The following is a 144,179-nucleotide window of genomic DNA, read 5'->3' on the forward strand; positions in this document are numbered from 1 at the left end:
AACACTAGTAACTAAAACCTGTAAGGAACTAGATACTGAAGTCAGCGTGACTAAGGGGAAGAGTAGGCAGGGAGCAGATGATGAACGCAAAGGGTCTGGTGGTCTGAGGTGCATTTGTTTTAATGCAAGAAGTGTAGAAGGTAAGGCAGATGAACGTAGGGCTTGGATAAGTACCTGGGAGTATGATGTTATTGCTATTACTGAGACTTGGTTGAAGGAAGGGCACGATTGCCAACTAAATATCCCAGGATATCGATGCTTCAGGCGGGATAGAGAGGGAGGTAAAAGGGGTGGAGGAGTTGCATTACTGGTCAAAGAGGATATCACAGCTGTGCTGAAGGAGGGCACTATGGAGGACTCGAGCAGTGAGGCAATATGGGCAGAACTCAGAAATAGGAAAGGTGCGGTAACAATGTTGGGCTGTACTACAGGCCTCCCAACAGCGAGCGTGAGATAGAGGTACAAATATGTAAACAGATTATGGAAAGATGTAGGAGCAACAGGGTGGTGGTGATAGGAGATTTTAATTTTCCCAACATTGACTGGGATTCACTTAGTGTTAGAGATCGAGATGGAGCAGAATTTGTAAAGAGCATCCAGGAGGGTTTTCCAGAGCAGTATGTAAATAGTCCAATTCGGGAAGGGGCCATACTGGACCTGGTGTTGGGGAATGAGCTCGGCCAGGTGGTTGAAGTTTCAGTAGGGGACTACTTTGGGAACAGTGATCACAATTCCGTAAGTTTTAGAATACTCATGGACAAAGACGAGAGTGGTCCGAAAGGAAGAGTGCTAAATTGGGGGAAGGCCAACTATACCAAAATTCGGCAGGAGCTGGGGAATGTAGATTGGGAGCAGCTGTTTGAAGATAAATCCACATTTGATATGTGGGAGGCTTTTAAAGAGAGGTTGATTAGCGTGCAGGAGAGACATGTTTCTGTGAAAATGAGGGATAGAAATGGCAAGATTAGGGAACCATGGATGACAGGTGAAATTGTGAGACTAGCAAAGAGGAAAAAGGAAGCATACATAAGGTCTAGGCGGCTGAAGAAAGACGAAGCTTTGGAAGAATATCGGGAATGTAGGACCAATCTGAAACGAGGAATTAAGAGGGCTAAAAGGGGTCATGAAATATCTTTAGCAAACAGGGTTAAGGAAAATCCCAAAGCTTTTTTATTCATATATAAGGAGCAGGAGGGTAACAAGAGAAAGGATTGGCCCACTCAAGGACAAAGGAGGAAAGTTATGCGTGGAGTCAGAGAAAATGGGTGAGATTTTAAACGAGTACTTTGCATCGGTATTCACTGAGGAGAGGGACATGACGGATGTTGAGGTTAGGGATAGATGTTTGATTACTCTAGGTCAAGACGGCATAAGGAGGGAGGAAGTGTTGGGTATTCTAAAAGGCATTAAGGTGGACAAGTCCCCAGGTCCAGATGGGATCTATCCCAGGTTACCGAGGGAAGTGAGAGACGAAATAGCTGGGGCCTTAACAGATATCTTTGCAGCATCCTTAAACACAGGTGAGGTCCCAGAGGACTGGAGAATTGCTAATGTTGTCCCCTTGTTAAAGAAGGGTAGCAGGGAAAATCCTGGTAATTATAGACCGGTGAGCCTGACGTCAGTGGTAGGGAAGCTGCTGGAGAAGATACTGAGGGATAGGATCTATTCCCATTTGGAAGAAAACGAGCTTATCAGTGATAGGCAACATGGTTTTGTGCAGGGAAGGTCATGTCTTACCAACTTAATAGAATTCTTTGAGGAAGTGACAAAGTTGATTGATGAGGGAAGGGCTGTAGATGTCATATACATGGACTTCAGTAAGCCATTTGATAAGGTTCCCCCTGGTAGGCTGATGGAGAAAGTGAAGTCGCATGGGGTCCAGGGTGTACTAGCTAGAGGGATAAAGAACTGGCTGGGCAACAGGAGACAGAGAGTAGTCGAGGAAGGGAGTTTCTCAAAATGGAGACGTGTGACCAGTGGTGTTCCACAGAGATCCATGCTGGGACCACTGTTGTTTGTGATATATATAAATGATTTGGAGGAAAGTATAGGTGGTCTGATTAGCAAGTTTGCAGACGACACTAAGATTGGTGGAGTAGCAGATAGTGAAGGGGACTGTCAGAGAATACAGCAGAATATAGATAGATTGGAGAGTTGGGCAGAGAAATGGCGGATGGAGTTCAATCAGGACAAATGCGAGGTGATGCATTTTGGAAGATCCAATTCAAGAGTGAACTATAGAGTAAATGGAAAAGTCCTGGGGAAAATTGATGTCCAGGGAGATTTGGGTTCAGGTCCATTGTTCCCTGAAAGTGGCAACGCAGGTCAATAGAGTGGTCAAGAAGGCATACGGCATGCTTTCCTTTATCGGACGGGGTATTGAGTACAAGGGTTGGCAGGTCATGTTACAGTTGTATAAGACTTTGGTTTGGCCACATTTGGAATACTGCGTGCAGTTCTGGTCGCCACATTACCAAAAGGATGAAGATGCTTTGGAGAGGGTGCAGAGGAGGTTCACCAGGATGTTGCCTGGTATGGAGGGCGCTAGCTATGGAGAGAGGTTGAGTAGATTAGGATTATTTTCATTAGAAAGACGGAGGTTGAAGGGGGACCTGATTGAGGTGTACAAAATCATGAGAGGTATAGACAGGGTGGCTAGCAAGAAGCTTTTTCCCAGAGTGGGGGATTCAATTACGAGGGGTCACGAGTTCAAAGTGAGAGGGGAAAAGTTTAGGGGGGATATGCGTGGAAAGTTCTTTCCGCAGAGGGTGGTGGGTGCCTGGGATGCGTTGCCAACGGAGGTGGTAGACGCGGGCACGATAGCGTCTTTTAAGATGTACCTAGACAGATACATGAATGGGCAGGAAGCAAAGAGATACAGACCCTTAGAAAATAGGCGACATGTTTAGCTAGAGGATCTGGATCGGCACAAGCTTGGAGGGCCGAAGGGCCCGTTCCTGTTCTGTAATTTTCTTTGTTCTTTGTTCTGAGTGTCTTTTGGATCAAATAAACGAATGACAGGTTTTCTCATAGGTTAAAAAGTTAACTATTTTTATACAATTCCCGAAATGGCCTCAAACTCAACCACACACATTCACTCACACACACATACACAAGAATAGATAGACAGAGAGAAGAGGGTAGGATAGTTTAAAGTTCAAAATGAGGTCAGTGTTCATGGTTCGCAGTAAACCTGTTGAATCTTCTTAGGTGGAAAGTTTTTTGAAAGGTGCAGCCCAGTGGTGTTTGAACTTGTTGAGGTGTTGTAAAGTTCTGGTGGTTATAACTCAGCACAAAGCTGGAGGTGTGGATGTTGTTACCTCCACAAACAAAGAATCTTAAAGACATTTTGTGATGTCTCTGCTGTAGTGGTTGTTCAGTTATTGTCCAGCAGGGTTCTTCTTGCTTGACTGGATCTTTTGCACAACCTCTGGCTGAACTGCTTTCTGGAGGTGTTGGTTTGATTTCCCCTATCTCTCCAGAGGACTACCTTTTTAAGTTAAAAATCCATCACATTAGAGTTTCTGTGAGGAGACATGTGGCTCTCTCCCCTTGCGTGACCAGACAATAGGCCAGGATATGATAACCATGGCTATTAATTGATGTCTGAATGGGGACCATTCTGATTACACGTTGCTACTTCACACCTATTCATCTTGGTTTGGGCTGTGACCTTTCATCAGAACTGATGAATACTGTGTGCCTGTTGTGGTGGGAGTGAATGCCCTCTGAAATGGCCTAGTGAGCCACTCAGTTGTAGGTGGTTCACCACTACCTGCTCAAGGGCAATTAGGGATAGACAATAAATGGTGGCCTTGCCATCGATGCTCACATCCCAAGAATGAATTAAAAAGTTACTGGATTTGTAATCCAGAGATCGTGAGTTCAAATCCTACCAAAGCCTCTGGGGAATTGAAGTTCAGTGAATTAAACAAATCTGGAATAAAAAGCTAGTATCAGTGTTGGTGACCATGAAACTACTAGATTGCTATTCAGTTGTATCAAACTGCTACAGATAGCACTGTGGTTGTACCTACACTACATGGACTGCAGGGGGTTCAAAACAAATCTGAAGAAAAGATTGGGTGAAGCCATTGCCAAAAGATCAGCTTTTGAAAAAAGATAGGCCTTCTAAACTGCAAAGTGGCCTTGAGACAACAATTAAAATTTATTTTTGTGGTTATATATATTTTTATTCATGAAGATGGCTTGGCGAGTTGCTGCAGTGCATCTTGTGGCAGTAGTTGTGGAGGAATTGGTTGAGGTGGTGGATGGTGTGACAATCAAGCTGCTTTGTCCTGGATGGTATCAAGCTTCTTGTTGCTGGAGCTGCACTCATCCAGGCAATTGGACAGTTTTCCATCACACTAAGTCCAAGCATTCATGGTGTGAATTAAAATAACATGCAACTTACAAAAGTTGAGCCGATCACAGAGAGTTAACCAATTTACTTAAGTTTCTTAATGTAATCATCCTTACTACTGGAAATAAAGGATTTTACAAAAAGCATGGGACAATATAGGAAGAGAAAACCAAGGCAACAGTGGGCTTGAACCACAGCATTAAATCCCAATGGCAATCACACAGCTTACAAATCCCCAGTGATTGTTTTACGTAGATTGCATGGCATGGAAACAGGCCATTCGGTCTAACTGGTCTATGCTGGTGTTTATGCTCCATAGGAGCCACCTCCCTGCATACACTATCTATCTCAATGCATGTCTTTAAAGGATTTTTAGAATACTTTGAGAGATTTTGGGAAACACGTGAACTTCAACCACACAAATTAAACAACCATACCAAAAATTGAAGAGAAACAACTGTCATTTAACTGGGCACCTTAACAAAGCTTTCAATGGACAGTAACATTCATTCTTGTCTAATTCACTTGGTGGCATAGTGGATTACACTGGCCTTTCACTTCTGTGGCTGGGCTGGGGAGGTGAAGAGTGCAGGAGGGAGGGAGAAATTTGTCTCTATCTCCTGGTTGTAAACATTCTATATAAATTGGACTTGAAACAGTTTGAACTAAGTTCCTAATAGGCTGCCAGACCTGCTGAGTGATTCCAGCATTTCTTGTTTTTATTTCAGATTTCCAGCATCTGCAGTATTTTGCTTTTATCCTAATCAGCCTGGATGTGCAATGCAAAACTCTGCCTATCTTAGCACTAAATTGACAAGGTCACTGAGACAGGTCACAGGATGACTGATGTGGGAAATGGAAAAATGTCAGTTCATTTCACAGCATTGATGAGCAGAAATCTATAATCCTAAATTATGATAGAAGGAGTGTTTGTGAATCTTAGGAAACATATTTATTTAAAGTATTTAGATCATAATGTGGGTAAATATGGTTTTACAACAAAAGTTTTTACCATATTGACTATCAATTCTAAATCAATTACATATGATATAAATTTTCATTAACATCCCATTTTGTGTACATCTAAGAAAATTGTACATTTTGGGAATATAAATTATTTTTAACTCAAGTTTCAATCCTGTCATTAAATTAATGGCGTTCATGTAAATGCTCTCCATTTTGTAATCCTTTGTGTTTTTACAAGAACCTTTAACAGCAGAAGACCATACAACATGTCTGGACATTAATACCATTTGATCCCTGAACTCTGGATTGTGAGGGAGCTTTATACATTGATAGTTAACCCTCAGGTAGCCTCAATATAAAGAGGATGGAACATTTCAGTGGAGCGGGACAATACTTTTTATTAGAAGTGCTAATCCATTGCCTGCTGAATAAAATACATCATTATATAAATATTAGTGGTTACTCAGAGACCAAAGTTTAAAAATGTAAATTAATTGAGGAGATAAATAATGACCCAGATTGGTCTGAAAATGTAGCTCCCACTGGCATCAATGCAGCTGCTCTGTCAGTGGCTTAGCAGCAAGGAGATCCAACACGATTCGGCTCTCATTTGGGCAAGACATTTTGAGGGTAATTTTTACCTTCATTTCCACAGCACATCAAAAATGTGAGAGCCCAGCTGTGCCCCTGGTGAAAAAAAAACAAGAAATGCTGGAACCACTCAGCAGGTTTGGAAAGAGAAGCAGAGTTAACGTTTCGGGTCAGTGACCCTTCTTCGGAACTACCCCGGTGAGTTGGATGATATGCTGTTTTGCAGTGTAAGGATATTACGCTGTTGATATTACCAGTGGATCTTTCATGCTGGTACTCACAGCAAGTCAGCAGATGTGCTGTTTTTTCAGGGCAAAAGTATGTATGTACAGTGAATTGTTCCTCCGCTAAAGTGTAGTTGTATGTTTCTTTCAGGCTACAAGGCACTGTTCTCAGCGTCAACTTCCGGTTACACTAACTTGAAATTAATATGTGCTAATTAGCTGTGTGATATTTGCCAATAATTAGGTGTGACAAATAAGTGTGATGTGCACAAAGTGCATATGCATGTGTTGTTTTTATTGTGTTAAACTGCATACGCTATTTTTTCAAAAAGATGGCTGAGAAATCTGAGAGAATTCCTCCTAACTTTCCACTCCCTCACCCCAGCATTTAATGATTACATCCAATAATCATGTTAATTCAGCTCCTGCACAATGCTCAGTTACTCTGAGAAACTAATACTTTCAACGGTGTCCTCAGCAGTCATTATAAACATTTCAAACAAATGCAAATGGCTCAAAAAAACCCCAATCTTAATCATAATTCGTTAGAGCAGCTGATTCTTGAAGGGGTCCTTTGTGAACACAGCAAAAAACTGAAAATATCAAAAATAATGTTGAACTTCACACACCGGTGGTATCCAAGACACTCAATGTTAAATTGTTAAATACAGCACCTATTGTGGTTATGAGCGGGACCAGAGCACACAATCGTCTAAAGGTTGTGAGTGCTTTGCAATTTTAATGGAACTGTTAATTGGAAGTTGGAGATAAAGGAAGCAGAGTGTGTTCTGCTGATCACCCACTTATTTATGCAAGAAAAAAAGGCAACTTCTAATTATTCACTATGATTACACTCGTTGCTAATAGGAGTTAAAGGATGCACAGGAGTGCCCGAGTCTTTTGTTGTTGCAGATTGCATATGGTTTCATGGAGTCTCAGGAGTCACATGTAGGGATGCATTTTCAGGCCTCCCACCCAGTGGAAGCATTGTGGAAATGGTGCACTGTGACCTATTGCCATGTTGCTTGAGGCAATGTACCCTGAGGCCTACTGCCAGGTAGTCCAAAGAGGCCCCCTGAATCAGACAGTTTAAGATGTTAATCAGGGTCCAACGATGTACCATGATTGCCGCTTTTGGATGGAACAGCACAGATGGAGAGGCCCTGGGAAGATTGGGCTTCACATATCGTTATGGGGCCGGTGGAGCAACAGTGCTCCTTCAGGGACACACATAAACACAACGGGCTGCTTGTGTCCTGAGCTCACTCCCCTCGGCCTTGCCTCCCAATGTCTCAAGGAGCTTCGCATATCATAAATGACTTTGGGGTGTAGTGGCTTGAGGCAAATATGGTAGCCATTTTGTATAAATCAAGATCTGACAAACAACAACAAGATGAATAACTAATTTATTTCGAGGTTGAGGGAGGAATATTAGTCTGGGAGAAGTAGGAGGTGAGCAACTGCCAACCTCAGTGGCAGCCTCACAGCTCCAGCGACCCGGGTTCAATTCTGGGTACTGTCTGTGTGGAGTTTGCAAGTTCTCCCTGTGTCTGCGTGGGTTTCCTCCCACAAGCCAAAAGACTTGCAGGTTGGTAGGTAAATTGGCCATTATAAATTGCCCCTAGTATAGGTAGGTGGTAGGGAAATACAGGGACAGGTGGGGATGTGGTAAGAATATGGGATTAGTGTAGGATTAGTATAAATGGGTGGTTGATGGTCGGCACAGACTCGTTGGGCCGAAGGACCTGTTTCAGTGCTGTATCTCTAAATATAAACTAAACTAAACATAATAGTGTAGAAGTATGAAGCCGCTTCAAACTAATGGTGACAATAGGAGAAGTGGCACAGACTTATATTAGCTAAAAACAAATTGAGGAAAGATGCAGGAAGTTCTTTCTTCACACAGTGTGATCAACTCTTAGAATGCTCTTCCAGATAAGGCACTGGAGGCAAAATCCATGGAGTCATTTTAGACACAGTCAGAGAATATGATGGTGAAATTGTGGGTCTTTTTGGAGCAATCATTTAAGGTGAAGAAACAAGGCCTTCCTCATCCGTGTCTATCTTGCGATCTGACTAACTATTGCTACAATAATAGCTAAACTGAGAGCTAAAATCTCAATACAATCAGTAGGTTCCATTACTGCATTGTGGAATGAAAAGGAAAGGAGTGAGGCCATTCAGCTCATCATTCTAAATGTGCAGAGTAAATGAGTTTAGCTATGCTGCTGCAAGGTTTCTATAAACAGTCTCAGTGCACTGGATTATGTAGTAGAAAATGCTTGTCACAATCTAGTAACACAAACCACAAGGAGCATGCATGTGGATGTCAGGTGAGAATAGGTTTAGGTTTGGTTGTGATGCCCCAACTGCCATAGATGCTGCCTTTGAGGCCAGGTTCATAATTGCCATTGAGTATATACCATATTTTCACAGGTTGGCAAATATTGGAGATTTTTGATTTCATTATCTTTTTCAACACTGATCTGTAAAAGCTCTTGCACAGTTGTCGTGGCAGAAATGAGAGGAAGGAGCTAAGGCACTTTTATCTTTGTTCAGCTTGCTGCACGCGTCGTGTGAGGTCATCAATTCGGACATTTTTCAGGTACAGAAGATGCTCAAGTCGGCGAATTTTCACCTGCAGTATCTGAAACACAATTTCAAACATCACCCCAGATCTCAGGATCTCAGTTATAACATTATAACAATGACTACTCTTCACAAAACTATTTCATTGGCTGCATTCGCTGAATCGCCCACTATCAACATCCTGGGGATTACCACTAACCAGAAACTGAACTGGAGTAATCATACAAAGACCATGGCGACAAGCGCAGGTCAGACACTAGGAATCCTGCGGAGAGTAACTCACCTCCTGACTCCCCAATGCCTGTCCAGCATCTACAAGGCACAAGTCAGGAGTGTGATGGAATACCCTCCACTTGCCTGGATGGGTGCAGCTCCAGCAACACTCAAGAAGCTTGACACCATCCAGGACAAAGCAGCCCACTTGATTGGCACTCCATCCATAAACATTCACTCCCTCCACCAACGATACACAGTGGCAGCAGTGTGTACTATCTACAAGATGCACTGCATCAACACACCAAGGCTCCTTAGACAGCACCTTCCAAACCTGCGACCTCTACCAACTAGAAGGACAAGAGCAGCAGATGCATGGGAACACCACCGCCTACAAGTTCCCCTCCAAGTCACACACCATCCTGACTTGGAACTATATCGCCGTTCCTTCGCTGTCGCTGAGACAAAATCCTAGAACTCCCTTCCTAACAGCACTGTGGGTGTACCAACCCCACATGGACTGCAGTGGTTCACGAAGGCAGCTCACCACCACCTTCTCAAGGGCAATTAGGGATGGACAATAAATGCTGGCCTAGCCAGCGATGCCCACATCCCAAGAACGAATAAAAAAAAACAGTTTGGGATGTCCTGAAGTAATGAAAGGCGCCATGTAAATGCAAGTCTTCCTTTCTTTCCAAGTGAAGGGGAAAGACTCAGGTGCCTAAACTTACTTCCAGTGGACAAGACAGAGGAGGAGATGTGATACAGAACAATAAAAGTCATAAAAAAGTTTGGGCGGCACAGTGACGCAGTGGTTAGCACTGCAGCCTCACAGTTCCAGGGACCCGGGTTCAATTCTGGGTACCGCCTGTGCGGAGTTTGCAAGTTCTCTCTGTGACCGCGTGAGTTTTCGCCGGGTGCTCTGGTTTCCTCCCACCGCCAAAGACTTGCAGGTAATGGGTAAATTGGCCATTGTAAAATTGCCCCTAGTGCAGGTAGGTGGTAGGGAATATGGAATTACTGTAGGGTTAGTATCAATGGGTGGTTCTTGGTCAGCACATACTCGGTGGGCCGAAGGGCCTGTTTCAGTGCTGTATCTCTAAATAAAATAAAATAAATAAGGGTCAGCTATCTGGTTGGCTTCTAATAAAGAACAGCAAATGAAAGACTTGCATTTATAGAGCACATTTCACGATCTCAGGATGTCCCAAAGGCACTTTTCAGCCAACCGAGTACTTTGTTGAAGTGTAGTCACAGTTGTAGAATAGGAAATGCTCTCTGAGGTGGCCATGCAAGCAGTGTATATAATCACTACAATGTTCATCAATAAATAGGAGTAAAGCAGTTCAAGAAGGCAGACCACACCACTTCCTCAGAATCGGGTAATGCTATCTGCCTTGGCAGTGTCATCCACATCCCCTGAAGAATTAATAATGAAACAAAATGAGTTGCATAGCTTAAATCTATTCTAAGCTGGGTAAGTGAGTTTCAACTTATATAAACTTACCTTTTTGTTTCGGCAGTTTCTTTTTGCAGCGGCGACAGGGAGAGCGAGGTGGCAGCTGGGTAAGTGAGTTTCAACTTATAGAAACTTACCTTTTTGTTTCGGCGGTTTCTTTTTGCAGTGGCGACAGGGAGAGCGAGGTGGCAGCTGGGTAAGTAAGTCCTATATATTTGGGCAGCGGCTGAACCCGAGACACTACACCTGTAGTGTCTCCCACCCGCCCTCCTCCTCTAACCAAAAAAAAAAGGACTCGGTGGTGTGTAGATAAGGTCAGGCTTTTTCTATTTCTCTTTTTTTTTCGTGTGATTGGTAAAAACTTTTCGTTCCTTTTTCATTTATCTATGTTAAGACTAAGTTAAGCTTAAGATTAAAAATGGCAGGAGATCTCAGACCCGTGTTATGCTCCTCTTGCTCAGTGTGGGAGCTCAGGGACACGGCTGATGTCCCTGACTCCTTCACGTGCTGGAGGTTTTTCCAGCTGCAGCTCTTGTTAGACGGCATGACGGCTCTGGAGCTGCGGGTGGACTCACTTTGGAGCATCCGCGATGCTGAGGAGGTTGTGGATAGCACGTTTAGCGAATTGGTCACACCGCAGATTAGGATTGCTGAGGGAGAAAGGAAATGGGTGACCAAAAGGCAGAGAAAGAGCAGGAAGGCAGCGCAGGTGTCCCCTGCGGTCATCTCCCTCCAAAACAGGTATACCGTTTTGGATACTGTTGGGGGAGATGGCTCACCGGAGGAAGGCAGCAGTAGCCAGGTTCATGGCACCGTGGCTGGCTCTGCTGTTCAGAAAGGCGGGAAAAAGAGTGGAAGGGCTATAGTCATAGGGGATTCGATTGTAAGGGGAGTAGATAGGCGGTTCTGTGGTCGAAAACGATTCTCCCGAATGGTATGTTGCCTCCCAGGTGCACGGGTCAGGGATGTCTCAGATCGGCTGCAGAACATTCTGAAGGGGGAGGGTGAACAGCCAGTTGTCGTTGTGCACATAGGCCCCAATGATATAGGTAAAAAACGGGATAAGGTCCTACAAGCAGGATTTAGGGAGTTAGGAGCCAAGTTAAAAAGTAGGACCTCAGAGGTAGTAATCTCAGGATTGCTACCAGTGCCATGTGCTAGTCAGAGTAGAAATGAAAAAATAGTCAGGATGAATGCGTGGCTTGAGAGATGGTGCAGGAGGGAGGGGTTCAGATTTTTGGGACATTGGGACCGGTTCTGGGGGAGGTGGGACTATTACAAATTGGACGGTCAACACCTGGGCCGGACTGGAACCAATGTCCTTGGGGGTGCTTTTGCTAACGCTGTTGGGGAGGGTTTAAACTAATGTGGCAGGGGGATGGGAACCAAATGAGGAGGTCAGTGGACAGTAAGGAGGTAGTAACTAAAGCCTAAAATAAAAGCAAAATACTGCGGATGCTGGAAATCTGAAACAAAAACAAGAAATGCTGGAATCACTCAGCAGGTCTGGCAGCATCTGTGGAAAGAGAAGCAGAGTTAACGTTTCGGGTCAGTGACCCTTCTTCGGAACTGACAAATATTAGAAAAGTCACAGATTATAAGCAAGTGAGGTGGGGGTGGGGCAAGAGATAACAAAGGAGAAGGTGCAGATTGGACCAGGCCACATAGCTGACCAAAAGGTAAACGGAGCAAAGGCAAACAATATGTTAATGGTGTGTTGAAAGACAAAGCATTAGTACAGATTAGGTGTGAATACACTGAATATTGAACAGCAGCAAGTGCAAACCTGAAAAAAACCCTGAAAAAAACACTAGTAACTAAAGCCTGAAAGGAACTAGATAATGAAGTCAGCGTGACTAAGGGGAAGAGTAGGCAGGGAGCAGATGATGAATGCAAAGGACTGGTGGTCTGAGGTGCATTTGTTTTAATGCAAGAAGTGTAGAAGGTAAGGCAGATGAACGTAGGGCTTGGATAAGTACCTGGGAGTATGATGTTATTGCTATTACTGAGACTTGGTTGAAGGAAGGGCACGATTGCCAACTAAATATCCCAGGATATCGATGCTTCAGGCGGGATAGAGAGGGAGGTAAAAGGGGGTGGAGGAGTTACATTACTGGTCAAAGAGGATATCACAGCTGTGCTGAAGGAGGGCACTATGGAGGACTCGAGCAGTGAGGCAATATGGGCAGAACTCAGAAATAGGAAAGGTGCGGTAACAATGTTGGGCTGTACTACAGGCCTCCCAACAGCGAGCGTGAGATAGAGGTACAAATATGTAAACAGATTATGGAAAGATGTAGGAGCAACAGGGTGGTGGTGATAGGAGATTTTAATTTTCCCAACATTGACTGGGATTCACTTAGTGTTAGAGGTCTAGATGGAGCAGAATTTGTAAGGAGCATCCAGGAGGGTTTTCTAGAGCAGTATGTAAATAGTCCAATTCGGGAAGGGGCCATACTGGACCTGGTGTTGGGGAATGAGCCGGGCCAGGTGGTTGAAGTTTCAGTAGGGGACTACTTTGGGAATAGTGATCACAATTCCGTAAGCTTTAAAATACTCATGGACAAAGACGAGAGTGGTCCTAAAGGAAGAGTGCTAAATTGGGGGAAGGCCAACTATACCAAAATTCGGCAGGAGCTGGGGAATGTAGATTGGGAGCAGCTGTTTGAAGATAAATCCACATTTGATATGTGGGAGGCTTTTAAAGAGAGGTTGATCAGCGTGCAGGAGAGACATGTTCCTGTGAAAATGAGGGATAGAAATGGCAAGATTAGGGAACCATGGATGACAGGTGAAATTGTGAGACTAGCAAAGAGGAAAAAGGAAGCATACATAAGGTCTAGGCGGCTGAAGAAAGACGAAGCTTTGGAAGAATATCGGGATTGTAGGCGCAATCTGAAACGAGGAATTAAGAGGGCTAAAAGGGGTCATGAAATATCTTTAGCAAACAGGGTTAAGGAAAATCCCAAAGCTTTTTTATTCATATATAAGGAGCAGGAGGGTAACTAGAGAAAGGATTGGCCCACTCAAGGACCAAGGAGGAAAATTATGCGTGGAGTCAGAGAAAATGGGTGAGATTCTAAACGAGTACTTTGCATCGGTATTCACCGAGGAGAGGGACATGACGGATGTTGAGGTTAGGGATAGATGTTTGATTACTCTAGGTCAAGTCGGCATAAGGAAGGAGGAAATATGGGTATTCTAAAAGGCATTAAGGTGGACAAGTCGCCAGGTCCGGATGGGATCTATCCCAGGTTACTGAGGGAAGCGAGAGAGGAAATAGCTGGGGCCTTAACAGATCTTTGCAGCATCCTTAAACACGGGTGAGGTCCCGGAGGACTGGAGAATTGCTAATGTTGTCCCCTTGTTTAAGAAGGGTAGCAGGGATAATCCAGGTAATTATAGACCGGTGAGCCTGACGTCAGTGGTAGGGAAGCTGCTGGAGACGATACTGAGGGATCGGATCTATTCCCATTTGGAAGAAAATGGGCTTATCAGTGATAGGCAACATGGTTTTGTGCAGGGAAGGTCATGTCTTACCAACTTAATAGAATTCTTTGAGGAAGTGACAAAGTTGATTGATGAGGGAAGGGCTGTAGATGTCATATACATGGACTTCAGTAAGGCGTTTGATAAGGTTCCCCATGGTAGGTTGATGGAGAAAGTGAAGTCGCATGGGGTCCAGGGTGTACTAGCTAGATGGATAAAGAACTGGCTGGGCAACAGGAGACAGAGAGTAGCAGTGGAAGGGAGTTTCTCAAAATGGAGACGTGTGACCAGTGGTGTTCCACAGAGATCCGTGCTGGGACCACTGTTGTTTGTGATATACATAAATGATTTGGAGGAAAGTATAGGTGGTCTGATTAGCAAGTTTGCAGACGACACTAAGATTGGTGGAGTAGCAGATAGTGAAGGGGACTGTCAGAGAATACAGCAGAATATAGATAGATTGGAGAGTTGGGCAGAGAAATGGCAGATGGAGTTCAATCCGGGCAAATGCGAGGTGATGCATTTTGCAAGATCCAATTCAAGAGTGAACTATACAATAAATGGAAAAGTCCTGGGGAAAATTGATGTACAGAGAGATTTGGGTGTTCAGGTCCATTGTTCCCTGAAGGCGGCAACGCAGGTCAATAGAATGGTCAAGAAGGCATACGGCATGCTTTCCTTCATCGGACGGGGTATTGAGTACAAGGGTTGGCAGGTCATGTTACAGTTGTATAAGACTTTGGTTCGGCCACATTTGGAATACTGCGTGCAGTTCTGGTCGCCACATTATCAAAAGGATGTGGATGCTTTGGAGAGGGTGCAGAGGAGGTTCACCAGGATGTTGCCTGGTATGGAGGGCGCTAGCTATGAAGAGAGGTTGAGTCGATTAGGATTATTTTCATTAGAAAGACGGAGGTTGAGGGGGGGACCTGATTGAGGTGTACAAAATCATGAGAAGTATAGACAGGATGGATAGCAAGAAGCTTTTTCCCAGAGTGGGGGATTCAATTACTAGGGGTCACCGCGTTCTTCCCGCAGGTCCGCTCCTCTCTCGGAAGGAATGTTTGTGTTTTCTCATGCAGGCTGCTATGCGCAAGAGCCCACAGCCACAGGGGTACAGTTGCCCATCTCTGAAGGGGAGGAAACTCAGATGATGCACTGTTCCTTGACTCTCCTGCACCCTCCACTAGCGCAGATACTTTCACCCTGCTGGAATCCCCTTGGCAATAGAATCAGGGCCACAAGCTGGTGAGAGCAGCGCACAAGCATCTGAGCAGCTGGCTGAGGTTGAGACAGCTGAGGCCTCCGACTGTCAGAGGACTGTGGGTGGCCAGGCCCATGCTGAGCCCCAAGATGATGACAAGCCTCTGGTGTCAACAGCACAAGGTTGGAGTTGCAGAGAGAGGTGAAGCAACATGGGTGGCACAGTGGCGCAGTGGTTCGCACCGCAGCCTCACAGCTCCAGCGACCTGGGTTCAATTCTGGGTACTGTCTGTGCGGCGTTTTCAAGCTCCCCCTGTGTCTGCGTGGGCTTCTGCCGGGTGCTCCGGTTTCCTCCCACAGCTAAAAGACTTGCAGGTTGATAGGTAAATTGGCCATTGTAAATTGCCCCTTGTGTTGGTAGGTAGGTGGTAGGAGAATGGTGGGGATGTGGTACAGGATATGGGGTTAATGTAGGATTAGTATAAATGAGTGGTTGTTGGTCGGCACAGACTCGGTGGGCCGAAGCGCCTGTTTCAGTGCTGTATCTCTTAAAAAAAATAAAATAAAATAAAATATTTGGCGGATAATGGAGGAGTCCATCCATTCCATGTGTGCTGCCGTGTCTCAGGCCTATGAGCGCATGGCTTCCTCATTGAGTGGTTGGCGACCCTCATGGCCACAGATGAGGGCAGACTTGTACACCTTGGCCATGAGCTCAACTCAGCAGTGGCAAGGCGAAGAAGGAACAGGAGCCCAGAGGCGGCTCCAGCTCCTGAATCTTCTCTGGTGAGCAGGGAGGCTCAAGCAAGCCTTCAATAGGAGGATGAGAGGCTGCCATCCATATCTGGGGGCTCCCCTCTGGGCACTCTGAGTGTGGACACAGGCTCCTCAGCCCCTCCACCAGTGAGCCCAGCTCCAGCAGTCACAATGCCTGAGGAGAGTCCTGCACCCCAAGGCAGCCAGGGCCTTCCAGGCCTCAAGCAGCAAGAGAACGCCCGCTAAAGTCATCACAGGCTAAGGGGCAGCCTGCTTCTATCCCAGCTGCTGTTGCAGGGATCACACCGCGTAGGAGCACCCACAAATATATTAAGTCCACCTAGCCACAATTTGGATTTCATATATGTTTTGTAGTTATTAAAAGATCCTTTTTTCAAATCATTACGCATCATTGCCCGAAAGCTATGTGCCATTATGCCTTAATTGTGAGCTGCTGACTTACCCTTCGGGCAATACCAATGTGACTACAGTCCTCATTAACATGTCAATGTGATGACAGCCCTCATTAACTTATGGTCTCCCATGATCACCAGCATGCATTACGGCCGCTCGCAAGACAGGCACCACAAAGGGAACAGAGGTGACAGAGGTCATGCATTAAGGCGAGCCTTTATTTGACTCTCTGTGAATGGACGACAGGATGGCTGAAACGAGTCAGTATGAGGTTGCCTCTTGTCTTCTTTGCACATTGCTCAACCTGTCTGGCCTCCTGCCTTGACAACTAAGGATCTGACAATTCTCCAGCAGAGTCGCTGATGGACCTCAGAGCCCAACCTTGCTGATGGCCCACCCTCTGTTCCAGTAGTGTGAGTGACCAGATTCATTACACAGTAATTTGTCAACCCTACACTGTTACCCACCCTCCAAACCCACACTTAAGCCCCTTGCAGAGTCCCGGGACCCTGGATCCCCTTGCTGAGCTCGTGGCACCCCAGACTCCCTTGCAGAGAAAGCGGCAAAGCAATCCCACAATCGCCTCCGAACCACACCCCCCTTCCCCTATGCAGCCAGGTTATCAACCTGTCGCAACAATGTGGCCTCTCACCTCGGTGCCGCCAGGTTTTAATGGTTGTGAATTTGAAAGCAAGTGAGTGCCACCTGTCGTTCACAGAATCACTCACCGATTATTAAATCGGATTTAATTATATTTAAATGCATGTAAATCAGTATTTCATAAATTTAAAATAGGTGCCTGTCGCGTTACTGTGGCAATGCCGCCATTGTGCTTTCCCAGTACTGTCAAAATCCGAAACCAATGTCACGATGCCGGATTTCTGGGAGGATGGTTGCAATGCAATTCTCCTCACACCACCAGGACTATCTGCATGCCAAACTGCATAAGCAGCATGCGATAGACAGAGCTAAGTGATCCCATAACCAACGGATCAGATCTAAGCTCTGCAGTCCTGCCACATCCAGCCGTGAATGGTGGTGGACAATTAAACAACTAACTGGAGGAGGTGGCTCCACAAATATCCCCATCCTCAATGATGGAGGAGCCCAGCACATCAGTGCGAAAGATAAGGCTGAAGCATTTGCAACAATCTTCAGCCAGAAGTGCCGAGTTGATGATTCATCACAGATGCCAGACTTCAGCCAATTCGATTCACTCCGCGTGATATCAAGAAACGACTGAAGACACTGGATACTGCAAAAGCTATGGGTCCTCACAATATTCCAGCAATAGAACTGAAGACCTGTGCTCCAGAACTTGCCGCGCCCCTAGACAAGCTGTTCCAGTACAGCTACAACACTGGCATCTACCCTGCAATGTGGAAAATTGCCCAGGTATGTCCTCTACACAAAAAGCAGGACAAGTCCAACCCAGCCAATTACCGCCCCATCAGCCTACTCTCAATCATCAGTAAAGTGATGGAAGGTGTCATCAACAGTGCCATCAAGCGGAACTTGCTTAGCAATAACCTGCTCAGTGACGCTCAGTTTGGGTTCCGCCAGGGCCACACAGCTCTTGACCTCATCACAGCCTTGGTTCAAACATGGACAAAAGAGCTGAACTCAGGAGGTGAGGTGAGAGTGACTGCCCTTGACATCAGGGCAGCATTTGACCGAGTATGGCATCAAGGAGCCCTCGCAAAACTGAGGTCAATGGGAATCGGGGGGAAAACCCTCCGCTGGCTGGAGTCATACCTAGCGCAAAGGAAGATGGTTGTGGTTGTTGGAGGTCAATCATCTGAGCTCCAGGACATCACTGCAGGAGTTCCTCAGGGTCGTGTCCTAGGCTCAACCATCTTCAGCTGCTTCATCAATGACCTTCCTTCAATCATAAGGTCAGAAGTGGGTATGTTCGCGGATGATTGCACAATGCTCAGCACCATTCGTGACTCCTCAGATACTGAAGCAGTCCGTGTAGAAATGCAGCAAGACCTGGACAGTATCCAGGCTTGGGCTGATAAGTGGCAAGTAACATTCGCGCGACACAAGTGCCAGGCAATGACTATCTCCAACAAGAGAGAATCTAACCATCTCCCCTTGACATTCAACGGCATTCCCATCGCTGAAACCCCCACTATCAACATCCTAGGGGCTACCATTGACCAGAAACTGAACTGGAGTAGCCATATAAATACCGTGGCTACAACAGCAGGTCAGAGGCTAGGAATCCTGAGGCGAGTAGCTCACCTCCTGACTCCACAAAGCCTGTCCACCATCTACAAGGCACAAGTCAGGAGTGTGATGGAATACTCTCCACTTGCCTGGATGGGTGCAGCTCCAACAACACTCAAGAAGCTCGACACCATTCAGGACAAAGCAGCCTGCTTGATTGGCACCTCATCTACTAACATTCACTCCCTCCACCACCGACGCACAGTGGCAGCAGTGTGTATCATCTACAAGATGCACTGCAGCAATGCACCCAGGCTCCTTGGACAGCACCTTCCAAACCCGCGACCTCTACCAACTAGAAGGACAAGAGCAGCAAATACATGGGAACACCACCACCTGCAAGTTCCCCTCCAAGTCACACACCATCCTGACTTGGAACTGTATCACCGTTCCTTCACTGTCGCTGGGCCAAAATCCTGGAACTCCCTTCCTAACACAACTGTGGGTATACCTACCCCAAATGGACTGCAGCGGTTCAAGAAGGCAGCTCACCACCACCTTCTCAAGGGCAATCAGGGATGGCCAATAAATGCTGGCCTGGCCAGCGACGCCCACATCCCATGATCGAAAAAAAAACCATACCCGCTGTCAACAGCAATGTTAAATTCAAACCAAAGTGTAATAGAGATCTTGAACTTTCTCCCTCAAAAAAGTTGTGAGACTGGGGATCAACTGAACATTTCAAAACTTGAGATTGAGAGATTTTTGTTAGGCAAGGGTATTAAGGATTGCGGAACCAATATAGATAGATGGAGTTAAGATACGGAACAGCCATGATCTAACTCAATGGCGGAACAAGCTCGAGGGGCTGAATGGCTTCCTGTGATCTTACCTGGATAGTTTCTTGAAAAGCCAGCAGTGCCTGTTCTTTCTCCTCCATCAAGATCCGTACCTCTGGGCTCAGCTGGCTTTTCTGTGCACATCCAGTTTGTGCCTTTATTGGACTGAAAATAAAGACAAAATCTGAAATAACAATCATGACTGGACCAAGAATCTGTGCAGCAAATTAAATGAGAAATTCGACTAACAGATCCATCTCTCTTGACCAACTTCTGGGTGGCACGGTGACTGAAGGGAATTTATTTGTTATCATGAGCAACTTTTGGTGATTAGGGCTTCAAGACCACTGTAACTGTGTTGCTATCACTGTAGCAAGATTCTTCTCAGCTCCTTGGAGATAACAGGGTTAATGGCTGCAGTAAAACACACAGAGAGCAATTTAAGGTTTATTAAGGAATTGCATTAAAGAAATACCAAAGTATACACCTATTAATCCCGACATTTAAAAATGTGATTGGAATCAATCAATTTTAACTAAAAGGATATTTCTTTAAATTTTGAATCCCTAAGTGTACAATCATTAAACTAATTTGGGAAAAACATACAGATTAAAATTGAAATACTGGAAAAGAGTACAAAATTATTGCAGAGACAAACTGACTGATTGAACTGCTGTATACTTTGTAGTTCTGTGGTTTTATTTTTAATATTGTTCAACTGAAATAAGAAGTAAAAGAATGTATTTACATGTGGGAATCACCTTTATATTAGTGTCCTGTACAAAATCAAAACATGGGTTTCCTGAATCGATTACAGCACTGCCAGTCTAAGTTATATGCAAGAACACAAAAAACAGCAGCAGAAGTAGACCATATGGCCCATCGAGCCTGCTCTACCATTCAATACGATCATGGCAGATCTTGGGCTTCAATTCCACTTTCCCGCCCACTCCCCATATCCCTTGATTCCCTGCAAAACCAAAGATCAATCTTTCCCAGCCTTAAATGTATTCAATGATGGAGCACCCACAACCCTGTGGGGTAGAGAATTCCAAAGATTCACAACCGTTTGAGTGTAGTAATTTCTTCTCATCTCAGTCCTGAATGATTGGTCCCTTATCCTGAGACTGTGTCCCCGTGTTCTAGATTCCTGACCAGTGGGAACAATCTCTCAGCTTCTACCCTATCAAGCCCTTTCAGAATCTTGTATGTCTCAATTAGATCGCCTTTCATTCTTCTAAACTCCAGAGAGTATAGGCCTAATTTACGCATCCTCTCATCATAGGACAACCTCCTCATCCCAGGAACGAATTTAGTAAATCTTCGCTGCACTGCCTCCAGTGCAAGTATGTTTTTTCTGAAATGTGGAGACCAAAACTGCACACAGTATTCCAGGTGCAGTCTCACCAAAGCCCTGTAAAATTTTAGTCAGACTTCTTTATTCCTGTATACCAATCCCCTTGCAATAAAGGCCAACATGCCATTTGCTTTCCGAATAGCCTGCTGTCAAGACAGAAATTGAATGAACCAATATATTTTTAACCACTAAATCATAATAAAATGTTAACAAAATGTTTTTCTTTGCAATGCTAATGTCAGTCACTGAAATTTTTCATTAAGGACCAGAACTGCAACAGGTTTCTTGTTCAAACGCCTTCCTCAGGAATGCTGCAATCCGCCAGATCAAAACATGACAGACAGCAAATCCATGCCTGCGGTCTTTTCTCTTTGTTTATTTTATTTTGTTTGTTTAGTCTGTTTCTACTGTGCCTACCCACTGTTTTTTTTTAATGTTGTGCTTGGGACCATGGCTGTTCATTTTTCTGTCAATTAACACTCTTTCTGTACTAATGCTTTGTCTTTCACCGCACCATTAACATACCGTTTGCCTTTGCTCCATGACCTCCTGGTCAGTTATTCTCTGTGACTTTGTCCTATCAACACCTTCTATTTTGTTATCTCTTGCCCCACCCACACATTACTTGCTTAAAACCTTTTACATTTCTAATATTTGCCAGTTCCGATGAAGGATCACTGACCTGAAACGTTAACTCTGCTTACATAAGAACATAAGAAATAGGCGCAGGAGTAGGCCATTCACCCCCTCAAGCCTGCCCCGCCATTCAATAAGATCATGGCTGGTCTGTCCCAGTCCTCAACATCTCTTTCGGGCCTGCTCTGCCTAACCCACGACTCCCCGAGATTTCATAAATCTATCTACCTCCTCCTTAAATACATTTAGTGACCTCGCCTCCACAACTCTCTGAGGTAGAGAATTCCAGAGATTCACTACCCTCTGAGAAAAGAAATTCCTTCGCATCTCAGTTTTAAATGTGTGATCCCTTATTCTGTAACTACGTCCCCTATTTTGAGATTCCCCCACTAGCGGAACCATCCTCTCAACATCTACCCTGTCGAGCCCCCTTAAAATCTTATATGTTTCTATAACATCACCTCTCATTCTTCGAAACTCCAATGAATAAAGGCCTAACCTGTTTAGCCGATCTTGATAAGACAGCCCCTTCATCCCTGGAATCAGCCTAGTGAATCTTTTCTGAACTGCCTCCAATGCTAGTATATCCTTCCTTAAATATGGGGACCAAAACTGGACACAGTACTCCAGGTGTGTGGCCTCACCAACATCCTGTACAGTTGTAACAGGACTTCCCTATTTTTAAACTCTAACCTCCTAGCAATAAAGGCCAAAATTCCATTTGCCTTCCTAATTACTTGCTGCACCTGCATGCTAACCTTTTGTGTTTCATGCACAAGAACACCCAGATCCCTCTGTACTGCAGTATTTTGTAGACTTTCTCCATCTAAATAATAATCTGTCTTTTTATTCTTCCTATCAAAGTGGATGACTTTGTGCCATCCAAAAAACAATCCACCTAGTCTAATCCCACCTTCCAGAATTTGGTCCGTAGCCCTGCAGATTACAACACTAGAAGTGCATACCCAGACTCCTTTTGACTGAGTTGAGGTATGTTTGCCACTGCCTGTAGCTTCTAGAGGAAGGGTGCTCATAGGTTGGCACTGAGTACCTCGGGTGCAGCCTTAATGTGTGCCATCCCTCTGTGCTCTTCCTCCTCCCCGCCTCCCCCCCACTCCCCAGAAAGCAGAAAGTGGCACATCCAACAAAAAACCCATTGTGGCACTGCGGGGTAGGAATAGAAAAAGAGGCAGGGCTGCTGCAGCTGTTGCACAGCTTTTGCGGAAATTCCAGCGGCAGCAGGAAAATCGTAACATTAAATTCAACAATGGCCTGACAAAGTTGCAATCTCGTCACCAGTTCCTATAACCAGATTTCCTTATGGAACTCAGTACATAGCAACCCCGGCAGATAAATTGCGTCAAATAGAAAATCCTGCGAATTACACTGTGATAAACTCACTTACGTGCCCTTCTTAATTGACAGGAGAGCCCGCTCTCTGGCCACTAATTGGCCAATTCAGGAAAAATCGCTTCCAGGTGACTGTTCCCCACACAGTGTGGTCTTCTGACTGCCATTTAACCCTGATGTCAGGGTCCCACACTAAAAAGCTGGGTGATACCACAAAATTATGGCAAATACTGTTTGTTGCATAATCTCCATTTTGCCCACCACAGTCAAAGACATGGTACTTGTTTTTTTCCACTGTGAAAGGATTAAAGACTGAGAGAAATCTGTTGGAATTCAAACTCATTGAAGATCATTGAGTCAGATGTCTGAATATATCATAATAAACTAGCCAATCAGGCTCTGCATCAGGTGGTGGGGGAACCAACAAGCCGGAAAAACATACTTGACCTTGTCCTCACCAATCTGCCTGGCGCAGATGCATCTGTCCACGACAGGATTGGTCGGATGACCACCGCATAGTCCTTGTGGAAACAAAGTCCCATCTTCACCTTGAGGATACACTCCATCGTGTTGTGTGGCACTACCACCCTGTGGGATAGATGTCGAACAGATCTAGCAATGCAAAACTGGGCATCCATGAGGCGCTGTGGGCCATCAGCAGCAGCAGAATTGCACTCAATCACAATCTGCAATCTCATGGCCCGGCATGCCATTACCAAAAGGCCGGGAGACCAATCCTGGTTCAATGAAGAGTGCAGGAGGGCATGCCAGGAGCAGCACCAGGCATACCTCAAAATGAGGTGTCAACCTGGTGAAGCTACAACTCAGGAATACTTGTGTGCAAACTGCATAAGCAGCAGGCGATAGACAGAGCTAAGCGATCCCATAACCAACGGATCAGATCCAAGCTCTGTAGTCCTACCACATCCAGTCGTGAATGGTGGTGGACAAATAAACAACTAACTGGAGGAGGTGACTCCACAAATATCCCCATCCTCAATGATGGGGGATCCCAGCACATCAGTGAAAAAGTCAAGGCTGGAGCATTTGCAAAAATCTTCAGCCAGAAATGCCAAGTTGAAGATCCATCTCAGCCACCTCCTCAAGTTCCCATCATCACAGATGCCAGTCTTCAGCCAATTCAATTCACTCCGCGTGATATCAAGAAATGACTGAAGGCACTGGATACTGCAAAAGCTATGGGCCCTGACAACATAATGAAGACCTGTGCTCCAGAACTTGCTGCGCCCCGAGCCAAGCTGTTCCAGTTCGGCTACAACTCTGGCATCTACCCGGAAATGTGGAAAATTGCCCAGGTATGCCTGTACACAAAAAGCAGGACAAGTCCAACCCAGCCAATTACTGCCCCATCAGTCTACTCTCAATCAGTAAAGTGATGGAATGTGCCGTCGACAGTGCTATCAAGTGGCACTTGCTTAGCAATAAGCTGCTCACTGACGCTCAATTTGGGTTCCACCAGGGCCACTCAGCTCCTGACCTCATTACAGCCTTGGTTCAAACATGGACAAAAGAGTTGAACTCAAGAGGTGAGGTGAGAGTGACTGCCCTTGACATCAAGGCAGCATTTGACTGAGTATGGAGCCGGAGCAAAACTGGAGTCAATGGGAATCAGGGGGAAAACTCCCCGCTGGTTGGAGTTGTACCTAGCACAAAGGAAGATGGTTGTGGTTGTTGGAGGTCAATCATCTCAGCTCCAGGACATCACTGTAGGAGTTCCTCAGGGATGGTCCTTGTCCCAACCATCTTCAAGCTGCTTCAATCATAAGATCAGAAGTGGGGATGTTCGCTGATGATTGCACAACATTCAGCACTATTCGCAATTCCTCAGATACTGAAGCATTCCATGTAGAAATGTAGCAAGACCTGGATAATATCCCAGCTTGGGCTGATAAGTGGCAAGTAACATTCGCATCATACAAGTGCCAGGCAATGACTATCTCCAACAAGAGAGAATCTAACAATCTCCCCTTGACATTCAATGGCATTACCATCACTGAATCCCCTATTATCAACATCCTGGTGGTTAACATTGACCAGAAACTGAACTGGAGTAGCCATATCGATACTGTTGCTGCAAGAACAGGTCAGAGGCTAGGAATCCTGCGGCTAGTAACTCACCTCCTGACTCCCCAAAGCCTGTCCACCATCTACAAGGCACAAGTCAGAAGTGTGCTGGAATACTCTCCACTTGCCTGGATAGGTGCAGCTCCAACAACACTCAAGAAGCTCGACATCATCCAGGACAATGCAGCCCATTTGATTGGCACTCCATCCACAAACATTCACTCCCTCCACCACCGATGCACAGTGGCAGCAGTGTGTACTATCTACAAGATGCACTGCAGCAATACATCAAGGCTCCTTAGACAGCACCTTCCAAACCTGCGACCTCTACCACCTAGAAGGACAAGGGCAGCAGATGCATGGCAACACCACTACCTGCAAGTCCCCCTGCAAGCCACACACCATCCTGACTTGGAACTATATCACCGTCCCTTCACTGTCGCTGGGTCAAAATCCTGGAACTCCCTTCCTAACAGCACTGTTGGTGTACCTACCCCACATGGACTGCAGTGGTTCAAGAAGGCAGTTCACCACCACCTTTTCAAGGGCAATTAGGGATAGGCAATAAATGCTGGCCTGGCCAGCGATGCCCACATCCTATGAATGAATAAAAAAAACCTTTGTTTAGTAGCTCACTTGCCTAAAAAGGAGAGCACTAAGGGCCAGTCAAAAATCTGACTGCCTCCAAGCAAAAAAAATGACAAGTCGTTAATTTACATATTTCAGCAGCCGAGTCACAGTTCTGAATCAAGCTGCTTTCTTGGAAACAACAATGAATTTACCAAAATTGTTAATTGCATAAGAAACAATTATATTGCAGACAGGAACTCTTGTTTAAAACTGCTACACTGTGCGTACAGCATTTCTCACATTTGTTAGCAGACAAACAAATTAAAGATATAAAAAGCATCCACACAATAGTTTTCATGTTTTGTGATCAGAACATGACATTCAAGGCTATGCTGATGGATTATACCTTCTGAATCACAGGGAATGCAACCAAACAGCCCAACCCATTCCTGCACGTTGTTACGACCAGCTGAGAAAGAGCTCTACGGTTCCCTTTCAGTCTTCATCTGGTCTTACTGTAATAAGGTTTAATTTTAAACACATCGTGTTTTTAGTTCCCCCTTGGTGAATCCTTGTTCACCGCTTTCTAATTATAAGGCAAAGAAACCAGCACAAACACACAGGTTTTCTTAGGTTTAAAGAAGAAAGATGAAATGTTATGAAACTTAAACTTAAAACTCTAATTCGGTTAACGCCTACGGATACATGATATGCGCCACATTAGCATGCATATGGGATTTGCACATGCAAATAGAGACAGAAAAGAGCAGAAGAAAAATAAAATGGAAAGTTTTAAGGCAATATTTGAAGAATTGTTGTTATGGTTCTTCCAGCTCACTGTAGTCCTTGATTGTAGATACAGCTTGCTTTTCGTTGGGGCCCAGTATTCTCCTTAAACCTTGTTCACTGTCGGAGACTTTTCTCTCTTGGGGTTCATAGAGTCATAGAGTTATACAGCACAGAAACCGGCCCTTCAGCCTATCGAGTCCATGCCAGCCATCATGACTGCCTATTATAATCCCATTTTCCAGCACTTGGCCCGTAGCCTTGTATGCTATGGCGTTTCAAGTGCTCATCTAAATGTTGTGAGGGTTCCTGCCTCCACCACCCCTTCAGGCAGTGCATTCCAGATTCCAACCACCCTCTGGATGAAATTTGTTTTCCTCAAATCCCCTCTAAACCTCCTGCCCCTTACCTTAAATCTATGCCCCCTGGTTAGTGACACATCTGCTAAAGGAAAAAGTTTCTTCCTATTTACCCTATCTATGCCCCTCATAATTTTGTATACCTCAATCAGGTCCCCACTCAGCCTTCTCTGCCCTAAGGAAAATAACCCTAGCCTATCCAGTCTCTCTTCATAGCTGAAATGCTCCAGCCCAAGCAACGTCCTGATGAATCTCTTCTGCACTCTCTCCAGTGCAATCACACCCTTCCTATAATGTGGCATCCAGAACTGTACACAGTACTCCAGCTGTGGCCTAACTAGCATTTCATACACCTCCACCATAACCTCCCTGCTCTTATATTCTATGTCTCAGCTGATAAAGGCAAGTATTCCATATGCCTTCCTAACCACCTTATCTACCTGTGCTGCTGTCTTCAGTAATCTATGGACAAGTACACCAAGGTCCCTGACCCCCTGTACTTCCAATGGTCCTACCATCCACTGTATATTCCCTTGACTTGTTAGTCCTCCAAAAATCTATCACCTCACACTTCTCTGGATTAAATTCCATTTGCCACTGCTCTGCCCACCTTACCAGCCCATCTATATCATCCTGTAATCTAAGGCTTTCCTCCTCACTATCTACAACACCACCAATTTTCGTGTCATCTGCGAACTTACTGATCATACCTCCTATATTCTCTTCGAAATCATTAATGTACACTACAAACAGCAAGGGTCCCAGCACCGATCCCTGTGGTACACCACTGGTCATAGGCTTCCACTTGCAAAAACAATCCTTGACCATCACTCTCTGCCTCCTGCCACTAAGCCAATTTTGGATCCATTTTGCCAAATTGCCCTGGATCCCATGGGCTCTTACCTTCTTGACCAATATCCCATGTGGGACCTTATCAAAAGCCTTACTGAAGTCCATGTAGACTACAGCAACTGCTTTACTCTACACATCGAGACACCTCCTCGAAAAATTCAATCAAGTTAATTAGACATGATCACCACCTGACAAAGCGATGCTGACTATGCTTGAGTAATCCCTGCCTCTCCAAGTGGAGATTAATCCTATCCCTCCGGATTCTTCCAATAGTTTCCCTACCACTGATGTTAGACTCACTGGCCTGTAATTATTTGGTTTATCCCTACTACCCTTCTTGAATAATGGTACCACATTCACTGTCCTCCAGTCCTTTGGCACTTCTGTTGTGGCCAGAGAGGATTTGAAAATTTGTGTCAGAGTCCCTGCAATCTCCTCCCCTTGCCTCACATAGCAGCTTGGGATACATCTCATCTGGGCCTGGGGACTTATCCACTTTTAAGCCCGCTAAAACTGCTAATACTTCCTCCCTTTCAATGCTAATTTGTTCAAGTATATCACAATCCCCCTCCCTGATCTCTACACCTGCATCGTCCTTCTCCATAGTGAACACAGATGAAAAGTAATAATTTAAAACCTCACCTACGTCCTCCGGCTCCACATACAGATTTCACTTTGGTCCTTAATGGGCCCTACTCTTTCCCTGGTTATCCTCTTGCCCTTAATATACTTATAAAACGCCTTGGGATTTTCCTTTATCTTGCCAGCCAGTGTTTATTCATGCTGCTCTTCAATCTCCGTATTACATTTTTGAGTACCCCCCTGACACTTTCTATGCTCTTTTAGGGCCTCCGCTGTTTTCAGCCCTCTGAATCTGCCATCAGCCTCCTTTCTTTTTCCTTATCCAATCATCTATATCCCTTGACATCCAGGGTTCCCTGGATTTATTGGTCCTACCCTTCACCTCTACAGAAACATGTTGGCTCTGAACCCTCACTATTTCCTCTTTGAAACACTCCCACTGGTCCGATGTAGACTTTCCTACAAGTAGCTGCTCCCAGTCCACTTTGGCCAGATTCTGTTTTATCATATTGAAATCGGCCTTCCCCCAATTCAGTACCTTTATTTCCGGCCCGTCTTTGTCCTTTTCCATAACTACCTTAAATCTTAGAGTTGTAGTCACTATCCCCGAAATGCTCCCCCACTGACACTTCTACCACTTGTCCAGCTTCATTCCCTCGGATTAGGTCCAGTACCACCCCTTCTCCTATCGGACTTTCTACTTGCTGGCTCAAAAAGCTCTCCTGGCTGCGCTTTAAGAATTCGCCCCCTTTAAGCCTTTTGCAGTAAGACTATCCCAGTTAATCATGTGTCTTCAGTCGGTTTTTGGAGTTCTGTGAAAAAGAGATGGAAGCAGACAGGACAGGAGAGGACTTTTCAATCCAGGAGCCAAGAGCTTTCTGCAGGCTCGCCGTTCAAAACTCTACAATAGCCAGCCAGTCATGTGACTATATGGTCTGACCACATCTGTTTGTGGATTGAATTGGAGCAGGGAATAGCTCCTTTGTCTACAAGCACTGTCTGTTAATACGCAAACATTTCTTTCCTGCCAGGGACCTGGCAACCCCTTGTAAGAGGCTTTCTCTTCTTCCCAGCAACAATTTGAAAGTTAATGTCCATGTGGTGAAATGAATATGCCTCATTGTTGGCAGGTGGTGGCCTGCATGACACCTCCACACCCAGGGGAATGAAATGCGACTTGAGTAAAGGCGCATTTCATGAAAAGAGAGAAAATATATAAGATACAGGAAAAAAACATGCATTTCTCTTATTCATTCACAAGTCCTAAAACTTATTAAAATTGCCTGTCTTTTCTATTTGCCAGTGCTGCTTTAATTTCCCCCTTTTGGAATCCCAGTAACCATGTGGTTCTTTGGGGAAGTTTTTCTTCTGTTTGCCCATTGCCATGACTGCCTAGGGTCTTTGTTCCTTTTGAGGTCTTCCAAGGGGTGCAGGTGGGGGTGGGGGGGCGGTGAGTGGAGTTAGATTTAATTAGCCCTAAATTTGAGTTTTTTCCAAGAGAGACAGTCATGGGTGGGTCTATCTTGAACTTTCTTTCAGTGCCTTGCTGACTCATACAAAGGCTTTTGGCTTCAGGCGATGGGTGGTTCCCTTTTTCTCTGACTGTGAGGGAGGATTCTTTGTTAATTCCTTTGTGCTCTGGGACACTCCTGCCTGCAGGTACGTGTGCAAACTTTACTGCACTCCCCTGTGACACTTTGACTAGGTGAGACATCACCCTCACGCGTTCTCTGCCCCCTAGAGGTCTTCCTTTGTCTCTGCAGGTTCTTGTAAATGCTGTTAGCAACTCTGGTGGGGTGCTAGAGTCTGCATTTACATAGGAGGATGTGGGGTCTAACTTTTCACATTTTTCGGGGTTGGCTGACCAGAGAGTAGGTGTTTTCATCTGGGATTCCTCCTGGACTTCCTTTAACTTGCCCTCTTGGTCACTTTTTCCACTTCTCTTTCTAAACTTTTGCCAGTCTTGTGCCTGCCTGTCCATTTTTGTTCTTGGCGGGGGTCCCTTACAGTTCACCAGCCCTCTGCTGGAGGGTTCTAGCACCAGTGCAGGATTTAGGGGTGCAGATTTCACTGTAGGTTGGGATTTCCCTCAACCTGGCACATGTGGCAACTCCACATGTACTCCAGCACATCTTTGTGGAGTTTTGGCTAGTCAAACTGCTGTCTTATGCGGGCTTTGGTCTTTCGTAAAGCGGTATGTACAGCCACTGTAGTCTTGTGGGCCCTTCTGAATATTTCTCCCCAGGACCTCTGTGGCACCACTAACTGGTGAACTACTATCCACTCCTTGCTCTCAGGTCCGTGAGGAGAATTCCATTTCCTCATCAGTGCCTCATTCTTTAAATAGTCGCAATCAGGGACTCCCTCTGCTTCACTTCAGACTGGGCAGTCTGTGCTAACTCTTGTAATACTGGGTCGGCTCGCTGAGCCTCAGCTAGGGAAAATCAATTTAGTTCATTCCCTGGGCCTCCTACCTTTCCAAAGAAAGTCTCGGACAGGCAGACCTCACGGTCATCTGCCTGCAGTGCCCATTCAGTTTCCTCTGGGGGAGCTGGTTTGATCTTGGCCTGATCCACTACACATTCAGGGAAACTGCAGGGGTCAGTCTCCCTGCCACTGCCCTGTCTCTCTGACCTCCTGCGGTCTTTCTTTCACTACTGGGGGGGGTGGTGGGTGCTACCACCATCACCCCTGGCAGATCATTACCTAGGAGCAGGTCAAACTGGTCCACAGGCAAACTAGGGACAATCCCGATGGTCATTGGTCCCAAAACAAGGTCGCACTCCAAGTGTACAGGTACAGGCATACACTGCCCTCCAATACAATTCACCACCATTCTGGTGTTCACTGCACTCTCTGGGGGAAAGGTCAGGCCTTTTCCCAGTAAAAGGGATCTAGTGGCCCCTATGTCCCTGAGAATCACTAGGGGCTTGCTTGGCCCACTCAAGGGGTATGGGGTTACTTTTCCTTCAGACACAAAACCTGGATAACCCTCAGGAATCCTATTAAATTTTCCTGCACTTGCAGCCGTAACCTTCCTGGGTCTCACTCTTACTGCAGTAAAAGCCACAGTTTGTTCTGCTGTACTTTCCATCAAGATCCCTGCTTCACCGTACAGGTGTGCCCTGATCAACCCTACTGGTTTTCCCTTTAGTTTCCAGCAATCAGCTTTTAAATGCCCTGCTTTATTACAATGGAACCACACAGGTCTCCGGGTCTCACTCTTGCTCACAGTACCTTCCTTTTTGCTGGAGGAGGGCCCCCTGTGTCTCCTGCTTTCCTTTCTCTCCCAGGCCTGCCTGGGCGGATATCACCTTCCCACCCTTTGTCCTTTTTGGATTTGTGGGGGTGATTAGGAAAGGTTCTCTCCTGGGAAACCAACTTATAAATTAAAGCAAACTCATTAGCTAGAACGGACGCTTGCCAGGCTCTCTTAACCCACTGTTCCTTGACATGGGTCTTTATGGAGAGTGGGAGAGAGTTTTTAAATTCCTCTAACAGAACTACTTCCCTGAGATTCTCACAGCTGAGCTGTACTTTAAGTGCCCTCAGCCACTGGTCAAAAGCCAGCTGCTTACTTTTTTCAAACTCCAGATAAGTTTAATTAGCTTGCTTCTTGAGCGTTCTAAACTTTTGGCGATAGGCTTCGGGTACTAATTCATATGCCCCGAGGATAGCATTTTTGGTCAGTTCATAATTTGATGAACTCTCATCTGGCAACAGGGAATAAACCTCATGGGCCTTTCCAGTTAGCTTGCTTTGTAGTAAAAGAGACCAAGACTCAGCTGGCCATTTTAGTTGCCTTGCCACTTTCTCAAACGACACAAAAAATTCCTCCACATCTTCCTCATTGAATTTTGGAATTAGTTGAGCGAGTTTTAGCAATTTTGTACCCAGCCCTGAATTATGCTTTTCCATATTGGCCATGCTTTCACTGGGGTTACTCTGTCGCCCCCTAGTTAACTCAAGCTGCTTCAATTCTCTTTCTTTGTATTCTTTCTGGAATATTCTTTCTCTCTCTCTCTTTCCTGCCTTTCATTTTCTTCACATTCCTTCTGGAAGGCTCTTTCTTTCTCTTCACATTTCTTCTGGAAGCCTCTCTCTTTCTCCTTCTCCTGTCACTCTCTTTCTCTTTCCCTGTCTTCTAATTCAAGTTTCTTTTGTTCCAATTGTATCTTTGCTAGCAGTATCCTGTCTGGGTCTGCTTCTAACTGTGTTTCTACTTCTTTAGATTCAAGGGAAAAATGGTTGGCCATTAGCCTTAGGAGTTCAGACTTCTTAGCCTTGCCACGTACAGTGATCCCACATTGCTTAGCCATTCCATAGACAGTGCTTTTAACTTATCCCAAGTTATTGTACCCTGGCTTGGAGAGCTACTAGCTTCAGTTGCAGATATGTTTGCATTCAATCACATACGACCACAATAAAATCAGTATTAATCTTGCTCTTTTTAAATTGGGAACAATTTAGCTTCCCATTTCCAATTTCTGTCATTTGTCTGTGGGTCAATCCTGGATGAGCCCCCAAATTTCTGTTACGACCAGGTGAGAAAGAGGTCTAGGGTTCCCTTTCAGCCTTCATCTAGTCTTATTGTAACAAGGTTTAATTTTAAACACACCGTGTTTTTAGCTCCCCTTTGGTGAATCCTTGTTCACCACTTTCTAATTATAAGGCAAAGAAACCAGCACAAACACGCAGGTTTTCTTAGGTTTAAAGAAAAAAGGTGAAATTTTATCTTAAACTTAAAACTCTAATTCAGTTAACACAACGCGTCCCACACGCGCATGCATACGCGATACACACATGCAAATAGACAGAAAAGAGCAGAAGAAAAATAAGTGGAAAGGTTTGAGGCAATATCTGAAGAGTTGTTGTTACGGTTCTGCGAGCTCACTGTAGTCCTTGATTGTAGGTGGATCTTCCTTTTCATTGGGGTCCAGTATTCTTCTTAAACCTTGTTCAGTGTAGGAGACTTTTCTCTCTTGGGGTTCATGTGTCTTCAGTCGGTTTTTGGAGTTCCATGAGAAAGAGATTGGAACAGACAAGACAGGACAGGAAAGGACTTTTCAATCCAGGAGCAAAGAGCTTTCTGCAGGCTCTCAGTTCAAAGTTCTACAATAGCCAGACAGGCATGTGACTAACTGGTCTGACCACATCTGTTTGCAGATTGAATTGGAGCAGGGAATAGCTCCTTTGTCTACAAGCACTGTCTGTTAATATGCAAAAATGTCTTTCCAGCCATGGGCCTGGCAACCCCTGTAACAGGCCTTCTCTTCTTTCCAGCAACAATTTGAAATTTAATGTCCATGCGGTGAAATTAACATGCCTCATTCTTGGCAGGTGGGGGCCTGCATGACAACATGCACAGGCAGGCAATGAAGACAGCCACCCAATGTGTACTGCCAGGTTATAAGTGCAGACAGGCAACACACAGCCAAGCAACATTGGCAACATACATCCAGGCATTGCACACTGTCAGGCAACACGTAGCCAGGCAATGCACACAGTGAGGCAACACGCAGCGAGGCAACGCACACCGTCATGCAACAGGCAGCCAGGCAATGCACACTGTCATGCAACACGCAGCCAGGCAATGCACAATGTCAGGCAACACGCAGCCAAGCAATGCGCAATGCCAGGGAACATGCAGCCAGGCAGCGCACAATGCCAGGCATCATGCAGCGAGGCCAAAACACACAGTTAGGCAACATGTAGCAAGGCCATGCACACTGTTAGGCAACACGCAGCCAAGCAGTGCACATTGTCAGGCAACACACAGGCTGTGCAAATGCCAGGGAACATACAGCCAGGTAATGCATGCTACCCATGAACACGCACAGCCAGGGAATGAGAAAGGCGTAAAAACTACATGCATTGAAATGTGCCTCTAAAATAATAACATGGCCCAACAAGTTTCAAAGGCGTGAAAATAGACATTGAAAGGTGAAAGACCAATTAGGACACGGAAAAACAGTAGCTTTGAGCTGGCTTTTGAAGGAGGGGAAGGGTGTAAAAAAAAGTGGAGGTTTTTTGGTAGCTTTCAGGACAGTAGGCCCAAAATGACTGGTAGACCTGCAGGTGGAGAGTGAAAATGGAGAAGAGACGGAATTCAAAAGGAATCCATAGCAAGTACCAAGAGCAATGTTGAAGGAAGAGCATGGATGGCCAAACTATTGGAAGGATTTATAGCTGAGGACGAGGATTTTAAATTTGAAATAAAAACAGAAAATGCTGGAAATACTCAGCAGCTCTGGCAGTATTTGTTCAGTTTAGGATGGGCAGTGAACATAGGGTAACGGGATTGAAGGTCATGGGCAAGTGGGACTTAGTGCTGGTCAGGATATGAACAGCCGCAATTTGAAAATTTACAGTCTGAGGATGGGATGCCAACACAGCACCGTGGAACTTGAGCCTCCAGGTGACAAAGATAAAGCTCAGAATATTGCAGACTTGGAAGCGAGAGGTCTTGGTAGTACATAGGATTTGGAACTTGATATTTTTAACATCAATTTTGTGTGAAGTCTGGGTTAACAGCCAGAGAAAGATATGGGAGTCCATGGTAATGAGGCACAACATTTGATGGGGTCAAAGTAAAAGGTTTCAATCATCGCAACATTCACTTGTAAGAAATTCTGACTCATTCATGACAATGTCAGATGGGCAGTCTGAGAGCACAGGCATGGTTGTGAGGTCAATGGACATGGTGAAGTAGAGCTGCCACACTTTCCAATTACTGTTTCATTTCCATCTTTCCCTTCCTTCTTAAACTCTTAGCTCATCATTACCTGACAATTACACTCCCCTCCCCTGTCAGCACTCCAAAGGGATCGTTCCCTCCGCAACACCCTGGTCCACTCTTCCATTACCCCCACCACCTCATCCCCATCCCACCTTCCCCATGAGGTGTAATACCTGCCCATTTACCTCCTCTCTCCTCACCATACAAGGCCCCAAACATTCCTTTCAGGTGAAGCAGCGATTTACTTGTACTTCTTTCAATTTAGGATACTGTATGCGCTGCTCACAATGTGGTCTCCTTTACATTGGGAAGACCAAATGCAGGCTGGGTGACCACTTTGCGGAACACCTCTGCTCAGTCTGAAAGCATGACCCTGAGCTTCCAGTTGCTGACCATTTCAACACCCCGCCCTGCTCTCATGCCCCCATGTCTGTCCTGGGATTGCTGCAGTGTTCCCGTGAACATCAACGCAAGATCAAGGAACAGCACCTCATTTACCGATTAGGCACACTACAGTCTGCTGGATTGAATAGGGCGGCACAGTGGCGCAGTGGTTAGCACTGCAGCCTCACAGCTCTAGGGACCCAGGTTCGATTCTGGGTACTGCCTGTGCGGAGTTTGCAAGTTCTCCCTGTGACTGCGTGGGTTTTCGCCGGTTGCTCCAGTTTCCCCCCACAGCCAAAGACTTACAGGTGATAGGTAAATTGGCTGTTGTAAATTGCCCCTAGTGTAGGTAGGGGGTAGGGAATATGGGATTACAGTAGGGTTAGTATAAATGGGTGGTTGTTGGTCAGTACAGACTCGGTGGGTCGAAGAGCCTGTTTCAGTGCTGTATCTCTAAATAAATAAATAAACATTGAGTTCAATAATTTCAGAGCATGACAGGCCCCCCCCTTTTTATTTTTAGTTCTTTTTTCTTTTTTATGTGTTTATTTTATTTTAGTTTGTTTCTACTGTGCCTACCCTCTGTTTTTTTCATGTTTGTGCTTGTGGCTAGGCTGTTCAGTTTCCTGTCAATTAACACCCTCTCTGTACTAACGCATTGTTTTTCACCACACCATTAACATACTGTTTGCCTTTGCTCCATGACCTTCTGGTCAGTTATTCTGTGACCTTGTCCTATCAACACGCCTTTTGTTATCTCTTGCCCCACCCCCGCTTTACTTGCTTAAAATCTATTACATTTGTAGCCTCTGCTAGTTCTGATGAAATGTCATTGACCTGAAACATTAACTCTGCTTCTCTCTCCACAGATGCTGCCAGACCAGCTGAGTGTTTCCAGCATTTCTTGTTTTTCTTTCAGATTGTTAAAGCAAGCAAGTCCAGTAGGCAGACCGGGCAGGGGCAGGACAGGGAGCGTGGAAGGTCTGGTAGGCTAAACTGCATTTACTTTAATGCAAAAAGCCTAATAGGTAAGACAGATGAACTCAGAGCATGAATCGGTACCTGGGATTGTGATATTATAGCTATTACGGAAACGTGGTTGAGGGATGGGCAGGACTGGCAGCTCAATGTTCTAGGGTACCAATGCTTCTGGCTTGACAGAGGTGGAGGTAAGAGAGGAGGGGGAGTTGCACTATTGATTAGGGAGGACGTCACAACAGTACTTAGAGAGGATATCCCGGGGGGAATGTCCAGCGAGGCCATACGGGTAGAACTTAGAAATAAGAAAGGGGTGATCACTTTGATGGGATTATACTATAGGTCCCCCAATAGTCAGAGGGAAGTGGAGGACATATATGTAGGGAAATCACAGATAGGTGTAGGAATTATAGGGTTGTAATGGTAGGTGATGTTAACTTCCCTAATATTGACTGGGACTGCTGTAGTGCTAAGGGATCAGTTGGGGAAGAACTTATTAAGTGTGTCCAGGATAATTTTCTGAAGCAGTATGTGGATGGCCCTACTAGAGAAGGGACTACACTCGACCTCCTCTTAGGGAATGAGGATGGGCAGGTGGTTGATGTGTCAGTGGGGGAGCACTTTGGGACCAGTGACCATAACTTCAAGCTTCAAGATAGGAAAAGGATAGGACTGCTCCTCAGGTTGAAGTCCTAAACTGGGGGAAGGCTAATTTCGATGGCATCAGACAGGAACTCTCAAAAGTTGAATGGGAGAGGCTGCTTACAGGTAAAGGGACGTCTGGCAAGTGGGAGGCTTTTAAAAGTGAGATAGGAAGAGTTCAGGGCCGGCATGTTCCTGTTAGATGGAAGGGCAAGGCTGGCAAGTTCAGGGAACCTTGGTTAACCAGGGATATTGAGGGTCTGGTCAGGTCCAAGAAGGAGGCATATGTCAGGTATAGGCAGCTGGGATCAAGCGAGTCCCTCGAGGAATATAGGGGATGTAGGACTACAGTTAAGAAGGAAATTAGGAGGGCAAAAAGAAGCCATGAAATTTCCCTGGCAGATAAGATAAAAGAGAATCCTAAAAGATTCAATAAGTATATTAAGAGTAAAAGGGTAGCCAGGGAGAGAGTAGGTCCCCTTAAGGATCAGTGTGGCAATCTATGTGTGGAGCCACGGGAAATGGGCGAGGTCTTAAATGATTTATTACTCCTCCGTATTTACCGTGGAGAAGATCATGGAAGCTAGTGAGTTCAAGGGAGGGAACACCGATATCCTGGAGCATATCAACATTACAAAGCAGGAGGTGTTGGAGGTTTTGAAGCGCATTAAGGTGGATAAATTCCAGGGCCTGACCAGGTGTTTCCTAGGATGCTATGGGAAGCAAGGGAGGAGATTTCTGGGGCCCTGGCAGAGATTTTTGTATCATCGCTAGCCACGGGTGAGGTACCGGAAGACTGGAGGATAGCTAATGTTGTGCCTTTATTTAAGAAGGGCAGCAGGGATAAGCCAGGGAACTACAGGCCGGTGAGCCTTACATCAGTGGTGGGAAAGTTATTGGAAGGGATTCTGAAAGACAGGATTTATATGCATCTGGAAAGGCATGGTCTGATTAGGGATAGTCAGCATGGCTTTGTGTGTGGGAAATCATGTCTCACGAATTTGATTGAGTTTTTCAAGGAGGTGACCAAGAGGATTGACGAATGCAGGGCGATGGACATTGTCTACATGGACTTTAGCAAGGTCTTTGACAAGGTCCCGCATGGTAGGCTGGTCCAGAAGGTTTGAACACACGGGACCCAGGGTGAGCTAGCAAATTGGATACAAAATTGGCATGGTAATAGGAGGCAGAGGGTGGTAGTGGAGGGTTGTTTTTCAGATTGGAGGCCGGTGTCCAGTGGTGTGCCGCAGGGATTGGTGCTGGGCCCTCTGTTGTTTGTCATATATATTAATGGCTTGGATGTGAATGTAAGGGGCATGATTAGTAAGTTTGCAGATGACACCAAAATTGGTGGTATAGTGGACAGTGAAGGTTGTCTGAGGTTACAACAGGATATAGATCAACTGGGAAAGTAGGCAAGGGAGTGGCAAATGGAATTTAACACAGACAAGTGTGAAGTGATACATTTTGGGAAGTTAAACCAGGGCAGGACATATACAGTGAATGGCAGGGCCCTGGGGAGTGTTTTTGAGCAGAGAGACCTTGGGGTGCAAGTACATAGTTCCCTGAAAGTGGCAACACAGGTAGACAGGGTGGTGAATAAGGCCTATGGCATGCTTGCCTTCATCGGCCGAGGCATTGAGTACAAGAGTTGGGACGTCATGTTACAGTTGTACATAACGTTGGTTAGGACGCATTTGGAGTATAGTGTGCAGTTCTGGTCGCCACACCACAGGAAAGATGTGATTAAGCTAGAGAGGGTGCAGAAAAGATTCACAAGGATGTTGCCTGGTTTGGAGAGCTTGAGTTATAAAGAGAGATTGGATAGGCTGGGTCTGTTTTCCCTGGAGCGAAGGAGGCTGAGAGGGGACATGATAGAGGTATATAAAATTATGAGAGGCAAAGATAGGGTAGATAGCCAGAGTCTGTTTCCCATGGTAGGGGTGACTAAAACTAGAGGCCATAGATTTAAGGTGAGAGGGAGGAGGTTTAAAGGGGATCAAAGGGGTAAATTTTTCACGCAAAGAATAGGGGGTATCTGGAATGAGCTGCCTGAAGAGGTGGTGGAGGGAGGAACAGTCACAACATTTAAGAGGCATCTGGACAGGTATTTGAATGAGCAAGGCATAGAGGGATATGGAAGTAATGCAGGCAGGTGGGATTGGTATAGATAGGCATTATGGTCAGCATGAACGCGGTGGGCCGAAGGGCTTGTTTCTATGCTATACGACTCTGTGACTCTATTTCCAGCATCTGACGTATTTTGCTTTTATTTTAGAGTTGTCCCTGGCATCCTGGTCAAATGAATCCTTCAATCAACATCATTAAAAAACACATTATCTGGCATTTATCACATTGTTGCTGAAAATGGAGACACGTTGTTGATGCTTTTCATCTTGCACTCATCAGGACAATCGCAAGAATTACCAATGTAAGGGAAAACAACAACTTATAATGCATGAGAAGACAGTGCTGATTGGTTGGCAAGTGAACTCTGATTGGTAGAGGCATTGCCATGGTGAATGTACCAGTTTACGGTGACTGACAGTGAACTGCTGAGCTTAATTTGAAATTTAAACCAGGCAGGTTGACTCTGATTTGTCAGGGCATTGCCCTGAGGAATGAATCAGTGAATGGCTGTCACTTATTTTGTTCAGCTGAAAGAGGCGAATGTTGGAATGTATTGTTTCTGTCTGCAAGGAACAGGGCACTGAGTATTAATATATGTAGCTTCCAGTTACATATGTGCCACACTGCAAGCCCTACTGACAATCTTAAATTGGTTGTCAGCGTAACTCTTAGCACACTGTTGATTATTTAGCAAATGTTGACCGATCACGGAATCACATCTAATGTTGGACCTGTATTTTGAGTTTTGCCCATTCACTTAATTTATCAATTTTTTTTTATTCATTCATGGGATATGGGCATTGCTGGCTCGGCCAGTATTTATTGCCCATTCCTAATTTCACTTGAAAAGGTGGTGAGCTACCTTCTTGAACTGCTGTAGTCCATGTGAGGTAGGTACACCCACAGTGCTGTTAGGAAGGGAGTTCCAGGATTTTGAACCAGCAACAGTGAAGGAAAGGCGATATAGTTCCAAGTCAGGATGGTGTGTGACTTGGAGGGGAACTTGCATGTGGTGGTGTTCCCATGCATTTGCTGCCCTTGTCCTTCTAGTTGGTACAGGTCGTGGGTTTGGATGGTGCTGTCCAAGAAGCCTTGGCGCGTTGCTGCAGTGCATCTTGGAGATGGGACACACTGCTGCCACCCTGCATCAGTGGTGGAGGGAGTGAATGTTTGCGGATGGGGTACCAATCAAGTGGGCTGCTTTGTCCTGGATGGTGTCGAGCTTCTTGAGTGTTGTTGGAGCTGCACCCATCCAGGTATTCCATCACAGCCCTGACTTGTGGCTTGTAGATGGTGGACAGGCTTTGGGAAGCCAGGAGGTGAGTTGCTTGCCACAGGATTTCTAGCCTCTGACCTGCTGTTGTAGCCACGGTATTTATATGGCTACTCCAGTTCAGTTTCTGGTCAACGGTACCCCCTAGGATGTTGATAGTCGGGAATTCAGCGATGGTAATGCCGTTGAATATCTTTTTTTAGATTAGATTAGAGATACAGCACTGAAACAGGCCCTTCGGCCCACCGAGTCTGTGCCGAACATCAACCACCCATTTATACTAATCCTACACTAATCCCACATTCCTACCAAACATCCCCACCTGTCCCTATATTTCCCTACCACCTACCTATACTAGTGACAATTTATAATGGCCAATTTACCTATCAACCTGCAAGTCTTTTGGCTTGTGGGAGGAAACCGGAGCACCCGGAGAAAACCCACGCAGACACAGGGAGAACTTGCAAACTCCACACAGGCAGTACCCGGAATCAAACCCGGGTCCCTGGAGCTGTGAGGCTGCGGTGCTAACCACTGCGCCACTGTGCCGCCCTCAAGGGAAGATGGTTAGATTCTCTCTGGTTGGAGATGGTCATTGCCTGGCACTTGTGTGGCGCAAATGTTACTTGCCACTTATCTGCTCAAGCCTGGATATTGTCCAGGTCTTTCTGCATTTCTACACGGACTGCTTCAGTATCTGAGGAGTTGCAAATGGTGCTGAACATTGTACAATCATCAGCGAACATTCCCACTTCTGACCTTATGTTTGAAGGAAGGTCATTGATGAACAGCTGAAGATGGTTGAGCCTAGGACACTACCCTGAGGAACTCCTGCAGTGACGTGCTGGAACGGAGATGATTGACCTCCAACAACCACAACCATCTTCCTTTGCGTATGACTCCAACTCGCGGAGCGTTTTCCCCCTGATTCCCATTGATTTCAGTTTTTCTAGGGCTCCTTGATGCCATACTCGGTCAAATGCTGCCTTGATGTCAAGGGCAGTCACTCTCACCTCACCTCTTGAATTCAGCTCTTTTGTCCATGTTTGAACCAAGGCTGGAATGAGGTCAGGAGCTGAGTGGCCCTGGCAGAACCCAAACTGAGCATCACTGAGCAAGTTGTTGCTGAGCAAGTTTCTGCTCCCATTCATGTTTACTGCTCCACTTGGTATCATCAGCAAACATGATATACGGATCTCTTTTCCAATAGCTAAGTCATTTATAAGTTTACAGTTATCTATTCATAGCATTATGAATTGGCAGTACCTTAATGCTGGGTGGTCAGCTCGTAGTTGAATATAGTGATGGTCTCCTGTTGAACAACCCTTTGACCGTGGTGATGCTGGAAACTGGCCTTGTGCGAAAAGAAAAAAAATGTCAATACAATAGCACGTTTTCAATTAAGTAGAATTACACAGAAACAAAGAGTAAGAGGTGGCGGGAGTGAGATTTACAGTCAGGGAATAAAAGAGAGAGATAAACTATAACTATAGCCATAGATCTGCATACTTTTACATCAAGTTACAACTATTTTTCCTTTGCTCTTTCCTGAAGACACTGAGGTAAAGCAGGTGATGCTGGCAGCTTTCCAATATCTCGTCTACCTGATCATTCTGAGGACATGTGACTAGTCGTAATGCGACATGGTGACAAATCACTTGAGTGTTTACACTTACAACATGTAGTGCAGTTTGCCACCCAATTTTGGATTAAAAGTCCCCGAGTCCCAATGATAATGCCAGTTTCTGGCTTTTCTTAGTCATTCTTCAGGTATGAGCCTCAGCAGTCTAATTTACCATGAAGGAAATCGCAAATAAGCCTCATTCAAACATCATAAAATGTCAATATATATTTGCATATTCATTGGAGGAGTCACTGGCATAAGTCCTGTATTTAATGGGATTAATGTATTAGGAAATTAGAGTGCCACCTTTAAAAGCTAGTTTGGACTAACAATTGCGGTAGCAAGCCGAATGAGCAGTAGGTGAGTGCTTGCCTCATGCAGTTCATTGGCAGGTCACTTGATTGGATGCTTCATGAGCTGGACCTGTAAACCCTCTTTAATGAAATAGAGCAGAGAAAAAACAGACTGCTGTGTACCCATAGGAAAAGACTCCAAAAAAGTCTCGTGCTATCTGAAGAGAGGTGTTAAGGTGCTGAGTGCAACTTCTCTTGCCCACAGGACTGCAAGCTAGTTTCCCAAGAAGGTGAATGATCTAACTCAGGTAATGTACATACTGGTCACTCTCCCTTTTCTCCCATGGGCATCAACACAGTCTTCAACCTCACAAATTAAAAGTCACACAAACAGCCCTTTATAATGCACTCTGGTGAAGCCAGGAGACACTAAATTGGGATCTTAACAGGTACCTCCCCTTACTTACATCAATGATGTGCACGCCCAAACCTGAGGCCTCTTCCTCCACTTTAATAGGATAATGTTACCAAGTTTCTTACTTTAGCTGTCTAGTTCCACCAAGCTGACAATTTCTAGTCTTCACTTTATTTAGTAAATCTTGTTGCAGGACAAAGTAGTGCATAATGGCTGGAAAAGAGAGAGAGGGAGAGAGCGAATACCAGAGCAGACATTCCTGACCTTAAACACTTCACACTTTATCAGGAGCAGGCTATGGAGCCGATGGTGAGGCAGTCTATTCTTGCTGTGGGAAATGACAAGGCTGGGACATGGTGCCTGCTCCAGGTTAATGGATGAACATTACACAGCATCTCTGTGAAGCATCGCATAGGCACAGCCTTCTACCTGTTTCTCTTTAACTCAAGGGGGCAATAATATTCATTCATTCTTAGCTTGTTTTCTGCAGATCAATCACAGCAAAGGGAGTCAATGGATGGTAAATAGGATCTTAATAATAAAGTAAATGAAAATGTTAATGACGCATTGGGCAGCATTGTGATATTGAGGTGAAGTTAACTTCAGCAGCAATCTTAGCACTCTAACATTACACCTTCCAGCTGATACTCAACACAACCCACATTTCAGACTCCTCACTTGTTTGATTATTTTTTGTACCTGAGCTCTAACCTTTAGTGACTTCTGCTTCTGGCTACCCTCCTCCACAGTTCCTAGTTTCCCACCATTACGATTTGTCTTTCTTGGATCCAACGTGATTGACCTCACACTTGCCCACATTAAATCCACCTGCCCTTAATCTGTGAACCTTTGTAAATTCCTGCTCCCATCTACACAACTTTCACCTCCCAAACAGTTAACTTTGAAATTCGCCCCTTCCCTTCATCAGAAACAACATGTCAGCAGATGGCTTCTGGGTGACAAGGTATATCCCACGCTTTCATGGATAACTACCCAATTAAGAGTGACTTAAGTGGCAGCAGAGTAAAGCCTAGTTCGGGTATAAAATTAAAACCCGACCCGGGCCTGACCTGACAACAGCTAACCCAAACCCAACCTAGGCCCGAGTCCTTTCATTTTTTTAAATGCCCGACCCGAACCCTACACAGTTGGCTTTGGTCGAGTAGCCAGGCTTTACTGCAGAATGCGGAGCCTGGACTGCACATTTCCCAGTTTCCCGCCTTAACGTCCTGAATGTTCATTTGAAGATTACTTCCCAGAGCAAGGCAGGACTGTCTACGTCCAGCCTGACCCGACCCGAGCCTGAATGCTGGACCCAGAAGACAGACCCGACCAAACCCGAACCCGACACTTGGGTCGAGTCTGGTCAGGTTCAGGTCGGGTAGCAACACTTTACAGCAGAGGGATACTGCAATGAGATAAATGCCTCTATTAGACTGGTCATCAAGAAGGACTGTTGGTATCTTAAAGGGTATGTTGCAAGGAGAAACAGAGCACAACTGATCACTGAAGTCTTTTCCTCTGTTTACCATTGGCTACATTTGTCATCAGAGCCTTAACTCCTCCCTCACCATCAGATAAAGCACTAAAGTCTAAAGTCTGGAAGCCAGTAAGCAAGGTACTTCCGGTTCTGTCCGCAGCTGTCTGAACAAGGGGGCATAATCTTAAATTCGAGCTTGGCTATTCAAAAGTGAGATCAAGAAGGCTTTTTCACTCAAATTTGAAATTCCCTTTGCCAAAAAGGCAGTAGATGCTGGGTCAACAGAGATTTGCAAGGCTGAGATCGGTTATCAAAGGAAATGGAGCAAAGGCTGCTAAATGGAGTTGAACTCCAGATCATCAATGATACAAATGAATGGTGGATTGGCCTTGAGGTGTTAAATGTCCTACTCCTATTTCTGTGTTCATCATAACTTTTTGCATCTCCCATACTGACATGCTGAATTCTTTGCATTCTGTTACACCATCTGTACATTCAGAGAGTGGAAGAGTTGAATGTAGAACTTTGCAAAGCAACATGGCTGCCATCTAGTGCATCCTGAACCTTTGTAAGCCTTGTAAACTCTGTTACACTGAAAATCCATCAGGGAATCAGGGTATATGGGGACAGGGTGGGAAAGTGCAGTTGAGTTAGAAGATCTGTGATAATTTTATTGAATAGCAGAGTAGACTCAAGAGTGATTATGGTCTACTCCTGCTCTGCGTTCTTATGTAGTTCTGTTATCTCTACCTCACTACTCCCTTGCTGTGATTTCAAACTGGAAGAATTCCCTAGTTCTCCTGTGAAGTGTACCCTTCGCCTGATGAATACCTTGCTGATATAACAGAGATTTCCCATGGCTGCCTGAATGTAGTTGTCGCTTTCATAGCCACCAACAAAGGAGTATGGCCAGATGACCAGGGTTTCAGGTCATCATTCAACTGATGGCAAATATCCCTTATTGGCAATTTGGTAAAGTGTACTCTTATAATATACACATTCTTCCTCAGATACTTATAGGATGTGGCCAGTATATTTTTCTTGGAAAGGCAGAAGGGGCCAATAGACACATGTAGAATTCTGATGGGGTTCATTCTCTTTAAATCTTTTCCTCCACCACTGCATGAATAATAGTGGCGAAGATGTGGAGAGGTCTGGTTGCACCAATCTACACAGATGTTAGGCAGGCCACTTATGCAGCCACTTGTAATCCAATGTCTCCCATTCTTTTGTTAACTCATGCTGAGTTTCCTGGATTCTGACCGACCACCAATACTTCTTCAAGCGTGGACAATGAGTTTTAGGATATTTAATTGTGCAATGCATTGCAGGTGAGGCTGAACCCGTTTTCATTTGATGTGCATGCATGGGCACTTTCCAGCAGAGATTAGTGTGTGATGAGCTATACCTTCTGCAGAATTCCTAACTGCTATCTAGTAACAATTAGAGTTTGTTTTGCCCGGGGACTTGGTGACCCCAAACTATTTTGTACATATGGTCAAGTTTTAGGGAATGAGCTTTGAGGGTTTATCTATGGACTATTTCTGTTGGATGCAGAATTAATATCTGGGTTCAGTTTCAACCATAAGACCCTTTTATTTTACAGGCAGCAGTGCCACAAGAAGTCTAATAACCTCACGTAGGTGGTCAAAGTCAGTGAATGCATCTTCGCATGACAACCCCTACCCATTACTCCACCATCCTCTCATGCTGCTCATTCACCCAGCACCAGTCGCTGGCAGTCAGGACTCAGCTGGAACATTCAGATACTCCATCTCACCCTCACACACCTACCAATGCTGTCAGACTCACAGCTTTCACTATTCCACATAACTCCAGCTATTCAGCTATGACAGACACAACATCCAAACACAGTGCTCCATAACGACCGACATTCTTCCTTCTCTCTTGCAGGACAAGGTGATATACAATAGAAGGTAGCAGAGCAGATCTCGTGGGGGGACAAGGATACCTGTGGAGGAGATCATTCCCACATAATGGAGCTGGTTGCAACATCCGGCATCGCTGAAAACACTGAGGATGACAGTATGTTCCTGCTTCAACTCCAAGCTCACTCACATCCAGCTATTTGACATGATGAGGAAGCTACAAATGGTGCTCCCCGCCCCACCTCCCTTCCCTCACCCAACCTTCCCCTTCTGCTTTCACACACCCAAGAATTTCAGTAGCACGCCAGGGATCAGCATATGGTGCATCACTGGGCACGATAGGGCTGCAGCCAAGCCAGGAGTAAAGGATGCCAGCTCACTGGAGGATGAGGTCGCAGAAAAGTTCTACTACAGGGAACTCAGATGAGGACCTTAATGGGGCAGCGTACAGGAGAATGCTGATAGACATGCACACCAAGATGCTCGGTGCATTGGCTGGTCTGCCAGACAGCCTCCTGTCAGTGTCAAGGAACACAGGGGCCCAGCTCCAAGTTGGTGGAGAACATCGTGCAGAACTAGCCCTCTCTGCAGCCTCTGCTCCATCTCCCTGTCGTGCTGCAGACCCAGAGGCATTGCAGCTGCAGCCTCCATACCTGCTGCATCCTTTGTGTGGACAGATCACCAATTACGCTGCTCTCCTTGAGGACGATGTAACACTCCCTGCCAAATCCTGGAATTCAACACAACACCTCCAAAAACACTCCACAGTACTTCCAGAGACTTTGCAATAGCAGAAGTTATTCAAAAGTACATTACCTGTAAGTTGGTGCCTGCCCTTTAATTTAGTTCATTCATGGGATGAGGGCATCGTTGGCAAGGCCAGCATTTATTGCCCATCCCTAATTGCCCTTGACAACTGAGTGGCTTGTTAGGTCATTTCAGAGGGCAGTTAAGAGTCAACCAAATTGATGTGGGTCTGGAGTCACATGTAGGCCAGACTAGGTAAGGATGGCAGATTTCCTTCCCTAAGGGATATTAGTGAACTAGGTGGGTATTTACAATAACCGACAATGGTTTGATGGTCACCATTAGACTAGCTTTTTATTTTAAATTCCAGATTTATTAATTGAATTCAAATTTTACCATCTGCTCTCGTGGGATTCAAACCCATGTACCCAAAACATTGGCCTGGGTCCCTGGATCATTAATCCAGCAACATTACCACTACGCCACCACCTCCCCTGAAATAACACTAATGCTGGGCCTCTCTTGCAGATGAATACTTGCTCTTTAGTGAGTGACAAGTACATTAATTGAATGGATCTGTGTGGTCCAATTTTGGGAAGTGGACATCAAACCAGCCAATAGGGCTGAGTGACATCATGATAGCACTTTGACATTTCAGCTGCTTTGACACATCGAGGTGACGCTTGCACAAGTGCCCTGCTCAACATGGTATGCCACATGACTAACAGCGAAGTGTGCACCCCAGGAGAGCAGTCAGCTTCTGTCACCCTAGATTGTCCCCTAGATTCCACAATTTCCAGCAGGGAGCTTGGACAGAGACAGAACTACAACACTAAAGTACCTGTTTTCAAACTCATGTTCTCTGTGGTATGGCTCTCTGCTGAGAATACATACAGGATCAGGGAGTTTATCTTGAGGGGTTCATTTCATTGACTGGGGCTTGAACCTATGACACTTTGTCTTAAAAAGGGGACTGCTGTCAACTAAGTCAAGCTCTGGAATGGAGAAAAATAAATAGAGATTCAGCAATATAACCTGTGTTACAACAGAACATAATAGGAGTGAAAAAGGAGGGTTGGAGAAACAGATCTGTATTTTTTTTAAACTTTATAATACTAATTGAATCATACAGTACAGAAGGAGGTCATTTAGCCCATCATGCCTCTGCCGGCTCCTTGAAAGAGCTATCCAATTAGTTCCACTTCCTTACACTTTCCCCATATCACTGCAAATATTTCCGTTTGGCATTCAGGAAAGCTCACCTAATTCTGCAGATTCTGTTTCCATGAGTGACACCATTCAGTAAGCAATACTTGTCCTGAGCTAACAGAACTACTAGCTAAGATTTGATGTAAGCTTCCTTGGGGAGCCGGTGAGTAAAAGCACCACTTTCTATAGCACTGTACCACACAGATCAGATTGTCCTAGTTTGAACACCCACCAGGCTGTGTTGAGTTAGATAACAGCAGTTTAAGATTTAAGGACGGGCTTCTCTGGCTTCTACTATGACTTGAAATCTGAAATGGGACAGGCTTGTTAGGCCAAATGGCATTTTCCAGTTTTGAAAAGAATGAAGTTTCTGTGGAATAACGGCATTGTAGCCCAATGACATTAACAATTTCTCTGAAAGATTAAAACATTTTTAAGGAAACAGTTCCCATGGAAAATATGAAGTACTTTACATTGAAAGCAGTTTTCTGTGCAATAGTGCCCCATCCTCCTTTCATTCATTTCTCGTAACATATAGTATTGTGCATACTAGAAAACCAAACAAACATTCACATGATACTGAGTACCATTTTTCTCCGTGTATAAGCATTTTTGCAAAATGAAAGCAACTCAGACATTTTAGCTACATATCTAGTTTACATCTTAAATAAGCTCTTACCCAAGTCTTGTTCCATTGCTGTGCTATAATACTCAAGGTCCTATGAAAAACAATATAGCAAAAAGATTATTGGAAAGTTTTTTTTCAGCAAAGTAACCTATGTTACAACAGAACATGTAAAGAGGAGAATGAATTTTGAAACCAGTTCTGGTTTCTTGAGCATTCCCAATTATAATCACTCCATCACTGGCAGCTGTGGATTCAACTGCCTTGGTCCTCAGCTCCAGAATTCCTTCCCTAAACCTCTCTGCCTCTCTACCACTCTTTCCTCCCTTCAGATGCTCCTTAAAACCTACCTCTTACACCAAGCTCATCTGCCCTAATTATCTTCTTATGTAGTTTGCTGTCAAATGTTGTTTCATAATGCTCCTGTGAAGCATCTTGGCATGTTTTTACTACATTAAAGGAGCTACATGTTATTTAAAGTGATTCTAACTCAGTTTTGGAATTATGCTGCAGGATATTGGCATAAGAAAATTTAAAACCTTCAACCAAAGTTACCTTCTCCATCACTGTGGAGAATGCCTTCACTAAAATAGCGATGGAAAGAATTTCATATCATAGAATCATACAAAACAGGAAACCAGATAGACATGTCAAGTGTTTGTACAATCCCATGCTTGTGACTTCAGAGCCCTTGTTTACTTTTTCAAAATAGACACTGCATTCACATGATCATTTAGCACAATCCAAATAAAATGTTAAAAAAATTTGCTTTGGAAATGAGCGCTCAATAACAATAGAACTTCAGAATGGAATGCTGCAATTTGGTTCATAGAAGTCACAACAAGGTCATAAGTGGTTAGGATCTGAACGTACTGCCCGAAAGGTTGGTGGAGGCAGCTTTCAAAAGGGAATTGGATAAGACCTCAAGAAAAAGGCTTTCAGGGCAATGGAGAAAGGGCTGGGGTATGGGCAAGCTAAATTGCTCTTGCAGAGAGCTGGTATGGGCTCAACAAGCTGAATGGCCTCCTTCTGTGCTGTAACCATTCTATGATTCAAGGTTACAGGCCATTCAGCTCAATCAGTCCATGCTGGCGTTTATCCTCCATGTGAATAAATAGTTCACTCACATTTACTCACCCTGTTCCCATATGCCTTAAACCCTCTTTTCTTTATCAACCTATTCAATCTAATCTTGAATGTTGTCAATTTAAGCCTCAACCACTAATCCTGGAAGTGAATTCCTCAGCCTTGCAACTGTATGTGTGAAGAAGTTACTCCTGCTCTCTGTTCTAAATCTCTTACGTTTAATCTTTTATCTATGCCCCATCTCCTTGACACCTTGCTAGTGGAAAGAGTCTATTTCTATTTACACTGCCCCATCTTTTCATCATTTTAAACACTTTGATTATATCGCTTCATAAATCAATGTTGTTGTCATGAAAAAACTCAATTTTTCCAAGTCTTTCTCCATACCAGGCCATCTTTCTTTTGGGCCTCCCTATCTCGAGAGACAATGGATACACGCCTGGAGGTGGTCAGTGGTTTGTGAAGCAGCGCCTGGAGTGGCTATAAAGGCCAATTCTAGAGTGACAGGCTCTTCCACAGGTGCTGCAGAGAAATTTGTTTGTCGGGGCTGTTGCACAGTTGGCTCTCCCCTTGCGCCTCTGTCTTTTTTCCTGCCAACTACTAAGTCTCTTCGACTCGCCACCAGGCCATATCCCAAGGAATATATTATGTTCTCTCTCTAAAGCCTCAATATCCTTCTGCTAGTGTGGAGTCCAATTAGAACTGATACAGCTTGAAATTGCAGATAATGAACATATGCTCTATATCAAAAAGTGCTTGTCTAAATGTTTGGTACTGTTGCCTTTTGTTCCCTTGTTTAATGTACTCAAACAGGCTAAAATCATCTCACCATTCAAAGTAAAAAATGTTCTGAGGGCTGCATTGTTGGGAGGATATATTGGCTTTGGAGGGCATGCAGCGCAGTATAACCAGGGCTCAGAGAGTTAAATTATATGAAAAAGTTGAATAAATTTGTCTGATATTTCCTTGAGTTTAGAAGATTGAGGTGCGATCTGATTAAGATGTTTGAGGTGTTAAAAGGATTTGATAGGGTACACAACTGACCATTTTCTCTACCCTGTCTTACCAGATGGGGGACAATCTTCAAAACTCAAGGGTATATAAGCCCAATTTAATGCAATGTCTTCATAATTTAAATGTTGAAGTCCCAGAATCATTCTGGTGAATCTGTGCTACACCCTGTCCAAGCCAATATATCTCCCCAGAGAAGCGTAGAAAAGAATGCTAGGAGCAGCACCTTTAAATGAGGTGTCAGCCTGGTGAAACGATAACACAGGACTACATGCATACTAAACAAAGGAAGCAGCATGCTACAGACAGAACTAAGCAAATCCACATCCAATGGATCAGAACAAAGCTGATCCAGCCTTGCCACATCCAGTCGTAAATGGTGGTGGACAATTAAATGACTAACTGGAGGAGGAGGCTCCACGAACATCCCCGCCCTCAACAACGGCAGAGCTCAACAATGGAGTACAAAGGACAATGCTGAAGCATTTGCAACCATCTTCAGCCAGAAGTGCCACGTAGATGATCCATCTCGGCCTCCTCCTGAGGTTTCCAGCATCAAAAATGCCAGTCTTCAGTCAATCTGATTCACCCTACCTGATATCAAGAAACAGCTGAAGGCACTGGATACGGCAAATACCTGACAGCATCCCAGCTGTACTAATAAAGACATGTGCTCCTGAACTAGCCACGCCCCTAGCCAAGCTGTTCCAGTACAGCTACAACACTGGCATCTACCCGCAATGTGGAAAATTGCCCAGTTATGTCCTGTCCACAAAAAGCAGGACAAATTCAACACAGTCAATTACTGCCCCATCAGTCTACTCTCGATCATCAGCAGCCAAGTGATGGAAGGTGTCATCAACGGTGTTATCAAGCAGCACTTACTCAGCAATAACCTGCTCACTGATGCAGTTTGGATTTCACCACGGTCACTCAGCTCCTGACCTCATTACAGCCTTGGTCCAGCCGTCATAAAATTGTGGGTCCAGAGTTCGGGGATTTTAGTTACAAGTTTAGGTCGGAAAAGCTGGCGTTGTCCTCCTTCGAGCAAAGGAGGTTGTGGGGAGATTTGATAGTGGTGTACAAGATTATGACAGACTTAGATAAAACAGACAAGGAAAAATGGTTCCCATTTACTAATGGTACAAGGACTAGGGGACACAGATTGAAGATTTTGGGCAAAAGATGCAGCAAAATGTGAGGAAGAACTTTTTTACTTAGCGAGTGGTAATAACCTGGAACCCGCTGCCATTGAGGATGCCGGAAGCAGAAACAATCAATAATTTCAAAAGGCAGTTAGATGGGCACTTAGAGGAAATAGACTTGCAAGGCTATGAGGTTTGAGCAGGGGCAGTGGCATTGACTGGATTGCTCCATGGAGAGCCGGCATGGACTCGATGGGCCAAATAGCCTCCTTCTGCGCCGTAAAGGACTCTATGACTCAATGGGAATCGGGGGGAAAGCTTGCCACTGCCTGGAGTAATATGCAGTACAGAGAAAGATGGTGATTGTTGAAAGCCAATCATCTCAGGCCCGAATCGCTGCAGTAATTCCTTGGGTCAGTATCCTTGGCCGAACCATAGGAACATAGGAGCAGGCGTATAGCAGCCATAGCAGCATAACATAGCAGCCCATCGAGCCTGCTCTGCCATTCATTACTATCATAGCTGATGATCCATTTCAATGCCTTTTTCCCACACTATCCCCATATCCCTTTATGTCATTGTATTTAGAAATCTGTCAATCTCTGCTTTAAACATACTCAATGACTGAGCTTCCACAGACCTCTGGGGTAGAGAATTCCAATGATTCACAATCCTCTGAGTAAGGAAATTTCTCCTCATCTCTGTCCTAAGTGGCTTCCCCCTTATTTTGAAATTGTGTCGCCTGGTTCTAGACTCTCCAATCAGGGAAAACATCTTACCTGTATCTACCCGTCTATCCATTTCAGTATTTTGTAGTTTTCAACGAGATCACCTCTCATTCTTTGAACTTTAGAGAATACAGGCCCAGTTTCCCGAATCTCTCTTAATAGGACAGTCCCGCCATCCCAGGAACAAATCTGGTGAACCTTCGTTGCACTCCATAGCAATAATATCCTTCCTAAGGTAAGGGGATCAAAACTGCACACAATACTCCAGCTGCGGTCCAACCAAGGTTCTATACAATTGAAGCAAGCCTTCGCTACTCCTGTACTCAAATCCTCTTACGATAAAGGCTAACATCCCATTAGCCTTCCTAATTGCTTGCTGCACCTGCATGTTAGCTAGCAGTGACTTATTGATGAGGACACCCAGGTCCCTTTGTACATCTACACTTTCTAATTTCTTACCGTTTAAGAAATACTCTGCACATCTATTCCTCCTCCCAAAGTGGATAACCTCACATTTTTTAACATTATATTCCATCTTTTTTTTATTCATTCATGGGATGTGTGCGTCGCTGGCTAGGCCAGGATTTATTGCCCATCCCTAATTGCCCTAACTGAGTGGCTTGCTAGGCCATTTCAGAGGGCATGTAAGAGTCAACCACATTGCTGTGGTTCTGGAGTCACATGTAGGCCAGACCAGGTAAGGACAGCAGATTTCCTTCCCTAAAGGACATTAGTGAACCAGATGAGTTTTTACAACAATCGACAATGGTTTCATGGCCATCATTAGACTAGCTTTTTAATTCCAGATTTATTATTTGAATTCAAATTCCACCTTCTGCTGTGGTGGGATTTGAACCCATGTCCCCAGAGCAATATCCTGGGTCTCTGGGTTACTAGTCCAGTGACAATACCGCTACGCCACCACCTCCCCTATCTGCCATGTTCTTGCCCGCTCACCACGTCTGTCCAAATCCCATGAAGCCGCTTTGCATCTTCCTCAGAACACACATTCCCAACTAGTTTTGTGTCATCCACAAACTTGGAAATATTACATTTGGTCCCCACATCCAAATCATTGATATATATTGTGAACAGCTGGGGCAGAAGTATTGATCCTTGCGGTACCTCACTAGTCACAGCCTGTCAATGCGAGAATGACCCATTTATTCCATCTTCAGCTGCTTCATCAATAGCCTTTCATTCATCATAAGGTCAGAAGTGGGGAGGGTCACTGATAATTGCAGTACCCATTCGTAATTCCTCAAATAATGAAGTAGTCCGAGGCCACATGCAGCAATACCCGGACAACAGACAGTAGTGGTGAACAGATGTTTTTCAACAGGATGTAAGTATGTAATGGGGTCCCCCATAGATTGATATTTGGACCATTGCTTTTCTTATTATTTATGTTATGCTCCTTTAGGTACAGGGATTATAATTTTGAAGTTTGCGGATGATGGCAATATAGTAAATAGTGAACAGGATAGTAGCAGACTTCAGAAAGATATAGACAGACTGGTGAAATGCGCAGACAAATCACAAATGCAATTTAATGTGGATAAGTATAAAGGGATGCACTTTGAAAGGAACAACATGGAGAGACAGGATAATCTAAATTTTGAGTCAGGTGCAGGAGTAGAAGGACAGGGGGTGCAAATGCATAAATCCTTAAAGATGGCTTTGTAACTAGGGGCATTGAATACTAAAACAAGGAAATCAAGCTAAATCTTTATAAATCACTGGTTAGGCCTCAGATGAAGTCCAGTGTACAGTTCTGGGCACCATTCTTTCGGAAGGATGTCAAGAAAGGGCACAGAGGAGGTTTACCAGAGTGATATCATGGATGAAGGAGTTCAGTTATGTGAAGAGATTGGAGAAGCTGGTATTGTTCTTAAAACAAAGAAGGTTAAAGGGAGATTTAACAGTGACATTCAAAATTCTGAGGGGTTTTGATAGAACAAACAGTGAGAAACTATATCTCCTGGAAAGTAACCAGGGATCACAGATTTAAAATTGGTAGAAGAGCTGGAGGTGGAACGAAGGGCAATCTCTTCACATACAGGGTTGTTAAGATCTGGAACTCACTATCTGAATGGGTCATGGAATCAAATTCCATAGTAACCTTCAAAGGGCAATTGGGCATTTACTTGAAGAGGATTAATTTGCAGGATTATGGGAAAAAGCTGGGGAGTGGGACTAACTTGGATAGTTCTTTCAAAGAGATAGTATGGGCCTGAGGGGCTGAATGGCCTCCTTCTGTACAGTAAAATTGTATGATTTTACAACATCCAAGCTTGGGCTGACACTTGGCAAGTAACAATCGTGTCACACAAGTGCCAGGCAATGACCAACTCCAACAAAAGAGATTCTAACCACTTCCCCTTGACATTCAGTTGCATTGCTATCACCGAGTCCCCCACTTACAACATCCTGAGGGTCACTATTGACCAGGAACTTAACTAGACTAGTCATATAAATACTGTGGCTATAATAGCAGGTCAGAGGCTAGGAATTCTGCGATGAGTTACTCATCTCCTGACTCTGCAAAGGCTTTCCACCATCTACAAGGCACAAGTCAGGAGTGTGATGGAATGCTCTCCACTTGCATGGATGAGTGCAGCTCCAGCAACACTCAAGAGGTTCGACAACATCCAGGACAAAACAGCCCGCTGATCAGCAACCGATCCATCACCTTAATCGTTCACTCCCTCTGTCACTGATGCAACATGTCTGCAGTGTGTACCATTTACAACATGCAATGCAGCAACTCCCCAAGGTTTCTTCAACAGCATATCATAAACCCACAAACTCTACCACCTGAAGGCCAAGGGTAGCAGGTGCATGGGAATACCACCACCTCCAAGTAACACACCATCATGACTTGGAAATATATCGCCTCTCCTTCAGCATTGCTGATAAAAATCCTGGAACTCCCTGCCTAACGGTGCTGCGGGAATACTTTCACCACACAGACAGTAGCAGTTCAAGAAAATGGCTCACATTGATCTTCTCAAGGGAAATTAAGGATGGGCACTAAATGCTGGTATTGCCAGTGATGCTCACACCTCATGGGTAAAACATTCAATAAATTATTGAGGACACAACCTTACAATTAGTTCTAGGCCATTTAAAAAGGATTTCAGGAAGCACTTTTTCATAAAAACAGAAGGAATAGGAGCAGAAGTAGACCATATGGCCCATCGTGCCTGCTCCACCATTCAGTATGACCATGGCTGATCTTGGGCTACAACTCTACTTTCCTGCTCACTCCCCACATTCCTTGATTCCCTGAGAGACCAAAAATCTGTCTATCCCAGCCTTGAATATATTCAACAATGGAACATCCACAACCATCTGGGGTACAGAATTCCAAAGATTTACAACTCTTGAAATTTCTCCTCATCTCAATCCTAAATGATTAGCCCCTTATCTTGAGACTGTGCCCCATATTTTAGATCCCCTTTCAGTATCTATCCTGTCAAGCCCCTTCAGAATCTTGTAAGTTTCAATATGATCACCTCTCATTCTTCTAAACTCCAGAGGATATAGTCCCAATTTACTCAGTCTCTCATCATAGGTCAACCTTCTCATCCCAGTGACCAATCCAGTGGACCTTCACTGTACTGTCTCCAATGAAAGTATATCCTTTCTTAAATATGGAGACCAAAACTGCACACAGTATTCCAGGTGTGGTCTCACCAAAGCCCCGTACAATCGTAGCAAGACTGCTTTATTTTTGTACTCCAAATGTACACAAAGGGTAGTGGAAATATTGAATTATTTCCTACGAAAAGCTGTGGATGCTGGAATGATTGAAATTTTCAAAAGTGAGAGCAATAGATTTTTGTTAGAGCAGGTATCAAGGGATATGGAGCTAAGGCAGGTAAATGGAGTTGAGGTACAGACCAGTCATGAACTAATTGAATGGCGGGACAGGCTCAAGGGGCCCCACTTTTGTTCCTATACATACAATACCTTATTTATTTATTCAATTGACCAATACTTCAAAAAAAAATTCAAACTGGTCTTTGACAAATTCATGTTGTCTATCCTTGATTGGCTCATGAATTTCTAAACGCTAACTTTTTCTGGGGTAGAGATTGGACTTCACTGCACCCTATTTATAGGCATAAAACAGGCCCAGCAGGGATAATTTCATGGAGAAATGTCCTTCACCTGATCAGTGGCAATGTCATACTGGCATAGGCAAGTGCCCAGGTGATGTAACATTCAGTCTGTTATCTCTATAATTGACTGGCCTAATGCCTGTTTCAAGACCTCAGCATCATCCGCTGTGGGCTAAACAGCGGCCAGCAGCAACAACCTAGGTTTATCTATTTATTTATTTTAATTGTCCCAGAAGTGCCTGTGCTGAGATTTCATCTCGCCCCCATAAGGGGATGCTGAGCAAAGACTGTAGTGCCGCTACAGACATACACCAACTCAGCCCACAACAAGAATTTAATCAATAACAAATAGCTGTCTGATTGTGAAGACTGTAATTCTGTTGATGATCATAAACAACTTGATGACTTGTTCAGAATTTTCATATCAAGTTACAGACAGACAGATTCCTATCATTTATCTACCTAAAGGTTACCTCTTTTGAAAGTGGATTTTGTTTTCCTTTGGAACAAGGGGAGCAGCACTTTGTTGACAGGTTGACACTTCGTTGGAAAAATGACGTTACTTTCGTTTAATTTTTTTCTTTTCCTGCCTTATTTCTACTAAAGAAAGGATTGGACAGTTCAATGAATTTTAATTGAGGAAAAAAGCATTAGCATCAATGAATTAGAACTCTGTGAATACAGGGATCACATGTAAACTGAAACTTAAAAGGGAGGTGCATGATAACATTAGGGTGAACAATGCTAAAGAATATAGAAAGTGCAGTAGAGAAATAAATACAAAAATTAGGAAAGCTAAAGGACTAGCAGATAACATAAAGTGAAACAGTAAGAATTTTTTAATAAGCATATAAAAAGTAGAGGCATGGTTAAACAAATGGAGAGTGTTTAATTGTGGAATACGAAAACATGTCAGACATAAAATATTTTTTAATAACGAAAAGTCATTGACCTAAAACATTAACTCTGTTTCTCTATCCACAGATGCTGCCAGACCTGCTGAATATTTCCTGCATTTTCTACTTTTATTTCAGATTTCCAGCATCCGCAGTATTTTGCTTTTGTATTAAATATTTTGTATTAGCTTTATAAAATGATGAGGGAAAATGCAGGTGTACTAAAAGAGGGTACAGAACAATTGTTAGAGGCAATTGTAGATAAGGAATTGCTTCTGAAAAAATACAACTTAAGTCCAAGGAAAGAGATCACAAAGGAGAGGTTTTGCACCAATTTTTCAATTTTCCATAAATTTGCAAATTGGAGAGTGACTCTACCTGAATGCACTCAACATTCACAACAAGAAAGATGATTTAAAGGCCCAAGTAGAGGTAAATGGCATGATCTAATTTCCATAACAGAAACGTGGCTACAAGGTGACCAAGACCGGGAACTGAATATTCAAGGATATTTGACATTTAGGAAGGACAGGAAAAAAGGAAAAGGAGGTGGTGTTGCGCTGATAATAGGGATGGGATCAGTACATAAGTAAGGGAGGATCTCAGATCAGAGGAACAAAATGTGGAATCTGTTTGGGTGGAGCCAAGAAACGGCAAGGGGCAGCAAACATTGGTAGGAGCTGTTCATAGGCCACCAAACAGTAGTGGTAGTGTGGGGCATGGTATTAATTAGGAGATTAGAGAAGCATGTAGCGTAGGTAATACAGTAATCATAGGTGACTTCAATCTGCATATAGACTGGGTAAACCTAATGAACACTAATGCTGTGGAGGACAAATTTCTGGAGTGTGTTAGGGATGGTTTTCTAGAGAAGTATGTTGATGAACCGACTAGATAACAGGCTATTTTAGATCTAGTATTATGTAATGAGAAAGAGCTAATTAATAATCTTGTTGTAAAAGAACTTTTAGGGATGAGTGACTGTAATATGGTAGAATTTTACATTATGTTTGAAAGTGAGGTAGTTCAATCTGAAGCCAGGGTGTTAAATTTGAACAAAGGAAATTATGAAGGTATGAGGGGCAAATTGGCTGAAGTGGATTGGGAAAATACATTAAAAGATATGACAGTACATAGGCAATGGATAGTCTTTAAAGAAATATTACATAGTTTACAGCAACTATACATTCCTTCAAGGCACAAAAACCCCAAAAGTAAAGGCAGTCAACCATGGATAACAAAGCAAGTTAAAGATTGTATAAGATTAAAAGAAAAGGCCTATAAAGTTACCAGAAATAGTAGTGAACCAGAGGATTGGGAGGATTTTAGAATACAGAAAAGGAGAACAAAGAAACTGATAAAAAAAAGAATAGAATATGAATGTAAACTAGCAAAAAATATAAAAACAAACTGTAAAAACTTCCATAGGTACATAAAAAGGAAACATTTGGCTAAGACAAATGTGGGTCCATTACAGGCAGAGTCAGGAGAATTTATAAGGGGCATAGAGAAATGGCAGAGAAGCTAAATGACTACTTTGTGTCTGTCTTCACTGAGGAAGATACAAGAAATCTCCCAGAATTAGAGATCCAAGGGATTAGGGAGAATGAGGAATTGAAGTAAATTAGTGTTAGTAAAAAAGTTGCATTGGAGAAATTAATGGGGCTGAGGGTTGATATGTTCCCAGGACCTGATATTCTACATTCCAGAGTGTTGAAAGAGGTAGCTGTGGAGATAGTAGATGCATTGGTGATCATCTTCCAAAATTCTATAGATTCTGGAGCAATTCCTGCAGATTGGAAGGTCGCAAATGTCAGCCCATTATTTAAGAAGGGAGGGAGAGAGAAAATGGGGAATTACAGACCTGTTAGCCTTACATCAATCGTTGGGAAAATGCCAGAATCTATTCTAAAGGATGTGATAACTGGACACTTGGATAAAAATGATCTGATTGGGCATAGTCAATATAGATTTAGGAATGGGAAATCATGTTTGATGAACTTGTTGGAGTTTTTTGAGGATGTTACGAACAGAATTGATAAAAGGGAGTGGATGTATGTAGTATACTTGGATTTTCAGAAGGCTTTTGATAAAGTCCCCCACAGGAGGTTGGTTAGCAAAATTAAAGCACATGGGATAGGAGCTAATATACTAACATAGGTTAAGAACACAAGAACATAAGAAGTAGGAGCAGGAGTAGGCTATTCAGCCCCTTGAGCCTGCTCCCCCCCACATTAAATAAGATCATTGCTGATCTGTCCCAGGCCTCAACTCCCCTTTCAGGCCTGCTCCGCATCACTCTCGAATCCACGAGATTTCAAAAATCTATCTACCTCCTCCTTAAATACACTTAGTGACCTAGCCTCCACAACAGTGCTGTATCTCTAAATCTAAATCTAAATCTAAACTCTCTGAGGTAGAGAATTCCAGAGATTCACCACCCTCTGAGAGAAGAAATTCCTTCGCATCTCAGTTTTAAATGTGTGCCCCCTTATTCTGTAACTATGTCCCCTAGTTCGAGATTCCCCCACCAGTGGAAACATATTCTCAACATCTACCCTGTCAAGCCTCCTTAGAATTTTATATGTTTCAATAAGATCACCTCTTATCCTTCTAAACTCCAATGAATAAAGGCCTAACCTTTTTATTCGCTCTTGATAAGACAACCCCTTCATCCCAGGAATCAGCCGAGTGAATCTTTTCTGAACTGCCTCCAATGCTAGTATATCCTTCCTTAAATATCGGGACCAAAACTGTGCGCAGTACCCAGGTGTGGCCTCACTAACACCCTGTACAGTTGTAATAAGACTTCCCTATTTTTAAACTCTAACCCCCTAGCAATAAAGGTCAAAATTCCATTTGCCTTCCTAATTACCTGTTGCACGTGCATGCTGACTTTCTGTGTTTCCTGTATAGGAACACCCAGATCCCTCTGTACTGCAGTATTTTGTAGACTTTCTCCACCTAAATAATAATCTGCCTTTTTATTCTTCCTTTCAAAGTGGATGACCTCACACTTTCCCACATTGAACATCATCTTCCAGGTTTTTGCCCACTCACTTAACCTATCTATATCCCTTTGCAGATTTTTTGTATCCTCATCACAACATGCCTTCCCACCTATTTTTGTATCGTCAACAAATTTGGATACTCTATACTCTGTCCCTTCCTCCAAGTCATTAATATAGAGAGTAAATAGCTGAGGCCCTAGGACCGATCCTGTGGTACCCCACTAGTTACGGCTTTCCAACCTGAAAAAGACCCATTGATCCCGACTCTTTGCTTTCTGTGTGTTAGCCAATCCTCAATCCACACCAACACATTACCCCTAATACCCTGAGCTCCTATTTTGTGTAATAACCTTTTATGTGGCATGTTATTGAACGCCTTCTGAAAATTCAAATACACTACATCTACCGGTTTCCTTTATCCACTCTGCTTATTATATCCTCAAAGAACTCTAACAAATTTGTCAGAAATGATTTCCCTTTCATAAAACCATGTTGACTCTGTTTGATTGCATTATGTTTTTTTAAGTGTCCTGCTATTTCTTCCTGAATAATCGACTCTAGCATTTTCCCAATGACAGATGTTAAGCTAACTGGTCTATAGTTTCCTGCTTTCGGTCTCCCTCCTTTCTTGAATACGGGTGTCACATTTGCGGTTTTCCAATCCACTGGTACCTTCCCAGAATCCAGTGAGTTTTGGTATATTATGACCAATGCCTCTACTATCTCTGCAGCCACTTCTTTTAAAACCCTTGGATGCAGACCATCTGGTCCTGGTGACTTGTCTGTCTTTAGTCCCATCAGTTTGTCCAGCACCTTTTCCCTCGTGATAGAGATTGTTACCAGTTCCTCCCTCCCATTTACACCTTGCTCATCTATTATTGTTGGGATACTTATAGTGTCCTCCACCATGAAGACCGATGCAAAATATTGGTTTACATGATCTGCCATTTCCCTATTCCCTGTTATTAATTCCCCAGTCTCATCCTCTAACGGTCCCAGACTTACTTTAGCTACTCTCTTCCTTTTTATATACACGTAGAAACTCTTACTGCTTGTTTTTATATTTCTTGCCAATTACGGATTGGTTAACAGCAGAAAGCAGAGAGTAGGAATGAACGGGTTATTCTCATGTTGGCACGCTATGACTCGTGGGATCCCGCAGGGATCAGTGCTTGGGCACCAGCTGTTCACAACATATATCAATGATTTGGATGTGGAGACCAAATGTAGTATTTCCAAGTTCGCAGATGACACAGAATTTGGTGGGAATGTGTTATGAGGAAGATGCAAAGCAGTTTCAAGGGGATATGGACAGGCTTAGTGAGTGGGCCACTAGTAATGTCCACCGTAGACATTTAAGTCTGCATCCCTCAGACTGAAGGGAGCAGTGATGAGGGCTATATTAGAGGGAACAACTGAGTGAGAGAGTATGTTTATGACAGGTAGGTTAGTGAGGATAAAGTCAAGTAGATTATCTCCTGACATTGGTTCCCTCACTGCCTGACATAGACCAATTCTGTCAACTATGTCCTTCAGGTTAGCAGTGATACAGCTGAGCTATTCTTTGTGGCGACACTGAAATGCCCAACCAGAATAAATTCTGTGCCCTTGATATAGGATTAAAAAAATTCCGGATAGCTGAACAACAGAGAAGCAGAAGAAAAATAAAATATGTGTACACTATCAAGATGACAAAAATCTTAAATGATGCATAATATCCATTCATACACAAAACTTGATGTTAGCTATCAAACGTTAAATGTTACTAGATGATAAACCATTAATAGTAACTAGAGAATAAAATGTAACAAGATAAATGTTTTTGGAACCTTGACTGGAAAAGATCAAACTCTGAACAATACAAACCAAACAAAGTTCATGCAAAACGAAGTTAGAGCAGTTTTTAAAATTTCATCAGCATTCCTATTTCTACCCTTGATAAACTGAATATCCGAGTCCTCTCCGTTATATCATCGTGGATATCCCTGTTCCCTGTGCCCCAGTGAAATGGCTTTAAGATTCCTATCAAATCCCTCCATTGTTTACCATTGGATTTGGGATTACTCTCCAGTCATGCATCCCAACCCAAACTGGGTTCCTTTAATTTTAGACAATGCTTTTTTTGCCTCTTCCACTCCATCATCTGGGGTTGATCTTTCTGGAGCTCCCTTCCGAAACTTTGCCTTGCTACTCCTCTCCTGCCTTTCAAAAGCCTCTGAAAATCAGACTGCATCTTCGGTTGCCCCTAAAATTCAAGATGTAATGATGAATTTGTATAAAACTAATAAGAGCACACTGGAGTACTTTGTGCAGTTCTGGACTCCACAAAATAAAGGATTTTGAGGCAATGGAGATGGTACAGTGTAGGTTCTTGAAGACGCTGCTTGGTTTCTGCAAATACAAATTCTGAGACTCACTTGAAAAACTGGGACTGTTTTCCTTAGAATAAGGAGATGATGGAACGATTTGGTAACGGTTTAAAATTATGAAGGGATGAACAGGGTCGATAACAACAGATGTAAGGTCTCAGACCTGAAACATTAACTTTGTTTCTTTCTACCTGACTTGCTGAGCATTTCCAGCATTACCTGTTCTTATTTCAGATTTCCAACATCCACCGTATTTTGCTTTTGTTTGAGATAACAGCAGACTATTTTCAGGAGTTGCGGGGATCAAACAAGAATGTACATAGATCTAAAATTAAAGGCATGAGGTAAAGACAGAGAGCAGGATAATTTATTTTACAGAAGGTTGTGAGGCTGTCAAACACACTACTGGAGTTAGTGACTGAAACACAGACCACATAATAGGAACATTGTAAGCCTGATCTGTACCTCAAATCCACATGCCGAGATACACATACTTTGAAAATTTCAATTGACCTAGAATCCAAAGCTTTTTGGGGAGTGTTTCAAATTTCCACTGCTCCTCTTGTGAAAAAGTGATTACTCATTTGACTCCTGAATGATTGAGCTCTAATTATAAGATTGCGGCCCCTTATTCTGGATTCCCACACCAGGTTAAATAGTTTCTCTGCGTCTCCCTTATTGAATACCTTTATCATTATCAACACCTCTATTAGATCACCCCTCAACCTTCTGTACTCAAGGAATACAAACTAAGTGGTAGAAATTGTTACGTGTTCTGCTTGTTCTTTGGCTGTAAAGTGCACGCAAAGCATACTAAGTCAGCAGTGGGACATCCTACAGCCAATCTGCACAGGCAGTGATCCAACTGCTCAATTCAGAGGATTCTGTTTTGAGGTGTTTTTCAGTTGAGTGACTAAATTGAAAATTCCAAACCGAGATGAAGAACATTGATCCAGGCAACTAAAAAAAAAATTGCTTGTAGGATGTGGAAAGAAATGGATAAGATAGCAGTCCGTGTCCATATACAGTAATACTGGACAACATTCCGGCTTGTGTTGATAAGTGGCAAGTTACATTCGCGCCAGGCAATGGACATCTCCAACAAGAGAGAATTTAACTATCTTCCCTTGACATTCAATGGCATTACCGTTGCTGAAACCCTCACTATCAACATCCGGGGGGTCACCATTGACCAGAAACCGAACTGGAACAGCCAAATAAATACTGTGGCTACAAAAGCAGGTCAGAGGCTGGGAATCCAGCGGCGAGTCACTCACCTCCTGACTCCCCAAAGCCTGTCCACCATCTACAAGGCACAAATCAGGAGTGTGATGGAATACTCTTGACTTGCTTGGATGGGTGTAGCTCCACCAACACACAAGAAGCTTGACACCATCCAGGACAAAGCAGCCTGCTTGATTGGCACGCTATCCACCACCTTCAACATTTACTCCCTCCATCACCAACGCACAGTGGCAGTAGTGTGTACCATCTACAAGATGTACTGCAGCAACTCACCAAGCTTCCTTCGACAGCACCCTCCAAACCTGCGGTCTCTACCACCTAGAAGGGTAAGGGCAGCAGATGCATGGGAAAACCACCACCAAGTTCCCCTCCAAGCCACATACCATCGCTGTTCCTTCACTATCGCTGGGTCAAAATCCTGGAACTCCCTTCCTATCAGCACTGTGGGTGTACTTACACCACATAGACTGCAGCAGTTCATGAAGACAGCTCACGACCACATTCTCAAGGGCAATTAGATATGGGCAGTAAATGCTGGCCTAGCCAGTGATGCCCATATCCTGTGAAAAAATAATAAAATAATTATTAACTATCATTGGATGATCTGAGGGAATTAACGGCCAACCACATATTGTGAAACTGGAGTCACATGTAGGCTTCCGTTCCTGAAGGACATCAGTGAGCCCGTTACATTTTCACAATAAACCATCAGAGTGTATGGTAATTTTCAAGTGCCAGCCTACATGCTACCTGATTTTCCTGAATTCAACAATACAACTTTCCACAGTTGAATTTAAACTCAAATTCTGGGTTGCTAGTCTCGAACCACTGATACTGTACCAAAAGAGTTCAAACAGCAAGTGAGATGTTATGAAATGATCAAATCAGTTAGAAGTACAAAGGAAAGTTAAGCAGACTTTACTCTTGAAAAAAAGTTTGCAACGCTAAGGGTTTACAATAAATAGTGCTAATTATTTCCAAGGGGCAGTTAGAAGCATTTAGGGGAGAGAGATAATAGGGTTATGGGGAGACAGGTAGAAATCAACCATAAAGATGGGCCAAATGGCTTTTATTGTATTTGTTCATAAAAAAATCTTATGAATGAAGAGGTAAACCATTATCCAAAGTGATGAAGAGTTCTTAATGACAGTAGGAGCATAGTGCCGACAAACCCTTTCCCCTCATGCTATATGATGAGCTGGTTGCTACATCTCCACTAAAGAACAGTTGTTTGGAACAAAACGCCTAAACTTTCTGGGATTTCTTCATACCTGTGGTGATGAAGGTTCCTTGTTCTTTCTCCGTTTTAGCTTCTCGCCAATCTTAAGCCGCAATGTGCTCAGCACAAGCTCCACAACTCCGGGCGAACACTGGGCGACCTTGCGAACCACGTCCTCGGGAATGTAGAAGTTGAGTCTGTTGAAAACCTTTCTGCGTTAAGAATAAAATAACTTAAATTTTCAACCACACAATCAATTCCACAGACAGCCTGAAATGGTGGTGGAAGCAGATTCAATAATAACTTTCAAAAAAGTATTGGATAAATACTTGAAAAAGAAAGCAAAATGACTGTGGGGAGCAGGGGAGTGGGACTAATTGGATAAGTCTTTCAAAAGTTCAGCACAGATATGACAGGTCAAATGGCCCCCTTCTGTGCTGTCACATTCCATGATTCTACTGCAGCCACCCACATGTGCCAGGCTAAATACAACTGAGCTGCTTGATTGCAGATGCTTGGAAAAATGTTTTATTCATTGATAGGATGGGGTGTCGCTCGCTAGGACAGCATTTATTGCCCATCCCTAATTACCCTAGAGAAGGCGGTGGTGAGCTGCCTTCTTGAACCGCTACAGTCCATTTGGGGTAGGGACACCCACAGTGCTATTAGGAAGGGAGTTCCAGGATTTTGACCCAGCGACAGTGAAGGATCAGCGATATAGTTTCAAGTCAGGATAGTGTGTGGCTTGAAGGGGAACTTGCAGGTGGTGGTGTTCCCATGCATTTGCTGCCCTTGTCTTTCTAGGTGATAGAGGTTGCGGGTTTGGAAGGTACTGTATAAGCAGCCTTGGTGCATTGCTGCATTGCATCTTGTAGATGGTACACACTGCGGCCACTGTGCGTCAGTGGTGGAAGGAGTGAATGTTTGTGGGTGGGGTGCCAGTCAAGCAGGCTGCTTTGTCTTGGATGCTGTCGATTTTCTTGAGTGTGTTGGAACTGCACCCATCCAGGCAAGTGGACAGTATTCTATCACACTCCTGACTTGTGGCTTGTAAATGGTGGACAAGATTTGGGGAGCCAGGAGGGGAGTTACTTGCTGCAGGATTCCTAGCCTCTGACTTGCTCTTGTAGCAACGGTATTTATATGGCTGTTCCAGTTCAATTTTGTCAACAGTAACTCCTAGGATGATGATAGTGGGGGATTCAGATCGTAATGCCATTTAATGTCAAGGGGAGATGGTTGGATTCTCTCTTGTTGGAGATGGTCATTGCCTGGCATTTGTGTGGCACGAATGTTACTTGCCACTTATCAGCCCGAGCCTGGATATTGTCCAGTTCTTGCTGCAATTCGGCATGGACTGCTTCAGTAGCTGAGGAGTTGCGAATGATGCTGATCATTGTGCAATTATCAGCGAACATCCCCCTTCTGACCTTATGATTGAAGGAAGGTCATTGATGAAGCAGCTGTAGATGGTTGGGCCTAGGACACTACCCTGAGGAACTCCTGCAGTGATGTCCTGGAGTTGAGATGATTGACCGCCAACAACCACAACCATCTTCCTTTGTGCTAGGTATGACTCCAACCAGCGGAGAGTTTTGCCCCTGAATCCACTGACTCAAGTTTTACTAGGGCTCCTTGATGCATACTCAGTCAAAGCTGCCTTGATGTCAAGGGCAGTCACTCTCACCTCACCTCGAGTTCAGCTCTTTTTTCCATGTTTGAACCAAGGCTGTAACGAGGTCAGGAGATGAGTGGCTTTGGCGGAACCCAAACTGAACGTTAGTAAGCAGGGCATTGCTAAGCAAGTGCCACTTGATACCACTGTTGACGACACCTTCCATCACTTTACTGATGATTGAGACTGATGGGGATGTAATTGGCTGGGTTGGATTTGTCCTGCCATTTGTGTACAGAACATACCTGGGCAATTTGTCAGGTAGATGCCAGTGTTGTAGCTATACTGGAACAGCTTGGATAGGGGTGTGGCAAGTTCTGGAGCACAGGTGCTATTGCCGGAATGTCGTCAGGGCCCATAGCCTTTGCAGTATCCAGTGCTATAGAACAGTAGAACCATGGAATAATTATGGCACAGCAAGAGGACATTCAGTCCATTGTGTCTGCACTGGCTGAAAAAACTAATCTAATCCCACCTTCCAGCACCTGGTCCATAGCCTTGCAGGTTACAGCACTTCAGGTGCAGGTCCAGGTACTTTTTAAATGAGTTGAGGGCTTCTGCCTCCACCACCGATCCTGGCAGTGAATTCCAGACACCCACCCACGTGAAAAGGGTTTTCCTCATGTTCCCTCTCATTGTTCTCCCAATCACCTTAAATCTGTTCCCTTGGTAATTGACCTCTCCATTAGCAGAAACAGGTCATTCAGTCTATTCTATCTAGGTCCCTCATAATTTTGTACACCACAATTAAGTCACCCCTCAGCCTCCTCTGTTCTAAGGAAGAGAACCTATTCAAATCTTTCCTCATAGCTGCAACTTTCAAGCCCTGGCAACATTCTTGTAAATCTCCTCTGTACTCTCTCCAGAACAATTATGCCCTTTCTGTAATGTGGTGACCAGAACTGTACGCAATACTCCAGCTGTGGCCTAACCAGCGTTTTATACAGTACCCGCATTACATCCCGGCTTTTGTATTCTATACCTTGGCCAATAAAGGAATGCATTCCATATGCTTTCTTCACCACTTTATCTACCTGTCCTATCACCTTCAGGGACCTGTGGACATCAGTCGTTTCTTGATATCACATGGTGCGAATCAAATTGGCTGAAGACTGGCATCGGTGATGCTGAGGACTTCAGGAGGAGGTGGAGATCATCCACTCGGCACTTCTGGCTGAAGATTGTTGCAAGTGCTTCAGCCTGATCTTTAGCACTGATGTGCTGGGCTCCCCCATCATTGAGGATGGGGATATTTGTGGAGCCACCTCCTCTAGTTAGTTGTTATTGTCCACCACCATTCACAACCGGATGTGGAAGGACTGCAGAGCTTAGATCTGATCCGTTGGTTGTGGGATCGCTTAGCTCTCTCTGTCGCATGCTGCTTACGCTGTTTGGTATGTAAGTAATCCTGGGTTGTAGCTTCACCAGGTTGACACCTCATTTTGAGGTATGCCTGGTGCTGCTCCTGGCATGCCCTCCTGCACTCTTCATTGAACCAGGGTAGATCCCCTGGCTTGCTGGAATGGTCGAGTGGGGGATATGCCAGGCCATGAGATTACAGATGGTAGTTGAAGTGGTGATAATGTTAGAGATTAAGATTGAGAAATAAAACGGGGAACAACTTTTTGCAAAAGAATCACCTATGTTCAGTTTCAGTATATTTTCTGTCCTCAAATATTAGAATTAAAGACTGAAGAAGGAACCATCAGTTCAAATAAAAACAGGAAATGCTGGAAATACTCAGCAGGTCAGGCAACATCTGTGGGGAGAGAAGCAGAGTCAATATTTCAGGTCAGTGATCCTTCATCAGAACTGGCAAACGTCAGAAATGTCATAGCTTTTAAGCAAGTAAAGCGGGGGGTGGGGCAAGAGATAACAAAAGAGGTGTTGATTGGACAAGGTAACAGAGAATAACTGACCACAAGGTCATGGAGCAAAGGAAAACAGTATGTTAATGGTGCGGTGAAAGACAAAGTGTTATTACAGAGAGGGTGTTAATTGACAAAATGAACAGCCCTGGCCCCAAACACAAACATAAAAAAAAACAGTGGTTAGGCACAGTAGAAACAAACAAAACTAAAATAAAATAAACAAATAAAAAAGAAAAAAGAACTAAAAATAAAAATAAAAAGGAGGGCCCGTCATGCTCTGAAATGATTGAACTTATTGTTTAATGTGACTAATCGGTAAATGAGATGCTGTTCCTCAAGCTTGTGTTGTTGATGTTCACTGGAACACTGCAGCAATCCCAGGACAGGGATGTGGGCATGAGAGCAGGGGGGTGTGTTGAAATGGTGAGCAACCTGAAGCTTGGGGTCATGCTTTCGGACTGAACGGAGGTGTTCCGCAAATTGGTCACCCAATCTGCGTTTGGTCTCCCCAGTGTAGAGGAGACCACATTGTGAGCAGCGAATACAGTATACTAAATTGAAAGGAGTACAAGTAAATCGCTGCTTCAACCTGAAATGAGTGTTTGGGGCCTTGGATAGTGAGGAGAGAGGAGGTAAATGGGCAGGTATTACACCTCCTGCTATTGCAGGGGAAGGTGCAGTGGGAAGGGGATGAGCTGGTAGGGGTAATGGAGGTGTGGACCAGGGTATCGCGGAGGGAATGATCCCTTCGGAATGCTGACAGGAAGGGGAGGGGAAGATGCATTTGGTAGTGGCGATTTACTTGTACTTCTTTCAATGTAGTATCCTGTATTCGCTGCTCTACATTGGGCAGACCAAACGCAGCTTTGCAGAACACTTCCGCTCAGTCCGAAAGTTAACACCCTCTCTGTTCTAACGCTTTGTCTTTCACCACACCATTAACATACCGTTTGCCTTTGCTCCATGACCTTCTGGTCAGTTATTCTCTGTGACCTTGTTCTATCAACACCTCTTTTGTTATCTCTTGCCCTACCACCGATTTACTTGTTTAAAACTTATTGCATTTCTAATATTTGCCAGTACTGAAGAAGGGTCACTGACCTGAAACGTTAACTCTGCTTCTCTCTCCACAGTTGCTGCCAGATCTGCTGAGTGTTTCCAGCATTTCTTGTTTTTATTTCAGATTTCCAGCATCTGCAGTATTTTGCTTTTACAACAGTTCAAATATCTGTACAAGAGGGTCATCCGAAGGCCAGCCCTGACATGTTTATATTTGCATTTGCTTTTTCACTCTAAACTAGAAATTCAACATTATTGTTTTGGTGGCATGACTCCTTTTGTGCCACTACCACCTTCTCAAATGCAATTCGGGATGGACAACAAATGCTGGCCTTGCCAATAACACTCACGTCCCATGAAAGAAAAAAAACTGACCCTAAAACAACAATGTTTTTCTGTACAAGACAGCAGAATGTAGATTGAGTGGCTGAAGGCCTATGGAATGCAAATGCCTCTTGAGTCACACAGGTTAGAAACAATATTAGTAACGTGAGATCATAACAATAGTTTAGGAGATAAAGAAGGAAGACATTTATGGAGGGGGGGTGTTGAGCTGCAATGTGCGTATCTTATGTGACTGATGCAATGATGGCTGCTCTCTAATGTGCCACCCAAGTTAGCGTTCTGAAGGTCTGAGCCCAGGCAGCAAGTGTTGGGAAGTTATTTGACTGTGGAAGGCATCACAGTTATCCTCAACTGACCTTCATAGACTGTTGCCTCATTTAACTGGACAACATTCAGGGGCAGAAATCCCATCAGGTTTTCAACTCACTCACCCCCATAGCCCAGGATAAAGGTTGGCTCGGGTTTGCAAATGAAACCCTACCTGAGCCCGACAGAACGACATCTGAACCAAGCCCGTCCCTGCCTGAGTCCTTTCATTTTTTCCAGGGCTTGACCCAACCCGACCATCAGTTAACCTAGCTTCCTTTTTGTGCTTATCTGCACAAGCTTAAAAAAACTGTAACTAAGCAACCTTTCAAGTCCATAAAGTACATTAACATTGGAGCCACGTACCGGAGGTGGTGATAGAGTGTGTCTGACCCCACCCGACCTGACCCGAACCTGACACATGTCGTCGGGTCCAGTCGGGTTCGGGTCGGGTAACCATGCTCTAGCCCAGGAATGCTGTGGCTATCTGCAGCACTTCAACTAAATCAGGAACCTGTGGTTTCAAGTCGCATTGCAGGTTCTCGAGTGTCAACCCTGTAATTTCAGCTTGGTTATGAGCACATAATGAGCACAAAACAGTACTGAGGGAGGTACCTTCTGAAGAAGATAAGACCTGAGGTCTTGTCAGATGGCATTAAAAGTTCAATGGCTCTGTTCAAACAGAAACATACTTGGCACACAGCCAACATTCTACTTCAGCTAACACCATCAAAGGCAGATTAAACAAACATTCATTTCATTGCGATCGTGGGACCTTGCTGTGCACAACATGGCTGTTATATTAGATCATTCATTGAATTCTTAAGTAACCCTCTGCTTCAGAATGTTTGCAAGAGAAGTGATAAGGATGTTATCAGATTTCTGTGAAACATTATAAAGTACTTCATGTACAATTCAATGCTTTACTGCTGAGGTGAAAGGTCCTTTGTAATATACCAAGTAGTATAATGCAAAAACTTGCATTTCTGTATTGCTCCTCATGTACACTTCAGAGCATTTCATGGAGGGAAAGAGGATCCAAGCAAGGTGTTAGATGGAATTTGAGAAGAGCAAAATCAAAGATTGAAAGGATAGAGTTAACTACCCACCCCGTTACCCCACCCACAATCCATCAGTACAACCTACAAGTTTTGCTATTTGAAGAACTCTTAAAAGTGAATTTGATAGTTGATAGTTGATTGATTAAAGGCAGAGTGAACAGGAAAGTGGGATTAAAACAGATGGTTCATGTAGCGACAACAGTTCAGACTTGATGGGTTGAATGGCTTGATAACTCTTTAACCAACATTTTCCCACTCCTCTTGATGTCTTTTTTATTGACTCAATGTCCATTTTTGTCTGTTACACTTCTGAGGAGTGATTGCATTTAAGGTGCTATATAAATGCAAGATGTTGTTGATTAACAATCTATGATTCTATGAACTTTTCATTACAGAACAGTGGGGAAGTAAAACTAACTCTTAACAAAACCAGTTAGTAATATATCATTTATGACGTCATGCAAAGGAGTCAGGACAAGGAAAGGTCATCTGATTCATTCATGCTCACGATGTGGTGCCGAACCTTTAACCTACTCTAGGATCAAACTACCTACATACCCTTCATACTACTATCATCCATGTACCTATCCAAGAGTCGCTTAAATGTCCCTGATGTATCTGCTTCTACTACCACCGCTGGCAGTGCATTCCACGCACCCACCACTCTCTGTGTAAAGAACCTACCTCTGACATCTCCCCGAAACCTTCCTCCAATCACCTTAAAATTATGCCCGCTGGTGATAGCCCTTTCCATCCTGGGAAAAAGTCTCTGGCTATTCACTCTATCTATGCCTCTCATCATCTTGTACCCCTCTATCAAGTCACCTCTCATCCTTCTTCGCTCCAATGAGAAAAGCCCTAGCTCCCTCAATCTTTCTTCGTAAGACATGCCCTCCAGTCCAGGCAGCATCCTGGTAAATCTCCTCTGCACCCTCTCTAAAGCTTCCACATCCTTCCTATAATGAGGTGACCAGAACTGAACACAATATTCCAAGTGTGGTCTAACCAGCCCTTTATAGAGCTGCAGCATAACCTCGCGGCTCTTAAACTCAATCCCCCTGTTAATGAAAGCCAACACACCATACGCTTTCCAAACAACCCTATCAACTTGGGTGGCAACTTTGAGCGATCTATGGACATGGACCCCAAGATCCCTCTGTTCCTCCACACTACCAAGACTCCTGTCTTTAAGCCTGTATTCTGCATTCAAATTCGACCTTCCAAAATGAATCACTTCACACTTTTCCAGGTTGAACTCCATCTGCCACTTCACAGCCCAGCTCTGCATCCTGTCAATGTCCCGTTGCAACCTACAACAGCCTTCCACACTATCCACAATTCCAGCAACCTTCGTGTCATCGGCAAACTTGCTAACCCAGCCTTCCACTTCCTCATCCAAATCATTTATAAAAATCACAAAGAGCAGAGGTCCCAGAACAGATCCCTGCAGAACACCACTGGTCATCGAGCGCCAGGCTGAATACTTTCCATCTACTACCACCCTCTGTCTTCTATGGGCCAGCCAATTCTGTATCCAGACAGCAAACTTTCCCTGTATCGCATGCCTCCTTACTTTCTGAATGAGCCGACCTTATCAAACACCTTGCTAAAATCCATATACACCACATCCACTGCTCTTCCTTCATCAACGTGTTTTGTCACATCTTCAAAAAATTCAATAAGGCTTGTGAGGCATGACCTGCCCCTCACAAAGCCATGCTGACTGTCTCTAATCAAACTATGCTTTTCCAAATAATCATAAATCCTGTCTCTCAGAATCCTCTCCAATAATTTGCCCACTACCGACGTAAGACTGACTGGTTTATAATTCCCAGGGTTATCCCTATTCCCTTTCTTGAACAAAGGAATAACATTTGCCACCCTCCAATCATCTGGTACTACTCCAGTGGACAGTGAGGACGCAAAGATCATCGCCAAAGGCGCAGCAATCTTTTCCCTCGCTTCTTGTAAGATCCTTGGGTACATCCCGTCTGGCCCCGGGGACTTATCTGTCCTCATGTCTTTCAAAATTTCCAGCACATCCTCCCTCTTAACATCAACCTGTTCGAGCATATCAGCCTGTTTAACGCTGTCCTCACAAACGACCAGGTCCCTCTCACTAGTGAATACTGAAGCAAAGTATTCATTTAGGACCTCCCCTACCTCTTCCGACTCCAGGCACAAATTCCCTCCACTATCCCTGATCGGCCCTACCCTCACTCTGGCCATCCTCTTGTTCCTCACATAAGTGTAGAACGTCTTGGGATTTTCCTTAATCCTACCCACCAAGACTTTTTCATGTCCCCTTCTAGCGCTCCTAAGTCCATTCTTTAGTTCCTTCCTGGCCACCTTGTAACCCCCTAGAGCCCTGTCTGATCCTTGCTTCCTCAACCTTAAGTAAGCTTCCTTCTTCCTCTTGACTAGCTGTTCCACATCTCTTGTCATCCAAGGTTCCTTCACCCTACCATCCCTTCCTTGCCTCATCGGGACAAACCTATCCAGCAGTCGCAGCAAGTGCTCCCTAAACAACCTCCACATTTCTGTCATGCATTTCCCTGAGAACATCTGTTCCCAATTTATGCTCCCCAGTTCCTGCCTAATAGCATTGTAATACCCCCTCCCCCAATTAAATATTTTCCCATCCCGTCTGCTCCTGTCCCTCTCCATGACTATAGTAACGATCAGGGAGTTGTGATCACTATCACCGAAATGCTCTCCCACCGAGAGATCTGCCACCTGGCCTGGTTCATTGCCAAGCATCAAATCCAACATAGCCTCCCCTCTAGTCGGCCTATCTACATATTGAGTCAGGAAACCTTCCTGGACACACCTGACAAAAACTGCTCCATCCAAACTATTTGCACTAAGGAGGTTCCATTCAATATTAGGGAAGTTGAAGTCACCCATGACAACAACCCTGTTACTTCTGCACCTTTCCAAAATCTGCCTCCCAATCTGTTCCTCCATGTCTCTGTTGCTACTGGGGGGTCTATAGAAAACTCCCAATAAAGTGACTGCTCCTTTCCTGTTTCTGACTTCCACCCATAATGACTCAGTAGACAAACCCTCCTCAACGACCTCCCTTTCTGCAGCTGTGATACTACCCCTGATTAGCAATGCCACTCCCCCACCTCTTTTACCTCCCTCCCTATTCCTTTTGAGACATCTAAATCCCGGAACATCCAACATCCATTCCTGCCCCTGTGATATCCAAGTCTCCGTAATGGCTCCAAGTACTCATCCATGCTCTAAGTTCATCACCCTTATTCCTGACACTTCTTGCATTAAAATAGACACACTTCAACCCATCATACTGGCTGCAACTTTGCCCTGTCAACTGTCTAACCTTCCTCACAGACTCTCTGCACTCTGTATCTGCCTGTTCAACAGCTACCCCATCCACTGATCCGTAGCTCCGGTTCCCATCCCCCTCCAAACTAGTTTAAACCCTCCCGAAGAGCGCTAGCAAACCTCCCGCCCAGGATATTGGTGCCCCTCCAGTTCAGATGCAACCCGTCCTTCTTGTATCGGTCCCACCTTCCCCAGAAGGTATCCCAATGATCCACATATCTGAAGCCCTCCCTCCTACACCAGCTCTGTAGCCACGTGTTCAGCTGCACTCGCTCTCTGTTTCCAGCCTCACTAGCACGTGGCACCGGTATCAATCCTGAGATTACTATCCTGCTCGTCCTGCCTTTTAGCTTCCAACCTAACTCCCTATATTCGCTTTTCAGGTCCTCATCCCTTTTCCTAGCTATGTCATTGGTACCGATGTGTACCACGACTTCTGGCTGCTCCCCCTCCCCCTTAAGAATCCCGTAGACTCGATCCGAGACATCCCTGACCCTGGCACCCGGGAGGCAACATACCATCCGGGAGTCTCGTTCCCGACCACAGAATCTCCTGTCTGTTCCTCTAACCATTGAATCGCCTATCACTATCGCTCTCCTATTCTCCCCCCTTCCCTTCTGAGCCAGGCTCAGTGCCAGAGACCTGGCCGCTGTGGCTTTCCCCTGGTAGGTCCCCCCCCCCCACCAACCGTATCCAAAACGATATACTTATTATTGAAGGGAACGGCCACAGGGGATCCCTGCATTGTGCGCCTATTCCCTTTCCCTCCCCTGACTGTCACCCAGCTACCTTTATCCTGTAACTTAGGTGTCACTACTTCCCTATAACTGCTCTCGATCACCCCCTCAGCCGCCTGAATGATCCGAAGTTCATTCAGCTCCAGCTTCAGTTCCCTAACGCGGTCTGTGAGGAGCTGGAGTTGGGTGCACTTCTCACAGGTGAAGTCAGCAGGGACACAGGTGGTGACCCTTACCTCCCACATCCTGCAAGAGGAGCATGCAACTGCCCTAGCTTCCATCCCCTCTGCTCTAAATTGACACAGAGATTAAGTAAAAATAAAGGAAAACCTTACCTTACCAAACCCTCCACACAAGAGTCCTTTTTTTTTGGTTAGAGGAGGAGGATGGGTGGGAGACACTACAGGTGTAGTGTTTCGGGTTTAGCCACTGCCCTAATATATAAGTTCACTTACCCAGCAGTCCCCGTGTCCACGAATCACGAGGTAAGTACTTTATAGTGAAACTTACCTTCCCAGCTGCTCCCTGGCTTGCACTCTCACTGCTACCGCTGTTCAAAAAGAAGCTGCCGAATCGCGAGGTAAGTACTTTATACTGAAACTTAGATAAGTCAGGAATTTCCAAAGATTCCTCTCTAACTCCTCAAAGGCGTCCTTGGAGACAAAGGGACAGAAAGGGACCTCAGGTAACATTGGTCTGACAGAGGTTACGAGAGACGTGGTCAAAGACAGGGAGGAAATGCATGAGGTAGTGAAAAGTTAAAGTCAGAGGTCAACTGGGGCAAGTGAGGCATGAAATTGACAGGATGGAGTCAGCTTGAAGCGTTGAAAAAACAATTTCCATATTCAGAGACAGTCATGGAGCTGCTCAAGGGGCAGAGTATCTGTGGGTGCACTGCTGGAAGTTGATCCTTGGAAAACATACAACTGTGTGTATAAGACACTAGTTTGGCCTCAGCTGGAGTACTATGTCCAGTTCTGGGTGCTGCACTTTAGGAAAGATGTAAACGCACTGGAGAGAGTGCAGAAAAGATTCACAAGAATGGTTCCAGGGTTGAGGAATTTCAGTTATAAAGATAGATTGGAGAAGTTGGGACTATTTTCCTCAAAGAGAAGGCTGAGAGGTGATTTGATAGTGGTATTCAAAATCATGAGGGGTCTGGATAGTGTAGTTCGGGTGAAACTGTTCCCACTCGTAAAAGGATTGAGAGGGCACAGATTTAAAGTAATTGGCAAAGGAAGCAAAAGCAACAGGAAGAAAAGCTTTTTCACACAGCAAGTGGTTAAGGTCTGGAAGGCACTGCCTGAGAATGTGATGGAGGCAGGTTCAATCAAGGCATTCAAAAGGGAATTAGACTGTTAGCTGAAAAGGAAGAATGTGCAGGGCTGCGGGGAGAAGGCAGGGAATGGCACTAGGTGCACTGTTCATTCGGAGAGCTGATGCAGACATGATGGGCCAGAAGGCCTCCTTCTGTGCTGTAACAATTCTGTGATTCTGTGATTCACTGAAGGGCTGGAGTTGACCATGAACCAGCAGAGATTGAGTCAGAGATCAGAGGAGTTCTGATGAAGGGTCACTGACCTGAAACGTTAACTCTGCTTCTCTCTCCACAGATGCTGCCAGACCTGCTGAGTATTTCCAGCATTTCTTGTTTTTATTTCAGATTTCCAGCATCTGCAGTATTTTGCTTTTATCCAGAGGTGTGTAGAGTCCTCCATCTTAGCAATGCATACCAGAAGACCTAGAATACCATCAGAGGACTGCCGTGAAGTGGGAGCGAGACCCAAGGACCAAGAAGGGGAGGGTGCAAGTTAAATCCATGAGATCAGTCCAGGTAAGGCGGCTGGTCAGAGGAACAGCTGGAGGGAAGTTACGAGCACACAGATTGAGAGCAGTAATATGAGTTTCAGGAATCAGTCCAACTCAATTCTGAAGGATGAGTGAAGCCAATGGCAATGGGAAGTAAGCGGAAAAGCAACAAAGAAAAGGTCATTCAGCAGCAAGGGAGCAAAATTCGGAATTCGGATGGGAACTAGCAGGAACAGATCAGAAGTAGAACAGCATAGTAAAACTTCCAGCTGAAGAACAGTGGAGCAGACCAGGTATTCGAGTAGAGGCAGTCAAGCAGACAATACAATCCCAGTCGGTAACGATGGTGGAGGTGTAGATGAAAGTAAATCCCAGAAGGCAGCAGAAGAATTGACTTTTGCCCAGAAGAAAGCAAATTTCTGTCCAGGATGCAACACAGAAGCAGAGTAAAGCTAAGAATCCAGCAGTACATTGAAGTATAGTCCTGAAGCTCAGCAGGAAACAGCGACAGGTGGGATGGGCACTGTAGGCTGGAACAGGCTCTCTTGAAACATTAAGCAACCGAGTGGCAATGCAACATCATGGAAGCCAGACACAAGAACTACTTACAAATTTCAACTATAGGTGTACACTAAACTGTGCAAAAGAAACTTTTACTGCAGTTTCATTTTAAATTCCTGACGAACCTTGCAGCAATTAGATTACTTGTTTGACAGGAATTAACTTGTGCTCTTGATTGATGCATACCACATAGATCATTTTAGTTTTACAAAAGACAAAGAAATTCATATATTAAGTTGAGCTCTGAGCCAGTGCAGCTGCATTTTTCCACCCCAACAAAAATGAAGACAATGGGCTGAATTTTCCCATGTTAAGTTTTTCTGGATGGCAGAACCATTTTCAGGTCGTGAACCGGATCGCCACGTCGGGACTGCTGGTACAATCTTCCGGGAGGCTGTCAGAGGGTTGTGAACCTTTGGAATTCTCTGTCCCAGAAGACTGTGGATGCTCAGTTGTTGAGTATATGCAAGTCTGAGACAGATAGATGTTTGGACTAACGGAATCAAGGAATATGGGGATTGGGCGGGAAAGCGGAATTGAAGTCCAAGATGGGCAAGTTCAAGGGGCCATATGGCCTACTCCTGCTCCAATTTCTTATGTATATTGCTTTGAAGGCATGGGACCCAAAACTTATAAGAAGGACATTTGACAAAGGTCACCCATGTATTGGATAATCCTCCTCCTTTTAAGAACAGATTCATGGGTGCCAGAGACAGTAATATGCTTGACAATTTACCACATTTATTACTGGTTCATAATATTCACTTTAAAACTACATGCAGAGTAGTACGCACCAGTCCTATGTCTAGAAACCTGATGAATTTACTGGCAATCGCTTATGGCTGGTATGTGATGAGAAATTTCTGTTCATCCGTAACATGGTGCACGTATCTTTCATAAGCTGACTCACAAATGGTGCTCCTCCATTATCACTATTGTTATGACCGAGGTGGGAAGAGCCCACTGTTTTTTCCACAGGTCACAACATATATTTAAATGTTTACCCAGTTACCAGTACGGTCAATGATAGACTCTACTCTTTATCCCAGAATAAAATACACCAACCAGGCTTCTTTAATAAACAACAAAATTATCAGTTTATTATAAAACAAGGCTTACCCAGTAACGAAGCAAAGCATAACACACAAAGTGCAATATAAAAGTTCCCTTAGCCACACACACACAGACACACATAGACTGGTTAACCGAAAAATACAGATTTTTTCTTTAGAGCGCTGTTACAAAAAAAAAGACAAAAATAATACTTTGGCCAAATACTTGCTAATTCTTGAAGAAAAAAGAGAAGATATGGAAAGATGCCAGTTGTCTCTTTTTAGTTTGGCGTCCCAAATACACATTACCGACTGCATCTGGGATCTTCCTAGAACAGTTCTTTTCTGGCAACATTGAGGATCAGTTCGGCAGGTTTTCCAGAAGAAATGTGGCAACAGGGGTTTCTGACAGGCTTTTCAAAGGAAAGCAGCATCAATTTCTCAATACTCAAACTCGCTCCCTTCCTAACAGCACTGTGGGTGTACCTACCCCATACCGACTGCAACGGTTCAGAAAGGTGGCTCACCGCCACCTTTTCAAGGGTAATTCGGGATGGGCAATAAATGCTGGCCTAGCCAGCGACGTCCACATCCAATGAATGAATTAAAAAAAAGCTCCTTAAAGAGATGGAAAAGTTGGCAGGTTTTTCAAAGAGATGGAAAAGGCTGAGCTGGAGTGACTGCTCTCCTGGCTGGTTTTTTAAAACTCCTTTCAGAACACTGTCCAAACCCGAACTGGATGTCCAAAGTGAAACAAAAAACAATCTCAAGAGCCAAGCCTCCTGAACCCTATAAATCTTGACCTGCCACTTCTCTGGAAACATCTTCTCCAAGCCAAAAAGCCCCTGCTGGGTATTTATCTAAAGATAAGTGACCTCCAGTGAAGGTTGTATACAAACAAAGTCCTCTCAGTATCCTTTCAATGACCCCAGTGAAAAAAAAATCCATGGAATTTTTCCCAAATAAAACAATATCCATAATTATAAGATACATGAGTCCTCAAAAAAAACCTAACAAAAAATATAGAAGCCATCGTAACACTATTGATTACCCATGACATTCTACACATCAAAATAATTTTTTTGGGAGTGTGTGCAGGTAGATATGGCTTTGAGCTACTTAGTGAAGGAGTCTATGAGGCCGAGGAAGTATTCTATGCCCCTGGGAATTGCCTTTGTCTTGACATTTACTGAAAAATCAAATGTAGCAAGTCTTTACATTCATTATTTAGCTAATCGAAGAAAGGGGTTAATTACTTCTTTATTCATATTTCCAGCAACAGCAGTGTTTTGCAAATGGTGTAAAACCTTGGGATAGAGTCAACAACCATCACAACAATTCCAGGCTTGCTGTATGCACATTTGAAAAAAGTGATTTTAAAGTAATTCCTTTTATTTTCTTTTTTAAAAACACAGTGCACAATTAACAGTGATTATAGTGTTTCCTGGAAATTTATAAAATCTCCTGCAATCAATTTAAAATACAACGTGCACAAAAATTGCAAACCGCAAAGTTCCGGGTATAATCTGCCCAATCAAACAAGTCGTGCCAACAACAAGACTAACAACAAGAGTGAGTCTAACCACCTCTCCTTGACATTCAATGGTATTACCATCGCTAAATTCCCCACCATCAACATCCTGGGGTTCATCAGTGACCTGAAATTTAATGGAACCAGCCATATAAATACTGTGGCTATAAGAACAGGTGAGAGAGGCTGGGAACTCTGTAGCAAGTAACCCACTTCTTGACTCTCCAAAGTCTGATGCAGGAGGCCCAGAAGAAAAGGGATGTCCTGTGCCCAAAGGGGGGAGAGGTCCACCTCACTCTCCTGTTCCTCTCTCCTGCAGCAGCTGGTGCTGCTCTGCTCTGCCTCATTTTCTCCTCCCATTTCTCCTGCAGACCAAAGAGGCCTCTGAGCAAGATACCCAGGACCAAGCACTCCTTTTCTCCTAGTGACTCCTATAAGATATCCAATAAGGTACAGCGCTCCCTCTTTTTAGGTGAAGTCCTCAAAGAATTTCCAGGATAAATGTCGATAGTGTTGGTGAAGTCTTGGCGAAGTGTCCCAGAAAGATCCCGAAGCATTTCAAAAGTCCTCTTGTTTCCTAAATTACAACAGTGACTACACTTCAAAAGTACCTCATTGACTATAAAGTGATTTGGGATGTCCCAAGGCTGTGAAAGGCGCTATAAAATTGAAAGTCTTTCTTTCTTTCCTCTTCAAAGCTCCAGTAGTCAGTGAAGAGGAAAAGTTGATATACATTTAAGTAACACTCAAAATCCTCTGCAATGACTTATTTACTCCCAATCATCTGGTTTCTGACTCCTAGGGCATTAGGTCAAGTGTTATCCATCAAATGTTATGCAGCCTCCTTAATGAGCAGCAGTTGGCAATTTAGGTGGCAATCAGCCCCTTAACAATCCTCCTGGTGGTCGTTCCGAGCGCAGGCTTCAACTCCTTTACCGAGATGGCTTCTTGCGCTAAATGCAGGCTAAACTGGTGTTTCAGCTGAAGATCCAACTTGGCCACCTTGGAGGCTCTTTAACACCAAAAGTATCCAAGAAAATTGCACCCCCACCACTGTCTCTCATTTGAAATGTAAAGGAACAATTTACAAATGTTTTTTTTTAAATTAAAGTACAATAGCCTTCCCAATTCTTAACAATGCTACTTTAGGGGCGGCACAGTGGTTAGCACCGCAGCCTCACAGCTCCAGCGACCCGAGTTCGGTTCTGGGTACTGCCTGTGTGGAGTTTGCAAGTTCTCCCTGTGACCGTGTGGGTTTCCACCAGGTGCTCTGGTTTCCTCCCACAGCCAAAGACTTGCAGGTTGATAGGTAAATTGGCCATTGTAAATTGCCCCTAGTGTAGGTAGATGGTAGGGGAATTGATGGGATGTGGTAGGGAATATGGGATTAATGTAGGATTAGTATAAATGGGTGGTTGATGGTTGGCACAGAATCGGTGGGCCGAAGGGCCTGTTTCAGTGCTGTATCTTTCTTTTCTTTTGGGCCTCCTTATCTCGAGAGACAATGGATACTCGCCTGGAGGTGGTCAGTGGTTTGTGAAGTAGCGCCTGGAGTGGATATAAAGGCCAATTCTGGAGTGACAGGCTCTTCCACAGGTGCTGCAGAGAAATTTGTTTGTCGGGGCTGTTGCACAGTTGGCTCTCCCCTTGCGCCTCTGTCTTTTTTCCTGCCAACTACTAAGTCTCTTCGACTCGCCACAATTTAGCCCTGTCTTTATGGCTGCCCGCCAGCTCTGGCGAATGCTGGCAACTGACTCCCACGACTTGTGATCAATGTCACACGATTTCATGTCGCGTTTGCAGACGTCTTTATAGCGGACACATGGACGGCCGGTGGGTCTGATACCAGTGGCGAGCTCGCTGTACAATGTGTCTTTGGGGATCCTGCCATCTTCCATGCGGCTCACATGGCCAAGCCATCTCAAGCGCCGCTGACTCAGTAGTGTGTATAAGCTGGGGGTGTTGGCCGCTTCAAGGACTTCTGTGTTGGAGATATAGTCCTGCCACCTGATGCCAAGTATTCTCCGGAGGCAGCGAAGATGGAATGAATTGAGATGTCGCTCTTGGCTGGCATACGTTGTCCAGGCCTCGCTGCCATAGAGCAAGGTACTGAGGACACAGGCCTGATACACTCGGACTTTTGTGTTCCGTGTCAGTGCACCATTTTGCCACACTCTCTTGGCCAGTCTGGACATAGCAGTGGAAGCCTTACCCATGCGCTTGTTGATTTCTGCATCTAGAGACAGGTTACTGGTGATAGTTGAGCCTAGGTAGGTGAACTCTTGAACTACTTCCAGAGCGTGGTCGCCAATATTGATGGATGGAGCATTTCTGACGTCCTGCCCCATGATGTTTGTTTTCATGAGGCTGATGGTTAGGCCAAATTCATTGCAGGCAGCCGCAAACCTGTCGATGAGACTCTGCAGGCACTCTTCAGTGTGAGATGTTAAAGCAGCATCGTCAGCAAAGAGGAGTTCTCTGATGAGGACTTTCCGTACTTTGGACTTCGCTCTTAGACGGGCAAGGTTGAACAACCTGCCCCCTGATCTTGTGTGGAGGAAAATTCCTTCTTCAGAGGATTTGAACGCATGTGAAAGCAGCAGGGAGAAGAAAATCCCAAAAAGTGTGGGTGCGAGAACACAGCCCTGTTTCACACCACTCAGGATAGGAAAGGGCTCTGATGAGGAGCCACCATGTTGAATTGTGCCTTTCATATTGTCATGGAATGAGGTGATGATACTTAGTAGCTTTGGTGGACATCCAATCTTTTCTAGTAGTCTGAAGAGACCACGTCTGCTGACGAGGTCAAAGGCTTTGGTGAGATCAGTGAAAGCAATGTCGAGGGGCATCTGTTGTTCACGGCATTTCTCCTGTATCTGACGAAGGGAGAACAGCATGTCAATGGTCGATCTCTCTGCACGAAAGCCACACTGTGCCTCAGGGTATACGCGCTCGGCCAGCTTCTGGAGCCTGTTTAGAGCGACTCGAGCAAAGACTTAAAATATAAAATAAATAAATGACAGTAACACTAGTATATTTATAAAAATGGTAAAATTTGCATCTTTAAGAATTAAAAATGTACTAAAATAAACAGAAGCCATTAGTTAATTCATGACACATTAGTATTTTGTAAACCTGTGTAATAAAGAATGCAGAAGGGCATGCCAAGAGCAGCACCAGGCATACCTAAAAATGAGGTGTCAACCTGGTGAAGCTACAACACAGGAGTCTTGCATGTCAAACAGCAGAAGCAGCATGCGATAGACAGGGCTATGCAATTCCAAAATCTACAGATTAGATCTGAGCTCTGCAGTCCTGCCACATCTAGTTGTGAATGCTGGTATACAATTAAACAACTAACAGGAGGAGGAGGCTCCAAAAATATCCCCATCATCAACGATGGGACATCACAGCACATTAGCACAAAAGACTATGATGAAGCATTTGGATCCGTCTTCAGGTCCCCAGGATCACAGATGCCAGTCTTCAGTCAATCCCATTCACTCCACGTGACATCAAGAAATGGTTGAAGGTGCTGGACACTGCCCTGACAACACTGGGGCAATAGAACGGAAGACATGCGCTCCAAAACTAGCTGCACCCCTGCCCAAGCTGTTCCAGGACAGCTACAAAACTATTATCTACCAGGCAATATGGAAAATTGCCCAGGTATGTCCTGTCCACAAAAAGCAGGACAATCCAACCCACCCAATTATTGTCCTATCAGTTTACTCTCGATCATCAGCAAAGTGATGGAAGGGGTCGTTGACAGTACTATCAAGCGGTACTTGCTCAGCAATAACCTACTTACTGACACTGAATTTGGGTTCCTCAAGCTCCTGACCTCATTACAGCCTTGGTCCAAACTTGGACAAAAGAGCTACACCCCAGAGGTGAAGTGAGAGTGACTGCCCTTGACATCAAGGCAGCATTTGATCGAGCAACGCATCAAAACTGGAGTCAATGGGAATCAATGGGGAAACTCTGCGCTGGTTGGAGTCATACCTAGCACAAAGGTAGATGGTTGTAGTTGTTGGAGGTCAATCATCTCAGTCTCAGGACATCACTGTAGGAGTTCCTCAGGGTAATGTCCTAGGCCCAACCATCTTCAGCTGCTTCATCGATGAACATCTCTCCATCAAAAGGTTTGAAGTGGGGATGTTCGCTGATGATTGCACAATGTTCAGCACCATTCACAACTCCTCAGATAGTGAAGCAGCCCATGTTCATATGCAGCAAGACCTGGATGAAATCCAGGCTTGGGCTGATAAGTGGTAAGTAACATTTGCGCCACACAAGTGCCAGGCAATGACCATCTCAAACAAGAGAGAATCTAACCATCTCCCCTTGATGTTCATTGGCTTTACCATCGCTGAATCCCCCACTAACAACATCCTGGGGGTTACCACTGACCAAAAACTGAACTGGACCAGCCACTTAAACACTGCAGCTAAAAGAGCAGGTCAGAGACAGAGAATCCTGCGACGTGTAACTCACCTCCTGTCACCCCAATGCCTATTTACCATCTAAGGCACAAGTCAGGAGTGTGATAGAATACTTTCCACTTGCCTGGATGGGTGCGGCTCCGACGACACTCAAGAGGCTCGACACCATTTAGGAAAAAGCAGTCCCTCAATCGTCACTCCATCCACGACCTTCAACAGTCACTCCCTTCACCACTGACGCACAATGGCAGCAGTGTGTACCATCTACAAGATGCACTGCAGCAACTCGCCAAGGCTCCTTAGACAGCACCTTCCAAACCCACGACCTCTATCACTTAGAAGAACAAAGGCAGCAGATGCATGGGAACACCATCACCTGCAAGTTCCCCTCCAAATCACACACCATCCTGACTTGGAACTATATCGTCGTTCCCTTCGCTGTCGCTGGGTCAAAATCCTGGAACTCCCTTGCTAACAGCACTGTTGGTGTAACTACTTCCCAAGGACTGCAGCAGTTCAAGAAGGCACCACCACCTTCTCAAGGGCAATTAAGGATGGGCAATAAATGCTGGAGAATACTTGGCATCAGGTGGCAGGACTATATCTCCAACACAGAAGTCCTTGAAGCGGCCAACATCCCCAGCTTATACACACTACTGAGTCAGCGGCGCTTGAGATGGCTTGGCCATGTGAGCCGCATGGAAGATGGCAGGATCCCCAAAGACACATTGTACAGCGAGCTCGCCACTGGTATCAGACCCACCGGCCGTCCATGTCTCCGTTATAAAGACGTCTGCAAACGCGACATGAAATCGTGTGACATTGATCACAAGTCGTGGGAGTCAGTTGCCAGCATTCGCCAGAGCTGGCGGGCAGCCATAAAGACAGGGCTAAATTGTGGCGAGTCGAAGAGACTTAGTAGTTGGCAGGAAAAAAGACAGAGGCGCAAGGGGAGAGCCAACTGTGCAACAGCCCCAACAAACAAATTTCTCTGCAGCACCTGTGGAAGAGCCTGTCACTCCAGAATTGGCCTTTATAGCCACTCCAGGCGCTGCTTCACAAACCACTGACCACCTCCAGGCGCGTATCCATTGTCTCTCGAGATAAGGAGGCCCAAAAAGAAAAGAAAAAGCCAGCGAAGCCTGCATCTCATCAATGAATAAAAATCATCTTATTAAGGAAAATAGAATTTCAGTTTCTTCAACTTATTAGTAACAGAGAGGGTTGATGAGGTTAATGCAGTTGATGTTTTGCATTATGTGCTTCTAAAAGGCATTTGATAAAGTACCACCGAATACACTTGTTACCAAAATTGAAGCTGATGGGATTAAAGAGGTAGTGGCTTTGTGGATACAGAATGCAGAGAGTAATGGTGAACAGTTGTTTTTCAACGGGGATGGTGTCAGGACCACTTCTACCATATGATTGTAAAATTGTAACCATTAGAAAAACATATAACAATATTATTGTGTTAATTATGCTATTTCAATTGTTTGATTGCCAAAGGGAGTAGATTTAATGGGCCTTCATTTTTCCATATGAGAACCTGTGTCTGCGTGGGTTTTCTCCGGGTGCTCCGGTTTCCTCCCACAAGCCAAAAGACTTGCAGGTTGATAGGTAAATTGGCCATTATAAATTGTCACTAGTGTAGGTAGGTGGTAGGGAAATATAGGGACAGGTGGGGATGTTTGGTAGGAATATGGGATTAGCGTAGGATTAGTATAAATGGGTGGTTGATGTTCGGCAACGACTCGGTGGGCCGAAGGGCCTGTTTCAGTGCTGTATCTCTAATCTAATCTAATCTAATCTAATCTAAACCACAATTTGTATTTAGATAATGCCTTTAATGCCGAAGAATGTCTCAAAGCGCTTCACAGATGCACAATCAAAAATGGATGCCGAACAAATAAAACTTATCTTGAGGTGGGTGACCAAAGGTTTGGTCAAAGAGATAGGTTTTAAGAAGAGTCGTAAAGGTGAGAAGTGGGGTGGAGAGCCAGAGAGGATATAGGGAAGTAATTCAGAGTATGACATTTAGGCCACTGAAGGCTTGGTCACCAATGGTGAGGCAAAAGGAAGGGTGAATGTACAGGAGCCAGAGCCAGAGATTGAGAGTAAACTGATGGGGCAGTAATTAGCTGGACTGGATTTGTCCTGCTTTTTGTGGACAGGACATACTTGGGCAATTTTCCACATTGTTGGGTAGATTGTGTTGTAGCTGTACTGGAACAGCTTGGCTAAGGGCACAGCTTGTTGAAGAGCACAAGTCTTCAGTACGACAGATGCAATGTTGCCAGGGCCCATGGCCTTTGCTGTGTCCAGTGCCTTCCTCCATTTCTTGATATCACATGGAGTGAATTGAATTGGCTGAGCACTGGCATCTACAATCGTGGGGACCTCAGGAGGAGGCTGAGATGGATCACCCACTTGGCACTTCTGGCTGAAAATGGTTGCAAATGCTTCAGCCTTATCTTTTACACTGATGTTCTGGGCCCCACCATCAGTGGGGATGGGGATATTTTTGGAGCCTCCTTCTCCTGTTAGTTGCTTAATTGTCCACCACCATTCACAACTGGATGTGGCAGGACAACCGAGCTTTGATCTGATCCGTTGGTTGTGAGATCACTTAGCTTTGTCTATCACATGTTGCTTCCGCTGTTTGGCATGCACGTAGTCCTGTGTTGCAGCTTCACCAGGTTGGCATCTCACTTTTAGGTATGCCTGATGCTGCTCCTGGCATGCTCTCCTGCACTCCTCATTGAACTAGTGTTGGTCTCCCAGCTTGATGGTAATGGTAGAGTGGGGGATATGCGGGGCCATGAGGTTACAGATTCCAGTTGAGTACAATTCTGCTGCTGCTGATGGCTCACAGCGCCTGACGGATGCCCTGGCAGGGGGGAAACCATGATCAGTGGCCTTTGATCCTGTCCTGGGTATTTTTTTGAGCAGAATGGCCATAACCAATTCTACAGCTTCAGGCCAGGGAGTGTGCAACACCGTTTGGGTGGTTGTGAAGGATAAGGAAGGAGGTGCACCGGTTGACCATACCTTCATCATCAAGAGAAACCTCATTGATTGCTGTGGATTCCAAGCTGCGGATATCTTCTGCCTGCAGGACATCCCCAGCAGTGGATATTTCGACGTGACGATTAAGAATGTGGCGGGATGCATCAAGTTCCTGAAGGTCTTCAAAGAGAAGGGAAACCAGGCGCCACTGTCCATTCTCACAGTGGAACCGCTCTTCATGCTGCCATCACAACGTGACCGGGAGGTGACTATTCCCTCAACAACCCCCATGTTCCTGTCATGGATGTACTCACTTTCCTAGCCAGGTACGTCGAGGTGGTCGGCAGCAGCACTGATGTCAGGGACCCATTTCGGATTTGGACAAGAAAGCGGCAGGTCAAGGTGACCTTGAAGGTCGATGCCAAAAGAGCCATCATCCACCTTCCCTCCAGCTTCGCTATCGGGGGAAGTCGAGGCGTCTTAGTCTATGCGGAGCAGTCCAGAGTTTGTCGCACCTGTGGCAAATCTGGTCACGTGGCAGCTAACTGCAGTACAGTTGTCTGCAAGAACTGCAGGAAGGAAGGCCATCAGACCAAGGACTGTAAGCAGAGTAAGTGTTACAACCTGTGCGGTGAGGCAGGCCGCCTCTACAAACGTCGCCTCAGCTATGCTCAGGCAGCAAGGCCCAAGGAAAGGCCGGGAGCAGGAAAAACGAATGCGTCTGGTGCTGGGAAGGAGATAAGCAACCCTCTCCGCAGCAAGGAAACCCTACCTGAGAAGGAGAAGAAAGGGGACGCAGCTGAAACCAGCGACCCAACACCTACCCTGTGCCCGGAAAGCCTGCCTCTACAGACAGAAACAATGGAGGAGAAGGCAGCTGAGGGACAAACAGGTCAGTGGCAAGTGGTACAAAAGAAAACCACAAGAAAAAGTGCCTAAAGCGGAACAGGTCACCACCCAAACCAGAGGCAAGAGGAGGCTACTGTCTGAGACAGACTACGGCAGCTCCTCTTCACTGGACGGGGAAGTGTCGGAACGACAGCCCCTACAAAAAGAAGCGGCAAAACTCAAAGGAAGATGAAGGTCCCCAGCACCCGGGCACTGCAACTTGTGATGGGCCCAGCGCACCCCAAACCCAAAGCACTGAACCTAACGACATGCCCAGCGCATCCCAGCCCTGGGATACCGAGAGCAATGACACATATGGCGTACTCCAGCTCCGGGAAGCCGGGAGTAGTGATGTTTTCGAGGAGGAAACAGCAGCAGAGGACAGCCCAATCCTTGCAGTCTTCAAGACCCCCCGATGTCACCCCAGCGGTACAAACCCTGCAGAAACCAGGAGAGGTTTCTGAGCCCAATGAACGTGAAACAGCTTGTGCACACCGTGGGTATGCAGGAACATACCAAAGGACTGGGTCTAGCAAGGACAAATGGTGTGGGAAGCAACAACTAACTTAAAAATGGGTATAAGGAATGCTTGAATTAACGTGCGTAGCATTAAATCCATGACGCGATGTGTTTCCACCTTGGACTACCTCACCAAGGTCAAAGCCGACCTACTGTTTCTGCAGGAGTGTGGAATACCACACCTCAGCACCTTTTTTTAAAATTCATTCATGGGATGTCGGCGTTGCTGGCCAGGCCAGCATTTATTGCCCATCCCTAATTGCCCTTCAGAAGGTGGTGGTGAGCTGCCTTCTTGAACCGCTGCAGTCCATGTGGGGTAGGTACACCCACAGTGCTGTTAGGAAGGGAGTTCCAGGATTTTGACCCAGCGACAGTGAAAGAACGGTGATACAGTTCCAAGTCAGGATGGTGTGTGACTTGGAGGGGAACTTGCAGGTGGTGGTGTTCCCATGTATTTGCTGCCCTTGTCCTTCTAGTTGGTAGAGGTCGCGGGTTTGGAAGGTGCTGTCTAAGGAGCCTTGATGCATTGCTGCAGTGCATCTTGTAGATGGTACACATTGCTGCCACTGTGCGTCGGTGGTGGAGGGAGTGAATGTTTGTAGATGGGGTGCCAATCAAAAGGGCTGCTTTGTCCTGGATGGTGTCGAGCTTCATAAGTGTTGTTGGAGCTGCACCCATCCAGGCAAGTGGAGAGTATTCCATCATACTCCTGACTTGTGCCTTGTAGATGGTGGACAGGCTTTGGGGAGTCAGGAGGTGAGTTACTCGCCTCAGGATTCCTAGCCTCTGACCTGCTCTTGTATCCATGGTATTTATATGGCTACTCCAGGTCAGTTTCTGGTCAATGGTAGCCCCTAGGATGTTGATAGTGGGGGATTCAGCGATGGTAATGCCATTACATGTCAAGGGAAGATGGTTACATTCTCTCTTGTTGGAGATGGTCATTGCCTGACACTTGTGTTGCGCGAATGTTACTTGCCACTTATCAGCTCAAGCCTGGACATTGTCCAGGTCTTGCTGCATTTCTACACAGGTTGCTTCAGTATCTGAGGAGTCACGAATGGTGCTGAACATTGTGCAATCATCAGCAAACATCCCCACTTCTGACCTTATGACTGAAGGAAGGTCATTGATGAAGCAGCTGAAGATGGTTGGGCCTAGGACACTACCCTGAGCAACTCCTGCAGTGATGTCCTGGAGCTCAGATGATTGACCTCCAACAACCATCTTCCTTTGTGCTAGGTATGGTTCCAGCCAGCGGAGGGTTTTCCCCCTGATTCCCATTGACCTCAGTTCTGCTAGGGCTCCTTGATGCCATACTCGGTCAAATGCTGCCTTGATGTCAAGGGCAGTCACTCTCACCTCACCTCTTGAGTTCAGCTTTTTTGTCCATATTTGAACCAAGGCCAGGAGCTGAGTGGCCCTTGCGGAACCCAAACTGAGCATCGCTCAGTAGATTGTCGCTAAGCAATTGCCGCTTGATGGCACTACAGGCAATGGTTGCGATGGTGGTCCCACGGGCCATCGATCTGTTCAGGGGGAAATGATTCCCGTTCCTCCGGCCTGGGTATTCTGCTGCGGGGAGGTAACTTCACCATCTCCGAGGTTAAGGAGGTGGAGGGCGGTCGCCTCCTCGTAGCAGATGTAATGTACAACAATGCTCCACTCCGGTTGATCAACGTGTACACCCCGGTTCAATTCAGTGAGCGGCTGACTGTCTTCCAGCAACTCCCACTGCTGCTGGTGACGTCCAGGCCGGTCATCCTAGGCGGTGACTTAACTGCATCATCGATGCAGCTGGATGATCCGGCAGCGACGACAGCAAACTGGACGCTACGTCCAGATTCCTGATAGAAACAGTAAAAGATGCCAAACTGCACGACGTCTTCAGCAAACCTCCAGACGGAGCGCAGCGTAGATACACCTGGTCAAGATCGGACGGGTCTGCCCGTTCCAGGATTGACTTCCTGTTTGTGTCCCGTGCTGTCACGGTCAGATCCACTGACGTCAAGCCGGTGTTTTTCTCTGACCACTGCCTCTTACTGGCCGACTGTCACTTACAGGATGACCAGCTGGTTGGCAGGGAGACATGGAAGCTCAATGCTACACTGCTAACCCCAGAGATAGTTGAGGAACTCAAAAGGAATTACAAAGGTTGGAGAACCATGAAACCCCTCTTTGAGTCTCCAGTTCACTGGTGGGAGGCGATCAAAGAGAACATCAAGAGGTTCTTTATGTTCAAAGCTGTTCAGAGGGAGACAGAGAGACAGAGGGAAATGTCCCGACTCCAGAAAAGTATGCAAAATCTGCTCCGGCTGCAGTCGATGGGGGTCGAGGTCAAGGAGGACCTTCATGAGGTGAAGAGCCATCAGGCCTCGCTCTTTGCCACGGAGGCCTCCAAGATCATCTTCCAGTCCAGAGCCCACTCAATTGAGCAGGATGACATGCTCGCATTACTTCTTCCAAAAGGTACACAGAAAGAGCTCTGTGATCAGCAGCCTGAAGGAAGAGGATGGCTCGGTAATGTCTTCGCAGACCAATATAATAAGGATCAGCAAATTCTTTTATGCTGGGCTGTACGATGTGAAGCCCACAGACAGCAGAGCCTCCCAGTCCTTCTGTCATCCATCACAGAGGTCTTAGATGACAGCATGAGGGAGAGACTGGACAAGCCGTTAACCCTGGATGAGCTGACAAAGGCCGTCAAGTCCTTCGAGACGAGTAAAACTCCCGGAAGCGATGGCTTACCGGTTGAGTTGTATACGGCCCTGTGGGACTGGGTCGGCCCGGACCTGCTGGAAGTATACGAGAGGATGCTCCTGTCCGGCAGCATGTCAGAATCCATGAGGAAAGGCATCATCACCCTCATCTACAAGCGGAAGGGGGAGAGGGCAGAAATCAGAAATTGATGGCCCATCTCACTGCTTAATGTTGACTACAAGATTCTGTACAAAGTTGTAGCCAGTCGAGTCAAGTCTGTTCTGGAGTTGGTGATTCACCCTGACCAGACCTGCACCGTACCCGGCAGGAAGATCTCTGATAGTCTCGCACTACTCAGGGATACGATCGCCTATGTACGGGACAGGAGGGTGGACACCTGCCTCATCAGCCTGGACTAGGAAAAGGCTTTTGACAGGATATCGCACACCTACATGATGGACATGCTTTCCAAAATGGGGTTTGGGGAGGGAATCTACAATTGAATCAAACTGCTCTACACAAACATCAGTAGCGCAGTCTCAATCAATGGGTGGGAATCAGAAAGTTTCCCGATCCAATTTGGAGTCAGACAGGGCTGTCCTCTCTCCCCGGTATTGTTTGTTTGCTGTATTGAACTCTTTGCTGAGTCTATTAAGAAGGATGCGAGCATAAAAGGGGTGACAATCCCAGGCAGTGGAGGCACTCAGGTTAAAACCTGCCTGTACATGGACGACGTCGCCGTCTTCTGCTCAGATCTGCTGTCTGTTCGCAGACTGATGAGCATCTGCAACCAGTTCGATCTGGCCTCGGGAGCCAAAGTTAACCACGGCAAAAGCGAGGCCATGTTCTTGGGGAACTGGGCAGACCAACCCATTGTCCCCTTCACCGTCAGGTCAAACTACCTGAAGGTGTTGGGGATATGGTTTGGAAGGGCCGCGGCGTGTACCAAAACCTGGAAGGAGCGAGTAGCCAGGATACACCATAAGCTGAGCATGTGGGAGCAGCGATCTCTCTCCATTGTGGGTAAGAACCTGGTCATCAGATGCGAGGCGCTCACGTTGTAGTTGTACGTGGAGGGACACGATGTTCAAACCTCTTGATAAGGGTGGGAAAAATGTACCCAACGCTGCCCTCATCCTGATGACCACCTTTGTGTGCAGTTGCATCAAGCTGTGCGTAGATCCTCAGTATGCAAACTCCGTGTCACTGTGTGCTGAGGTTCTATCTGTGCCCACTGTTGCAAAGGATGGGCCAGTTGGACCGTGCCGTACCACCTATCCTTCGTGGAAAAGTTTCTGCAGAAAAACACCTTTGACCACCAATCCATCAGGCAGTGGTCTGCACGGAATGTCCTCAAGGCCCTACGGGAAAAGGAGATGGTGGATCTGGTTGGATGGTTCCCCGAGCAGACTGACAAAGTCATTTGGCGGAATGCCTCATCACCAGACCTTTCAAACAAGCACCAAGATGTAGCTTGGCTGGTGGTGAGAAGAGCCCTACCCGTCAGATCCTTCCTGCACGCCCGGAGTCTCACACCCTCCGCACAATGCCCTCGAGGTGGCTGTGGTGGGGAAGAGATGGTTGCCCACCTCTTTCTGGAATGTATCTTTGCAAAGCAGGTGTGGAAAGAGATGCAGTGGTTTTTGTCGAGGATCGTCCCAAGCAGCTCTGTAACACAGGGGTCTGTGTTCTACGGGCTGTTCCCAGGGACGCACACCGAGATAAACATCAACTGCTGCTGGAGGACTATCAATTCGGTGAAAGATACCCTTTGGTCTGGCCGAAACTTGCTGGTCTTCCAGCGTAAAGAGCTTTCCATGTTGCAGACTGGCATATTCCAAGGTCCAGGACTACGTGCTGAGGGACGCACTAAAGCTTGGGGCAGTCGCGGCAAAGGCTCAATGGGGAAAGACTATTGTGTAAGGTCCCCCCACCAAGATGAACTGAGGGCTTGGATCCATGGGAAACCCTTGGGCTGTATCCAGAAAATATTTGCTTGCTGCAAAAAGTACATAGCAGGTAAAATGAAAAGGAAGGGTTGTGAGGCAACTCACTCCTGTCTTGGAGGAAACTGATTTCCTTTGCACTCTTTGTATTGTTGACTTGGTGCTGTTTTTGAACTGTTTTGTAATGTATTTTTTACAGATTTTTACGAATAAAGTATATTTTGGAAAGTAAAAAAAAGCCTCATGGATGCCCAGTTTTGCATTGCTAGATCTGTTCGAAATCTATGCCATATAGCACGGTGGTAGGGCCACACAACACGATGGAGGGTATCCTCAATGTGAAGGCGGGACTGTGCGGAGGTCACTCCTACCAATACTGACATGGACAGATGCATCTGCAGCAGGCAGATTGGTGAGGTTGAGCTTAAGTATATTTTTCCCTCTTGTTGGTTCCCTCACCACCTACCGTCGATCCAGTCCAGCAGCAATTTCCTTTAGGACTCGACCAGCTCAGTCAGTAGTAGTGCTACCAAGCCACTCTAGGTGACGGACATTGAAGTCCCCCACCCAGAGTATATTCTGTGCCCTTGCCACCCTCAGTGTTTCCTCCAAGTGCTGTTCAACATGGAGGAGTACTGACTCATCAGCTGAGGGAAGCGGTTGGTGGTAATCAACAGGAAGTTTCCTTGCCCATGTTTGACCTGATGCCATGAGACTTCATGGGTGTCGGAGTCGATGTTGAGGACTCCCAAGGAAGCTCCCTCCCGACATTATACTACTGTGCCACCACCTCTGCTGGGTCTGTCCTGCCGGTGGGACAGGACATACCCGGGGATGGTGATGGCAGTGTCTGAAACATTGTCTGCAAGGTATGATTTGGTGAGTATGACTATGTCAGGCTGTTGCTTGACTGGTCTGTGGGACAGCTCTCCCAAATTTGGCAAAAGCCCCCAGATGTTAGTAAGGAGGTCTTTAGTGGGTCAACATGGCTGGGTTTGCCATTGTCATTTGCGGTGCCTAGGTAGTTTCTGGGTGGTCCATCCAGTTTCATTCCTTATTGACTGTGTTGCAGTTAGATATAACTGAGTGGCTTGCTAGGCATTTCAGAGGGCATTTCAGAGTCAACTACATTGCTGTGGTTCTGGAGTCACATGAGGGCCAGATCAGGTAAGGACAGCTGATTTCCTTCCCTAAAGGACATTAGTGTACCAGATGGGTTTTTACAACAATTGACAATGGTATCATAGCCATCATGAGACTAGCTTTTAATTCCAGATTTATTAATTGAATTCAAATTCCACCTTCTGCTGTGGATGCCATCCCACGTCCCCAGAGCAATACCCTGGGTCTCTGGGTTACTAGTCCAGTGAGAATACCACCAAGCCACTGCCTCCACTAATTATACCATCTTTTGCTGTTTGTGGGTTTATGTTAGACACAAAATGGCTGGTTTGTTGGCCTACATGGCAATAACTACTGGACTTCAAAGTAACGCTCTTAGTAAAGCACTGTGAGATATTTCTGACAGATGTGAGAAGCTCCTATATAAATGCAAATCTGTGCTTACTTTTTCATTCTTCCCTCTGCAATTGCATAGACTCTTCATCCTTGGTGATTTAAAACTCTATCAACTCTTGCTCTCTTCCATATGAATTTATTGCCCTCCTGCCTTCTCTGAACTACTCACTCCATATAACCTGTCCTACCGATATTCACAGCCTATACTTTGACCTTGCCAGCTCCCATAGTCTCGATCAATTACGAGGCCATCAACAAAAACAACAACCTCTAAATCTGACTTTGGTGGTGTTAGTTCGGGAAGGAATGTTAGCCAGACTACTATAGCTCTTCTTTGAAATTTACCACAGAAAGGTCACTGGAACAGTAAGTCAGGGTGTTAGTTAATATCTCATTCAAAAATCGTGAGTTGCATGTTATGAGCAGATGCACACAGAACAAATCAGAAAAGTTTGGCAGACGACCAACCCTCAGCACAAAGAAATCCTTTTCCAAGAAAATATTGTAAAGAGTTTTTGGGAAAATATTTACAAGCTGCGCAGATGTGATATGTGTTAACCTATCTGAAATGTAAAAGGTACGTGTAATAAGAAGTTAGTGTGTATGTAGTTAACCTGTCCCTAGTCACGGATGTCTGCCAATCTGCTCCTCTGATTGCTGAAATAGATGGACTTTCTTCTGCTTTCTAATTGATTATTTTCTATCTGTGTTATTACTAATTACTAATGAATTTCATGCAATTTCAGTCTTCTGCAACCCAGGAATAGGTAAAAACCATTATTTTTGTTTTCAAAGATGAATCTTGATGCTACCCAAATCTTAAGTTTGCCTTCGGCTTTATCAACCTTTTCTCCTGGAGAATCATAACTGCACATTTTCTTTCATGTAGATAAAAGAATAGCTTCTATTAGCACATTCAAAATAATAAATCATCTCAGCTATATTTTTAAACAATATGTCGCAACCTTAAAACTCGTTCTGCGAGCCAAAGGCGTTATCTATAACCACTTTTTAAAATTCTTTCATGGGATGTGGACGATGCTGACAAGGCCAGCCTTTGTTGCCCATCCCTAATTGCCCTTAAGAAGGTGGCACCGAGCTGGCTTCTTGAACTGCTGCAGTACACCCACAGTGCTGTTAGGGAGGGAGTTCCAGGTTTTTAACCAAGAGAAATGAATAGTTCCAAGTCAGGACAGTGAATGACTTGGAGGGGAACCGCAAGGTGGTGACGTTCCCAAGCATCTGCTGCCTTTGTCCGACTGGGTGGTAGAGATTGCAGGTTGGAACTTGCAGTTGAAGCAGACTTGGCAAGTTGCTATACCACTCAAACAGATTTATTGAGACCATGGTGAGGTTTCTCGTTAAAACAATCAATTAAAACTGTAAAGCACTGTGGGTGTACCTACCTCGCATAGACTGCAGCGGTTCAAGAAGGCAGCTGAGCACCACCTTCTCAAGGGCAATTAGGGATGGGCAATAAATGCTGGCCTAGTCAGCGATGCCCACATCCCATGAATAAATTAAAAAAAACCTTAATTTTTTTCATGCTTTTTCTCATGATAATGCAATCCAACTCGAAAAGGTAGGGAGCTGCAAATGAGATGTTAAAGAGCCGGGTGCAACTCCAGAGCCACAGGTGGCAGATCCCTGGCTTTTGCCAACTGCTTAAATGTGGTATGTCCACCAATAACTGACTGTCTTTCTTTTGTGCATTCTTTGGTGACAGTAATCTGTTACCTGTTCAGATGAGCCCAGTTGTTCAGTTTCTGCTGTGTTGAGTTGGCTGGAGTGTAGTTGTGCATTTCAACCAGTTTGGGGAAATGAAACTTTACCACTTCGGCAATTAAAACTGGAATCAAAGCAAACAGAGTTTCAAGATGTATAGACAAAAATACCCCTGGAGTGACGCTAAACTCGCATCACAGGCACAAAACTGCCCATTCTTCCAAATTCACAAGGGAGAAGGAATATAGTGGAGTTTTAATTTCATTTATCTCCTGCTCTCATGAAGGCACTCGCTCCTTGCTAGGGTGCTGTTTCATGAATACAGGCAGCCCTCTGCTACCTCAGTCAATTAATCACTTCTCATTTGTGAATTTAGCGCAGAGTAATTGGCAGACTGTTCAAACATAGAAGTTACCACAAGCCCTAATCCTGCCCTTCCCTGAAGACAACACACATTGCCCACTTTACAGATGCTGAATTTTAATGAGTTCCATTGTCACTATTACAAGAAATCATCTGGCATAGATAGATAAATTCTGCAGAATACATTGCTATACAATGCCACCTTATAATGCCAGAAAATACACATATACGAGGGAAGATGTACTATGTGGGAGAGCAGCACTGAACTGAATGGAAGACAGGAGCTGACAGAAATCATCTGTCCATCAACATCATGAAATTCTAAGTCTCCACTGGAAACAGTCAGAAAACTGCTGACAAAAGGCTAATTCAGTTGAGCACTGCTCGGTTGAGTCCTCCAGCAGAATTATTCAACTCATACGAACATACATGCGAACATACGAATTAGGAGCATGAGTAGGCCACTCGCCCCTTGAGCCTGCTCCACCATTCAACAAGATCATGGCTGATCTGATTGTAACCTCGTCTCCACATTCCTGCCTACCCCCAATAACCTTTCACCCCCTTGCTTATCAAGAATCTATCTACCTCTGCCTTAAAAATATTCAAAGACTCTGCTTCCATGCCTATTGAGGAAGAGAATTCCAAAAACTCAGGACCCTCAGAGAAAAACATTCTTCTCACCTCTGTCTTAAATGGGCAACTTCTTATTCTTAAACAGTGAGCCCTAGTTCTAGATTTGCCCACAAGAGGAAATATCCTTTCCAGAAATACCCTGTCAAGACCCCTCAGGATCTTACATGTTTCAATCAAGTTGCCTCTTACTCTTCTAAACTCCAGCGGATATAAGCCGAATCTGTACAACCTTTTCGCCCATTCCAGGTATTAGTCTAGTAAACCTTAGAATCATAGAAGTTTAAGGCACAGAAAGAGGCCACTTGGCCCATCGTGTCTGTGCTGGCTGAAAAACAATCCATCTATTCGAATCCCACCTTCCAGCATTTGGTCCATAGTCCTGCAGATTACGGCACTTGAGGTGCACATCCAGACTCCTTTTGAACATGTTGAGGGTCTCTGCCTCAACTAACCTTTCAGGCAGTGAGTTCCAGACCATCACCACTCTCTGGGTGAAAATGTTTTTCCTCATCTCCCCTCTAATTTTTCTACCAATCACTTTAAATCTCTGCCCCCTCATCACTGACCTCTCTGCAAAGGTGAATATACTCTTCACCTCTATTCTATCCAGGCCCCTCAAAATTTTGTACATTTCAATCAGATCTCTCCTCAGCCTTCTCTGTTCCAAGGAGAACAACCGCAGCCTATTCAATCTTTCCTCATAGCTACATTTTTCTAGTCCTGGCAACATCTTCGTAAATCTCCTCTGTACCCTCTCTAGTGCAATTACATCCTTTCTGTAATGAAGTGACCAGAACTGCACATAGTACTCAAGTTGTGGCCTAACCAATGGGTTATACAGTTCCAGCATAACCTCCCTGCTCTTGTATTCTATACCTCGGCTAATAAAGGAAAGGATTCCATATGCCTTCTTAACCACCTTATTGAACTGTCCTGCTACCTTCAGGGATCTGTGGACATTCACTCCAAGGTCCCTTACTTCCTCTACACTTCTCAGTATTTTCCCATTAATTGTGTATTCCTTTTCCTTGTTTGACCTCCCCAAATACATCACCTCACACTTCTCCAAGTTGAATTCCATTTGCCATTTTTCTGCCCATCTGACCAGACCATCAATATCTTCTGGCAGCCGAAAGCTATCCTCCTCGCTATCTACCACAAGGCCAATCCTTGTGTCGTCCAAACTTCTTGATCATGCCCCCCACGTTTACGTCCAAATCGTTAATATACACCACTGAAAGCAGGGGACCAAGTACTGAGCCCTGTGGAACGCCACTGAAAACAGCCTTCCAGTTGCTAAAACAGTCGTCAACAATTACCTTTTGTTTTCTGCCACTGAGCCAATTTTGTATCCACCTTGCTGCATTTCCCTGGATCCCATGGGATTTTATTTTTTAACCAGTCTGCCATGTGTGACCTTGTCAAAAGCCTTGCTAAAATCCATTGTAGACCACATCAACTGCACTACCCTCATCTATCTTCCTTGCTACTTCTTCAAACCTTCTCTGAACTGCTTCTAGTGCATTTACATTGTTACGACCAATGTGGGAGGAGTGCACTGTTTATTCTAGTCCCACTTCTCTACAGACCACAACATATATTTTACATTCTCCCACATACCGATACGGTCAATCACATATTCTATTTTTCCCAGAATAGAACACACGAACCATGTTTCTTTAACAAACAACAAAATTATCAGTTTATTATAAAACAAAGTCTTAACCAGTAATGAAGTAAAGCATAAACACAAAAATTGAAATTTTAAAGTCCCCTTTTTACCTCAACCCTTCACACTCACACACACATACATACACCAGTTAACTGGAAAAATAAAAAGGGATTTTGGTTCAGAGCTCTATTAGAAACAAAAAAAAACACTTGGGTTGATTACTTGCTCATTCCTGAAGAAAATAGCAGATGAGATATATCGTGTTCCAAAACTGGCACACAGTCTAACTTCTGATTACATGAAGATGGGTCACTGAGTTCTTTTTGAACAGTTCTTTTCGAGCGGCATTGCGAACCAGACTAGCAGGCTTTTTCTCAAAGACAGCTTAGCTATGAGGAGAGGTTGGATAAACTCGGATTGTTTTCACTAGAACGACGGAGGTGGAGGGGCGAAATGATAGAGATTTACAAAGTCATGAGCGGCATGGACAGAGTGGATAGTTAGAAGCTTTTTCCCAGGGTGGAAGAGTCAGTTACTAGGGGACATAGGTTTAAGGTGAGAGGGGCAAAGTTTAGAGGGGATGTGCGAGGCAAATCCTTTACACAGAGGGTGGTGAGTGCCTGGAACTTGCTGCCGCGGGAGGTGGTGGAAGCAGGTACGATAATGGTGTTCAAGGGGCTTCTTGACAAATACATGAATAGGATGGGAATAGAGGGATACGGTCCCCGGAAATGCAGGAGGTTTTAGTTTAGGCAGGCATCAAGATCGGCGCAGGCTTGGAGGGCCGAATGGCCTGTTCCTGTGCTGTACTGTTCCTTGACAGGAGACGAGATGAATTGACACAGTGGACTTCTTAGGGTCTTTTTGAGATGCTGGAAAGCGAGCTGGGTTGTGGTCTTCTCTCCTTCCTTTACTTCTTCTGCAGCAGACTAACTTTATCAGCTGCTCACTCTAGAAGGTAAAACACACTGACACTACAACCAAAAGCCTGTGAGTTTTCTCTCTCAGGTGTGTGCTGCTGCCCCCGGGCTTTTCCAATCAAGGGATGCGCGATTGACTTCTCTGCCCACATCTTCCTCTGTTACCAGGGTTTCTGTTCTATTTTAACTTGAGTCATGTGACAACCAGTAAACATTGTTCCCAAACTAGTTCTTTCAGTGTCATCTTGAAAAGAAACTGGTCCAACATTTATTCAGTTCCTCAAAAAAATACTTTAACAAGAAAACAGAATCACACAGTGGCGCAGTGGTTAGCACTGCAGCCTCACAGCTCCAGCGACCCGGGTTCAATTCTGGGTACTGCCTGTGTGGAGTTTGCAAGTTCTCCCTGTGTCTGCGTGGGTTTCCTCCGGGTGCTCCGGTTTCCTCCCACATGCCAAAGACTTGGAGGTTGATAGGTTAATTGGCCATTATAAATTGCCCCTAGTATAGGTGGGTGGTAGGGAAGTATAGGGACAGGTGGGGATGTGGTAGGGATATGGGATTAGTGTAGCATTAGTAATGGCGCACTGACACGGAACACAAAAGTCCGAGTGTATCAGGCCTGTGTCCTCAGTACCTTGCTCTACGGCAGCGAGGCCTGGACAACGTATGCCAGCCAAGAGCGACGTCTCAATTTATTCCATCTTCGCTGCCTTCGGAGAATACTTGGCATCAGGTGGCAGGACTATATCTCCAACACAGAAGTCCTTGAAGCGGCCAACACCCCCAGCTTATACACACTACTGAGTCAGCGGCGCTTGAGATGGCTTGGCCATGTGAGCCGCATGGAAGATGGCAGGATCCCCAAAGACACATTGTACAGCGAGCTCGCCACTGGTATCAGACCCACCGGCCGTCCATGTCTCCGTTATAAAGACGTCTGCAAACGCGACATGAAATCGTGTGACATTGATCACAAGTCGTGGGAGTCAGTTGCCAGCATTCGCCAGAGCTGGCGGACAGCCATAAAGACAGGGCTAAATTGTGGCGAGTCGAAGAGACTTAGTAGTTGGCAGGAAAAAAGACAGAGGCGCAAGGGGAGAGCCAACTGTGCAACAGCCCCAACAAACAAATTTCTCTGCAGCACCTGTGGAAGAGCCTGTCACTCCAGAATTGGCCTTTATAGCCACTCCAGGCGCTGCTTCACAAACCACTGACCACCTCCAGGCGCGTATCCATTGTCTCTCGAGATAAGGAGGCCCAAAAGAAAGTATAGGTGGGTGGTTGATGGTCGGCACAGTCTCGGTGGGCCGAAGGGCCTGTTTCAGTGCTGTATCTCTAAACTTCCATAGCATCCTTCTTTAAATAAGGACACCAAAACTGTACACAGTACTCCAGATGTGGTCTCACCAATGCCCTGTATGACTAAAGCATAATCTCCCTACTTTTGTATTCAATTCCCCTTGCAATAAATGATAATATTCTGTTAGCTTTCCTAATTATTCGCTGTACCTATGTACTAATCTTTTGCGATTCATGCACTGGGGCACCCAGATCCCTTTGCATCTCAGAGCTCTGCAATCTCTCACCATTTAGATAAAATGCAACTTTTTTATTCTTCTTGCCAAAATGGACAATTTCACATTTTCCCAAATTATACTCCATTTGCCAGATCTTTGCCCACTCACTTAACCTATCTATATCCCTTTGTAGCCTCCTTATGTCCTCTTCACAACTTACTTTCTTACCTATCTCTGTGTTATCAGCAAATTTAGCAACTATACCTTCGGTCCTTTCATCCAAGTCATTTATATAAATTGTAAAAAGTTGAGGCCCTAGCACTGATCCCTGTGGCACACCACTCATTGCATCTTGCCAACCAGAAAATGACCCATTTATGCCGACTCTCTGTTTCCTGTTAGCTAGCCAATCTTCTATCCATGCCAAAATGTTACCCCCAACACCATGAGCTTTTATATTCCGCAATAACCTTTGATGTGGCACCTTATCAAATGCCTTCTGGAAATCTAAGTACAGTACATCCACTAATTCCCCTTTATCTACAGCACATGTTACTTCTTCAAAGAGCTCCAATAAATTGCTTAAACATGATTTCCCTTTCTGAAATCCATGTTGACTCTGTTTGATTACCTTGAATTTTTCTAATTGCCCTGCTATAAGGTCTTTCATAATAGTTTCTAACATTTTCTCTATGACAGATGTTAAGCTAACTGGCCGTAGTTTCCTGCTTTCTGTCTCCCTCTCTTCTTGAATAAAGGAGTTACATTGGATATTTTCCAATCTAATGGAACCTTCCCCAAAGCTCGGGAATTTTGGAAAATTAAAACCAACGCATCAACTATCTCACTAGCCGATTTTTTAACACCCGAAGATAAAGTCCATCAGGACCCAGGGACTTGTCAGCCTGCAGCTCCAACAATTTGTTCAGCACCACTTCCACTGGTGATTGTAATTTTCTTCAGCTCCTCCCTCCCTTCCACTGCCTGATTTACAGCCATTTCTAAGATGTTACTTGTATCCTCTATAGTGAAGACCAATGCAAAATACCTGTTTAATTCATCTGCCATCTCCTTATTTTCCCTTATTAATTCCCCAGACTCACTTTCTATGGGAAGAACGCTCACTTTGTTAACTATTTTCTTTTTAAAATATCGATAGAAACTCTTACTATCTATTTTTATATTTCTAGCCAGCCTTCACTCATACTCTAATTTTTCTCTCCTTATTAATCTTTCAGTCATTCTTTGCTGCTTTTTATATTCTGTCCAATCTTCTGACCTGCCACCCATCTTTGCACAATTATATGCTTTTTCTTTAAGTTTGATACTATCTTTAACTTTTTTAGTTAACCGCGGATGGTGAGTCCGTGGGATGTATTTATTCTGTGCATTCTGAAATATCCCCATAAATGTCTGTAATTGCATCTCTATTGACCTATCCCTTAACCTACTTTGCCAGTTCACTTTTGCTAGTTCTGCTTTCATGCTCTCATAATTGCCCTTATTTAAATTTACAATACTCGTCTTAGACCCACTCTTCTCTCCCTCAAACTGAACGCAAAATTCAACATATTATGATCACTGCTGCCTAGGGGTGTCATTTTACTATAAGGTTGGTATTCTGGAAAGAGGCAATGAAACAACTACAAATCTATATTGGTGAGACTGCACCTGGAGTATTGCCATGGAGGGAGTGCAATGGAGGTTCACCAGACTAATCCCTGGGCTGGCACGATTGCCTTATGAGGACAGTTTGAGAAAACTGGGCCTGTATCCTCCAGAGTTTCGAAGAATGAGAGGTGATCTCATTGAAGCTTACAAAATTCTTACAGGGTGTGACAGGGTAGATGTAGATAGGATATTTCCCCTGGCTGGTGAGTCTAGAACCAGGGGACACAGTCTCAGAATAAGGGGCTCGCCATTTAAGACGGAGATGATGAGGAATTTCTTTACTCAGAGGGTGGTGTATCTTTGGAATTCTCTATCCCAGAAGGTTGTGGAAGCTCAATCATTGAGCATGTATAATGCAGAAATCAATAAGATTTCTGGATACCGATTACATCAAGGGATATGGGGATAGTGCGGCAAAATGGCTTTGAAGTAGATGATCACCCATGATCTAATTAAATTTGGAGCAGGCTCGATGGACTGAATGGCCTACTCCTGCTCCACATCCTTAGAGCAGAGAAGGCTGAGGGGGGACATGATTGAGGTATACAAAATTATGAGGGGCATTGATAGATTAGATAGGAAGAAACTTTTTCCCTTAGCGGAGGGGTCAATAACCAGGGGGCATAGATTTAAGGTAAGGGGAAGGAGGTTTAGAGGGGATTTGAAGAAAAACATTTTCACACAGAGGGTGGTTGGAATCTGGAACGCACTGCCTGAAGAGGTGATAGAGGCAGGAACACTCACAACATTTAAGAAGTATTTAGATGAGCACTTGTCATGCCATAGCATACAAGGCTAGAGGCCAAGTGCTGGAAAATGGGATTAGAATAGATAGGTGCTTGATAGCCAGCACGGACATGATGGGCCGAAGGGCCTGTTTCTGTGCTATATAACTCTGTGACTCTATGCTCCTATGTTCCTTCCTATGCTCCTAAGAGCTTTCTCTATCCAAACTCATCCACAATTTATATACCATATCAAAGGAGTGCATATTAGCCCCTTACAATTAATTTAAAAAAATCTTTAAGCCTATTATAAAATACATGTTGCCACAGTAATAGCATTGCCATGTTGTAGATTTCATACGCCATCCAACATGCAACAGCACAGGCACAATGGGCTGAATGGCCTCCTTCTGTGTTGTATCAGCCTCTGAATCTATGGTATCTGTGCTGCAGAATTTTCAGGGTTATTTTAGTAATTGTCCTGAGCCCTTAAAAAGTGGTACAGAATTGAAACCTTCTTTGGAGAAGACTATAACTAATTTAAATCATTGGCTTTCGAATTAGGAACCCTGAGGATGTCAGGTTTATCTTTATCTGAAGGTTTCTGTAGTTGCTAACATACTGCTGGCAACGTCTTTTTGCTTTGGACTGCTGACAGCGTTTTGAAGTTTGGCCGGTCGGTCCAACAGAATCATACAACACATTGTTTAAAGTAGAAATTGACAAATTTCTAATTACAAATGACATAAGCGGATTTGAGGATAGTGTGGGAAAAAGGCAGACTCGATGGGGCTGAATGGCCTACTCCTGCTCCTATGTTCCTACATTAGAAGACTATTTGGCCCATCATGCCTGTGGTAGCCCTTTGAAAGTGCTATCCAATTAGTCTCACTCCCCTCTACTGTTTCTCCATCGCTCTGCAAATTTTTCAACTTTCAAGCATATCTCCAGTACACTTTTGAACGCTACTATTGAATCTGCTTCCATCACCCTTTCAGACAATGAATTCTAGGTCATAACAACTCGCTATGTAAATATCTTTCTCCTCACCTCCCCTCTGGTTCTTTTGCCAATTACCTTAAACCTGTGTCCTTTAGTTATAATCCCCCTGCCAATTGAAACAGTTTCTCCTTATTTACTCCATCAAACCCCCTCGTAATTTTGAACATCTCTATTAAACCCTTTAATTTTCTGCTCTAAGGAACAATCCCAGCTTCTCTAGTCTCTCTACATAACTGAAATCCGTCATCACTTGTACCATTCTAGTAATTTCCTCTGCACTCTTACACAGAAAAGCTTGAAACCACTGATTTAAGCAATAAAAATTGAGGTTCCAGGAAAAAAATATTTTCCTAACAAAGTCCATTGCATTTACAAAATAATAGAAATGGTTGCAAATAAATTATAGCTTTACTTTTCAACAATGAATGGGAAAATGTCCTTAATTTCAGTAATCATTTATAATACTTAGTGAATGTATCAAGTTCTTACAGGAAGATCTGCATCCAGCAGCCGACTGTTGTGTAAGATATATATCTTTTGCGTGGTATATATGAGTGCGTATATATATATATGTGATGAGTATGATACATATGGGTGTGCCTGTATATGAGGATGTATGTATTTGCGCCTGTATATGTATGTAACTATGTGTATGTGTATGAGTATATGTGCACTATATATGTGTCTGTGTCCATTCTGATGAAAGGCCATCAACCTGAAACATTAACTCTGTTTCTTTATCCACAGAGGCAGCCAGAGCTGTTGAGTGTTTCAAGCATCCTCTGTTTTTATTTCTGATTTCCAGCAATCCATAGTATTTTGATTTGTCTATGTCTGTATGTGAGTCTGTATGTATATTTATATATATATGTATGTATGTGTGTTAATCATATATCTGTGTCTGTATTATGTGACTGTGTTAACATGTGTCTGTGCCTGTACATGTGAGTATGTTAACCGGGTGCCTGTACATGAATGTGTGCATTAAGCATGTGTCTGTATGTGAGTGTGTGTTGATGTTAAGTGTGCATCTGTGTCTGTATATGTGTGTATGTGTTAAGCGTGTGTCTGAGCCTGTATGAGTGTATGTGCTAAGCATGTGTCTGCACATGAATGTGTATTAAGAATCTGTCTGTGCCTGTATATGTGAGTGTGTTAAGCATGTGTTTGTGCCTGTATATGTGCATGCATTGTGTCTGTTAAGCATGTGTCTGCACCTGTATATGTGAGTGTATATTAAGAGTGTGTCTGTTCCTGTTTGTGTGTGTTAAGCATGTGTCTGTGCTTATATACGTGTGTGTGTTAAGTATGTGTCTGCACCTGTATGCATGAGTGTGTGTCTGCACTTGTATATGCTGGTGTTAAGCATGTATCTGCACCTGTATATGTGAGTGTGCCTATTAAGTGTGTCTATTATTGTATACATGAGTGCATGTTCAGCATGTGTCTATGGCTGTATATGTGTATGTGTTAAGTAAGTGTCTGTGGCTGTATACATGTGCGTGTTAAGCTGCGTCTGCGCCTGTATTATGTGAGTATGCGTTCAGCGTCTGCCGATATATGAGTGTGTGTTATGCATTTGCTTATTTATATATATGTGTGTATGCAAGAGCAGCATTTACTACTTTTGTTTCAGATTTCCAGCATCTGCATTTGTTTTTTTTTCTGGTTTACACACACATCAAATGAGGTCACATTTTAAAATAATTCACACTCGAATGGGCTCGGCCGTTCTTGCTGGGTGGGTGTGAAGTTGCTGATTTGGCTGGTTGGGAAGCACTCCGTCTCTCGGTGGGACCAACATTCACCTCCATCACTGAAGTCCCTGGCGATGTTGCGCTTGGCTCTGGACAGTTGGATGGTGTCCACCCAGGAGTACAGATCCTGCAGGCTCTCCTCATCCATCCCCGCCGCCATGCCGAGCAACCTTTTCACAAAAACACTTTCTGTGGTTACTGTTGCCCCCAAAAAAAGTCCGGCTTTTACAGACCACTTTTGTCTCGAGTCCGCTGTTCACCGGCGACAGGACGCCATGTTGTTTTCCATTGCCATGGAGACCGACCGTGGCCACACATCCGGTGAGCGGCATTCTGGTATTTGTAGTTTCCTTCCTGTGGAGCCCTCCCCCCACGAGGCTGGAACGAGGCTCCACAGGGACTACAACTTCCGGCAGGCATTGTGCCCTCAGTGTCATGAGCTGGCCCTGAGAGGTTGAGGCCATTCTGTCCATCTTGCCTCTGCTGGTTTATGAAAGCACTGTTGTACCCTTCCAAAAAAGCCCACAAAGGAGACACAAGGTTGTCCCAGTGTCACCCACCCAACGCAAATCAAACAGAAGTGCCCTTCTCCTTCCTCACCAGCTTTTAAAGGGCCACAACTAATTAAGAACGCAATCAACAAACAAAAGGGAACTTATAAAATTAAAACATAATGTTATTATTGTTATTTGCCATGCACTTCAATTCCTTGTGATGTCAAACATTGTTGTAGATTCTTCTTCTTCTTTGGCCTCCTTGTCTCGAGAGACAATGGGTAAGCGCCTGGAGGTGGTCAGTGGTTTGTGGAGCAGCGCCTGGAGTGGCTATAAAGGCCAATTCTAGAGTGACAGACTCTTCCACAGGTGATGCAGAAAAATTTGTTTGTCGGGGCTGTTACACAGTTGTCTCTCCCTTGCGCTTCTGTCTTTTTTCCTGCCCTGTCTCTTCGACTCGACACACTTTCACCTCGCCTTTATGGCTGCCAGCCAGCTCTGGCGATCACTGGTAACTGACTCCCACGACTTGTGATCAATGTCACAGGACTTCATGTCACGTTTGCAGACGTCTTTAAAGCGGAGACATGGACGGCCAGTGGGTCTGATACCAGTGTCGAGCTCGCTGTACAATGTGTCTTTGGGGATCCTGCCATCTTCCATGCGGCTCACATGGCCAAGCCATCTCAAGCGCCGCTGACTCAGTAGTGTGTATATGCTGGGGATGTTGGCCGCCTCGAGGACTTCTGTGTTGGAGATACGGTCCTGTCACCTGATGCCAAGTATTCTCTGGAGGCAGCGAAGATGGAATTGTCCAGGCCTCGCTGCCATAGAGCAAGGTACTGAGGATACAGGCTTGATACACTCGGACTTTTGTGTTCCGTGTCAGTGCGCCATTTTCCCACACTCTCTTGGCCAGTCTGGACATAGCAGTGGAAGCCTTTCCCATGTGCTTGTTGATTTCTGCATCTAGAGACAGGTTACTGGTGATAGTTGAGCCAAGGTAGGTGAACTCTTGAACCACTTCCAGAGCGTGGTCGCCAATATTGATGGATGGAGCATTTCTGACGTCCTGTTCCATGATGTTCATTTTCTTGAGGCTGATGGTTAGGCCAAATTCATTGCAGGCAGCCGCAAACTTGTCGATGAGACTCTGCAGGCACTCTTCAGTGTGAGATGTTAAAGCAGCATCGTCAGCAAAGAGGAGTTCCCTGATGAGGACTTTCCGTACTTTGGACTTCGCTCTGAGACGGGCAAGGTTGAACAACCTGCCCCCTGATCTTGTGTGGAGGAAAGTTCCTTCTTCTGAAGACTTGAACGCATGTGAGAGCAGCAGGGAGAAGAAAATCCCAAAAAGTGTGGGTGCGAGAACACAGCCCTGGTTCACGCCACTCAGGATAGGAAAGGGGTCTGATGAGGTGCCGCCATGTTGAATTGTGCCTTTCATATTGTCATGGAATGAGGTGATGATACGTAGTAGCTTTGGTGGGCATCCAATCTTTTCTAGTAGTCTGAAGAGACCACGTCTGTTGACGAGGTCAAAGGCTTTGGTGAGATCAATGAAAGCAATGTAGAGGGGCATCTGTTGTTCGCGGCATTTCTCCTGTATCTGACGAAGGGAGAACAGCATGTCAATCTCTCTGCACGAAAGCCACACTGTGCCTCAGGGTAGACGCGCGCGGCCAGCTTCTGGAGCCTGTTCAGAGCGACTCGAGCAAAGACTTTCCCCATTATGCTGAGCAGGGAGATTCCACGGTAGTTGTTGCAGTCACCGCGGTCACCTTTGTTTTTATAGAGGGTGATGATATTGGTATCGCGCATGTCCTGAGGTACTGCTCCCTCGTCCCAACACAGGCATAGCAGTTCATGTAGTGCTGTGAGTATCGCAGGCTTGGCACTCTTGATTATTTCAGGGGTAACGACAGATTGGAGTTACAAGTGCTACACAGAGTTGCGCAATTTGAAAAGAATCATCACCAATTAATTAAGTCCAGACATGTTATACCACACCACAAATGAAGGAACTGTACTGGAAGACCGGAAGACAGCAGCATTAGTAAAATACAAACTATGCATCAATATACTGAATTAAGAACAGTAATTATAGGAACACAAAGCATGTTTGTTGGCAGCTGATAATAAAAACAAGTGAGGCCAATGTTTTGGACAGACTTGTTCTACTGAAGGACACACCCAAAACATTAACCTGCTTTTATTGTTATTCTTCAAATGATGATACACCTACTGAGTATTGCCAACAGTTTCTACTTCTAATCAAGATTTCCACAATTTACATGGTGTCAAGAGCAAAATGCATTTATATCGCACCTTGAAGGTAGTAAAAGTTCCCAAGGCGTTTCACAAGTGCGCTATCAAACAAAATTTGACACTGAGGCACATAGCAGATATTAGGACAAGTGACCAAAAGCTTGGTCGAAGAGGTGGGTTTTAAGGAGCTTCCTAAAGAAGGAGGTTGGTTAGCAAAATTAAAGCACAGGGGATAGGAGGTAATAAACTGGCATGGATTAAGGATTGGTTAACAGGCAGAAAACAGAGAGTAGGAATCAATGGGTCATTCTCGCGGTGGCAGGCTGTGACTAGTGTGGTACCACAAGGATCAGTACTTGAGGCCAGCTGTTCACAACATATATCAATGATTTGGATGTGGGGACCAAATGTAATATTTCCAAGTTCGCGCATGACACAAAACTAGATCGAAATGTGTAATAAAAACAAGAAATGCTGGAAATACTCAGCAGGTCTGGCAGCATCTGTGGAGAGAGAGAAGCAGGGTTAACATTTCAGGTCAGGTGGGAATGTGTGTTGTGAGGAAGATGCAAAGTGGCTTCAAGGGGATTTGGACAGGCTAAATGAGTGGGCAAGAACATGTTTAGTTTAGTTTAGTTTAGTTTAGGGGTAACATAGCAGGGGAAATAAAATGTGGAAAAATGTAGGAGGAACAGATGTGCAGAGTATTTCTTAAATGGCAAGAAATTAGAAAGTGTAGATGTACAAAGGAACCTGGGTGTCTTCTTCTTCTTTGCCCACCTTATCTCGAGAGACAATGGGTAAGCGCCTGGAGGTGGTCAGTGGCGTGTGGAGCAACGCCTGGAGTGGCTATAAAGGCCAATTCTAGAGTGACAGACTCTTCCACAGGTGCTGCAGAAAAATTTGTTTGTCGGGGCTGTTACACAGTTGGCTCTCCCCTTGCACTTCTGTCTTTTTTCCTGCCAACTGCTAAGTCTCTTCGACTCGACACACTTTCACCCCGCCTTTATGGCTGCCCGCCAGCTCTGGCGAATGCCGGCAACTGACTCCCACGACTTGTGATCAATGTCACAGGACTTCATGTCGCGTTTGCAGACATCTTTAAAGTGGAGACATGGACGGCCGGTGGGTCTGATACCAGTGTCGAGCTTGCTGTACAATGTGTCTTTGGGGATCCTGCCATCTTCCATGCGGCTCACATGGCTGCTGAGGACACAGGCTTGATACACTCGGACTTTTGTGTTCCGTGTCGGTGCGCCATTTTCCCACACTCTCTTGGCCAGTCTGGACATAGCAGTGGAAGCCTTTCCCAAGCGCTTGTTGATTTCTGCATCTAGAGACAGGATACTGGTGATAGTTGAGCCTAGGTAGGTGAACTCTTGAACCACTTCCAGAGCGTGGTCATCAATATTGATGGATGGAGCATTTCTGACGTCCTGTCCCATGATGTTCGTTTTCTTGAGGCTGATGGTTAGGCCAAATTCGTTGCAGGAAGCCGCAAACCTGTCGATGAGACTCTGCAGACACTCTTCAGTGTGAGATGTTAAAGCAGCATCGTCAGTAAAGAGGAGTTCCCTGATGAGGACTTTGCGTACTTTGGACTTCGCTCTTAGACGAGCAAGGTTGAACAACCAGCCCCCTGATCTTGTGTGGAGGAAAATTCCTTCTTCTGAACACTTGAACGCATGTGAGAGCAGCAGGGAGAAAAAAATCCCAAAAAGTGTGGGTGCGAGAACACAGCCCTGTTTCACGCCACTCAGGATAGGAAAGGTGTCTGATGAGGTGCCGCTATGTTGAATTGTGCCTTTCATATTGTCATGGAATGAGGTGATGATACTTAGTAGCTTTGGTGGACATCCAATCTTTTCTAGTAGTCTGAAGAGACCACGTCTGCTGATGAGGTCAAAGACTTTGGTGAGATCAATGAAAGCAATGTAGAGGGGCATCTGTTGTTCGCGGCATTACTCCTGTATCTGACGAAGGGAGAACAGCATGTCAATGGTCGATCTCTCTGCTCGAAAGCCACACTGTGCCTCAGGGTAGATGCACTCGGCCAGCTTCTGGAGCCTGTTTAAGGCGACTCAAGCAAAGACTTTCCCCACTATGCTGAGCAGGGAGATTCCACGGTAGTTGTTGCAGTCACCGCGGTCACCTTTGTTTTTATAGAGGGTGATGATATTGGCATCGTGCATGTCCCGAGGTACTGCTCCCTCATCCCAGCACAGGCAAAGCAGTTCATGTAGTGCTGAGAGTATAGCAGGCTTGGCACTCTTGATTATTTCAGGGGCAATGCTGTCCTTCCCAGGGGCTTTTCCGCTGGCTAGAGAATCAATGGCATCACTGAGTTCCGATTTGGTTGGCTGTACGTCCAGCTCATCCATGACTGGTAGAGGCTGGGCTGCATTGAGGGCAGTCTCAGTGACAGCATTCTCCCTGGAATACAGTTCTAGGTAGTGCTCCACCCAGCGGTCCATTTGCTTGCGTTGGTCAGTGATTATGTCCCCTGATTTAGATTTGAGGGGGGCGATCTTCTTGATGGTTGGCCCAAAAGCTCTCTTAATGCCATCATGCATTCCTCTGATGTTTCCGGTGTCTGAAGCCAGCTGAATATGACTGCATAGGTGTTGCCAGTAGTCATTTGCGCAGTGCCTGGCTGTTCTTTGTGCAGCGCTTCTTGCTGCTTTAATTGCTACGGATGTTAAATCGCTGGGGGCTTTCTTGTAGTTCAACAGTGCAATGCGCTTAGCGGCTATGACAGGTTCCAGCTCTTCAAAGTGAGATTGAAACCAGTCTGCATTCCTCTTCGCACGTTTGCCGTAGGTGGTCAAAGCTGACTCATAGATGGCGTCTCTGATGTGGGTCCACTTGGTCTCAGCATCCCCTGTGGGAGTGTTTTGAAGGGCTGTTACAAGTGAATTTAGAAATTTTTGTAACAGCTGTGGATGAGAAATTCTGCTCATGTTGATGCGCAGGTGGCCCTTCTGCTTGGAATGATGCAACTTCTTTGGTCTGAGTCTAACCTTGCTGCACACCAGGAAGTGGTCGGTGTCGCAGTCCGCACTGTGGAAGCTGCGTGTGATTTGAACACTGTTTAAGGAGGCTCACCTTGTGAAGATGAGGTCCAGCTGGTGCCAACGACGCGATCTTGGGTGCCTCCATGAAACCTTGTGACAGGGTTTAGTGTGAAAGAACGAGTTGGTGTTGCAGAGGTTGTGATAGGTACACAACTCAAGCAGTCTCTGCCCATTCTCATTCATCCTTCCAGCACCATAGCGCCCAAGGCAGGAGGGCCATGCGTCATGGTCGGCCCCAACCCTGGCATTAAAATCCCCTAGCAGGAACAGGTGTTCGGTGTTGGGGATGCTACGAATGATATTATGGAGTTCCTCGTAAAACTGGTCTTTAGCTTCAGATGGGTTTCGAAGGTTGAGAGGTGAACTCATTGAAACCTGCAAAATACTTAAAGGGATAGACAGGATAAATGCAGCAAAGATGTTTCCCCTGGTTGAGGGTCTAGACCCAGGGGACACAATTTCAAATTAAGAGGAAAGCCTCTCAGGACCAAGGTGAGGAGAAATATATTTCCGCAGAAGGTTGTGAATCTTTGGAATTCTCTATCCCAGAGGGCTGTGGATGCTTAGTCATTGAATATGTTTAAAGCAGAGATTAACAGATTTATAATTACCAATGACATACCGGGATATAGGATAGTGTGGTGTTGTGGGGAAAATAACCACTCTTTCAAGTCCACGGGATTAAAGTAAATAAAGGTTTATTCAAGAATGGTGCAAGAGAGAAGTGTCTGGTGAAACATCCAGAGGCTTCTAAGTGAAATAGAATTTAACACTCACATTTATAGGATACAATCAGGATTACTCACTTGTCACAATACCCCCAACACATTCCAAGTCTGCAGCTTGATCAATAAACTGGATTGTATTGCCCCACTAATCATTCTCCTATTGTCTCCCCCCCAGCCTTGAAGCTGGCATCTCCCAGTTTATGGCATCCGGTCCCTACTGCAATCGTACCCTTATCTCTTTGATTAGAGAAGCAAGGACAGCATGTTTACACAGATGTGGCAGCAATTAGGCTCTGGTTGTACTACTTTCCTAGGACCGTGGCCACTTACCCCATCACGCCCTGGTTCCCCACAACTGCAGTGTTTTCCAATTTCCTCTAAGACTGTTAACGCATCCTAATGCTAAATAATCTACTCAAGTTGCCCACTGGTCCCACTTCAGTCCCTCCTTTTAGACCCCTGGTCAGGCACACCACCTAACCCATGCGGGACATTCCTGACATCCTCCACTCACCAATGACTCCAGGGATCCTATTGGAGTTCAGTGCGCTTTGGATCTCTTAGTCCATCGCTCTCTTACGGCTTCACCAAAGTCCTATTGATCTAGTCTGGGCCCGGAAACATCATCCCCTTAGATAGCAAAATCCTCATAAATGTTCCTGAGTTTAATATTCCCTGGGAGAGGGGTTTCAACTACAGCAGATTCTTGGGTGTACCCTTTGTTGGCCAGCATTACCATCTATGTGGGCGGCACAGTGGCGCAGCGGTTAGCACTGTAGCCTCATAGCTCCAGCGGCCCGGGTTCAGTTCTGAGTCCTGCCTGTGTGGAGTTTGCAAGTTCTCCCTGTGACCACATGGGTTTCTGCCGGGTGCTCCGGTTTCCTCCCACAGCCAAAAGACTTGCAGGTTGATAGGTAAATTGGCCATGGTAAATTGCCCCTAATGTAGGTAGGTGGTAGGAGAATTGAGGGAAGGTGGGGATGTGGTAGGGAATATGGGATTAATGTCGGATTAGTATAAATGGGTGGTTGTTGGTTGGCACAGACTCAAAGGGCCTGTTTCAGTGTTGTATCCCCCTCTATCTGCACCGCTTGGGATACCATTAGCCTTTGGTAGCAATAAATACAGAGATCAACTAACAGCTGCGGCAATCCTTCCCACTTCCCACCAGTTACATTGCATTCTTGCCATCTCGGAGTGATTGCTGGCCGAGTCCTCCAATACTCCAGCTACTCCATTTGGCTCGGTTTACCTGCACCTTGCTCCGTGTGATTGCTTGACGGTTTTGCTCCAGAAACCTCCTAGTGGTGGCTAGGGGCCTTTGCACCACTCCCCGGGCTGTCGTCTCTGGGACATTGTTAATATTAAGTGAACCATCCCACCATGGGCTGAACACCAGCTTCTTAACTAATTTTAAAATCTTTCCAATATCTCCTTTATTTATCCTTTAACAGTCAGTAAGATATGTCTTTAAACTGCAAAAAAGCAATAGTAAATTTTAAACTTTGGTCCAATTAAAGCAAAACATTTAAAAACTTCAAATTGGATTTCTGCCAGGCATTTCCAAGGCTTCAAGGCTGAAGCTTATCTCTCACAAAATTGTGCATTGCCTTTTCACAGTTTCAAAACCGACTTTTAAAATAAAAATAAAACATTGCATCACCATTTTTAATCTTAAATTGAAATGAACACAGTCAACAATCACATTCTTAATTTCAAACAACTTAGAAATATTGAATTCAAAGTAACAAAAATCTGCATTAAATTCCCAGCCCCAAGCGTAAGGAACACACACAGGTCCAACTAGTTCACACCCAAAACATGACTCCATGTTCTCACAGAAATATACATGTGCAAGAATGGAACAATAGTACAAGTAACAGACTCATACTTTCAACATTAAAGCCAGACAACAATGGGTTTGCGGTTGTCAGCTCTACAGCACACAAGTGACACAGTCAAGGACATAAGTCATGGAAACTCCCAACATTCTTATCCTTCTTCTTTGGCCTCCTTATCTCGAGAGACAATGGGTAAGTGCCTGGAGGTGGTCAGTGGTTTGTTCTGCAGCGCCTGGACATTCTTATAGACTCAAACAAAGACACAGTAACTTATTTTTACCCACTTTTAAATTTCACTAAAGCACCTTGTTTAAGTTGCCCCTCTTACCTCAACCTAATACCTCTCACTTTCCCATTCTGGCTCTCGCCCTTCTAACACTTGTAACCTGTCTCTTTTCCTGGGTTAGTCAAGCTAATTCAGACTTTCCAGACTGACACATGATAAGATAGCACTTGGATAATTATTCCCTTTTGTCTGTTCTTTCCACCGTTCTTTATACTTAACCAGGGTCCTCGAGGGATCCCAACCTTCCTGATCATTTTGTCTAAAGTTCTTCATGTTTTAGGCTGCCAAAAAATTTGGTGAGTGAGCCTTTGGGTCCCCACTCCGGATCCTTATTTACCATGGCTGATGTTTTATTGTCTGACTATTGTTACTATTTGTGTGGGCACGGACCTTTCGCTACCCTATGATCATTCCTACGTGGGAAACAGACCACTCGTTTCCTCTCTGATCGTTCTTACTTCGCCTGGTTAACCTCAAGAGCGATATTACCTCCTTGCTTACCCCAGGGTACCGCGATCCTGGCGCTGTGCTGTCTTTAGTTACTCCACCCATGGGCCCGTCCTTTGGTTCGGATCCTCAACTTGGCCCACCACCCACCAGCTTCCCATCCCAAAATTTGACCTCCCTATCTAATGAGTGGTAATGTAAATGTACTCACCCACTCCCTGAGGCCAACGTTCGACTGGGCAGCAGCGATTGAGCCTTGAGGATCCTGCCAACTTCACCAAATTGTTGTGGGGAAAATAACCACTCTTTCGAGTCCAGGGGGGTTAAAGTAAATAAAGGTTTATTCGAACACGGTGCAAGGGGAACGTGTCTGGTGAAACATCTCAGCGAAACAGAATTTAAAACTCACATTTATAGGATACAATCACCATTACTCACTTGTCGCACTACCCCCGACACATTCCAAGTCTGCGGCTTGATCAATAAACTGGATTGTATTGCCCCACAGGGCGGCACGGTGGCGCAGTGGTTAGCACCGCAGCCTCACAGCTCCAGGGACCCGGGTTCGATTCCAGGAACTGCCTGTGTGGAGTTTGCAAGTTCTCCCTGTGTCTGCGTGGGTTTTCTCCGGGTGCTCCGGTTTCCTCCCACAAGCCAAAAGACTTGCAGGTTGATAGGTAAATTGGCCATTATGAATTGTCACTAGTGTAGGTAGGTGGTAGGGAAATATAGGGCCAGGTGGGGATGTTTGGTAGGAATATGGGATTAGTGTAGGATTAGTATAAATGGGTGGTTGATGTTTGGCACAGACTCGGTGGGCCGAAGGGCCTGTTTCAGTGCTGTATCTCTAATCTAATCTAATCATTCTCCTACTGTCTCCTCCCCAGCCTTGAAGCTGGCATCTCCCAGTTTATGGCATCCTGTCCCTACTGCAATCGTACCCTTATCTCTTTGATTAGAGAAACAAGGACAGCATGTTTACACAGATGTAGAAGCAATTACGCTCCTGTTATACTACTTTCCCAGGACAGTGGACAGGTATCCCATCATGCCCTGGTTCCCCACAACTGCAGTGTTTTCCATATTCCCTCTAAGACTGTTAATGCATCCTAATGCGAAATAATCTACTCATGTTGCCCACTGGTCCCACTTCAGTGGGAAAAAGACATTGAAGTGGATGATCAGCCATGATCGTATTGAATAGTGGAGCAGGCTCGATAGGCTGAATGGCTTACTCCTACTCCTATGTTCCTATGAGAGAGCAAAGTAGCAAGGTGGAAAGGTTTAGGAAGGAAATTCCAGGGATTAGAGTCAAGGCAGCTGAAGGCACGGACACCAATTTCGAGCAATGAAAACTGGGGATGTGCAAGAGAATTGAAGGAATCTCGGTGGGATGTAGGGTTGGAGAAGGTTACAGAGATAGTGAGATCCTGCTATGCTTGCACTCCCCTCAGAATAGTACCATTTGGTTTATATGGTCTCTTCATATTGTTTCTCCCAAAGTGTATCACCTTTAGCTTATCCACATTAAATTGCATCTGCCACATATCTGCCAATTTCACCAGTCTGCTTATATTGTCCTGGTCATGATCACGTTGCTATTTGTGGGAGTTTGCTCTGTGCAATTTGTCTGCTGTGTTTCCTACATTACAACAGTGATTAAACTTCAAAAAGTATTTCGTTGGCGGTATAATACTTTTGGATGTCCTGAGGTTGTGAAAGATGCTATAACAATGCAAATTTTTTTTTGTCAAATAGTTTTTCCATCACTGGTGTCAGACTGACTATAGTTACCCAATTTATCTCTCTCCCCTTTTCTGAACAACGGTGTAACATTTTCAAACCTTCAGTCCTCTGGCATCACTCCAATATCCAAGGAGGATTGAAAGATTGTGGTCAGAGTTTCTGCTATCTCCACCCTAGCTTCCTTCAGCTATGGATCCTATCTGGACCTGGTGACTTGTTAACTTTGAGTGATACCAACCTATTAAGCACTTTTTTCTCTCAATTTATATTCTATACAATAACTCTACTCCCCCCTCCTCAACTATGACATTAACTTCATCCTCTTCTCTGTGAGGACAGGTTCAAAATATTCATTCAGTACCTCAGTCACACCTTCTGCTTCCACAGGAATATTTCCATTTTTATTCTGATTTGATCCCATCAGTTCTTTCACTATCCTTTTACTTTTGATATGCTTTTAATAGATTTTTGGTTTCCTTTTTGTGTTACCCACTAATCTGTTCTCATATTCTCCCTTTGAACTTATCATATCATTTTTCTTCTTTTTTATGCGTTCCTGGAATGTGAGCATCATTGTCTAGGAGAGAATTTACGGCTGATCCCTAATTGCCCTTGAGAAGGTGATGGTGAGCCACATGCTTGAACCGCTGCAGTCCCCGTGGGGTAGGTAAACCCACAGTGCTGTTAGGAAGTGAGTTCCAGGATTTTGACCCAGCGACAGTGAAGGAACAGCAATATAGTTCCAAGTCAGGATGGCGTGTGGCTTGGAGGGGAACTTACAGGTGCATAAAATCCCGGCCTCCTGATAGAACAAGACTTGCATTTATAAAGCATCTATCATGACCTCAGGACGTCTCAAAGCACTTTACAACCAACTAAGTATTTTTGAGGTGTAATCACCTTTGTAAACGACTACTGGCAATACCTATGCAGTCGTATTCAGCTGGCCTCCGACACCGTCAATATCAGAGGAATGTATGACGGCATTAAAAGAGATTTTGCGCCAACCATCAAGAGGACCACCCCCCCCTCAAGTCTAAATCAGGGGACACCATCACTGACCAACGCAAGCAAATGGACCGCTGGGTGGAGCACCACCTAGAACTGCTCTCCAGGGAAAATGATGTCACTGATACTGCCCTCAATGCAGCCCAGTCTCTGCCAGATGAGCTGGATGACCAGCCAACAAAATCGGAACTCAATGATGCCATCGATTCTCTAGCCAGCGGAAAAGCCCCTGGAGAGGACGGCAGTACCCGTGAACTAATCAAGTGTGCCAAGCCTGCTATACTCTCAGCACTCCACGAACTGCTTTGCCTGTGCTGGGACGAGGGAGCAGTACCACAGGACTTGCGCAATGCCAATATCATCACCCTCTATAAGAACAAGGGTGACCGCGGTGACTGCAACAACTACCGTGGAATCTCCCTGCTCAGCACAGTGGGGAAAGCCTTTGCTCGAGTCGTTTTAAACAGACCCCAGAAGCTGGCTGAGCGTGTCTACCCTGAGGCACAGTGCGGCTTTCGAGCAGAGAGATCCACCATCGACACGCTGTTCTCCCTTCGTCAGCTACAGGAGAAACGTCGTGAACAACGGATGCCCCTCTACGTTGCCTTCATAGATCTCACCAAAGTCTTTGACCTCGTCAGCAGCCGTGGTCTCTTCAGACTACTAGAAAAGATTGGATGTACACCAAAGCTACTAAGTATCATCACCTCATTCCATGACAATATGAAAGGCACAATTCAGCATAACGGTGCCTCATCAGACCCCTTTCCCATCCTGAATGGTGTGAAACAGGGCTGTGTTCTCGCACCTACACTGTTTGGGATCTGCTCTCTCACGTGTTTAAGCCTGCACAAAACTGGGTGGGAGGGTGAGTTGTGAGGAGGATGCAGAGAGGTTTCAGGGTGATTTGGACAAGTTGAGTGAGTGGACAAATGCATGGCAGATGTAGTATAATGTGGATATATGTGAGGTTATCCACTTCGGTTGCAAAAACAGGAAGGCAGATTATTATCTGAACGGCTATAAACTGAGAGAGGGGAATATGCAGCGAGACCTGGGTGTTCTCATACACCAGTCGCTGAAGGTAAGCATGCAGGTGCAACAGGCGGTAAAAAAGGCAAATGGTATGTTGGCCTTCATAGCGAGAGGATTCGAGTGCAGTAGCAGGGATGTCTTGCTGCAATTATATAGGGCCTTGGTGTGGCCACACCTGGAATATTGTGTGCAGTTTTGGTCTCCTTATCTGAGGAAGAATGTTCTTGCCATAGAGGGAGTGCAGCGAAGGTTTACCAGACTGATTCCTGGGATGGTGGGACTGATGTATGAGGAGAGATTGAGTCAGTTAGAATTATATTCGCTGGAGTTCAGAAGAGTGAGGAGGGATCTCATAGAAACCTATAAAATTCTAACAGGTCTTGACAAGGTAGATGCAGGAAGGATGTTTCCGATGGTGGGGGAGTCCAGAACCAGGAGTCATAGTCGAAGGATACAGGGTAAACCTTTCGGGACTGAGATGAGCAGAAATTTCTTCACCTAGAGAGTGGTGAGCCTGTGGAATTCGCTACCACAGAAAGCAGTTGAGGTCAAAACATTGTATGTTTTCAAGAAGGAGTTAGATATAGCTCTTGGGTCGAAAAGGATCAAAGGGTATGGGGCGAAAGTGGGAACAGGCTACTGAGTTGGATGATCAGCCATGATCATAATGAATGGCAGTGCAGGCTCGAAGGGCCGAATGGCCTACTCCTGCTCCTATTTTCTATGCTTCTATGTTTCAGAAGAAGGAATTTTCCTCCACACAAGATCAGATGGCAGATTGTTCAACCTTGCCCGTCTTAGAGTGAAGACCAAAGTACGAAAAGTCCTCAACAGCGAGCTCCTCTTTGCTGACGATCCCACATTGAAGAGTGTCTGCAGAGACTCATCGACAGGCTTGTGGCTGCCTGCAATGAATTTGGCCTACCATCTTTTTCAAGAAAACGAACATCATGGGACAGGACATCAGAAATTTTCCATCCATCAATATCAGAGACCACGCTCTGGAAGTGGTTCAAGAGTTCACCTGCCTAGGCTCAACCATCACCAGTAACCTATCTCTCGATGCAGAAATCAACAAGCACATGGGAAAGGCATCTGCTGCTATGTCCAGACTGGCCAAGAGGGTGTGGGAACATGGCGCACTGACATGGAACACAAAGTCTGAGGGTTTCACGTCTGTGTCCTCAATACCTTGCTCTACGGCAGCGAGGCCTGGACAACGCATGTCAGCCAAGAACGACATCTCAACGCATTCCATTTTTGCTGTCTCCGGAGAGTCCTTGGCATCAGGTGGCAGGATCATACCTCCAACTCGAGGCAGTCAACAGCCCCAGCATGTACACCCAACTGAGCCCGCAGCGCTTGAGATGGCTTGGCCATGTGAGCCGCATGGAAGGTGGCAGGATCCCCAAGAACGTATTGTACAGCAAACACGTCACTGGTATTAGACCCACCAGCCGTCCATGACTCCGCTTTAAAGACATTTGTAAACACAACATGAAGTCCTGTGAGATTGATCACAAGTCGTGGGAGCCAGTTGCCAGCGATCGCCGAAGCTGGCAGACAGCTATAAAGGCGGGGCTGAAGAGAGGCGAACTGAAGAGACAGCAGTTGGCAGGAAAAGAGACAGCAGTGTAAGGAGAGAGCCAACTGTGTAACAGCCCCGACAACCAGTTTTATCTGCAGCGCCTATGGAAGAGTCTGTCACTCCAGAATTGGCCTTTATAGCCACTCCAGGCACTGCTCCACAAACCACTGACTACCTCTAGGCGCTTACCCATTGTCTCTCGAGACAAGGAGGCCAAAAAGGAAAAAAAGGAATCACATTTGTAATGCAGGAAACATGGCAGCCAATTTGAAAACAGCAAGTTCCCACAAACAACAATGTGATAATGGTCAGGATAATCTGTTTTATTTATTTATTTATTTAGAGATACAGCACTGAAACAGGCCCTTCGGCCCACCGAGTCTGTGACGACCAACAACCACCCATTTATACTAACCCTACAGTAATCCCATATTCCCTATCACCTGTTTTATGTGATATTGATTGACGGATAAATATTGGCTAGGACACCAGGGATGACTCCTTTGCTCTTCTTTGAAAAAGCACCATAGGATCTTTTACGACCAACTGAGAGGGCAACGTCGCATGCGAAAAAACAACATCTCTGACAGTACAGTACTCCTTCAGCCTTGATTTTTGTGTTTAAGCCCTGGATTGGGATTTGACCCCACTGCCTTACAGATACTGAGGTGAGTATGCTATCAACTGAGCCACGGTATAGAATAGCAATAGCATAGCTCTTACATCCATATGAGAAGAGGTGGGCCATCACTTTAACTGAGTTTAACTTGTTTCATTTGAAAGGTAGTTAAAGGCGCTATAGAAATGCAAGTTGAATGTTGTGGTCATTTCTGTTGCAACAAACTGTCGACTGGTGCCAAGAGATTACTCTTCATGCCAAGAGTCAACAATTGGCGGAATCCTGAGTAAGGTTGAATTCAATTTTACATCACCTTGAAATGGTTTTGAGTGTAGATCAATGCATATCTCTTTTGGGCCTCCTTATCTCGAGAGACAATGGATACGCGCCTGGAGGTGGTCAGTGGTTTGTGGAGCAGCGCCTGGAGTGACTATAAAGGCCAATTCTGGAGTGACAGACTCTTCCACAGGTGCTGCAGAGAAATTTGTTTGTCGGGGCTGTTGCACAGTTGGCTCTCCCCTTGCGCCTCTGTCTTTTTTCCTGCCAACTACTAAGTCTCTTCGACTCGCCACAATTTAGCCCTGTCTTTATGGCTGCCCGCCAGCTCTGGCGAATGCTGGCAACTGACTCCCACGACTTGTGATCAATGTCACACGATTTCATGTCGCGTTTGCAGACGTCTTTATAGCGGAGACATGGACGGCCGGTGGGTCTGATACCAGTGGCGAGCTCGTTGTACAATGTGTCTTTGGGGATCCTGCCATCTTCCATGCGGCTCACATGGCCAAGCCATCTCAAGCGCCGCTGACTCAGTAGTGTGTATAAGCTGGGGGTGTTGGCCGCTTCAAGGACTTCTGTGTTGGAGATATAGTCCTGCCACCTGATGGCAAGTATTCTCCGAAGGCAGCGAAGATGGAATGAATTGAGACGTCGCTCTTGGCTGGCATACGTTGTCCAGGCCTCGCTGCCGTAGAGCAAGGTACTGAGGACACAGGCCTGATACACTCGGACTTTTGTGTTCTGTGTCAGTGCGCCATTTTCCCACACTCTCTTGGCCAGTCTGGACATAGCAGTGGAAGCCTTACCCATGCGCTTGTTGATTTCTGCATCTAGAGACAGGTTACTGGTGATAGTTGAGCCTAGGTAGGTGAACTCTTGAACCACTTCCAGAGCGTGGTCGCCAATATTGATGGATGGAGCATTTCTGACGTCCTGCCCCATGATGTTCGTTTTCTTGAGGCTGATGGTTAGGCCAAATTCATTGCAGGCAGACGCAAACCTGTCGATGAGACTCTGCAGGCACTCTTCAGTGTGAGATGTTAAAGCAGCATCGTCAGCAAAGAGGAGTTCTCTGATGATGACTTTCCGTACTTTGGACTTCGCTCTTAGACGGGCAAGGTTGAACAACCTGCCCCCTGATCTTGTGTGGAGGAAAATTCCTTCTTCAGAGGATTTGAACGCATGTGAAAGCAGCAGGGAGAAGAAAATCCCAAAAAGTGTGGGTGCGAGAACACAGCCCTGTTTCACACCACTCAGGATAGGAAAGGGCTCTGATGAGGAGCCACCATGTTGAATTGTGCCTTTCATATTGTCATGGAATGAGGTGATGATACTTAGTAGCTTTGGTGGACATCCGATCTTTTCTAATAGTCTGAAGAGACCACGTCTGCTGACGAGGTCAAAGGCTTTGGTGAGATCAATGAAAGCAATGTAGAGGGGCATCTGTTGTTCACGGCATTTCTCCTGTATCTGACGAAGGGAGAACAGCATGTCAATGGTCGATCTCTCTGCACGAAAGCCACACTGTGCCTCAGGATAGATGCACTCGGCCAGCTTCTGGAGCCTGTTCAGAGCGACTCGAGCAAAGACTTTCCCCACTATGCTGAGCAGGGAGATTCCACGGTAGTTGTTGCAGTCACCGCGGTCACCTTTGTTTTTATAGAGGGTGATGATGTTGGCATCGCGCATGTCCTGGGGTACTGCTCCCTCGTCCCAGCACAGGCATAGCAGTTCATGTAGTGCTGAGAGTATAGCAGGCTTGGCACTCTTGATTATTTCAGGGGTAATGCTGTCCTTCCCAGGGGCTTTTCCGCTGGCTAGAGAATCAATGGCATCACTGAGTTCCGATTTGGTTGGCTGTATGTCCAGCTCATCCATGACTGGTAGAGGCTGGGCTGCATTGAGGGCAGTCTCAGTGACAGCATTCTCCCTGGAGTACAGTTCTAGGTAGTGCTCAACCCAGCGGTCCATCTGTTTGCGTTGGTCAGTGATTATGTCCCCCGATTTAGATTTGAGGGGGGCGATCTTCTTGATGGTTGGCCCAAGAGCTCTCTTCATGCCATCATACATTCCTCTGATGTTTCCGGTGTCTGAGGCCAGCTGAATATGACTGCATAGGTGTTGCCAGTAGTCGTTTGCGCAACGCCTAGCTGTTCTTTGTGCAGTACTTCTGGCTGCTTTAAGTGCTGCGGATGTTAAATCGCTGGGGGCTTTCTTGTAGTTCAACAGTGCAATGCGCTTAGCGGCTATGACAGGTTCCAGCTCTTCATTATGAGATTGAAACCAGTCTGCATTTCTCTTCGCACTTTTGCCGTAGGTGGTCAAAGCTGACTCATAGATGGCGTCTCTGATGTGGGCCCACTTGGTCTCAGCATCCCCTGTGGGAGTGTTTTGAAGGGCTGTTACAAGTGAATTTAGAAATTTTTGTAACAGCTGTGGGTGAGAAATTCTGCTCGTGTTGATGCGCGGGTGGCCCTTCTGCTTGGAATGATGCAACTTCTTTGGTCTGAGTCTAACCTTGCTGCACACCAGGGAGTGGTCGGTGTCGCAGTCCGCACTGTGGAAGCTGCGTGTGATTTGAACACTGTTTAAGGCGGCTCGCCTTGTGACAATGAGGTCTAGCTGGTGCCAACAAAATGGTTTTGAGTGTAGATCAATGCATATACTGACAGCATAACACATATCCTGAGATGTCAGACACTCTTCAGGAGGTCATGTTTTTTTCTGATTTGAGTTCCCCAATGTATGCAATATAAATATTGAATAGTGTGATTGTGGGGTGCGGGGGGGGGGGAGGGGGGGTGCTGGGGGGGCGGGTGGGGGAGATGTTGGCACATGCGGAAGAGGGCTTTGTACATTTTCCTGAATGGGTGAGCAAAGATTTGAAGAATCCTGTGATCCTGCTGATGCTGCTCATTTACAGGAAGATTATCTCTTCTAGGAATCAGTAAAAAAGAGAGATCAGATTTCATGGTGGGCGGAGTTAGGTTCCACGAAATCTATTGCCTAACTGCAGAGAGTATCATTGATCTTGTTGTGCACATCCAGTCCAGCACATGTCATTATATGTGAGTGATAAAGACAAGTTCATTCGGAACGTTCAACACAAAAACTTGTAGTGTTAGAAACTTTCTGAAGTTGGAGCTGCAATGGAACCAATACAGCTGCTCATCATCATCTTATTGCTGTTCATGGATCCCAGAGGTATAATGCAATTAATGCAGTGAGCAACACAGTCCTGCAAAAACTGATATGGGCAATCAATGGAGTGTGGTTTAAGTGAGAATTTACTGTACAACAGCAGTGAACACTCACTTAGGCTTATTTTATAGATAAATATCTCATCGGGGGCAATAACTATTAATGTGTGAAAGGGAATATTTGTTTATGGGTAAGTCTCACTATTGATTAACTTGTTAATACTGAGTTTTAATATTGATTATATTAAGATATAATTTTAAGGAGTTAGAAGATGGTAAAAAATAAGAAAGAATACTTAAAGTGCAGTGTTATGCGTTTGAACGTGTAATTCAATATTCAAACGATATACAGATTTATCGGTCCTGCTGCAATTGAGAGATCTGTTCTGTTTACATATGTGTGGATATATATTTTATACAATATATATATATATATATATATATATATGTACACTGCTCTTGTGACAGAAGGTACATTATTACTGATTTCTTATGCTTGATTTTGTTTTAAGTGCAGCCTATTGAATATCCACACAGACACATATATACTGCACAGGGAGTTTGATCCAGTTTAAGCTTTAATAACTTTGGATGTATATATAAAGAACAAAGAACAGTACAGCACAGGAACAGGCCATTCGGCCCTCCAAGCCTGCGCCGATCTTGATGCCTGCCTAAACTAAAACCTTCTGCACTTCTGGGGACCGTACCCCTCTATTCCCATCCTATTCATGTATTTGTCAAGATGCCTCTTAAACGTCGCTATCGTACCTGCTTCCACCACCTCCCCCGGCAGCAAGTTCCAGGCACTCACCACCCTCTGTGTAAAGAACTTGCCTCGCACATCCCCTCTAAACTTTGCCCCTCTCACCTTAAACCTATGTCCCCTAGTAACTGACTCTTCCACCCTGAGAAAAAGCTTCTGACTATCCAAAAAGCTTCTGACTATCCAATATGGTAGAAGCAAACTGTAAATGGCATATGAAAGCATAACTCAAAGTTTTAACACAATGCAATTCATGAAAACTCAGTAGCAACTGAAAGTTGGAAAACTGAATTGAATTCTGCATCAAAAAAGATGGCAGTCATGTTGAAATCTGAGAATTTGAATTGTATTTTGTTGAAATGCTATGAATTATGCTTTTGTATGGTGTTTATAGTTTGTTTCTATCGTGTCTGCATCCAAAGTTATGAAAGTTTAAAGTTGCACAGGACTGTAATGAGAAGTAATAGATACAGTGAGAGGGAGAGGAGGTGAGGTTAATCTCTGACTAAGTAATGGGTCTGTCAGAGGTAATAGCCTTTCTCCATTCACCAGAAATATGATGTTTCTATTTATCCAAATTAAGAAATAAAACGAAAGTAAATAAAACAACAGAAAAATCTGTTTAAGGGACCAGAAAGGAGATGAGGAGAAATCTTTTTAACCCAGTGCGTTGTTATGATTTGGAATGCACTGCCCAAAAGGGTAATGGAAGCAAACTCAATAATATCTTTCAAAAGGGATTTCATACTTGAAGGCAACAAAAAATGTAGGTCTATGGGGAAAGAGCAGGGTTGTGGAAAATTCTCTCAAAGACCTGGCATAAGCACTATGTGCTGAATGGCCTCCTGTTGTGCAGGATGATTCTATGGCCCTTATACTTACAGGGTTATGGGGAGAGTGCAGGGGAGTGTGGTAGTACGGATGAAACCCAACAAGGCTTTGGGATCTAGCAGTCCTGCTGAATTTGTAATTTTCTAATACTTTCATTTCATCTGATTCCTGCCTGGCTACCGAGCTGGATAACAAGCAGCAGAAGGCTGCAACTGCGGACTCCTGGGGGATGGTTCCTGGCAATCAGGAGGGAACAGGCTGCAGATTGGGGATGGGGGTAGTTGTCAATCCCGGGAAGGCCGAGAGAGAGACCATGATCGGGAGAATGCAGGCCAAAAGCTTCTTTGAACAGCTGGGTATAGCATTCCTGCACTCCTCCTCACTCACAAGGAGTGCTATAAAAAGACACTTACCTTCTGGAGCTGACAGTTCCCACCTCCATTTCTAGGTTTTGCACACTCCTGGAAACCTGACTGGCTGCAGTTAAGTAATAATCAGGTTCAAAATTTCACATTCGTTGGGTTGGGGGTCTCGTTTTGTGTTTTAACCCCACGGTCGACTACTTCCAGCTCGTTACTAGGGCGTTAATATCAAAGCCTATGATTCTAATTGTGCACATCAATTACTACCCCAGTTTCACTGACTGAAGATCAAACCTGTGAGTATCTGCGTGGGTCGGTACGATGAGGTACTATACCTATGAGGTCATCTGGATGCATTCACCCCAACATCTTGGTTAACCCGTCACCTCATTCCAGCTTTGATAACCTTGACTTCTTCTTTTCAGGGAGGTACTGCATGCAGATTTGGAAGAGGCATTCCATGCATTCCCACACATACAAGATAGGCATAGTGAGAAAATTGACTGAACACCTGAGTTTCTTATCAACAAATATCACGGAGGTAAGGTTGCCTCCCTTTGTTCTCTCCCCTGTTTTGCAAAGAAACAGTGAACAGTGCTTGCTTAAAAATAGCTTGAATCTTTGTCAATGGCTCTGTGGTCGATGGTGTTTTCTATAAAAATTCATTCTGGGGATGTGGGCATTGCTGGCAAGTTAAGCATTTATTGCCCATCCCTAGTTGTCTTTGAGCCAGCTTCTTAAAATGTCATGGTCCATGTGCTGTTAGGTAGGGAGTAGAGTTAGATAGAGGTATGAACAGCATGAGCGAGCTAGCGAGTTCCTGCTACCCTGCTTCTGCGTTCTGCCCAACTTGTGACAGAACCCCTCTGTTATAATCTGTGGTGAAACATTTCAATTTTCCAGCACTAACCAACCTTGGACCCCGAAATGATCATCTTACAGGTGGCCACTTCGTACTTTCCCCTGCAATTCCTCCCCTGCTAATTTATCCCAGGTCCAAACCACTGTTAAAATAGAAGATTAAGTAATTTGACTTTCCTTTGATCATATCCCACTGCAGTTTCAGGATCTTGGACTTTCTCCATGCAATGATACCTCTTTAGGGGTGGGCGGTGGCGTAGTGGTTTTATCACTGGACTAGTAACCCAGAGACCCAGGGTATTCCTCTGGGGACATGGATTCGAATCCCACCACAGCAGAAGGTGGAATTTGAATTTAATTAATAAATCTGAAATTAAAACAAGTCTAATGATGGCCATGAAACCACTGTCGATTGTTGTAAATACCCATCTGGTTCACAAATGTCCTTTAGGGAAGGAAATCTGCTGTCCTTACCTGGTCTGGCCTACATGTGACTCCAGACCCACAGCAATGTGATTAACTCTTACATGCCCTCTGAAATGGACTAGCAAGCCACTCAGTTGTACCTAAGCGCTACAAAGTCTATAAAAAGGAATGAAACCGGACAGACCACCCGGCATCGACCTAGGCACTGGAAACGACAACGGCAAACCCAGCCCTGTCGACCCTGCAAAGTCCTCCTTACTAACATCTGGGGGCTTGTACCAAAGTTGGGAGAGCTGTCCCATAGACTAGTCAAGCAACAGCCTGACATAGTCATACTCACGGAATCATACCTAACAGACAATGTCCCAGACACTGCAATCACCATCCCCGGGTAGGTCCTGTCCCACCAGCAGGACAGACCCACCAGACGTGGTGGCACAGTGGTATACAGTAGGGAGGGAGTTGCCCTGGGAATCCTCAACATCGACTCCGGACCCCATGAAGTCTCATGGCATCAGATCAACATGGGCAAGGTAACCTCCTACTGATTACCACCTACCGCCCTCCCTCAGCTGATGAGTCAGTACTCCTCCATGTTGAACACCACTTGGAGGAAGCACTGAGGGTGGCAAGGGCACAAAATGTACTCTGGGCGGGGGCTTCACTGTCCATCACAAAGAGTGGCTCGGTAGCACCACTACTGACCGAGCTGGCCGAGTCTTAAAGGACATATCTGCTAGACTGGGTCTGCAGCAGGTGGTGAGGGAACCAACATGAGGGAAAAACATACTTGACCTCGTCCTCACCAATCTGCCTGCCGCAGATGCATCTGTCCATGACAGTATTGGTAGGAGTGACCACCGCACAGTCCTTGTGGAGACGAAGTCCTGCCTTCACATTGAGGATACCGTCCATCGTGTTGTGTGGCACTATCACCGTGCTGAATGGGATATATTTCGAACAGATCTAGCAATGCAAAACTGGGCATCCATGAGGTGCTGTGGGCCATCAGCAGCAGCAGAATTGTATTCAACCACAATCTGTAACCTCATGGCCCGGCATATCACCCACTCTACCATTACCATCAAGCAAGGAGACCAACCCTGGTTGAATGAAGAGTGCAGGAGGGCATGCCAGGAGCAGCACCAGGCATACCTCAAAATGAGGTGTCAACCTGGTGAAGCTACAACCCAGGACTACTTGCATGCGAAACTGCATAAGCAGCATGCGATAGACAGAGCTAAGTGATCCCATTACCAACGGATCAGACTAAGCTCTGCAGTCCTGCCACATCCAGCCGAGAATAGTGGTGGACAATTAAACAACTAACTGGAGGAGGTGGCTCCACAAATATCCCCATCCTCAATGATGGGGGAGCCCAGCACATCAGTGCGAAAGAGAAGGCTGAAGTATTTGCAACAATCTTCAGCCAGAAGTTCCGAGTTGATGATCCATCTCGGCCTCCTCCTGAAGTCCCCAGCATCACAGATGCCAGACTTCAGCCAATTCGATTCACTCCACGTGATATCAAGAAACGACTGAAGGCACTGGATACTGCAAAAGCTACGGGCCCTGACAATATTCCGGCAATAGTACTGAAGACCTGTGCTCCAGAATTTGCCGCGCCCCTAGCCAAGCTGTTCCAGTACAGCTACAACACTGGCAGCTACCCTGCAATGTGGAAATTTGCCCAGGTATGTCCTGTACACAAAAAGCAGGACAAATCCAAACCGGCCAACTACCACCCCATTAGCCTACTCTCAATCATCAGTAAAGTGATGGAAGGTGTCATCAACAGTGCCATCCAGCGGCACTTGATTAGCAACAACATCCTCAGTGATGCTCAGTTTGGGTTCTGCCAGGGCCACTCAGCTCCTGACCTCATTACAGCCTTGGTTCAAACATGGACAAAAGAGCTGAACTCAAGAGGTGAGGTGAGAGTGACTGCCCTTGACATCAAGGCAGCATTTGATCGAGTATGGCATCAAGGAGCCCTAGCAAAACTGAGGTCAATGGGAATCAGGGGGAAAACCCACCGCTGGCTGGAGTCATACCTAGCACAAAGGAAGATGGCTGTGGTTGTTGGAGGTCAATCATCTGAGCTCCAGGACATCACTGCAGGAGTTCCTCAGGGTAGTGTCCTGGGCCCAACCATCTTCAGCTGCTTCATCAATGACCTTCCTTCAATCATAAGGTCAGAAGTGGGGATGTTCGCTGATGATTGCACAATGTTCAGCACCATTCGTGACTCCTCAGATACTGAAGCAGTCCATGTAGAAATGCAGCAAGACCTGGACAATACCCAGGCTTGGGCTGATAAGTGGCAAGTTACATTCACCCCACATAAGTGCCAGGCAATGACCATCTCCAACAAGAGAGAATCCAACCATCTCCCCCTGACATGTAACGGCATTACCATCGCTGAATCCCCCACTATCAACATCCTAGGGGCTACCATTGACCAGAAACTGAACTGGAGTAGCCATATAAATACCATGGCTACAAGAGCAGGTCAAAGGCTAGGAATCCTGAGGCAAGTAACTCACCTCCTGACTCCCCAAAGCCTGTCCACCATCTACAAGGCACAAGTCAGGAGCGTGATGGAATACTCTCCACTTGCCTGGATGGGTGCAGCTCCAACAACACTCAAGAAGCTCGACACCATCCAGGACAAAGCAGCCTGCTTGATTGGCACCCCATCTACAAACATTCACTCCCTCCACCACTGACGCACAGTGGCAGCCGTGTGTACCATGTACAAGATGCACTGCAGCAATGCACCAAGGCTCCTCAGACAGCACCTTCCAAACCCACGACCTCTACCAACTAGAAGGACAAGGGCAGCAAATACATGGGAACACCACCACCTGCAAGTTCCCCTCCAAGTCACACACCATCCTGACTTGGAACTATATCGCCATTCCTTCACTGTCGCTGGGTCAAAATACTTCAACTCCCTTTCTAACAGCACTGTGGGTGTACCTACCTCACATGGACTGCAGCGGTTCAAGAAGGCAGCTCACCACCACCTTCTCAAGGGCAATTAGGGATGGGCAATAAATGCTGGCCTGGCCAGCGACGCCGACATCCCATGAATGAATAAAAAAAACGTTAACCATCAATAAAAATGAGTTACTGGTACTGTAAATATATTCATAGAACCATGGAATGATACAGCATAGAAGGAGGCCATTCAGCCAATCATGCCTCTGCCGGCTCTTTGAAAGAGCTATCCAATTAGTTCCACTCCCCCACTCTTTCCCCAGAACCCTGCAGTTTCCTTTCCTTTTGAAGTATTAATGCAGAAATCAACAAGTGCATGGGAAGGTCCTCCTCTGCTATGTCCAGACTGGCCAAGAGAGTGTCGGAAAATGACGCACTGACACGGAACACAAAAGTCTGAGTGTATCAAGCCTGTGTCCTCAGTACCTTGCTCTACGGCAGCGAGGCCTGTACAATGTATGTCAGCCAAAAGCGACGTCTCAATTCATTCCATCTTCGCTGCTTCCGGAGAATACTTGGCATCAGGTGGAGGACCGTATCTCCAACACAGAAGTCCTCGAGGTGGCCAACATCCCCAGCATCTACACCCAACTGAGTCAGCAGCGCTTGAGATGACTTGGCCATGTAAGCTGGATGGAAGGTGGCAGGATCCCCAAAGACACATTGTACAGCGAGCTCGCCACTGATATCAGACCCACTGGCCGTCCATGGCTCCGCTTTAAAGACGTTTGCAAACGCAACATGAAGTCCTGTGACATTGACCACAAGTTGTGGGAGTCAGTTGCCAGCGATCTCCAGAGCTGGCGGGTAGCCATAAAGGCGAGGCTAATGTGTGGCGAGTCGAAGAGACTTAGCAGTTGGCAGTAAAAAAGACAGAAGCGCAAGGGGAGAGCCAACTGTGTAACAGCCCGACAAACAATTTTATCTGCAGCACCTGTGGAAGAGTCTGTCACTCTAGAATTGGCCTTTATAGCCACTCCAGGCACTGCTTCACAAACCACTGACCACCTCCATTGTCTCCCGAGATAAGGAGGCCAGAGAATGAAAGAAAGAAGTATTAATCCCATTCCATTCCCATTCTGAAAGTTTCAGACACTGTATTCCAGTTTGTAACAACTCACTGTGAAAAAACGTTCTCATCTCTATCTGGTGGCACTCCCAGTAACTGGCAGAAACATGATAATCATATGCAGGACTCCAGAGTATTGACAGAGATTCTCTTAACTGCAAATTGCATATTTTGGATTTTGTTGTCTTTGTGAGATGAATCATCGAACAATAAGTGTGGCAGCCGTCTCCCGGCTACTTATCCCCAGAACCTCTAACATTTTAGGTATTTGGATCTTATGACTAAAGGAAGAAATACAAAAAAAAGCTTGCATTTAACTTGCACCTTGCCACATCTCTCAGAGGTTTAGGCAATAGGGCCAATTTCTTGATCACAGGTCCTGAGTCATTAATCTGTTGAATCCAGTAAATCGATGAGGTCATATTTTACATTTGTAGTTTGATGGGGTAGACATAGGGAAGATGTCTCCACTTATGCATGAGACCAAAATTTGGGAGTCATAAATATAAGATTGTAAATCCAATAAGTAATTCAGGAGAAACTTCGTTACCCTGAGAGTGGTGAGAATGTGGAACTTGTACCACAGGGAGTAGTTGACGCGTCTAGCTTCGATGCATTTAACGGGAAGCTAGAAAAGCACATGAGGGAGAAAAGACTAGAATGTTATGTTGATATGGTTAACTGAAGTAAGGTGGAGGAGGCTCATGAAGAGCATAAACACCACATGTAATATTACTTGCTCCTTTGGTATGTGAACTATTGTAAGATTCACAGGACTCCAAGCAATATCCAAAGAAAACGTGGGTTTGTATTATACTTTAACTGGAACATACAGGTGCTACAGGAGTCACACCAACACATGTCTTACTCTGTCAGGCTACGTCCACAACTTCATGGTCATGTGTGGTGCGACATCACTTCAGCCTTTTAAGGTGGTTCTCTTAAGATGGTCCCATGTCCCACATCATCCCTCTGTTTTCCAAAGATAAAAACATATTAGCAATATACAATGATTAGCAGTTCAGACTAACTATACATGATTGAAACAAAATGTTATTTACATGTAACAAATTTAACACTCTTTAAAGTGTAGAGGAGGTTTGTTTATTTGTCTCGATCTTGTTATCGTAAACCTCTTCCCAGAGCTAAACTCATCTTGATGACTCCTATGAAACTCTGGTGACTCAGAACTCTGGTTAGCATGTCCTTCCTCTGTGCTTGTAGCCTCTGTACATTCATTTTCTGACTTTGTCTTTGAATGTGTCCATGATGCCACAGGGCTGTCACATGTAGTGTTGTCGTACAGCTTTCTGAGTTGACTTCGGTTCCGTCTGAGAGTTGCACCATTGGGTGTCTGGACCCCCTACGATCTGGGATGGTTGCATATTCTTGCAACCTCTGCAGGATACCAAGTTCCTGATGCACGATTGAGGAATCTAACCTTCTGTCTTATTTGCAATCGGGCTAATTCTGGTCCTGCTGGCCTGTCATATGACGCCTTCATCTTCCCTTGTTTGAAAAGAAGTATATCCTTTACTGTGGAAAACTTAGAGAGATGATGACTGGGCAGGGTAGTTCTTATTTGCCTTCCAAACATCAACTCTGCAGGCGATGGTAAGCCCGTGTCCGATGGAGTAGCTTGGAGGTGCAACATTGCAACCTTGACACCTTATCCCATCTGCCTACACTTTAAAATTAACGATTTGATGGTGCACACCATGCATTTAGTCATGCCTTTGGCTTTGGGATAATGTGCGATGATGTCACGTGATGGACCCCCACTTGGCACTCATGTCTTGGAATGGTCTTCCTGCATAGTGCGGCCTATTATCAAAGATAATTTCTTTCGGTATGCCAAAGAGGCTGAACAGAGCACTGACCATGTTAATAACACTGCACATCATGTATCCCGTAGTCACCTGATGATCAGAAACTTGGTAATCTGTCACAAGGAGGAAATCATCACCGTGGACGTGAAATAAATCTTTGCCAATCTTCACCCATGGATGTGAAGTATTTCATGTGGAATCAAGGGTTCCTTCTGTTGGTTTTGGCTGACAACTTTGACATGCCTCACAGTATTTCACCACCATCTTAACATCACATTTGATTCCTGGCCAGTAGACCCTCTCTCTGACAAGGTGCCTGGTATGTTCTATTCCTAAATGCCTTGATGCAGTTGGATTAAAATATCAGAATGCAGAGCATCAGGCATCAGGACTTGTTTCCTTTTGAAAAACACGCCTTTTTTTATACTGAGCTCATCTCAATACAGCCATAAACAGTGTAGACGTTCGATCACTTCCTGTATGGTGTCAGGCCATCCATCCACGATCACCCTCCACAACAACAATAGGTTAGGGTCATGTGCCGTCTCATCTCTTAGTTGTTCACATTTGTGGGGTCCAAAACTCATGAGATCCATCTTTAGGACATCCTTAATCTCAGTATCCACACTGTGGACATGCAAATCTAGTGAGACATCTGCATCTTTATCGGGTAAGGCAGGCTGCTCAGGGTGTCTGTGACTAATTTGCTGTCCAGTTTATGTCGGAAAATACAATCATAGCCCTGGACCTTCACGAAAAGTCTCTGAAACCATGGAGGAGCACTCGTGAGCAGATTGCATCATATGGTTTCAAGTGGCTTGTGGTCAGTCTGCACGGTAAAATGTTTTCTGAGCAAGTAGGTGTGAAAGCTAGCGATAACACAAACCAGAATAAAGTTTCATATTTGATGTTAGAATAATTGGATTGGGCTTGCAACAGAGCCTTCGTGAAGATGATTGGCTTCCCTTCCTGCATGATGGAGGCGCCTAATCCCTTCTGGGATACGTCGACCTCAAGCGTAGATTCTTTGGTCGGGGCATAATACTGTAGCATGCTGTCTTGACTTGACAGAGCTAACTTTAAGGACTCAAACACCTGCTGGTGGTCTTCCTGGTCCTGAGGAATTGGCGTGGCTTTGACATTTTCGATCTTATCTGGGTCCGGGCGTATTCCTGTAGCAGAATAACCCAAAGAAGTTGATGTGCCCAAGGTTGACCTGGCACCGCTTGCTATTAAAACACAAGGCCCTCACGATGAGCAGCCAACATTAGCAAATACAAGTTTCAGTCATGCTTTGCCCTGGTCTGCCCCATCACTGCAATATTGTCAGCTATACAAATAGGGCCCAGGAATTTTCCGTTATCCTGTCTATGTATTGTTGGAAAATGTTCTGGCTGACACACAGACCAAATGTTAACCATCTGAAACAGTATCTCCCGAATGGCATTCTAAACATTATGAGTAGCTGGGACTTCTTGGCTAAGTGAGCAGACCAGTAGCCATGCTTCGCATCAAACTTTGAAAGATACTTAGCACAAGTAAACTTAGGATTCAACTCCTCCAGGGTCAGGATTTTGTGCGGGCATCTCTTGCCTAAATTCAATTGTCGCGGGTCTAAGCGAATCCTGAAATTGCCATCTTTCTTCAGCACGTGGGAAATGGAGCTGCACCAATTGGAATGCTGGTGCACACAGTGGATGACTCTGTTGCACTCCATCTCATTCAGCTTCACTTTAAGCTTCTCTTGAATGTGCAGGCTGCACTTCCTTGGCATGTTGATAGTAGGAACTGCATCCTCCCTCACGTGTTATATGGCATCACCCTTGAAATCGCTGATCGCATCAAACCTGTCTGGGTAAAGTAGTTTCAGGTTTCTACCCGACTAAATGCACTATCTTTTGCAACCTTCCATCCTTTTGGTGCGGTGCTGACCTCATGTATGGTGTTATAAATCTCGGCATACTGGAAGTCCGGCGACAGCTGGTCCAGTTGTATCTACAATATAATATTTTGTGGTAGCCATTCACAGCTCCCATAGCTGCACAGAAATGTTATCGTTTCAATGCACTTGTTTGGAGAACCATTGTAGGCAGTCAGCCTAGCTGTGGTGGGTTGCACCATAGATTCCCAGTTCTTTAAGCACACATCCATCAGTATACAGATGGGCAGAATATTTTCACTTGCTCTGGTGTTGATTTTTACTGTGAGTTTATGCCTGCCACTCTTCTGTGGACATATAATCCCAATCGTGGTGAATGCCTCAGGTTACGTAATAGCATTGACATGTTGATCCAAATTAACCATGTGAAATGCTAGCTTGCTGTGCATTCTTCATTCGTATCCTTCTGGCCATTAGTCTCTCTGCTGACCTGATGTACCTGCTTAGGTTTTTGTTGTGTGCTGGTATACCTCTTGTTGCGTTTGCCATCCTGTCTTGCAGATGTTCTCTCTGCATGTGACCTTCCACCATTCCTGTGTGCAGTATCTGAGCTCAGACTTCAGCACTGCCTTGGCCAGTGTCCTCACATGCCACAAGCTTTCCACTGGTCCTGGTCCACCGGACAACTGCAAGCCATGCCACATTTGTCACAAGGCTTAGCAGTTTTCTGAACCTCGGTTACTATACCAATTGTCATAGAGAGATACAGCACCGAAATAGGCCCTTCGGCCCATCACGTCCATGCTGACCATCAACCACCCATTTATATTAATCCTATATTAATCCCATTTTTCCCTCTCACATCCCACCTTCCCTCAATTCTCCTACCACCTACCTACACTAGGGGCAATTTTTTTTTTACAATGGCCAATTTACCTATCAACCCGCAAGTGTTTGGCATGTGGGAGGAAACCGGAGCACCCGGAGGAAACCCACGCGGTCACAGGGAGAACTTGCAAACTCTGCACAGGCAGTACCCAGAACTGAACCCGGGTTGCTGGAGCTGTGAGGCTGCGGTGCTAACCACTGCGCCACTGTCATAGCTGCACCCAATGCTATAACTGTTGGCGCCCAGCTATGTTGGCTTCAAATATCCTTCCATTATTAAGTAGTGCATCTATGGTGTGCCCTTTCTCCTTTTCTAGCAGGTCTTTTTGAAAGGTCTCTAGTGGGGTAGACATGATTCCTAGCTCTATAACCCACTCCAACAATTCAAAATTTATGAATTTGCAATCTTGAGCCTTATCTCGGCACCTTGCAACAAACTGGTCAATGCATTCATCTTACCTTTGCCGGTCATAAGTCATAAGCTCAAGGCTAAGCACTCAGAAATTAGCCTTGAGTTGTTCCTCCAGGAATGCGATAAGTTATACGAGGATCCTCCTGATCCTTAGCTGACAATTCTGATGCATTGATACATTGCAGACCCTTGTTGCCCAGTGCAATCTTGATTTTCACAGCTTGTTTCACTGGTTCGCTTACTTCTTGATCCAGGAAACACAGTTCCATCCACTGTCGAAAAAACTTAAATTGAGATGCTATGTTTGACCCCTTCCAATCCATAACTGGATAACTGAAAGCCATTTTATGGATGATGCTGCTGTTTCATAGAAACATAGAAAAATAGGAGCAGGAGTAGGCCATTTGGCCCTTCGAGCCTGCACCGCCATTCAATACGATCATGGCTGTTCATCCAAACTCAGTACCCTGTTCCCGCTTTCTCCCTGTATCCCTTGATCCCATTAGCCCGAAGAACTATATCAAACTCTTTTTTCAATATATTTAATGATTTGGCCTCAACTGCTTTCCTGGGTAGAGAATTCCACAGGTTCACCATTCTCTGGGTGAAGAAATCCCTCCTCATCTCAGTACTACATAGAATATAGAACATAGAACAGTACAGGCCATTCGGCCCATGATGTTGTGCCGAGTCCTTAATTGGCTTACCCTTTATCCTCAGGACCTCTGGTCCTGGACTCCCCCGCCATCGGGAACATCCTTCCTGCATCTAGTCTGTCCAGTCCTGTTAGAAATTTGTAGATTTCTATGAGATCCCCTCTCATTCTTCTAAACTCTAGCGAATACAAGCCTAATTGACCCAATCTCTCTCCATACATCAGTCCTGCCATCCCAGGAATCAGTCTGGTGAACCTTTGCTGCACTCCCTCCATAGCAAGAACATCCTCAGATAAGGAGGCCAAAACTGCACACAATATTCCAGATGTGGTCTCACCAAGGCCCTGTATAATTACAGAAAGACATCCTTACTCCTGTATTCAAATCCTCTCGCTATAAAGGCCAACATACCATTTGCTGCCTTAACTGCCTGTTTCACCTGCATGCTTACTTTCAGCGACTGGTGCACAAGGACACCCAGGTCTCGCTGCACCTGCCCTTTCCCAATTTATAGCTGTTCAGATAATAATCTGCCTTTCTGTTTTTGCCACCAAAGTGGATAACCTCACATTTATCCACATTATACTGCATCTGCCATGTATTTGCCCACTCACTCAATCTGTCCAAATCACACTTGTGCTTCTCTGTATCCTCCTCACAGCTCACACTCCCACCCAGCTTTGTATCGTCTGCAAACTTGGATATATTACATTTAATTCCCTCATCTATATCATTAATATATATTGTGAATAGCTGGGGTCCTAGCACTGATGCCTGTGGTACGCCACCAGTTACTGCCTGCCACTCGGAAAAAGACCCGTTTATTCCTACTTTTTGTTTCCTGTCTGCCAACCAGTTCTCTATCCGTGTCAGTACCCTACCTGCAATCCAATGTGCTTTAATTTTGCATGCTAATCTCTTATGTGGGACCTTATCGAAAGCCTTCTGAAAGTCCAAATACACCACATCCACTGGCTCTCCCTTATCAATTCTACTCGTTACTAGTTTCATAACAGATATGTGTCATCTGGACATCTTCTTCAGAATTTGTGGTCCTTATCAAGAAGGCAGCTCCATAGACCCTTCTCATAGGGTTCAGCATTCATGATACATCAATTTTCCAGTGAGCACTTTCGCAGAGCTGAGACACAGACAGGACCTTATTATAAGGTGGCAATTTCCTAATAAAAATGACATGACAGATGTAAGGAATCAAGCCAAACCCATTTAAAGTGCATTAAGATGCATGCAATGCACATAAGCTTTATGATCTGCACCCAAGTGAAACCCAAAATGATGCTACCGCCGCTTCTCTGCCCTGTTCCAAGAGCTTCTATTGGTTCTAACCCTGTGGCTGAAGCAAATTTGGAGGCAGGCTGACCAAGGGGGTATCCCAGCAACTAAGATGCCTGTGCCGCTTGTCCTTGCAGTTATAATGCCCATGAGGGCACTGTCGCAGGCTGTGCTAGCTGCATCTGAGCAAAGGTAGCCTCGGTCATGGGGGCTTGAGGCATCTCTTGTGGCCCAGTCAGAGGCACCGAGGGGACGGCTTCAGCAGATGGGTCCCTTCAGGAGTGGCATCCTCTATATCATCCCTGCCTGCCTCAGCCTTTTCATAGCCTACCTTCATGTCCTCACTGACCAGCAGCAGGAGAGCACCTGGCTGCCCATTTGTGTGTCTTTGCACCACTACTGTGGTCAATGATACATTCTGTACATACCGATCTGCTGCTCTTGCTTCCATTTGGTGGACTGTCATATATGTCTCTCCATGAGGTTGGCCATTTTTCAGGTGGAACTCAGGCACTCATTTGCTTGAGATATTGAAGTGCTTATGTCATGAATGGATTCTCCATTGTCTGTGCAAGCGTCCACACTGCCTCAGGGAACTCCGATGCCTACACATCTCCCTTTGCTTTGCATATGCCTCCCACCCCCAGCCGAGGTCCAGCATCTCTGGCTGGGCAATCATAGCTGAAGCTATGGGACTGTCCACAGCTGCCTCTGCCTCCACCTCCTGCTCCTGCTCACATGTGACATGATGCTCACCTTGTGCTCCCCATTCTAACTGCACCCGAGGCCTCACCGAGGTGGAGGGTGTACTTGACTCCTGTGCTGGTGGATCCTCAGAGTGCATTTTGTCCTCTGAGGTTGCTGTGTCTCCCACAACCGGCTGCTGTTGCTCCTCTGACATTGGCCCTGTGGAAGAGAGAACACATCAGGTACTCGCCCTCCTTTCTCTCAGCAGCCACTTCATCAGACATCTGGCAGACCATCAAATGGGATCTGCTGGATATAATTACTGAGTGAGGAAGCTGCTGCAAGGTGCATTCATGAAGTGGACAATAAACTTTCATCCTCTCTCTGCCGGGACACCAATCTCACCATTGGCAACTGCCTGCACTGTGGCCACCCTGCCGATGTCAAGGGCCTCCTCCTCGTCCATTAACATCAGTACTATCTGGTGGGCTACTCCACCCTGGAACGCCTGCTCTCGAGGGTGTTGTGTGCTCTTTTCTCCTATGAGGTGAGGATGAAGAGTTTAACAATTGTGAAACTTCCCATCTGATGCACATTCAGATGGTTTGATCCTGGCATTGTACTCTCCCTGGTCTTACCTGACCATCCACCAAAAGCTACATTGATGTGAGCCCTTCCCTCGGGTGAGGGGTGGCACTGGGCACACACCTCCTCAGTGTTCCTACACACTGCTTGCCTTGAGGTCCTCCTGCTCAGAGGTGCACAGTCCTTTAAGACGGTCATGGCTGCCTGCCTGGCTTTACATGGTTCTGACCTTGCCAGACCTCAGAAAGTCGTGGAAGCGCTTCCTGCACTGGACCCACGTCCTGCTGATCACATTGTGGCTGCTGACCTCTTGAGCGACCTCCAGCCATGCCTGCTCAGTTTGCCTGGCTGGCCTCCGCCTGCCACTCTCCGCGAATAAGACATTCCCTCTAGCTCTCACTGCCTCGAGCATCACCTCCAGGGAGGCGTCGCTGAACTATGGGGCCGCCCTCTACGACCGACTGCTATGCATATTCTATGAAATCCTGCTCCCTCGGTGATGAGACTGTTTGACTGCAGCCACGTTGATGGCCGACAGGTGCCCTTTAAATGGGGCCCACCACTCCTAGCTTCCTACCTCCTGACTGTGTCTGCTGTCCCTAATTGGACAGACATCGCGGAGGAGTATCAGTAATTGGTTGCCTCCTGCAAAATTGAAATTGACGTCGTGCAAGGACCTCGAGCAAGTCCGGGACCGGGAAATGATCCTGATGCGGGGGTCCCAATAATCTCATCAAAGTCCATCCCATTATCTCTGTTTCTCTCTCGACAACTGCTCCCCAAATCCTCTGAGTGTTATCTAGTATTTTTAGTTTTTACTTCCGAATTCCAGTGTCGGTGTTATTCTGGGAGGTTGCGTTTTCTCTCTTTCAGTGACTGTACTGCATATTGATGGTAATTTCTGTTCCATTGCTTTTCAGCGGGAATTGCAGAGTAACCAGGAACACCAAGTGCGGTACTTGCTGCAGTTCGGAGGCAGGGACCATCACTTACACCTGGCGAAAGCACAGTAAGCACATCTCACATTACAAAGAGACGATGAGACTTGTGTTCTGGGCCAGGAGATGCCATCGTCTCGCCTGTTGATTTCAGCCACTGCAACAGTCGGCTCAATCTGCATATAATGAGCTTGGTGGTGTGCTCATAACCAAGAGAAGAGTTTGTGAGCTCAAATTGTACTGTGGCAAGATATCGTCGAATCATATCACACAGAAGGAGGCCATTCGGTCCATCGTTCCTGTGCTAGCTCTTTGACAGCGCTATCCCATTTGTTTCACTCCCCTTCCTCTTTCCCCGTGGCCCTGCAGTTTTCTCCTTTATAAGTACTTATCTAATTGCCTTTTGAATCAGCTTCCACTGCCCTTTCAGCCAATGCATTTCAGATTATAACCATGAAAAAAATACTCTTCACCTACCCTCTAGTTCTTCTGTTAGCTTATAATTAATTCCAAAAATATTTGGTAACTGACACTAAGAAAAATTGATCTTGACAGCTGCTAGATTGCTGTAGGCAGCCAATACCCACCTGGTTCATCAACACCCTTCAACCTAGTTTGGCCTATAAGTGACTTTGGTCCACAATATGTGGTTGACTCTGAAGTGGCCAAGCAAACCATTCATTGTATCAACAAGAACTGAAAGCATCGCACACATCCTGAAATAATCTAAAAACATTTACAATGGTTGGGTTCTTGTGTGGCCCCCCGAAGGCGTGGGGGTCGGGGACACCAAGAATCACGACGGGAGACGGGGTTGTGGCGTTGCAGAGGGCTTGTCGCCTCCCTGTCGCCAAGCGATCTTCCCGGGGGCGGGATAGGCCGATGATGGCCTTCCCGCCCAGAGGCCAATTGAGTCCCTTAAGTGGCCGATGAAAGGCCAGTTAAGGGCTTCTTCCCACTGCTGCTGGGATCTTACCATCGGTAGGGGATCACTCCAACAGAGAACTGAAGGGCACTCTGAGCAGTGGGACTGCACCCCAACTTGAGCCAGCACCTTCAGAAGAAGGAGGAGTGGGGGGAAATTGTGGAGGAAACATTCTGGGATGCAGACCAAAGTGCACCCTACTTCATTGATGTGACATTTTTCCTTTGAGGCATATTGTGGGCTTTCTGAATAACCTTGCCAAACTGATTTAGGTTTGATAGCTTATACAGGGAGAAACTGTTCCCATTGACAAGTGGATCGTTAACCAGAGGACACAGATTTAAGATAATCTGGCAAAAGAACCAGGTGGAGAGAGGAGAAGAATGGTTTTTGATGCAGCGAGATGCTATGATCTGGAATGCATTGCCTGAAATGGCGGTGGAAGCAGATTCAATAGTCACTTTCAACAATGAATTGGATAAATACGTGAAAAGAAAGAAAAATTGCTGGGCTATGGGGAAAGAACAGTGGAGTGAGACGAATCAGATAGCCCTTTCAAAGAGCCGGCACAGGCACGATGGGCTGAATGGTCTCCTTCTGCACTGTATGATTCTATGAGTCCATAATTCCATGATTAGAACAAACTGAGCCAGTTCTGCTGCTGT

The 144,179-nt window shown here is 45.2% G+C and overlaps 1 protein-coding gene across 2 annotated transcripts; it reads right to left on the reverse strand.

Moving 5' to 3' along the window:
• Window positions 1–7,784: 7,784 nt before the first annotated feature.
• On the reverse strand, window positions 7,785–107,773 carry LOC137368318 (sperm flagellar protein 1-like). 2 transcript variants are annotated; one of them, XM_068028718.1, is made up of 7 exons: window positions 107,543–107,773; window positions 97,238–97,349; window positions 65,173–65,317; window positions 48,338–48,377; window positions 41,268–41,355; window positions 19,332–19,443; window positions 7,785–8,791 (listed from the first exon to the last, which is right to left on the reverse strand). In XM_068028718.1, the coding sequence occupies exons 1-7, from the start codon at window positions 107,649–107,651 to the stop codon at window positions 8,690–8,692; spliced, it is 708 nt and encodes a 235-aa protein (XP_067884819.1). In that variant the 5' UTR covers window positions 107,652–107,773; the 3' UTR covers window positions 7,785–8,689. The 2 variants fall into 2 exon arrangements, with proteins under 2 accessions (XP_067884819.1, XP_067884818.1); XM_068028717.1 differs by having other exon boundaries at window positions 65,173–65,332.
• Between the last annotated feature and the right edge of the window lie 36,406 nt (window positions 107,774–144,179).

Source organism: Heterodontus francisci, chromosome 1 (genome assembly GCF_036365525.1).
Source record: "Heterodontus francisci isolate sHetFra1 chromosome 1, sHetFra1.hap1, whole genome shotgun sequence".
Lineage (NCBI taxonomy): Eukaryota > Metazoa > Chordata > Chondrichthyes > Heterodontiformes > Heterodontidae > Heterodontus > Heterodontus francisci.

Coding starts and splice junctions, on each gene's coding strand:
- LOC137368318 (XM_068028717.1), bottom strand. CDS start 107,651: ATGGCGGCGGGGATGGATGAGGAGAGCCTGCAGGATCTGTACTCCTGG. Junction 65,333..97,237: donor AACTGGGCTCATCTGAACAG/GTAACAGATTAC, acceptor TTCTTAACGCAG/AAAGGTTTTCAACAGACTCA. Junction 41,356..48,337: donor AGCAATGGAACAAGACTTGG/GTAAGAGCTTAT, acceptor TTTTCGCACAAG/GCCAGTTTCCAGCATCACCA.